Consider the following 139664-nt stretch of genomic DNA (forward strand, 5'->3'; position numbering starts at 1 on the left):
ACCTGTGTTCGTTTACCCAAGCCCGAGTGTTTAACCAATCAGCTCCCTCCAACCCTTTGGGTCTTGTCCAGGTGTATCTTGTTGTCTCGTTAATGTGCTAGTATTTAGTTCCTGGTTTGCTTTCACTTCTTGTCGGTTCGTTGTTCATGTCTGTCGTCAATGCTGCCTGTCAAGTGTTTGTTGTCCCTTCCTCAGTGTGTTTAGTGATGGTCGTAGTTATTTTGCTGAGTTTGTCACTTTTTACATGTTGTTTTGTACTCTATTATTTTAGGTTTTCTCAGTGCCTTGTTTGCCTTTTTGTGTACGTTAAAATACACGTTTGTGTTACTCCTGCCCGGCTTCCCTGAATTTGTTTTTTTTTTTTTTTTGATAATTTTCTCGTTTTTATATATGTTTCACATTTTTGCATAATACGTTTCATGTGTCCTCCCCCAAGTATGGCAATAATACGCATCCGTAATAACGTGAGGGATATGAAAATGAATACATTTTATAAAGTGGGACATTGCTTACAAGCAATAATTTAATGTTAATAAATTGAGAAAAAAATCACCTTTAACAAAATAGTTTTTGAAACCAATTAGTAATTACATTGCCATAACAAATGCCATAACAATTAATTCATTTTTAGATTATTACCGGTGTTGTTGAGTTCTGTGTGTAAAAACCTCGTGACCTGGAAGCTGAAGCAGCCAAATGGAAGCTGGCCATCACTGGCATTATGTTTGTTCAGAAGGGCCTGAAAGCTAACTCTTTACATAACAGTTAGCTGTAACCTTTCTTCGTAGCATTTCTTAGGAAAGAAGATAAAAACATTGCTGCTGTGAACAAGATATTTTTATTGATTCTCAGGCAGAAACATACATAATAATAATAATTATAATAATAATAATCCTTTATTGCTCATGACTGTCTATGCCGCCTCAGTGGGTTGTTCTCATATACAACAATAAATCAAACTTCATTCAAACACTGCTATCTTAATTACCATGTGGTCACGTCAGTGTGTGGATGTCATGTTTATCCACAAATTAAGACGAGAAACAAGGACAGAATTGTCGTATACTTTCAAATACTGACGTCAAAAGTCATTCACTATTCTCTCCCTGTTATATAACAGTACTTACTGCACTACAATTGGCGGTTTTATGGCTGAAAGCTCGTCTGTTGTCGGAATCACTATACAGTCATTTTCTAACGACAAAAGAATCCCCTGCAAACCTGTCAATGAAATGTCCTAAATGCTTTATTTTCTATTGGTAATATTAGTCACGGTTACATTGACGTGAGGGAAAAACAAACTCAGGAGTTATTGCCTTAATATTTTTTGCATAACGAAGAAGAGGATAAAAAGGGGAGTGGCTTTTACATAGTCACACACTTGTCAAGACAAATGGCATGCGAGACACACTGAAACATTTCCTACACGACACAAAGGTGAGCACACTTTGACGTCCAACAGAGACAACACTTCACGGAGAATGTGGAACACTGTGCAAAACGGCTTGACATAAACTCGACACAAACACATACGGTAGCTTTAAGATTTTTAAATATCCTTTTTTTTTTTTTTTTTTTTTTAAATATGGCTTATCAAGTCATCACATTTTCTAGTTGAGACAGACATAGTATAATAAATGGATATATTTGATTGTTTGGCCTGGCATGAGGCTTGTTGGATAGATTGGTTATGTACAATTAAAGTGAACAGCGAGGTGAAGGAGAACACCGTGTGGTTGCTTCAAGCTCTTCGATGGTGTTTAAAAGTAGTCGGAGGAAACTGAAAGACTTTTTCAAATTGTGCCCCTTTGCTAGATGTTAGCTTGAAGCTAACATACACCTGGCCAGTCAGTGGCACCGTCTAGCTTAGCATGACAGCTTCAATTCACTTTTCAAATCTTTAAATAGTCGCCACATCGCTTTGAATAAACCAAATTTGAATCATTTACAATGTCAATCTGAGCGTAAGTTTTGGGATTGAAGCCAACCTGGCAACGACTTCAGCTAGCGCTAGCACTGGCTAGCTGCTAGTCTTACTTCTTTAACATATCCTGCAGTGGGCCCGGCAGGTATTTCATCACTGTGTCCATGATGCTTTCCTCCTCTTCTTCATCCCCGCAGCCGGTGGGCACTGCTTTCTTTGGTCGGGTCAAGCTGCCCGCCGCAGGCTCCTCCGCTGCGGCTGCCGCCTCAGCCTCGGCCTCCTCGCGCTTTTTCAAGCCGTACTGGTGGATAAAAACATGAGAAATGCGAGTATTGATTAGAGGTCGGATGGCAATGAAATCCTGTTTTTTGTGAGGGAACGCTTCCAGAGACACAAATAGTAAGTGAAAATCTCATGTTCGTGCGTGGCTTTAAGAGGCGGGGCATACCACCATGTCAGCAAGTCTGCTTGTGAGTCTCTGGGGCAAGGTTATTGACGAAAACTAAAGAAATAACTAAAATAACAATAAAGAAGTATTTCCGTTAATGGAAGAAAATAAAAATGAGAATTCCTTTGAAGAGAAAATTCATGTCAAACATTTTCGTTACATCTTTTCAAAAAACAAAAACACTGATTGCGAAATGTTTATTTTAAAGTACAATTATCATTTACTTGCGTACGTACGTATTGCTCTGAATGTAGATACTGTCGTTGATCACATAATCAGTCCCTGCGTGTGCAGCCAGCAAATAAATCATATTTATTGATTTGATTACGAAAAATGATTACTCAAAATAATAAATATTGTATGGCTAAAATTCAACTTATGTCAAGTGAAATATTATTATTAAAATTAGTATATCCATTTACTGGAATTTTTTTTTTTTACAAAAGTTCAAATGTGAAACTTTCCCAGTTATTTTATTATAATTTAATTCGTGTTACATGTTTTACGTAGAAGACTTGATTGTTATTCCGCAAATGCAAATTAGTAAAATGAATAAAAATCACACATTAAATTATACAAACATACTCTTACGTCCCTAAAACAGAAAATAAATAAACATTCTTAATTAACTGCGACCGAGCGAACACTTAAAAATTGACCAACTAATGCAGATATTCAGACTCTGTACGCAAAATTCTATTTCATGTGCAATAATTATCCCGTTCATTTTGTTAATTGACGACTTTTATCCCTTTATTTCTGCTCAGCTATTAGCTGTTTTTCTTTTCATACTCCACACCAAAGCAAACAAAGCAATTAAAAATAGATCTTCAATCGTCTGCTTCCATGGCAGGGTCTGCTGAAAAAATACTGCCCCCCCCAAAAAAAAAAAAAAGCTGGCAGGTGACACATGGAGCCTTTAGAAGCTCACATTAAGAGTGAGTACACGATCCAAAATCATGAAAACATTTAAATGAGGATAAATGGCATTTTATGCTTGGAGTGACGAGCACTCTTACTCGTGCACCAATTCTCCATTATGAGCTGACTTGGGTGAAGCTGATCGTAAATAAATGACAAGACGGCACATGAATTGCCACGCTTACCTTATCCCTGATGCCTTGTCTCATCTGTTCTCTCTCGGCCTCCATCTTGGCATATTTGGCCTTCCTCTCCTCCTCCTGCTGCCTCAGCGCCTCCTGCCTTTCCTCCTCTTTCTTTGCTGCATCCGGGTCCTCCTCCTTCTCCTCCCCGCCCAGCATCTTGCCCACATCAGGAGGACCTCCTAGTGGAGAGAAACGCCTCAAATTGAGAGCAGTCGGAGGACACGTAATACTCTCACATGTCAAAGTGGGGGATTAGCGTGTGCGGTTGGGAAAAGACAAGGTCGGGTGAAAAGATTCCATGTAGAAAAGGACAATGGAATTTTTGGGGTGTGTTCAAGTGCTACGGAATCAGCTTTCCATTTAGAGCAATTTGTATTTGTTCTAATATTTTCTCCACATTTCAGTTGTTTTAAACTGGACATATTTTGGAAAATGTTGAATTTCTTTTATGCAAAAAGTTGGGTCAATGGAAGGGCTTCCCACCAGTCTTGTGTGGGGATTAAATAACCAAGCCCATTTTTATGATCCATGTAAATATCATTTACAGAAAAAAAAAGCCAAGCTGGAATTTCATCATGAATTGCACATAAACGCTGAGAGATGCTGCGGCAGTACAAACTGACAAAAAAAAAAGTCACTAAAACGGAAGGTTTCTATAAATTGACGTGTGGCTTGCTTGGCAGTAATTAATTTGTTTAGCCCGGAGAAATGTACAAGATATATTTCATTTTTATGCCAACATTTTTAACACGTTTTACAGTTACTCACGCTATGCAGGTGTCTTTAAAAACAAACGCTGTGCCGAGTATTTTTAAAGAGTAGAAAGTGGGAGATGTGTATCGGTGTTGTGGGCGTTACGCCCTTAATGCGAATGGAGTCCGTGCTCGTAAATTAAAGGGGAAGTCAACTCCCCAAAAATCTATGCAATAAAATGTTCTATTTGCCTTTACTATTTTAAACATGACATTTTGATTAGTATTGCGTGTATGTTTGTGGAATATGAGCAAAAGGAAGCCATCTCAGGGTGAGGCCATTTTGTCACCTCTGGCGACTGAAAATGACATCACAGTTGTACACAATATACACATTTTTATTCATTCATTTATTATTATTTTTAAATCTATGCATTTCCTTTGTTGCTGCACAAAAGGTTGGATATTTCGCAACCTGTAAATAAGAAAAAAAAAAAATCTCTCCCGACTGAGTTAAAAATTGTGTTAAAAACTTTCACTTTTTTCTGGATAGATACTCCTCACTACGTTATCTCTTCACAAACATTTGATTTCAACACTCCAAATTTGCATGGCAAATCATAGGTATGATATCCTGAAAAAAATGGTTCTTAGTTATTATAAGTGGGCTTTTGAGAGCGAACATAACGGTGGTCCATGATGAAAATAAGTTTGGCGCTCTTGGTTTAGGAGAAAACTGGACTTGATGGAAAAAAAAAAAAAATTGGTGGGGGTGGATGGTGCTAGAAAAAGAGGTCAATAAAGATAGTCTGTATATTTAGCGGTAAAAGGAAATCATAATGAGGAGGAGGGAATGTGTCAGAAACATTTTCCGAGCTGTTCCCGTTAGTGAGATTATCCTGCAGGTTGCAGTTTCCCCACAAAAAAAAAAACGAGAGCGTGACTAGAGGGAAGTGACAAATGAAAGACGATAGAGAATAAACTGAAGGAAATGAGGATGAGGAAAGAGGGCAACGGAGCGCAGGAAAGAGGCGAGTGGGCCGTCGGGGGCTTTATGGCGGGAAGTCTTGCGGGGCCGATGGGGGCAACTGAGGAGAGGACGAAAGCAAGCAAGCGAAAAAAGAAAGGCAGAGTAATCCTTGAGACGAGTGCTGCCGCTGGTATTGTTGGTATTTTCACTCATCAGCATAATGAAAAGCAAGTGCGGCACATTGCAGAGATGGAAGACAAAAGACAAGATGAGGTGGAAGGGAGCGGAGAGACATGAGAAGGAAATGGAAATGGGCGTTTTTTTTTTTGTTGTTATTTTTTTTTCATTTAAATGTGAAAGGTTGTTTACCGGATGCGATATGTTTACATGGGCCTTCAGTCTTCGCGGGATTTTCGTTACGTGATCAGTATGCAGAATCACAGACAAGACAGTGAACCGCTGCAAAGTCATGGTTTGGGTATTAGTGTATTTAAATATTCACCGTTGTTATTTTTGCTGAAAATCGTGGCCATTTGATGTTTTTTTTCCTCCGGCCAAAGCAATAAAAGTAGCACTTTGGCGCCATCTGATGGAATCTCTCTGTTATTGATAGATGTGACGCATTGCTATTTTATTTTCATCGGCTTTGAGTTGTTCTTTTTTGGCTTGTTGTTGTGGTTCAATTCTGTTAAAAAAAAAAAGCTTTCGTGCATGCCGACAGGCGAACGACACACGTTTCATAATTCATATTTCAATTTCAATTTCATTAGCTCTCTAATCGGAATTTCCAGAAAACACGTGCATGATTAATGGCCACAATAGGTAAATTTAGCCATAAAAACAGATTTGTGCATACATTAGCCACCTCAGACGAATTGCAGCGGGTCTCCATGTTATTAAATGGGGTATTCTCTCTTTTACAAACACCGCTTTTTACCCCCCAAACAAACAAAGCATACCGAAACCTTTCTCTGACTCTTGTTCTCACACGAGGAAAATGGGGTCGCACAGACGGCTGTATTTATTGCACTTCATCCCTTTACTGAAATAACGCAACTTAAGATGCTTATCTTTCCTCTCAATTGCTTCTTCACACAGTCGCGTCGATCACTTACGTGTTTTTGAACTCCTGCTTGCATTCTCTAGTAAGACTCGGGTGCATTTCTGTTTTACTACAAACAATGTTATTAGACTTTATACTGTAGCAATTAAGACAGTGAGGATAAAGGGAGGTGAAGGTAGGCCTATGACATGCCGTTTTGGTATTAATTTTATTGCATTGCTTTTTTTTTCCGTCTTATTATGAAAAGTGGTGAACTTGTTTTTGCACATTTTTTTGTTACTTTAATGACTACCTTTTTGGTAAATAAAGGTTTTTATGATGGTGATAGTTTGATTTTTATTTTTTTATTTATTTATTTTTATTTCCTATGGGTACTTGTAATATACAAGCGCCCGCTGAAATTGCGCGAGTGCACACAGCCCATAAGAGGGCAAATTTGCACATTATCTACAGGACAGCTATTTTGTTTGCTGTATTGATCGGCTTTATTGGTTCAAGTAATTTCTTCGTTGCCATTTCTGCTCAGGAGCTGTTTTTTTTCTCAGCATCTGCTTATAGTTTATAAATATCAGTTATTTTTATATTTGTAACTAGAAAACTAAAGTCATAAGGATTATTTTGCTTCGGAATGTATTCTCTCGGTGGAACAGTGGCATCTTAATTTCAATTTAAGCACCACCATAACATTCCAAATGTCCTTATTAGGGCGACGACATTCTGTGAGCATTGAAATAATTCACCAGCTGTCCAGCTCGTTGAAAATATAAATCCTCCTCATTGCCTTCTTTGATTTTTAATGCAAATCCATTTCCATTCAGCGTCACCATATGGATATAAATAATGACTTTGCTCCATTTTAGGAACGCCTTCATTTGTAATGTGAAGCTGAACAACTTCTTGTCGTGTTTGAATGCACGTGCACGTTACAGAACGTGCGCGTCATCGTGTGAGTACGGATGAACAGTCTGCAATGATTTGCATTAAAGCTCATATTTCCTTCCTGATTGAACGATTTGCGTACGTATACAACTGTCGTGATAACGTGTCCTGCAGCTACATATTCACACTGAATCAACTTGATTGCGCATGCAAACATGATGATTAGAAACTGGAACAAATGAACCTCGATGCACCTTTTTTTTTGAGGATTTAGCCAAATAAGCTTTGATATCACAGCTGTAAATGAAGCGCTGACTCACAGACGGCTTAGCCTCATTGTCAAATGATTCTCTCACGATGACTTCCTCATTTGATCCTGAAAGCTTATTAGCACATTCAAATTGTCATTGCTCGGCTGTGAAAGATAATAAAATAAAAAAAATGGAGGGAGAAGAAGCAGATCCAGGGAGACAAAAGCCGGAGTTATATCGAGCCATGAGCTAAGTAAGCTCTTGTGTGCCATTCGCAAGCGATACGGCAACATCCTGTCAAAGCAGCAGTTCTTTTAAAGCACTCGTGCGTCACACGAGGCTTGCTTAGAGAATTCTTTGATTGAAGCGCTCGCCCATTTAGGAGTTGGCAACAACGTGCAAAATTGATTTAAGGAATGAAGTCATATGACGTTTAAATTGCTCTAATCCCTCCTTCAAAGTTATTTGTAAAATTCAAGGTGACAGGCAGAAAGTCTAACCTTTGCCACAACCCCCCCCAGCCCCGCCTCCGCATGAACTTTGAACAGTGGCAGATTAAAGCAATTCATCCTCTCTCCTTTACCACTTGAGGTTCTCGCGCAAATCTGTCTCCTTAAATCCTCTCCAAGGGTGGAGGGAAAGCCCGAAGAGAAAGTAAAGATCTTAATTTGGATTGAACTCAGCATAGCTCATTATGAAATGAAATACTGTATGTTGGCTACTGGGTTGCATCTGTGCTTCTAATTTAGCATTTCAATTTTACGAAAGTAAGGTGACGGATTGGAGTTGCACAACTGTACAAAAGTCCGGTGGGATTTTGGTCTCGTTCCTAAAGTGCTTGAGGACGGCAACATTCTTGTGATGTCTGCTGTGATTTGCTCTCTTGAGGTCATGCGACTGCTTCTCAATCGGGTTGAGGTCAAGACTTTGAAAAGGTCATTCCAACTCAACCGTTGATTTACTTTGTTGGACGATGGACCGGGTCGCGTCGGGCCGCACGGATGAAAGAAAAAAAAAATTGCAGTACTTCTGGTTCATTTATGATTTGAGGCTAAAAATATGTATGATGGACTTGTGACTCGTGTCGCAACGCATCACCTTTGTCCATATGGATCAAGGACTAGGTTCGGCCTGGCATGTGTGCGTGTGTGTGTGTGTGTGTGTGTGTCCCATCGGTACGATTGTAGGTCAAATCAAGCAATGACAACTTGATTTCCAATCCTATCTGAGTGCCAGCAGATGCACTCTGAGGCGAGAGAAAAACATCTCAAGGTGTGCTCTATTCTCATCTGACCTCCAATGACACTCTTTTGTCTCACTTCAAACAAAACAACCGCGTTATATCTATAAATACGGCTGTTTGAAGTAGGCTTAGGGATTGAGGTATTAATAGCAGTACGTTGGATTTACGCTAAATAACAGCTGCTTTTGACACTCTTTTGAGAACGGTACTGTTCATTATTTTGTTTGTGTGCAATTTATCAGCAAAAAGCAAAACCAACTTTATTTAATTAAGTTGAAAAAGCATTTAAGAACGTCAGTGGGAATTAAATTATATATAAATAAATTATATATATATATATATATATATATATATATATATATATATACATTCTTTTTTCCTTTTTTGGGTTGTAAGAATATTTTTATATGTTATCAATAAAGTGGTTAAACTTTACACTCTCATGAGCATTAAGGATGTTAAAATGTTTTCTATAACGGGTTTTATGTTGGTCGCTGGAACCGATTAATTCCATTTCCATTCTTTCTGAATAGAAATGTTGTTTTGAAATCCATATCAGAGGAAGAATACTGTCCAAGAATGGATTGCAATCTTATTCAGGCGAATTATTCTTGCATTCACAACGACGTATCGATATACTTACTATAAAATAGATAAATAAAAAAATTTAAAAATAGAAAATGAAGAAAATGTAGAATGAGATCATCCATTTTGATGTTCATCTTTTGTGCTGATATAGTTGAGCCTACTTTGTGGACACTCATTCCCTCAAACCAATGTCTGCCTCATTTAACAGCCCCTTAGTCTGTCACACTAACTCAAGATAAATTGGGAAGTGCTGAGTCAGCAGTGAAATACTCGGGACTGACGGAAATTCAAGTGCGGGGATTCAGCTACGGCATACAAGGTGAACCTAATTGCTGTCGATGTCATTTTGATGTACGGTAATACAGAAATTAACTCGAGCACAATTTAATTGTATTCTTTCAACTGTTGAAATATTAATGATGCTGATTGAGCTGCATCGACTGCCTCCTATAGTGGTTCTCAGTAAATGCTATTTTCATTCAGTGAGTGACAATTAATGGCATCAGAGTATGGAGTAGCTTTGTTGCGTCACAGCCTTGGATCACAATTCACGACCAATTAGAAATATTTTGCTTTTCTATCTATGATCATATGATCATGTTAAAAAAAAAGATTGATTTACTCATATTTATATTCCCCTACATTGGAATGGATTTGACTGCATTTTGTGTAGGGGATAAGTGAGGCGGTGCCCCACAATTTCAAATTCTACATTGCAACAAGTCAACCTAAAAGAGGAATTTAAGTACAAAATATGTCTTTACAAGAATGTGTTCTACGCGACCCCACTCGTCTAAAGATGGTATTCTGATTAATGTTATGTTTATGGAATATTAATTAAGCAGCAAAATTCACCCATTTTAATCCATCTCAGGGGGCGGCCATTTTGTCACTCAGAACAAAGGTGATTGGTTGTTGCTGCTCTGTGATGTCATTATCAGTTGAAAGCAAGAGACAAAATGGCCGCCAGCTGAGATGACTAAAAACGGGTGGATTAGAATGCCGTGTTTAGACTAGTGGGGTCGCATAGAATAAATTATTGGATTGTATTGTATTGGTTTTTTTTGTTTTGTTTGTTTTAGTTCACTTCCATTTAAATATGGTAAGGTATAAATAGTGGTTTGTTGTTTTTATGCTACTTTTAGGGAAAACAAAAAATGGCACGTGTGAGGCGCAATCATCCTTTATTATTAAAGTTAAAAATTGTAAAAGTTTTTTTTTATTGTTTAATATTTGCAACATTATGTCAAACAAATTTTACAATGATATTACGGTTGAGAAATGATAAATTGTTTCCTTAAAATTTCCTGTGACAGTTTGAAACTGGAACAGATTGTTTCTATTTCGATGAAATCCTCCGGGACAAATTGTTTGCAAACGTGACCAAACGGGATCAGCATCCCAGTTGGATTGTGTTTGTCTTCATATTGGCCAACTCGTCCTTCGTCGATAAACGCGAGGCTGCTTTGACCTCTAACCCACGCTGATGCCTGAGCATGAAAAACACAATTGATGAAACAATATCTCACGTATTGATTGACAGCTTTTGAGAGTCGGGATGAAGGCTTGGCGGATTGATTTTCTGGTTAATTGTTTTGCCCCAAGCAGCGACCTTTTATGATCAAGTGGACAGTCAGCAAATTCGCAGATGTCGCGTGGAACGTGGTCACTATGTTGTGCTCCAAAATGATTGACTACACTTAGATATGAATTAATACACATTTCCCAATCGGCAGTGTGTCTTATCTTATCTGTGTGGGGCCGCCATGCAAACTCCTCAACAGGCTGCAGGCAGACTGCAGCTCACTACTGAGCAACAGCTGATGCATTGCAGTTGATTTCGGGATTCATATAGCGCAGCTGCTTTATGAAATGCAGCAGGATGAAGCAGCGCCGGCATCCTCGGAATCCCAATGAGCAGCGGGAGCTCTCCTTTCTTATCTCGCCATCCTCGCTGTAACCCAAAGACACCTCTGTAACCTGCACAATAACGGCTCCGCATCGTTCGCGTCTCAACGCTACGTGTGCGGCATCTGAATTACAACGGCCGGTGTCACTTTGCTGCGCTCCTCGAAAAGCTGGAGTAGGGAGGATAAATTACATGACCGGACCGAAGACTAATTAGGGGTGACTTATTAATATATTAAGTGAAGATAATACTTGTACACTATACAGGGAAAAGTGTTTGACACCTGGCCTACAACTAAAGGAATGGAAAAGGGAAGAAATACACTTTCTTTTTTGCGTTGTGTTTTTTGGAACTTTTTCCATTCATTCCAAGCTACATTTGCGAGGTAAGAGGTCAATGCTGTTGGAGATTGCTCACATCTGAGTTCTAGCTTTCCGAAAGACATTTAACTCATTCACTGCCATTGACGACTAAAGACGTCAAATATCCTTTTTTTTTTATTGGCAGGTAGTGAATGAGAAAATGGGTTCGAGGTCAGGCCTATGAAGTTCTTCAACACCAAAGTCGTCCTACCCATGATTTTATAGGTTGTGTTTGACCAAGCCTTTATGGGGAAACTTCGAGGTCTGCCCTCATAAATCTGTTTATACAGTTCCACTTGCATAGAAGATGTAGGGTTTGTGCCACCTCTTTCAGTTATTTATTAATTTTAATGTAGGGTTTTCAATCTCCTTCAAAGGGTCACTATGGTATAACAAACTCATGAGAAACTAGTTTTGAACTCAGAGGCTTGTAAAAAATATTTGATGAAATATTATTGGGTTTATTTTAAAAGGGAGCTTGGTAACAAAAAATGCACACAATATGTTTTTTTTTTCAGTAACAATTTACCATTTTGGTGTTTTAGCAACAAACATGAAGTCGACGCGTTTGCTTTTGCGGGCCACATAAAATGATGTACCGGGTCAAATCTAGCCCCTGGGCCTTGAATTTAACACCCCCCAAAAAATTTCAGTTTGCTAATGCCTCGGCCTGGCTCTTATTTTGTGAATTTTATTTTCTGTACTGCTAGCATGGTACAAGGTCTTTCTTAAAGTTGATTGCATGGAATTTTCCCCAAAAACCTGCAATGAAGAATTAAGATTGATGCCCCACCCCGGATTGACTAACGCGCATGTTCCAAGAACTTTTACAATACACTGTATTTCCGTGTAGGATCAAAACATGGAACACATTAATTCTATAGCTTTGTCTTGAAATTTAACCCTTAATAGTTTTAAACCATCAGTAACATGCAAATGAATTCCAAGAAATGTACATTTTATGACAAAAAATACATATTAAAACTGTGAAACAGTTTTCCGTCCATATTGTAACTGAAAAGCCACTCTGTTTGAATGCAGCATTTGCTCAATACTGTCAGGTGCAGGATAGATGAAAGCACCCCCCCATCCCTATAGAACTGCATGAGCTGGTCCTGTGCGCCTGCTTGTGCTGAACATCCCGTTTACATCCTCGACACTGCAGTGCTGTTAAATCAAGTCGTCGCCTTGCAGCCAACTCACCTCCCAGTGCAGCTTTCATTACAAAATTCATGATGAAGCAGTTCTGCGTTCTCTTCCTTCAGCTGGTCACGTTATCGAGGACGGACGGACCTGCAGCCGGGGGTGGGGGGGGGACAAAACACTTTTAGCTAAGGCTGTTAGGACATTCATTCCGCTGGGTGTCACACACGAGCGTTTGATGGGACAAGGAGGAGGAGGACGATCCATAAACGAGAGGGCGAATGACCTCCAGTTAGGACATTGTGAAAATAAGCAGCAATACTTCTAAAAAAGTGGGTTTTTTTATATTGCAAGAGTTTATGAGTCTTGATAATGTTCATTGTGTTTCATGAGTCACTTTATTAAGGGCACTAAAAGGTTGCATATCAAACTAGAGAAGTCTTGACCCCCCCACTGTACCGTGTTCTATGTCACAGCGTCCTTGTTTTGCAACCACAATCCATTGTGTGTGGATTTATGCTGACACAACTACCTGTGATGTATCTTCATGGGGAGGAAAACACAGGTGGGTAAAACGGTAGGGCTAAAACAAGGTCAAGGTGAACAAGAGAAGCCATATTTTGTGTGAAAAAGACAACCGCTATGATGTCATAATAGCTTTCTATCTCTTAAAAGTGCAAATCAGAACATGCATTTGATAACCTTCCTGCATGCGAATGGTTTAATCAGCTTGTTTTGAAGTTCCGGTGACATTGCAACTCGCAATGGGGTCTAATTTGACATTTTAAATGTTTCACTCGATATTATACTTCGAAAAGGCACTTTGACTGCGTTTTACAGCTTTCCTCGTGCTATGCTGCATTACAAAACTTGCAGCACTCCTCATTATTAAGTGCGGTTGCCTTAATCTGCAGCAGGCTCTTCGAATCATATCCTCCTTTGCCTCCTCCTCAGCATCGTCTGCTGCAGCGTCAATTTCTCCTCACGTGAACCCCTTATTTACTCAGCATTCAGCCGAACGATACATTTCCCGTTTTACAAGTACTAATTCAATTCGTGTTTCAGCGAGCGAAGGAGCGAGCGAGCGGCGTATTTTGGCCAGAGCACCAAAAATGTCCCCATCCTGTCCCGCGCGGTGCACCAACAGTGGTTTCATCCTTTACCTTGATTTGGATCCTCGTCCGAGTCTTTCTCAGCCCAAAATGAGGAAAGGGGGGGGAAAGCACCACCAGTCTTTCTTTCTTCACGAGCGGTCACACAGAATATACAAGTTGTTGCGTCTAAAAAAAAAAAAGGAAAGATAGGTCGAGCCTCTCAGTTTGCAGACATGCCGGTTGTATCGGAGTCGGGCTGCAGCGGAGGAGGAGGGAGGAGGAGGATGAGGAGGAGGAAGAAGCGAGAGGGATCCTGCAGGACCAGATGAGAACATGCAGAGGGAGGGGAGGGGGGAGGACAGGAGGGGAAGGGAGGGGGAGGATGTACAGTTCATGACCGTAATAGCGCCATTTAAAGGGGCCATATCATGCTATATAAGTCAACTTCTTTTTTTTTTTTTTTTAGCTTTTTAGCCATATTAAATCACAAATTCATCACCACGAACTCCCTCAATGTGGTGTTTTCCTCCATTCACCCATCTTGGAGCATTCCTGCTCATTCGGCCAGTCTCAGCATCAGCCCCTCCCAATCCAAGAGGCAGGGTCCTCACTTTTCTACGTCACAAAGTGAGGAACCACCTCCGTGTTGCGAGCACGTAAGGTTTTTGCTGAGCGATGTTATTTTCAAGTGTTTTTGAATGCATCGCAAAACTCACGAGAAGTGGGGAGCAGTTTATAAATCGGCAGATCGGTGAGAGGGAGGGCTGCGCTGTTGTGGGAGTGGTCACAGCTGACTTCTATCGTAATTTATGAAATATGTCTCAGACCAGGTGTCAACCCTTCACTGATGTTAGACATCGTCTGAGCGGGCATAAGGTTTACATAAATTGCCACTAAACACAACTCAGGGCTCTTCCTGTTTATATGAATATCTCCTCCAGAAATTATGCCTCTCATTCTTCCATTGGAGCTACTGGCAAAGTCCAAAAAGAATAAATAAATAAATATTGTCATCAGCAGACTATTTGCACACCCAGCAGACACAGAGCAACATATATTTATTGTGACTGTTTCATTGACCACCCGGAGAGAACCTCTCTCACTCCACTTTTCGTGCTAATTTGGGCTCAGTAACTCCAGAAGTAAATAGTCTCTATCAGTCGTTTTAATTGTCTGAATCTTTGCTGAGCTCACCAAGTTGTCAGCAGACCGGCCAATCAACGCTGTGAACTCCATCACGCTTGAAAAGGTGTCACATATTGTAAACAGGTTTTCACTCAGCGGCAAAACATGTCTCACCTTAAAATTGGGGTTTGTTTTTTTTTTTTATCCTTTTTTCTGACATTGAGTCAGGTTTTTGGAGCAACATTGCCCGATTTGAGAAATAAACAGACTGCCGAGCTGACAGCCATGCACTGAAACAACCTTGGTTTAATTTCTGGCCGATTTAGAGTACATGCAGTATATCCGCAGCGATATGTATACCGTATGTCCAATAATCTTAAATATGCACTGTCATCTTTTTCAATTTGGATGTATGTATGTCATTTGGAAGGTTGAACAGCCTGTAATTTGCCCTCTAATTGTGCCTTCAACTACTTGCATGTCCTTATTGTACAAGAAAATGTGGCAGCAATGGTGAAAATGAATGAAAAACACACAAAAAAAAAAAAATCTAATCTCAACATCTCATAGGCAACATAAAATAAACAGAAAATCCACACCCTTGGACGTTTGGACCTGCTCAAAATCATGTGATTTTCACGGCACCATTTTAGCAAACGCAATCCTCTTCCTACACACGACAGAAGCAGCGCCACCAAACTACATCATTTATAAACATGAAACGCAAATGTTTACCGACTGTTACGCTAACCGCGTTTGCCGTCTGCCGCCTTGAAATCGTCGGCCCTCCCTTGCAAAAAGCTTAAAGCATCCTTGGCTTTCCCCCCTGCGGTTACATTGGCAGACTCAATAGGAATGGACAGAAAGCGAGCACACACAGGACCATGGGGAACTTAAACTGCTGCATCTCACATCAATTAATCAAGACGCAGGAGACTGTGTCCAGTCAACCCACTGTGGCACCAACGCATCCATCACCTTGTTTATAGCCTGGAAACGCTCGGAGACAACTGCAGCAAGCAGTGTGCACGCGCGCACACGCACGCGCGCACACGTCACATGTTCTCAATTTACAAGCTTTCGGTTTGAGGTCAAACATGTAAATCCACGGTAATGTTTTCAGATTGAACGTTAGACTTCTTTTCTATGACAGACCTCGGTGTACCACGCGTTCCCTCTGACAGGCACGTTCATGCACGTCACTTCTCAACAACTCCGGATTAGGCATTTTGTTGTTGTCTTGGGGTTAATGCTTCAGTCATAAATTCAGATATTTTTTTTTTTTTTTGGGAGGGGGGGCTCTCAGCAGAGGTTGAATATATTTCTCAACCTCAAAAATACTCCCATGTGCGAAGCTAGAGAAGTCAAGGTATGAGCTCTTGAAATGCCATTTAAATCTCCCTCAGCCATTTTCGAAGGACCGTATCAAGAGTCGAGTTCCACGGGGACTGCCTGCCATTCAAAAAAGGTCAGAATTAACATAGTGCTGCAGTCTCACAAACAGTGACACACAAAAAGCGGCGCTGATTTGAACACCTCGACAAAAAAAAATAATCGCGACAATGCGCGCAATGTAAAATAAGCGGAAGCAACAATGTATTGTCGTGGAATAAAAATCACACTAATTGCATCCTAGCTGCTGAACTTTTGAGAATGTAATGAAAGGTGAGGAAAGCTAAAAAAAAAAAAAACACCTATTTATAACATTCCACAGGTGAACAGAAGACCGTATTTTCCGGACTATAAGCGTCTACTTTTTTCCTAGATTTTGAACCATGCGGCTGATACAACGGTTGCGGCTTTTCTGTGGATTTTTCTTTCACGCAGAAAAATCGCTCTATAGTTCAGAAAATACGCAAAAATAAATCTTATTTTATTTTTTTCTTGGGTTTGTTCTGTTTTAATTAGCAAAGCATCTCAGAACAAAAAGTATGTTCAACGTATGTACCGCTGCATTTGTAAAACATTCCTGCGGCGAGACAGGACACAAATACGAAGGTTTTCTGTCTATGTGGAAGTAATCGTTTCATGTATCGTATCTGTCATACTGCATCGCAGTACCGTGACAGTGACATTGTGTCCCGGAACTGCAATTTAATTTAGTAATTTAATGCCAGTTCCTCCGGCAAGTTCAAGTAAAAAGGCATCAATTTGTCTTTCTGCATCAGTAGATCCCTCAGAGAAAGCCTTTTGAAATTCCGGCAGCATCCTTTTTTTTCATGCCCATGTACCGGCATACAGGACAAAAATATCCGACCCCAAAAAAATGAAAGGAAACTGCGTGAGGATTATGCATTTCCAAACATGCCTGATCTATTCGTATTGCATTCATAGCTGCTCAGAAACAGAAGCCTGGTCTGTAAGAATTGATTCGGGAGAATCATCAGTTCTGCCGGGTCTTCATATGGACGGACTCTCTGCAGCTGACTGCAACTGGACCCCAAAGTGAAGCGAATTTACACCTGACCTGGAAACCACACTCGAGCTAATACGGTACCTCGGCACCATATCTGAGCGTTGTTCATGGAGAACAGCTTTCATGATGTGTAGAATATGAACAGTCCCTGATTGACATGCCGGATCCACCCCAAGTCTTTTAGATAGTTAGCCAATGTAAACACCAGTGGTGGTCGGTCAAGGCCTTCTCTGCTGGCCTAACATAATAAAAAAAATCACTATATTTTTTATATTGATAATTCTAATTATTATATAATTGAATTTATATATTTGATATTTATATAAGAATTTTTGTCCAATCAGAATTCAGCCATCTTGTGTTGCTAGGCAGATTTCATAATCCAGGCGCACGTTCTTTTTCGCCGAGACTTCATATTCTTAGCTGCAGGCGCCGTGCTGTGTAGGTCAACGGCTCTCACAGTTGATAGACGGTTGCGATAGCCAATCAGATCACCAGTTGGTTACAGTGAGCCTTCTCGCTGGCCTTGCGTTGAAGTTGATGAACGGGACTTGTGATTGGATACTCACTTGTGAGGGGGCAGCGCTATGCGGAATCAACACACCTGAAACTCGTAACTGGCGATCGTTTGAAAATCTCAAATCTATTCTTGCTTTTTTTTTTAAGGAGGGAAATTTGAGGATTTGATTGCATATACTTATCCTTGCAAGGACATTTTCAAGACGGACCTTTCAAGAGAAGCTCAAAGTGGTGCAACACCCAGTAGTGCGTAAGTGTAAATACTTACCTGTGACGTGAAAAAGATTTCGTGTTTATGACATAATATAACAAAGAAGTGAGCTACTTCACGAGAACACAGAGAATCTTTGGTCTGACCGCATAAAAAAAAAAACAAGATTGTAAATTCTTCTGTAAGGTGAAAAAAAACCCCCAAACTGTTGAATTCCTTTTTAAATGAATTTGGACGTGAACATCTTTAAATATGATTTCAGTCTTTCACACATATTACCATATTAATTTAGCACCGTGAACTCTGTGAGGTTGTTTTGTGAAGTCAGAGGGGAGGAGTGATTTTGCTTTTGCATTAGTCCGCTGTCCATCATCCATGCAGCACTCTCAAGTCCCCGGAGAGGGGTGGAGGGAAAGGCAGAGGCAGAGGGGGAGAATAAAGACAGAAGAGGGAGGAGGGGCTGAGGTTTTGAAGGTAATAGTGTGTGTGTGTGTGCGTGTGTGTGCATGCGCGAATGTGTGTGTTGGTGTCCATCAGCCCACGAGGCCCCTCAGAGGTCCCGTGCAGTGAGCAGCGGTGCTGCTGTGCTGCAATGCGTAAAGGCGCCTCTTCATGCGGAGAAAGCCACCGGCGGACTTGCTGGCTGCCTCGAAGATTAACACAATGCAAAGGTGATAAGTATTGTGCTTTTGTCGTCATGTATAGACGCTCAGCATCTCCTGACAGGTGCACGACAAGAGAGTGAGTTCAATTATTGTGGTGGATATATAAGGAAGCGGAGGAAGAGAGCAATGTCTAGCGCCTCAGTGACTTTGATAAGTTGCTTTTGTGGTGATTTCAAATACTGCGTTGCGAAATTTGAAGAACAACTGTGAGTAGCGTTGTTTTTTTTATCTGTATTGAGCCGACTCCAGCAGTTAGAAAAAAAAATGCATTTGTTGAAGCATTTATCCCACGCCAATGGTTGGAGACAGGAGGTTCTCACTGGGGCGTGGCGGCACCGAAGCTAACCAGCTTGTGGTGTCAAGAGATCACTTCCTGCCTGATGACCAACAGCGTGGTGAAGGAGTGGCGAAAGGAAGCGGCTCAGTATGACAACTGGAAACACTCCATTGTGAAGACTTGAAACGTGATGTAACGGCGGGGGGACTGGGATTTTCACTCGCTCGATTGCAGGGGATGAAAAGAAAATATGCAACCACGAGGATATTCGCGAATGTTCATTGTCTCTTCCGACTGCGACCAGATCAGCACTTTTTCAAGTTTTTTTTTTTTTTTCACGACACCCTGAGGGTTATGATGTTCACCTGCTTCCTCCACTTTTGCCCGCAGCAAATCTGCAACACGCCTACGCCCACACCCACCCTACTCCCTACATGCGCACACATGTTGAAATAGGAACGAAACACCGCAGAAGGCAGCCCCCGTCTCACTTGCAGTAGACTAGGAAAACACCCAGCGTGGGGAGCATGGTGCCTCAGAAAGCCTGTGCAGTAGTACTGTCACGGAGCAATGCAGGGGGAAGGAGAGTATGACAGGACGGGGCAGGCGCTCCATTAACACCCACTGCATCGTCATACAGGAGCAGGAGGGAAGTGCTCCGGAGAGCGAGTGCAATGATTTAGGATTCCTATGGCAAGATTTCACACATAGAGGTGAGGTATTGCTCTAAAAACAAAAGAATACATAATCATCACACTAAATACATGGAAGTCAGTCACATGTCTGAAATAACCTGTTCAGGTTCAAAGAATAAATCTGATAACTAGAGCAGTGCTTCTCGATTATTTTCTGTTACACCCCCCTGAGCAAGAAGAAAACCCTTCGCGCCCCCCCCCACCACCACCTCCCATTCCCTGCCACATCTATAAATAATAGCATTTTTGTTGCAAAACAAACGTACCCCGTAGAGTTAATACTCGCTGCGCACAATGGGCAAGGAGAGCGTCACTGCCAACTACTGGAGTGGATGTGCAATTACACTTTATTGTAGTGCGGTGGGAAAAGAAGCATGTTCCCCAGGGTCACACGCGCCATCCACCCCAGGTGGTGCTATTTTTTATTGTTCTATATTTGTTGTACTGTTGAGTAAATATTTAGTTTTTCATATGTATTTCATATGTTAATATAATCTAGAACTAAGCTCCAGTTCCTTAAGTAACCTGAAATTTTAAATCATTAAAAAAAAAAAATGATTGTCAAGATCGGACAATATGAACAAAATAAATGTGATTTTTTTTTTTTTGCCATATCGCCAAGCCCTACCACAGACTCAAAAGATCTACCCAATGAGGTAATAATGTGAAGCGCTTTGAGTACCGTAGGTAGAAAAGCGCCATACAAGTGACAGCCCATAATAGAGTACATTAGAATATAGATGTTACAATAAGACAGAAATTGACTCTGAGTGCAAGCTTTTTTTTTTCTGACAGTGAAAATGAAATAATGTCCCTAGGACTGGAAGATTGCCCCTTCCTGTGCATCAAATCATAACAGCTGATGTTACACATTTCAAAAGGCATCACCGTAAAAGAGCAGTGACTGATTTAAAGCTACAGGACATTACATTACTCGGTGTTAAGAATTCTTCAAGTCGTTTAATGTGTGACGTTAAATCCAAATAACCAGTTTGGAGGTCAAATCCTCAACAGTCAGCCTTTTAAAATACTGATTATACCCCTGAAAACTTATGGTGATGCATCCATGGCAAACAAACAAAACTAAACAAAATAATAACAGCGCCGATGATTGGATCAAGACCAGTACATCGCTTCCCCCTGAAGAGACAGCCTGTGCTGAAGGCAGTTTCCCCACAGAGTGGCACCCGTGACAGACCGCACGTGTCCTAACAGATGCCCCTTTGAGCTACAAAGGATGGGGGTGCCTTTTAGAGTCACATGGACCGCACTGCAACGAGACATTATTTTATTTATTATTTTTCCGTCGTCTAATACTCTCCTCAACACGTTTTATCCAATTCTATCTTTTCTATTGATCTGATCCATCGGAAAGTGTATTCTTGAAATCCTTGTGGGGTTGATCACATCGATAAGATAATGGTCATCAATAGATCAGCGTCATATTTGAGCCCAACACACATGCACGCACACACAACCACTGCTTTTTACGTGTCATGCGGACACATATGCATATGCAGTCCATTCATCCGTATAGTAATAAAGATTGCGCTGACAAGGCTTCTTACACTAACCACCAATGACTCATGTCCATTGAGAGAGAGAGAGAGAGAGAGAGAGAGCGAGAGTGCGATATACTGTAAGCCTGACTCCAGAGAGGAGGGGGAGGGAAAAGTGAAAGAGAAGCATTAGTTTCTCCCTCATATTTGGAAAGCCATATCAAGGCATCTGATGCCAATAAAATACCATGATGACATTGGATCTGCAGTAAACGGCCAGACAAAGATTGCATGCAGCTTACGGAGTTAACAACACTTGAACGACTTGAACTTTACATTTAAAACATGCTACAACAATATGGCCCACAGTGAAAGCTACTTTCTTCTATCTGGAGGATCGTGAATAAGGAGTTATTGATTTTTGTGTATTTCCTGGTCCCGCATGCACCCACCCATACGCGCAAACTGCTGATGGGGAGCTTTCCGATTCAAACGAGATCTGTGAATGCATTACTGCATATGGACACTCAGAGGGCCATGCATATTTGATGACTTTGAAAAGGTAAGGCACTAGGAGAGGTATGAAGGCTCAACTGTTATTGCCGCAAGCAAAACACAAATTCTCAGTTAAAAAAACATTCAGCCAAATGTTACAAGCCAGTTCTGTGCTTTAATTATTCCATCTGATTTTGACATTTGATTGCTACATTTCACACACACTGTAAAGTTAATGAAGATTGTATTATTTGAGCGTATGTCATGAAAACATTGCTCCCCCTCTTAATTGCTTCAGCAGAAAACGCCAACACAGCCTCTCCCTGTTTTTCATTTGACTTTGCAGATATGATGTGTGCCCTTGAGAGAGACCTTGCTTTGCATTGCAGTCATTATGACGGGAACAAGAACAGGACTCTGGCTGCAACACTGCCTCCTTCTGGACAAAACGGGTAACTGCATAAAGCAGTTGAAATGCTGCAGCTCAAACGGGAATGGGAAGCAGCATGATAGCGATAAGGGAATTCCTTCTAAATAAATGAGTCAACAAATATCTTAAGGTCAATTGTTTTACTTTGCTTACCAATAATCCCACAAAATCTGCTCTCTAAAATTTATGGAATGAGAAAGAAATACTAACCACAAATCCATTAAAGTTGCAACACATTACAAAAAAAGAAAGTTTAGCATTGCCACAGTGGCTATAAAAAGTCTACACACCTATATTCAAATACCAGGCTTTTGTAAGAAGAAAATGAGATCAAGATAAACCATTTCATAACTTTTGACACCACATTAATGTGAATCAACCAATGACACGACTCAATTAAAAAAAATAATTAAATATATTTTAAAAGTTGAAATGAAAATACACAGTGGTGGTTGCAGAGGTGTGCTCAACACCAAAATTGGGGATGTGGCTATATTCAAACAACCAGTCACATTCTAAACTCGTGTTCAATGGGAGTCAGCGCACACCTGTTGTTAAGTGCATCTGTACACACCAGTATGGAGTACAAGCATTCTCAATTTTAGCGTCTCGCAAACCGGTACTTTCTTGTGCTTTGTGATAGTGAGGTGTAAAATGATTTTCTTCTGCCTGGGGAGGCATCACAGAACATAATTGAAAGGCACTGACCTCAACTAACGCTACGCTCACACTTCACAACAAACACACACTATTCTTGTGGCGTGACGAGAACACAATACTATTAACATCACAGGAATGAAATCTGCAAGGAGAGAGCCATATAGAAATTTTGTTGTTGTTTTAATTGACGGAATGTTTATACCACCATAAGTATACCCGAACGACAATAATTAATGTTAATTTTTAAATACATTTTAATGATTGTCATTGTAACAACAAATGCAACATCGTAAAAATAAATGAGTAAGCGCTCACTGTTAAAGGGAAATGTGCCACTAGGGGGAGCCAAATCTTTTTCTTTTTAGCTCGCAAATAGTTGACCTCTAGGTGCCTGAAAATCATGCTAAAATACTATTACTATAGCTTAGCCCCAAAATGTCACGCCCACGGGCCTCATTTGTACACTGGGTTAACCTAAATACTTGAAAAACACTGCCATTACGATATAAATGAGTGTAGCTGTTGCTTTGTTGTCAAGATAGTCATTTAGGATTTAGGCAGAACAAGAAATGGACATGTGGTTTATAATGGTGAGAATTCAACTGTGCTACTCAAAGAGTAATCTTTGCATCATGTTGGCCCAACCGTCAACAAAGAACTGAAAGCAAAGTCCATCAGGACAAATTTGCTGCAAAACACAAACCTCTGTCGTTACAATTAACGATGCTGAGCTAATATACTCTGAATAGTCGATGCAAACAGTTAAGTTCGTTCTTTGGGAGTATTTCATTAAGCCACGGTGATCCTAATATAAATCACGCACCCATAAGAGTGATTTCTAAGAAAAATAATTACTGAAGTTGTCAGTAACAGTGGCAACGTAAAATGGCTGCGCTCTGGCTTCAGACGATAGGGGCGCTATTGGTACTCCATTGATGTGTCATTCCGTGCAGTAGGCACGCACCACTGAACCAGAGTGTCCACCTGTGTTCCGTTCATAAAACAAAAATAGCTTTGTGTTCAATGAAACAAGCACATAGTTCACATATATTATCACCGATTCGTTAATATCATTAATTCTCTATTTCGTTTGGCAGTGTGCCAGGAGATGGCTTGGGAGTTTGCGCCTGAAATCAAGAATTACCCACGTTGGTCAGTGCCAGCCTCCACTAACAAGCAGCAAGGTTCTATATTGTGTATTTATAAACAATGACGCGGTATTATCGCGGATGAAGAAAGGTCAGTATTGTGACGATTTGTTTCGATCACTTTTTTGTTGTTGATAACTCATACTTCGACTCATGATGACCCAGTAAGCAAGAGGGGCCATCTTGAAAGTGAGAAATGGGCGGTGTCAGGACGACGAGGCGTTTAGGTTACGTCTGGAAACTCGGAACTTCCCCCTTCCCTACACAATGGGACTGTACGACTATTAACTCTGGTTAGTCTCGCGGCAAAGCGATTCCCGCAAAATACTGAAGAATGAGGTGATTACGCCGGTCCTCAACCAATCCATAGTGAAGTTTTCTCCTCGGATAATTAAAGGTAACGTTAACAATCATTTATTATTTCTCAGTGGCTGTAACTGGTGGGGTGGTGAACTTCAGCTAAGCGCTAGCGTAACTTGAATCAACACAAGTGTGGTGAATCAGATCAGCTAACTACGACAGCCCTGCTCCGTTAGGGAGGATGAACTCGTGGTTAACGACCCACTTAAGTGTGATCCGGTGATACTTCATGTCACATGTTAGCATAAGTCTAGCGTAGTCGCTTCCTCGTCCTGTATATCTGTAGCGCACGCATTCATTGTCTTATCAGCGGCTCAATGCGTTCTGGGGAGACAGCAACGCCTTTTTGGGCGCTGCAGCTGCATACGCAGGATGCGATGAAACGCGAGTACTATATCATAGCGCAGGTATGAAGTAGCATCTTTAACTTTGGCGTTCACGCTTTGCGCCTCTGCTCACCACAAGCTCGGTGGTTAGGCGCAACAACGTATTTCTGACTCGTTGTAATTGCGTTTAGATAGATGTTTGGATTTTTCATTCAATATATCTGTAACAGAATTGTGACCAGTCGAAAGGTGGAGACAGGGGTCCCGAAAAGGGGGGAAATAAGGTGAAGGATTCTAGGGGCCCTGATTGTTGTACCAACTCCATAAAATCACAGAACTCCATCTGTCAAAGTACAGTGTGCACTGCGTACAAATACAAAAGTGCGCAGTCATTCTGCTTTCACACGTCCCACACAGTAATGACCTACTATGCTTGGTATGTGACTTATGATGCAGAGTTTTGTTAACATTCTGAGTTATTTTTAGACTTAATCCGCATCTTTTATGAATGAACAATGCAGTGTTACGAGAAAGTCCCCCAAAAAAGTACTGCCAGACAGAGATGGCGATTTTGAGACTCTTTCACACTGAGTGCCTAGATCTTATTTTTCCTGGCTCCGTGTCCTGTGTAAAAGATGCCTTTTGTAGGATGGTTGGTTGAACTCAACTCTGGACTTTTCTGGCTTCCTACATAGTATCAAAGGCGAAATCCTGCGGCGAAATCCTGCCAGCCACGACCACAGTGTGAAATTTCCCCTGCAAGCCACAGTCCTCTACCCTTTGTGTTAAAAGAAACTTTCCACGCATCTTATGTTACTTGAAGCCCACATCCGAAGTGCGAACAGACTTTTTGCACAGCCAAGTTCACTTTCGGCAAGTCACATCTGAAAGGAGCAGGTGTAGAAATTCTGTCACTACCCTGAAGCTTCTGATTATATATTTTTCAGAAATGCAGTGTGAAAGTGGCTGGTGGTTAGAATATGAAGAAAACACCGGCTTGGCTTTACTGGTGGTCTTCACGTTACTCAGTTAAAGAATATAACTTGGACTTATTATTTATATAGTAAGTTATTCATGAGTTTGAATGGATCTTTGCTTGTGAGGTTCATAAAACAACATTTAGTCATCTACAATTCTAAGTCAGTCACTGATGTATGTTTGCTTGATGCCGTATGGGTTCAGTTCCCACTCAGTGACGGTGCGAATCATTTTCCATCTCTATATGTGCCCTGCGATTGATTGGTGACCAGGGTGGAGTACGCCTATTCCCCCAAGTCAGGTGGGTTAGACTTCAACTCCCTGTGACTGAACTGAACAGATTAAGCAGTAGAGAAAATGGATTAATGGATCAATTCTGTTATGTATTATCCTGTGTGCTTACCAGTCAAGGTTATTTTTATTTATTGAGTTGGTGGGTGTGGGCAGGTCATGGAATCATTCTATTCAGAGTTGACCGTTCTTTTCCTTCCTCTGGCTGCTCCTGCTTCCTCCCACAGGGCGAAAATATGAAGGTGAATCGTTGTCACTATTCTGATTGTAGCCTACCAAGTTATAGAATAAATTATAATGAAAATGAATGTATCAATTCATTTGAAATGTGACAAAAGTGTTTGATTATTATTATTATAGATTAGGTTTGTGACACCGGAGCAGGATCAGAGTGAGGCCGTGTTGTAGCCATAAAATTCAAAGTTTATGATTATTTGCAAAAAACAAAGTTGCAAGTTTATTCATTTAATGTTGATCAATTTGAACGTTGAAAATATTGTCTTTGTAGTGTTGTGTATTCAATTAAATGTCGGTTGAACGGGATTTGCAAATTATTATTATTATTTCATTCTCATCAGGCCTATGATAATAAAAGGCCCCGAGCAACTGATCCATCACGGAAGGACCAGTCACAATTATTATACAAAAATGCTATTTGGCTTTATTGCTTAAAGTCAGTTGTCGATTCATACAACAAACTATTGTGTAATTGCAAAATTGTGTCCTCATGAATGACTACTGTGACGTGGCACTGGTGCTGTTTACATTTCTTATCTTTAGTATTACCTTTTCTTTTAGAGAATAGGATATTGTAGTCTTTCTGTGGTAGCTCCTCTTTCTTCTACCCTCTCAACCAATCACAGACTCCAATTCAAATAAGCCCAACCCACTTCCTCCCCTCCCCGACAACATGCCCATGTCACCCTCCCTCCCTCGATCTCTGCCGCTCTGTTCTCCTCGTCTCCCTGCACGTTTCCACTGACCAATTTTACACGTTTAAATAGCAATAGAAATAGATTGAACGTTGAAATAGGACATAGGAGGTGGCGGGTAGACGATCTGGTTGTGGAGTGATGGAAAAGCATTGTGGTTTTGTGTGCAAAAACCCTCATGTGAGTCATGTGACATTTTTTATGGGCTTTCTCATCCATGTGTTTTTTTTTTGTCCGTCTTTATCCTTCTTGTCATTTCTCTGTATTCAGCATGCTCTTTTTTAATTTCTGCCTGTACATCATCTTTCATGTCCGCTGCTTTGTCGTCCCTGTTTTTAGATTTACATGCGTACCTTATTTCGCGCTGTAGTGACAAGTGCTGGTTGCTGATGCTGTCTTGTGATGCTTGAGAAGAAGTTGCAATTTGATGAATGGGAGACTGGCTCCATCACATGCTTGTTTACATGCCGGGAGTGTTTTTGTTTTTTTTGTATAAAACGTGATCTGTGTGTTGGACACAGGATAAACTATGTGGCAAGTCAGGCATATATTTTCTCTGCTCTGAGGGGTCAAGGATGAGTGCTCAGTTTGGGACCTTCTCTGCCTCTTTTTTGACCTCTTAATAATGCGGCATCCCTTCCTGTAAATGTTCATATTTCCCGTCACAACATAAGTACTATACTCGTGACGCACAACTCTAAATTGGGAATTGCCTGAATACTGTAAACAGATAACAACAGACAAATCATGAAACTATAAAATCTGCAAAATGATATATGATTTAGAGGGGATTCATAGTTGGGTTTGGCAAACAGGTAGAGGGCAAAACTCTCTTCCTATAACCAGTATGTCAGCCCATTCTCTCTCCAGTCAAAATATTTTGTCGAGACGAAGCCGATAATTGCATTTATTTTGGAGTGATTGCCGCGGGTCGGTTGGCTAATCTGTCAGTGGCCATGACATGATAAAAACAAACTTGCTCTGTTGATTCAGACTTCACCAAGGACATTGGCTTGTTTGCTGATGTAAAAGTTCATCTGATTTGAAGGTGGTATCAAATGTACAGAGCTGCTTTTCTGACTGTCAGTGTTCAGTCAAAAGTGATGTATTCACTTGGAATTTACACATTTGTAAAAATATTTTAGTGTAAACTCAAGCTGGATAGCCACGTGCTGGTGTTATCGTATTGCTCCTTAATTTGCATTAAAGGGGAAGTCAACCCAAAATATTTCTTTACATTAGCTCAAATCACCTTTTTAATGGCTTTCAAAGTAACCTAAACATAACTATCAATATCTATATATCTAAATGTATTATTTTTTTTTTGGTCTATCAATGAATGCTATCCGTTGTTCCCTTGAATGCTCCCGTCTAGGCCAGTGGTCTTGCGTTGGATCATCTCAAGCTTTCATTTTTTTTCCCTATGATGTCTTTATCAGCTTTGGTGTATTTAATTACAGTGACTGGTGTAAATCAGAGTGGAGCCACAGGACCGCAGTGGACTTTGTATAATGGCTGGTGGGAAAACAACCATGAAACACACATATATATATATATATATATATATATATATATATATATATATATATATATATATATATATAGTAAGAAACTGAATGCCTCCTGCCATGTGATCTCAAAACATGAATGTCTCCTTTGTGCATTTTAACTTCTAGACTAACTAAAATTCCAGGCCGCCGACACAGCTCTGCACTGTATTTGAAGAAACAGGAAGCGAAGTTGTCCGACTGTTTTTTTGTTGGGTTTTTTTTTGTGAACATGAGACTGATAGGGTAGGCAAACTGGACACACCAAAAAAAAAAAATCAACCGCGATCGACTGTTTGGGCACCCCCTGCTCTAGAGGGTGGATGATGTCCTTACCAGCTATTTCAATTTATTGCTATTGGACTGAAGACAAAAGAACAATGCGTACATCCAGGGACCTCATGATTGAAGCATTTGTTCACGCTGTCATAGAAGTAATCAATTAATTAAGTTGGATTCTCTTTGACCGTCGAGTTTACGATATTGTTTCAACAAAACAATAACATAAATGTTGCTTTTGATAACATACGTAAGCAAACTTGTCATCAGTCTGTCATTGACCTCACAATTGGATATCCTGCTGTGACCAAACACGCATGTTCCACACCTACTAGTGCCTTTGTTTGAGAAGAACTTAAAAGCTCACAGCTGGAAGATGGAAAGTAAACTCAGGCGTTACTGTTTTGTTATGGCCAGTTTTATCAGGTGTCGTAGATCTGGTACAACCTGTTCTATTGTATAGTAGTGGACAAGGTGTGTTCTTGCAGAGTCTCTCACCATCCTGGACCCTGTTTCAGTCTTACGTCAGACTGCATCTATGTGATATGCCGTGGGAGTTTGCATTCATTCACTTTAAGGAATTCGTAGACGAGGCCACCAAGGGAGAAGCCCTTCGGTCTCGTCAGCGAACAAATTATCCACAGTGGAATTCCGACAGCTACACCTTGTAATGTTTATAGGCGACTTTGTCCACAAATGAAATTATGATACGTTAAATTTAATACAACAAAAAGGAAATCCAAAAACTATGGTCAAGTAGAAACGGCAGCGCCTCCGTCTCCTGTGGGATCAGGAAGTCCGGTGATCCTTTAGATCTTAATCAGTCCCAGCCGCTCCTTTCCAAAAAGAGATGCCTATCCTAAAACCTATGTGTCGCAATGTGATCAGATTCATTGTCATCAGTTTTATCGGAACATCTAATGGCTGTGTGTCTATCCGTCTTAATGTGCAGTGGAAGAATAAATTTCCCCATTGTGGGACATCTTTATCTTTATCTTTATATCTATAGGACACAGTATTATGATAATTTTCCACTGCATGATGCCTAATTGCCTTGAAACTGCTTTTTGTTCAATCTTAGGACATTTATAAAATGTGAGTTATAAAAGTTGGGGCGGAGGGATTGTCATTGGAACAGAACATAATTGAGAAGCACTGTCTTAGGGAGACATTATTCAATTTAAATAAAAGAAAAACAATTTAAAACAGTTCTAAGGTGTTACTTGCTACTTAGTTTTTATTAAATAAAACAAATAAAGCACATTTTTCACAATGAAAACTTTTCTAGTGTCACATAAATTAGCCTTGTTTTAAGGGCGTGATCGTTTTTTCCCCCCTCCGTATAGCGATTGCGATTTAATAGGCAATTATTTTTGAAAGTCATCTTCTCATGTATTTTAAATGATAAATAAAAATTATTTTGGGGCAATTTAAATAATTTCTATTATGACCTTTAACCATGCATATTTTGTGTGTGTACTTCTTATTAAAAGAATTAGCCGTCGATCCGCGAGCAATTTTTGCTCGATCAAAGTGCTCGCATATATGTGTGTGAGAGAGTGAAGAGGGAGCAAAGCAGTCGAGAGAAGATGGAGGAAACATAAAAGCAACCAACTTAAAGTTTACAACAACGCTGTAATTGGCGGGGGGGTTGATTTTAATAATGTGAAGCACTTTGAGTTACACTGTCACGTATGGAAAATTATAAAAAAGTTGGATTGATTATTTGACAAACAGTAGGTGTGGGTTGCCTGGTAACACACACAGACTTGCTTTTAGTGCACCATTCTGTTTTCATTCCATAGGATTGGAAAAAATGTTTTTGTATTGTGTGTGAACTTGTGACACCATTACGTTTTTTTTTTTTTTTTCAGGAGATTTACTACAAGAGGATGCAAAGCAGAGAAAAGCTGAAAAGGGAAAAGATGGATGATCTGAATCAGGTGTGACAGATTAAATAAAAATCCTAGCTCCGACTGTGCATAGTGTTCCAAAATGCAAGCATTCCCCCAAACTCAACAGTCTGTCAACTAATACGACGTGTGTGGCTGCCCCCTATTTGCATGGCTGTAGTGTAAGAAGAGGCTGAGGGTGTGCGTGGCGACATGCAACAGGGCTGACTACTCCAAACTGGCCCCAATCATGTTCGGGATCAAATCGCACCCTGATGACTATGACCTGGACGTAGTGGTGCTTGGTTCGCATCTTATTGATGATTATGGGTAAGATACACATGCAACCTACCGTATGCACCTACAATAAAGCTTTGCTCTAATTTCTTAACTATGCAACTGACTGTAAAAGATATTTCACGCTCACAGAACCGCTTAAGAAATACAGTGGAGCCCTTCTCATTTCTGTGAAGAGTTGAACCCTCCTTCCCTAAAAGTGATTAGAAATGCCTGTATTCATACATACCACAAACTATGATTCCAAAACTCTTTGATAGCATCAGCGAGCTTTTCCGGAAAACACAGAGGATAGGTTCCACAATAATCCACTTATCGGTGAATTTGTCAGTGCCAAACCGCAAATATGCAAGAGTTTCGCTGTACAATCGAGTCATTTAAAGATTGTTTTCTGTCTGTGTCATAGGAACACTTTTCGTATGATTGAGCAGGATGACTTTGACATCAGCTCCAAACTGCACACGATTGTAAGAGGGGAGGATGAGGCAGCCATGGTGGAGAGCGTTGGGCTCGCTCTGGTCAAACTTCCAGACGTCCTCCAAAGATTGCACCCGGATATTGTCATTATCCACGGAGATCGTTTTGATGCACTGGCTCTTGCTACTTCTGCTGCACTGATGAATATTCGAATACTTCACCTAGAGGGAGGAGAGGTGAGGAGGCAGTCACTTAATAATTAAGGGAACTTTTGATAAGCCAGTGGTTCTGAAACCTTTTACACCATGTACCACCCCGAAAAAAAAAAATACTTCGCTCTCCAAGTACCACCATCATGACCAACATTGAAATACAGTAGCATTGTAGGTCTAAGTGTTCATTTACATTTTTTTAACAAAATGGGCACGTTATCAATACAATTAATATTATTTACGGAATTTAAAACACTAACATTTTACAGTATTTTCACCCTACAAATAAAAAAATAATAATAATTTAAAAAAAAAAAGGAAAATCTTATTACTTGAATTGAGATTTTTAATGAATTAAAACAAAAATAGGACTGTATTCCTAAATGTTAAATACAAACAGAATCTGCTATTGGAACCGGATGAGGTAGGAAACTATACAATATAATACAATACAACTTTATTCAGAAAGCGCATTTCACAACAGCTAGTGCTGTAACAAAGCGCTTTTCACATCTATCTCTTTTCAAGCTGCGGCAGACAAATGACAATAGAGCCGCTATTGTACGCCATTTTTAGGTGGAAAATTATGTTTCGACTCGCCGTTGCCATTTCTTATCATTTTGATTTTTTTTTTTCTTTAAGTCACCTGCGATCCTAAAGCCTAGTAGGGTGCATTGTGATATTTCCTGTTTGCTGTTGATTGATTGTTGTAATTTCCAGCGGTATCTGCATTTTGGAACTTAGAAAAGTTGTATTGCACTTCATTTTTGGCCAATTTGCGTTACATTCTACATGATGACATCTAATGTGTGGGGAATACTGTACTGTTCATAATACCAGGATTTGTCTTGACTAATTTCCCAGGTGAGCGGCACAATAGATGACTCAATCCGCCACGCCATCAGTAAACTGGCCCATTATCATGCCTGTTGCACACGAAGGGCAGAGCAACACCTCATTTCCATGTGTGAAGACCACTCTCGTATCTTACTGGCTGGCTGTCCCTCCTACGACAAGCTACTTTCACCTCATAACCGTGACGACTATTTGGATATCATCAAGAGCTGGTTGGGTATGTCTGACGCATGTGATGGAACTGTCAAAGTTCCTACACAAGTTTAAAAAAAACAAAAAAAACATGGAATTTGGTTTCTTAAATTCCCAGCATTGTATGGAAAATGAGAATCATTGTATGGAGTTGTATTCCCATTTGTTACAAAAAAGTAGTATTTAAAAAAAAATGCATTGCATTTTAATAAGTGTTACTTATACGCGGATTTTTGCGCTTGCATCAGATTTTATACTGCCTTGTACTACAGCATGAGTGGGCCCAGAAAATATGCATAAAAAATAAACCAATGCAGAACAAACAAAGTTCCTCAATAGTAACATTTTGAGTGAGTTGATCTGCGCAAAATTAGTGAAATGAGAAAATGAGGAAGATGAAATCAACGTGATGAAAATAATATAGACACGTAAACGCTTCTGACGAATATGAACTGAACACTTCGCCACTAATGTTTCTAATGATAAGCCTGAGACAATTTTATGCTGCTGTGCAGTCAACGACTAACAGAGCGTATAGTCTTGCCAACCTGAGAGTTTGCATCAGCCATCCCACATAAATATTCCTAATATATGTGTAATAATTCAAACTGATTTGATCATCATCACTGGAATGACTCCTCAGAGTCAAGCACTCGTGTGTTGCAAGGGAAAATAAATTGTTTTAATAAAGCTTCTATTTTGATGAAAAAACATACAAAATCGTTTCATTCATTATTTTTGGTTGGCAAATGACCGTGTGATAAGCGGGTTAATGAAATTCGAGGTGTACAATTATCAGGGATTAAGGGACTGTGGAGGCAGCAGTTCACTGTTCACACCTTCACGCCACCAATTAATCCTTTACAATTGTACACAATTACTCTGAGACATATAAAGAATCGGAATGATACACATTTACTCAATTGTCACAAATGATGTGCGTATTTTACTGCGAAGTCTGGAAAAAGAATGGCATTTTGAAATCACAAACCCTGAACGGTTGTAAAACAGTAGTAGAAAGTCATGCGCAAAACATGTTAGGTCATTCCTGTGCTTTTTTAAAAAAACATTTTTTAAAATATGTTCTACAGGTGACAATGTGAAGGATCACGACTACATCGTGGCTTTGCAGCACCCAGTAACTACTGATATCCAGCACTCTATTAAGATCTACGGACTCATGTTGGACGCACTTGTCTCCTTTAATAAAAGGACCCTCATCCTCTTTCCCAATATTGATGCTGGTTTGTATGCGTTCTATTTTCTCTCGTCATTTGATTGACCGTTTGATGCCAAATCGCTTCTCAGGTCTAGCCCAATCCGTATCTGATGCATTTGTGATCCATTTCGTGATACTGAAATACTCACCCTGCATACAGGAAGTAAAGAAATGGTGCGTGTCATGAGAAAAAAGGGCATCGAGACACATCCCAACTTTCGGGCAGTGAAGCATATTCCGTTTGAGCAGTTCATTCAATTGGTGTGCCACGCTGGCTGCATGATTGGAAACAGCAGCTGCGGTGTCCGAGAAGCCGGGGCCTTCGGCACACCTGTCGTCAACCTGGGAACAAGACAAACAGGCAGAGAGACAGGTAAGAAGGTTTGATGTGAATTTGGCTCTCTGGCGGCCCCTACTGTGCATGTTTGGCGTTTACAATTTCAATTGGACAATCAAATATTCATAGGCTGTTTGACTTCACTATTCCAATTCACTCTCTGCTAGGTGAAAATGTTCTGCATGTGAGGGATGCTGACTCGCATAGTAAGATCTACCATGCCCTACAGCTGCAGTTTGGAAAGCGATACCCCTGGTAAAATTATTATTTTTTTTTTTTACAACCTGACCTTACAAGCTGACTAGAGTTAGGAATGTGCAGCATAATAGGGCAATGAACCATATTTGGTAAATTAATATTACGGCCTTTTCGGATAACGAAGAACAATGTCCATTTAGCTATGAAGGAATTGGCTCTTCGTTTTACTGGTGATGGAGGTTGCAGTGGTCTGCATTCTCTCAGTTTTCTTCTCAATGTTTCTACATTTTCCAGTTCTAAAATCTATGGCGATGGAAACGCTGTCCCTCGCATTCTCAAGTTCTTACAATCCATTGACCTCAATAAGCCCCTTCAGAAGACTTTCTGCTTCCCCTTGATGAAAGACTCCATTTCCCAAGACATTGATCACATCCTGGAGAAACAAAGTGCTTTGGCCGTGGACCTTGGCGGTACCAACCTCAGAGTAGCCATTGTCTGCTCTCAGGTAAGTTGTGAAATCTCATTTGAATACTTAAAGTATTTATAAAAGATCTTTCTTAGTTCTCAGTGATTCTATTGAAAATAAACAATGAGGTTAAATTTGATTTTGCTTGTTTCCTTACACCAATCAAGGGTATTGTCATGAAGAAATATACTCAACCAAATCCAAAGACATTTGAGCCCAGGATGCAACTCATTTTGAAAATGTGTGAAAATGCCATGCAAGATGCGGTGTCGCTCAACTGTAGGATACTGGGTGTTGGTACGAAACTGTTACACACAGCGCTATTAAAAAAAAAAAAAAAAAAAAAAAAAAGAACAAACAACTTTATCCGATGAGTAAATACAGAGAGGCCCTCATTCTGTCAAACTTTCCATTATAGGAGTTTCCACTGGCGGGCGCGTAAACCCACAAGAGGGTGTGGTACTGGACTCGACGAAGCTAATCCAGGAGTGGACGTCTGTGGATTTGAGAACACCCATCTCAGACGCATTTCACTTGCCTGTCTGGGTGGACAATGACGGAAACTGTGCAGCCCTAGCTGAAAGAAAGTTTGGTCATGGAAAAGGAGTGGAGAGCTTTGTCACGGTCATCACAGGAACAGGTGAGTTGCTTTAGTTTTCACTCATTCATTTGTAGCAATTGAATGACTACAGGTTTTTTTGTTTTTTTTTTGGGAGCGGAGGTGATGAAAATAGAGTTGAGGTGGAATAATCGATGACATCATTAATATTTTTGTCAGAAGTTAACTTGCTGTGTGAGTCTCCAATCACGAGCTTGTTCACTGACTCCCTGACATCCACCATTGCTCGGTCCCGACTTGGGATGTCCTGATTATGCTTTTTTGGCAGCTGAGTCTGAGTCAGAATCTTTGGTTTTAAGTATCAGCCGATCCCGAGTTCCGATCCAATACCTCTGCAATATATTAAGAAAAAAAGTGTGTGCAAATTTTGGTCAAATTAGTATAGAAATATACATACGCCAACGAGTACATGTTAAATGTTGTTATAAACAATTTACAAGTTATATGGACCATTCCACCAAATCTGCGCCAATTGCTTTTTGTAATACTCTCAAAATAAATTCAAAGTTGTATATTTTTAAGCACTAAATTTGATGACACATTGAACGACTCAATGTGTATTGCTTCATCTCAGAACTTGTTTCATCATATCTGTTTTTCGGCACTATTTTTTTAGCATAAAATTGTTAACTTGAAACACAATTCCTAATGTACGCATTTTCTACCCACAAAAAAACGGGGGTACCGACATGACTTGAAATAACTTTTCTTCCTTCGAAGGGCAGTTTTGCTAATCAGTGATTTCATTGGATGCTGAGCTTTCTAATTGTGAGGGTTAAATTGTGTTTGTGCATCGTTGTGTTACTAAATTGTTGAAACTGCATTGATGCATTATGTGTAGTTTAATCCTTCTCATTTGCAACTTTGGACTGTGCAAGGTATTGGAGGAGGGATTATCCAGCACAACGAGCTGATCCATGGCAGCACATTTTGCGGCGCCGAACTGGGTCACATCATGGTGTCGTTAGACGGGCCGGAGTGTTCGTGCGGAAGCCGAGGATGTATCGAGGCTTACGCTTCTGGCCTGGCCCTGCAGAGAGAGGCCAAAAAAATGAATGATGGTGAGTGACAGTTTGATTGGATCTTATTTGCGAGTGTGGTGAGGCTTACTAAGTTTTCAGCATTTGTTAATTAGCAGTATAGCAAGAAAAGTCAAAGAGCAGATCTTTGACAAGACTTGAGTTTTTCATCTTAAGTGAGAGAACAGTTGCAACCGGGGATCGTAATTTGTAAAATAATGGAATTATTATTATTTATTTTTTTTTAATTTTATTTTGTTTTTGCTCCAAACTAACAAAATGTAATAACATCGACATAAACACAACTGTCGAATAAAAACTTGACAAGAGTTTGGCAGAGATGTACAGATTAAGTAAAATTTCTCATGTTGAATTTTATTTGCTTCCAATGCGGGTCGCATGGGTTAAATTTGAATGAAAAGAATTAATTCAACAAGATAAAAGTCTGTGAAATACTGTTGTGTTTTTCCAGATGAACTGCTGAAAGGCGACGGCTTGGCTATGAAGCTCTCCGAGCCCATCACTGCTGCTCACCTCATCAGTGCAGCAAGACAGGGGAACGCCAAAGCTGAAGCTATTCTCAACAAGGGTCAGAACCGAAACCAGCACCCCTACACCTAAGACACATTCAAACAAAAACATACCAAAAAAAAAAACTGTTTTGTAAAATTACATCACATTCTAGCCATCAGTTGCTTTTGTCTCCCGTGGGAAGGGAGTGTGTGTTGTCTGGAAAATATTGACCATAATATACATTACTAAATGTCTGTTGTTGTTTTTTTTTCTGTTTCTCTTTGTAGCCTCCACAGCACTCGGCGTGGGCATTATCAACATTCTTCACACACTCAACCCCTCACTTGTCATCCTATCGGGTGTCCTCGCCTCAATCTACGAAGAGCCGGTGAAGCGCCTCATTGCAAGTAGAGCCCTCTTACCGGCTCAGAGCACCAAGGTGGTCACATCAGACTTGGAAGAACCCGCTTTACTCGGCGCTGCCAGCATGGTGTTAGACTATGCTACGAGAAGGACTTATTGAAGGATACACAGTCCTTGTCTCTTGATTCATTAAAGACTTTTGCCAACAAGAAGACATTGGCTTCAAGTTGTTCCCAGGATATGACAACATTTCCACCTTTAGTTTATTAAATTGAAAAAGGCCTTTTCTTGTTTCTTTCTATGTTGTTTATCAAAATGGAACGCCATTCTTGGAAAATTGATCCATTGTGCATTCTTCGATGAGAGCTAATCTTATTAGATTATTCTGGTTAAAAAAAAAAGCAGTTAGTTCAATTTTTTAAATTTGCTATTTTTTTAATAAATATAACAACATACACCAGACATGAATTTTCTTACATATGTAATATAATTAGTCAGTTATTTTTGCTAGAAATTGTTTCTCTGTTGCTTTTTGTTTCATCTTTCGACAAATGTTTATTTCCTACTGAGATGATTACTATATAATGTTATAGTTCCATTACATGTCTTATTGTCAATCATTATTTAAAGACTTGGAGAGGGGGAAATAATTGTATCCTCGTTGGTGGTCTTAAAGGCTTTCGTGATCATTAACCTGAAATTTAAATAATTTAGTTATTAAATTATAGGCTGAACGCTAGTGACTGAAACTTACTATTTTTGCTGCCATGATGAAGGATAGCGGTACACATTGGATGTATTGTTCTTTATAATGTTCTTCCATGGTTGTTGTTTTAGGTTATGATGGTCCATGTGAATCCACATTGAATGATTTACATTTTGAGCGCTTACTTTCTACCTTCGGTGTAGCAATTTAACAATGTTGCTGCGATGGCGCCATTATGAGTGTTATGGTAGTCCAGGTAGCTACTCATGAACCACAAGTTGGGATCCAAGTTTTGCTCAAGGACACTTCAGCGGGACTAAAGCAGAACTGAGCATCGAATTAAAATTTTTGGCCATTGTACTACCTCTATCATGTCCTATTTTACATAATCTCATATATATATACATATATATATATATATATACATACATATATATATATATATATATACATATATATATATATATATATATACATATATAAATATATATATATATATACTTAAATAAAGAGAATATTTGTGAGGTTGTCGTGACTGACTATTGCTCTTTTTCTCTTTGGTAATCTGCCCGGTGAACATCTGATGTCAATTCAACATTAACAAGACATCCATTGAATGATTCGGATGTCATTATATATTGGAAACACATTTTGCAAACCTGCTCATCAGAATTGCAGACGATTTGAAATGGAAACTCGGTACTTGAGTCAGGTGCCTTCCACCTGAACAATACGACACTGTCGGGGTAGGTAAATAATTAACCAGTGTGACGTCATTTCTGGGCTCGATACTAATTCTTGCTACGGCGATTAAATTTGCGTAACAAGAATGAGGTAAATTGCAAGATTTGGATCTGACTGATGTGCCATTCATTCACCCTGCGGGTGGGGACATTTATATGCTATGGGTTTGGATTTCATTAATATAAGATACTAACGCAAGAATGTATAGGGCAGTTTGGTAAAACGGCTAAATACTAGAGAAATGGATGATTATGTAATTTCTGCATTTGACTATAGTGTCGAAGAATGCGGGTTTTTTTCATGGAAGTTGTGACAGGCAGCCCATACGGGTCACGAGCCTTGCATCGGGGTGGGATTTCGTGTTTGATTGGACACTGGCTGAGGCAGGGCTTCTCCGATTGGTCCGTGGTCCGATCAATCAGCTTTCATGGCTTCCTATTTGCTAATCGTCTATTTCCGTTTTCTCTAAGCTTCAATTTTTTTCCCCTTGCGTGTCCTTCCCTTTCAGGCAGCTAATCGCTCTTTGGTCAATATCTACAGTACACCTGCTGAATATTCGTAAATTTCCGACAGATAGAAAGGCAACATGGATGATTTTGACATGCTCAACTCACCGGCTGCTGGAAACGGCGTCGGCTCAGACGAGGATCCCGCTGCGGCGTTTTTGGCCCAACAGGAGAGCGAAATCGCGGGGATTGAAAACGACGAAGGCTTCAGCATCCTGGACAGCGGAGAGGTCCCTTCGTCGCTGGCGGATTCCAACGGTGAGTGACTGCCGCAGTCTGCTGAGGACACTTCGCTCTAACATACCCGATTAAAGTTGATCAAATGTTGTCGTGCAGTCAGACGTTAGCATTAATCCAAACTTCTTTTTCATGTCCGGTTCTGTTCTTCTTGGTCACAGCTAGCTGTGCTAAGCTAATTTGATCCCTGACAACTCATACATGGATAAAAAATACAAACGTCAAACACTGTTTAGAAACATTAAAAATGGCTGACGTTTTAGTTATATTGCGTGAAATGAATGAATGAAACAATGTGACTTTACGGTTTGCCACGCCAGTAACATTCTAGTGGCTGTGAAAAAACTAAAGATAAAACGCAAATAAATATAGCATTGATTTGGTTTTATGAGATGTATTCATTATCCTAAAAAATGCACATAATCTTTAAAGCTGACCTTCGAAGGTTCTTGGGTCCATTTTGACGAATTAGTAGTGCTCTTTTCATTATAAATGTTTAATACTAATGTTCATGATATTGAACATTGAGCCCTGGTGATAGCGAATGAAACCCTTACATTTAATTGCTGTGACCTAAGGTCTTTATTTTTCTTTCCTTCGTTAAACTTTGTACGTAACTGATCATATTTCTGCAGAGGTGATCAAGCTTTTAAAGAGCACGTGCCTGCTTGGTTTCTAACGGACCTTTTTCTGCTGTCTTTATAGATGGTGCTGTCAATGGAGAGTTCCATGGGGTAATTAGTCTCGACATTATTTTCAATGATTGCCTCATCTATAACTTAATTTTTTCTTAATTCGTGTTTCTTAGTCAGACTTTTTTTATTACTCAAATTCATTGTTGAACAGAGTCAAATACCAAAAGTCAATTTCAAAATCTACATGCCAACCAGATAAACCTTTGTTCCTCCTATTCCATTTTTGTTACACAAAGTTCGGAATAGGTGCTAAGCAACAGACTTTTGTTTTTTTCTTTTCTTTTAAAGTGTCTGGCTACTACAACCTTCCCGATTTCCCTTTCCTGTGCTGTCATTGCAACATTGCTGCCTTTTGCAATGTCAGGACTTCCTTTGGCCTCTAAGAGAACAAGAAATTGCATTCATTTTGTTTTTAAGGAGAGTCAACAATACACAGTTTGCAAAGTGCACTGGTGGCCGGAGCAAAAACTGCAAGAATTAATTCTGAGATGGTAGTTGGAGCAATTAGAATTGTAAGAAGTATCGGTTGTCACTACTGTGTCTATCATGTTTCTTAGGAAAGCAATGGCCCATCTGACGCCTACGCAGCAATTTCCAACGCAGACCGCCTGCAGGCAGAACCTGAAAGCCTTCGCAAATGGAGGGAGGAGCAAAAAGAAAGACTGGAGATGCTTGGTAAGCCCAGGAAAAGAAGCTATATCTGCCTTCCCTGCCTCTTTGAGCTCCTTTTTCTGAACCGATTGAGTCACTTTCTTTGCTTAAGAATCTTGTTGAGAAAGACACCCGCAAATCTCTGTCTCGAGAATGGTCAAATGAGATGTTTTCCTCAAACCAATTTCGGGCAAGTTGAATTTCTTCAGCAATGCACTGGTTGCCACTAGAGAAGTGGTCGAGGGTGCTTCTTTTTTTTTTTTTTTTTTAAACATTTTTTTGCATGAAATATGATCGTTCTCTCGTAGTCTGTCGACTATGTCGGTATCCTGTTGCTTTTAATGTTGCTGCGGTTAAGAATTGTTGGTAATAAATATCCTTTGGTAAAGGTTGGTCAGTAGTAACCTATGCTAAAGGTGTCTTCAAGGTTGCAGCCAGGATCCTTTCTTCAGCATTTGTAGACTTTGAACAATCCTATCCTCCAAGTACTTCCGGGTCATCTTGCTTGGATAGGAAAGGAAATTTCATAAGCAAAAACGATAATTCGAAGAGACCCCGGGTCGCCTTCGAAGCAGGCCATATTTCCAGATGCTTCATGAGTTGACAAGCAGCTGTGTACCCTCGGCGTAATGATGATGTTCAGAAGCTTCAAATCTTTGCATCCTACCGTGTAGGGGTATTGCATCTAGAATTCAGATTTACTTTGCACATTTGTCAAGTTTATGGTGAAATCCCCTTATTAAATCTGGTCTCTATGTGCTTCCTCCCTCTGGCTAGATGATAACTCTCGCAAGCAAGAGTCTGAGTGGAAGACCAAGGCCAAGGTGGAACTTGAGGAGTGGCATGCCAGACAAAATGAGCAACTGGAGAAAACCAAAGCCAATAACAGGTACTGACTTCAAAATTTGCTTCCATCTCGAGGAATTTACGGCTAATACTGGTATCGAAAGCTCGTTAGAAATATATCAGGACAAAATAAGGGGAAACAAATGGTCATCTGGTCTTTTACCTGTTAATTTGGGGGGAAATTAAGGGTAATACAGTCTCTTTAGATATATTGACTCACGTGTTTTATAAGATACAATCCATCACCCCAACCACTTGGTTTTTTTTTGTCTGGAGAGCTGAGCAAAATTTGAAAAATGAGTGCGCTTCAGATCGCCACCACTAGAGGGCAGCAGCACACTTCACGATATCCCGCCACCAACCATTCGCTTTGGTTTCCTTGCACTGGAAGGAAGACGTCAGTTGGGGGCAGTAAGATGCTTTGTCAACTGCCATTGACTCTACAAGAAAAAAGGATGGGCGTCTTTTGTGCTCACTACTTTTTACATGCGTGCTGTTTTTTTATGCGGATGGTTGAAGTAAAAAAAAAAAAAACAACAAATTATTAAAATTGTCCCCTCAGTTGGTTTCTCTTGTATTATAGCAAAATACATTATGCCTCAATGACATATCCATTAAGATACCGATGATTAAGACTTTTTACTTTTGTATTGCCGTATATTTTCAAAATATATCCCATTCCCAACTATACCGGCTGGGCTCAATCATGATTGTGATCAGTGGTACTATATATCATCTTTTGTCAAACATTTCCCTACTTTTGCGGTTTTACCCCTTAAAGCAAAAAAAAATTCAAAAGCCCGAGACCACTATGCCTGATTTTGATTGTATTGTACTATAACACTTGTTTCCATCCTCTTCTCCATTTTCCTGCTCTTTTCTCTTCTCTTCTGCCCTCATGCTGCTCTGTCGCGTGGACGGATGTTTGTACAGGGTGCTCGATGAAGACTTCTACAAGCAGCCCTTCTCTGAGCTCATTGGTTATGTGTATGTTGCTCCAACTAACATCCTCTGTTCTCATGTTGTGCTTTTGTTTGTTTTTTTTCCTTTCCATTTTCACTCACGATCCAACCATAGGGTCATGCATCCTACTCATCTCATTAGTTAGGGCATTGTAATTTGCCATCAGACTGTATCGCAGCCATCATAGCTCAGGATCATCGCTCTTATTGTACCTTGTGACTGATTCTATCAGCATGTCACACATGAGAGGAATGCGACTGCATGTCACAGTTCACATTCACACTGCCTGTCGCATCTGTGAAGATATTTATTTCTCTCTCTAATTGTATAATTGTGTGTGCAAATTGTTAGTCATTAAAAATAATGCCCTGGTGGCAATCGTTATTTATTTATTTTTTTTTACTTAGGCATTTGATTGGACTCAAACAAATTGACTCATATGTAGGATGTTTTTTGAAGCAGTTGTGTTAGTACAATCAAAGATGGGGGCAAAGATGTTCCCAATGAGGAATACACAACCGCTTTAAACAGGACATGCCAGCTAGTCAATATTCTGTGTAGCCTTTGCTTTTACTGTCTGATGGCTTCAATGCTCTTTAGCCTGCATTGTGGTGTGCATCATTACTTATAGTATTTAATCAATCCAGCTCTGAGAATGTGCAATTGGCACTGATTTTTTTTTTTTTTCATGTATTGACAATATTTTTTTTCTTAGCACAATATGATTAGTCATTTTTTTGTCTAAACCTTTGACTGGAATTCTTACGCATACCTCAATGCAGTGTACCAGGTAAGTTCACAGAATTTCCTAAAGTAGCAATTTGAGATCAGGCATCCACCTAATTTTTATAAGTGGTGTTAAACGAAACTGTAGATTTTCTCCTTTCTTCCTTTTTAATCCGCTCCCCTTCATCGTGGAAACGACAGTGCTCTTGCGTGTAGCAAACAAATAACAAACTTGAGCTTTCCAGGACGCAAAGTGAAGGCTGCTCACTGATACTGTAAGTTTAGGACGGCTGGCAAAAAGAAATGAATAAAATAACGCTATTTTTGCATGTTGGCTTAAAACATCTGCAGAGCTCATCTTTTGTTTGTCTTTCATTTTGTCCCCCCCCCCCCTTTTTCGCTTCTAAATTCTGACCTGTGAAACTGTTTCTCCCTCCTTTCTTTTCCTATGCACCTTTAAAGCACACACATTAACCATCCTTGCTACCGCCTAGACCAGTTAAGTAACAAAACACCAAAATGTCCATTTTAATACATCTTGCTTTTGTGGTGGGATTTGATGAAGCTTTGTGTATAAACCCCGTTTAGTTGACCAGTTGTCTGTATTGCCTCTTTTGTGATGTGACGGTGAAGTTTGTTTTGCTCCTCATCCCCATTTTTGCTTTGTGTAATTTGTGTTGTAGAGCGTAGTTGACCTGGGTGGGAGGGTTGGTGTAAATGCAGTATTTGTAGGTGGCTCATGGACTGGCTTAAACGCAACAAGGAAAACACCTAGCAGTAGTATTTCGTTTTGTTTTAGTCAAGGGCAGCTTGTTAGTGATGGGAGTGTCAAAAGCAGAACTAGCTCCTGCAATGTGTAAAAATCAGAAGCGTGCAGCCACAGAATAGCTTGAAGCGCAACACACGTACAAGTGCCTCGTCTTCTTTCTGTTGTTCTGAGTTACGAAGATAGGTAACCGCACTGTAATGTTAAGAGAGAATTGGGGTCATTAAAGTTGCTTTCTGTCTTCCCTTTGTATTTTGCTCTGTGGTAGCCTCTGCTGAACCAGTTGACACTTGGTACGTTGACATGATATTAGAGAAACTTTGAATACTGGCTCAGAGTGGAATTGGATTTAAAATGTATGCGGAAAAACTATCAAAGGAAATAAATCATAGCTACGCGTTAAGCAATCACAACAATAAATACTGATATCGAACGATATTTGATTCGGAAGTAAGCTTCAAGAAGTCAGTACACCTAGAAGTGCTTGGAGGTGCTTCAGAAAATAAAAACTCCTTTCATATCTTTTATAATCATGTAATTCACCAAAACTGACGCGTATGCTGTTGTCATAAAGAACCGCATATCGTCGTTTCTGTCATTTCCATTCAAGATGCATGATGTGGTGCGTTCAAAGACGACTTTGGAGCAGCTTTATTTTTTTAAGCAGGGAAATACCTGATAGCAAATAAAGAACAGATGCGCTACACACGCCATTCGCATTCATTCGATAGTATCTCTGTCACATTCCCATTCAGGCTTGGTCTACCTGGTTATCAGCAGAGGAATATCTCAGAGCCGTTGAATATTTTCTTGTTAACTGTGCATCACCTCTTCCAGCTTTGACAAGTTTCTCTTCCCACTCCCCTCCCTGTCGGGCACAGGGCGGCCGAGGAGGCCATGATTTCAGACATGGACGAGAACAACCCCGGCACGGAATGGGAGCGAGTGGCTCGCCTGTGCGACTTCAACCCAAAGTCCAGCAAGCAGGCCAAAGACGTGTCCCGCATGCGTTCGGTCCTCATCTCCCTCAAGCAGTCTCCGCTTGTTCGCTAGGCCGCATTCCATATCTTTCGGTATATCACCATCAATGCAAACGCAACAGCTGATGAACCACATCTGTATTTGAAGAAAGGGGTGGCATATTCCCCTTCTCTCTATACCCGTTTCCCACACACACACGGCTCGATTTCTGTAGTGGAGGAGTATAGCCAAGTGAACCCAAACCACTCAGAGTATTCTTCTCCTGACAGGACAAGCCTTGCAGCATCAAATTACTGTTTTGCCACTGATTTTTTTTTTCTTCAATGATGTGTCCTCCGACCAATCAAAAGCAGGTCCTTGTTTGGATCCACAAAGCCAGCAGATGATCACGGCCACGTCTTACCTTGCTGTAACCACTCAAACTCTTGTAAGATTACTTCTCTTTTTTTTAATATGTCACATCAAAGTGTCATTACCCATACATAACATTTCCTCAGAATTTGTATTTCTGTTTAAGGACCAAATTTAAAAAAAGAAATTCCAGTGTGTTTTGAAGTGTAAGTGTCGTGCCTGCTTGTGGCATATTGTGTTCAATCTATGCATCTCCTTATAAAAAGCGCCTCCTCTGTCGGAAATAGTCCAGTACATTACAATTCAAAAATGTGTGTGTACGTACTCTGTGTTCACCAATGTACATATACAAAAGGCAATATATATACAGAAATATAAAACCTATATGTTATCAAATCTGACAGTTGTGGTTTTAAAGTGAACTAAATATTAGTCAACTGTTGTTTGACCACGCATGTCCATTGCCCACTTGTTTCAATATCAGTAAACAGTCAATCAAAAGTGCTGTCCTGTATTTTACCTCTCCGTTGAGTCCTCCCACTTAGTTAAGAGTGTTAAGTTTGAAGAGTTGTATTCTAGGCAACAACCATAATTGCTGGCTCATCAGGTTATTCTGGTTTCTTCAAGTATTTTTATTTTTTTTTTTTTGCTGTCTCATAAGTGCTGAAGAAACTCTATAGAGCAGTGGCTTGCACATTTGCCTCAGTTTGGTTTTTCTCTGTGGAGTTTGTGTGCGTGCGCGTATGTGTGGCATTTGAAGGACAAACAGTTTAATCCTTGCTAATCGCAGGTGTGTTGGTAAAGTATATTTTACTCGTACACAACCTGATATTTGACGTTTAAATGTTTGAGTAAAATGTATTCATTATTGACCTGGCGGACCAATTGATTAATGATTGATTGACATCTATATTAAAGCGGAAGCCAAAAATGTTCTTAATTGGTATTATGGTCAATGTGGCACTGCAAGTTAAAAAAAAAAAGAGTTCTGATTAATATTGCGTTTGTGGTCGATGAATTAAGCAGCAAAATGCCTAAGTGGGGACCCCGGTTTAAGACCACCCCCAGGCATATGACTGCAGTGTCTTTGAGCAAGTCCCCGAAATTCTAAGAGTAATCCTTATTTTTAAACTTGGAGATATTATTTTATATTAATTATCAACCCATCTCATTATTATGCCAACCTCAATTTTCAGAAATTCTTGACGTACTTTTCACGGCATGCTTCGATTCATTTCTGACCAAATGGACCAGCAGAGGTTCACGGCCAACCTATTAACTGCACCGGATTTACCCTGGTCACAAAATTAAAGCCTTTTGATTTTATTTTATGTTGAGGACACGCCTCACTCACCTAAAATCAACCGGGACAATGTGTCAATCAATAGACAGTGGATAGCACAGCCCTATTTAAATACAGACGAGACAACTGAGATAACCGTTCATTTGCCTTGCCCTTCAGAGGAAAAAAAATATATCAAGATAGGAAGTACAAACTGAGATAATGTAGTTCCTTTTTTTTTTACTTCCCTCTTGAAAAACGTTTCATTCACAATATAGTTGAAAAGATTCCAGGTGACTTTAATGGTGACAAAAAGGTCTTAAATGATCATGGTTTATGCTTTATATAACAAAAGTCTTTCATTTAAACTGCGTATATATTTGTATTTATAAATGCGTTGAGATGAACGAAAATAAATAAATTGGGTGACACGTGTGTTTGACCACAATGGCGGATGTTAAAATGCTAAACGGCATCAACTAGAAAAAGAAAAAACATAATCATCAATTAATTAATGATGAATATTCACGGTCGGTTGAGTCAGGCAGCTTGAACCAACAGAAGTGGCTGAATAAAGGAAAATATTAGACCAAATGTTACAAACTTTTTTCACATTAACGGCTACATTACGCCGCCGTCTCTGCGAGACCTGTCGTCGCCTTTGCAGCGCTGCAAATTTCCCCATTGTGGGACGAATAAAGGCCATCTTTATCTTTCATCTCACCCGTTCCCTTTTGATGCCATTTTGAATCTCTTGAACCTTATCCATTGCGGCCACGAGATGGGCTTTTGAAAATCGACATTTCCGCCTGACTCCAGGGAGCATCTGGCGTGAGCCGTTCGCTGCTTAGCTTCAGCGTCGGCCATGTAAACGGAGCGAATACCTCGGACCGAGTTCACCTAACATTTACTGCTCAAATGAACACTAGAGGTTGTTTAGTGATATTTTTTTCCCCGACCCGTCAAGCACATGAATGAACTTAAAGCCTTTTTACGTTTCCTTGTTCTAAAGGTTGATGCGCATGAAAGTGTTGAAAGGTAGTAGCTTGCTGCGTCACTTTTGTTTGTGGAGAGTAAAGAGACACGACTCATCTTCATCTCCTCTTCTCGTAATTTACCGAATCTCCACAGTATATTGAATAGCGCACTTTCACGGATTATAACTCGATACTTTATCCCCGCACGTTAAACCTTACGGCTTTAAATGTGCATTTTTGGGAGAAAATGTTTTTGTGTGTTGAAAGTAATGAAATGTTTTTGTTTTTTTTTTAATCCATCAGCGTGATCACTCCTTTGCAAATATGTCGTTAAAACGCTGAGGTCCACGGCTAATAAAACAAAGCGTCCAGGATATGTACACGTGTTTTTATGGATAGCTGTTCTATAAAGATAAAGATAAAGATAAAGATGTCCTTTATTAGTCCCACAATGGGGAAATTTGAAAGTGTCCTCAAATTAATTGTTAACCAAGACAGTGGGCATATCCCAAGCAAATATTCACTTACTGAAGATGAAAGAAGAGGTAGCAGGTATCAAGTGAATTTGGTTGAATTGAAAAAACATCCCTGGGGTGGAAATACAATAAATCGCCCGCCATTGCTGGTTTAATTGAAGTCAACTACCCGAAGCGAACAAACGAAAATCAATTTCAATTGGAAAATCAAATTTGATTCATTCAAATCAAATAAATTTGGTACATTTTAAAATGTACCCTCCTAGAATTGTATCGCGCCACATTTACTGGGTTACATATTAAATTGTTTTTGAATGAAAAATGCACACTAGCTATTAATCAATTTGATTGAATTTGTTTGACTTGAATAGTTCTCGGCAATGCCTTTGTTGACCCCTCAAAAAATGCACCCACTATAGCTGATCATATTTGATGTCGGGTAGAACGATTTATTACCGCAGTTGTATCTAAAACTCAATGGTTTAGTTTTTCCCAGCTGGAAATGTCATGTACAACTCATGCAACAAACTTGGTACGTCAGCTGTAGCCAGCCGATGACTGACATCTTAAAAGGCGAGCTACGAGTGAGACACGAACGGGGAAGTTAACACAATTGGTTGGATTTAGTGGCAAAAACACAAGTCATCCGCCATTATTTTGAGGTATTTTTGGATGAAAAAAAAAAAAAGAGAACAAGACTCTGAATTCCAGCGAGGTGTTGTGCTTGTCGTGCTCACTTTGAAAAAATTGTGACAAAGCAAGCTTGTGTGGAGGTGATAATAATAACAGGGTGCCAAATAGAGAGCGAATCTTATATGAAAATGCAAAACAATCAACGTGGTGTCGTGGAAAATAATTAATTAATTAAAATAATAATTTCCCAAGCACTGGCAGAACATTCTTATTGTTTGTTGTGGCCACCTGCATGCTTTGAACAAAGAACTGAGGATTCTCTGTGAAGACAGAACAAGACGACCTTGACTGTTAATGTCTGCTCAACATAGAAGTACCTCTTTGTTTCATTTTTGCACCGTCTACAAAAGAATCTTCTCATGTCTATTTTCCTTTACACTCTCTTACAGACCACATGACTATTGTGTTACACTCAAATATAAAGAAACCCCAAAAGGAAATTTGCTTCCCAGTCTGATTTATGGATTTTGCCTAATTGCTGAAAATTCCACAACAGAGGCAAACCTAAAGTACACATTAAAAAACTGCCAGCGTAGATCAAATGAACTGACTTTTTGATGTATATATCCGTCAATGGGAGTGAATGAGTTAACTGTGAGTCAAAGATGGTGCCGAGATAGTTTTATGACTCGACAAGGTTGAATTTTTCTTTGAGAATATTGCTTGCCTGTTCCTGTCTAAAAGTCCCAAATAACACCTTGGTTTCTAGAACAATGAAAACCAAGAAGTTATTTTTCACCTGACTGGTAAAGGATAATGTTATCATGGCAGTCATGATCTAAACAGAGCAAAGGGTAGAACAAGCTAAAGTTAACTGCAGGATACACATAGCCAATAAAATCATGCCAGGATGCCTTTGTCTTTGTATAATTTACATATTGTATAGTATGAATGACTACTGGGCAACTCGGAAAAGTTCTGGTTAGTTACATTCGCTGGTGGCAAGAGAGGTGTAGAGTTGTATTGAGAGGGACCCGAGACCCAGGTGCCATGTAGAAAAGCTGTGTATTGGGAATAAATCCACTTGTGCGTGAAAATGCCGGCTTCCTGATACCTTTCTATTGCAGAACGAGCGCGCATATTGTTGGATGAGTGAGAGTTGGTTAAGGTCGCAAATTGGAGTCAGATTACTAATTCGAGTTTACATTGGGTTAAAATTCAATTCTAACATTGATATAAAGCTAAATTCCAACACTGGACAAAAGCTGACCATTAACTTAGTCTTGGTTTTGGGAGAGCAGTATCATCAGGAAACAGCTAAAAAAAAAAAAAATAATAATAATAACATGCCTTCAAAGACGGACATATTTTTTATGATTTTTATGCGTCACAATCAGTGGAATGATGGATGGATTCAAAGTTCACATAATTTAGTTGAGTGTTGCATCGTAAATGTTAACGCATCTATTTTTTTCCTTCCCGCACTTGTGGAATAATTGCCATTGTACTAATTAGACTTATTGTGAATGAAAGTGGTATGTAAACTGATCCATTACTTTGGCATAACTAAAGAATGTCTTCAGATTCTGTTGGAGAAGAATGCTTTTATGTTGTCCCATTCTTCCATGTTCAATACGTTGACTGCAGGATTTTTATTAAACTATCATTGCTCATCACGCGACGTAAAAAAGAATGAAAACATTTTTCAAATTACCAACCTATGTCAGGTTTTTTGTTTATTAATATATATATATATATATATATAGTAAGAAAAACGCGTTATTAATATGATTAATCCAACCCCCTTTAACGCCGACAATTTTTTTAATGAGCGATTAAGACTCATCATGGCCTATTAAACCATGTCGTCCTATCACGTCGCGCCGACGCTTGCGAGACCGGAAAAAAAACATCAAGCAGGACACGCCTGCATGAGCTTGCTGTGCGGAGTTTTCGGCGTTTTATAGAACTAAAAACATCATGGCGAGTGGTTAAAAATGAGGCAAATTCAACTCTGAACGACAAGTTTTTATTTTTTATTTTTTAAATTTTTTTTAAAGTTACCTAATGGTGTCATTGTGCATCTAAGGTTCAAACTATCCAACCCCTTCTCCAAACTGAATAATTGAGACAACCAAAATAAAAGATGATGGAGCATTCCCCATCAGGGAACCTTATTTTCAGTAAAATGGAACCTACTGTGCTCGTCAGAAATTACGTTGCCACTATATTTGACTGGTCCAGTCCAGAGTCAGAGACTGAGAACACACAAAGGACAGACTCATGATGTAGAAAATGTAAATGTGTTTGTCAGCCATTTTGCTTATCAACCACAACTTCTCTGCTGGAAGTTAAAAGCCACAGGCCGACCGTTACCGATACCCTCACTTTTTAAGGATTCACGAAAAGACTTCTTCATTTAAATGTTGTATTTGGAATTCATTTGTTCGACTTGGCTCGCAACACCAAAACAGCAGTTAGACATCCTACCTGTCTCTCACCACTCGTTAGCCAAAAGCTAGCTACACCCCTCACCAGTATTCGACTCCCGTGACTCCTTTCAGTACTCGGTGCCGAGCCAGCTCTGGTGAATCCCGCCACGCGCAACTATTTGGACACATCCGCTCGAATTTTGCAAGCTCTCCCAGATGCTTATGCAAATGATGCAGCTTCCCAAACACTCCGACCACCTGGGGCAAGCGAAGCCCCGTCAAACTGGTTTCCCTGTCTCCAGCCAACTCTCCACTCCTCTCCACCACACCTGTTCTGTGGTTTAACGTCGCTGCCGATCTCCTACCTCTTCTTTTGGCTTTCTCACGACCATACCTGACGGTGGAGATGTTATGTCTCCAGACTTTCACAAGGAGCTCTAAATTTCATCTTACATCCCACCACCGCAAGATAATATCCACCGAAGCTCAGGATGGACCATTCAGGACACTGAACACAACATTCGCTCCATATGGGAGAAAAAATATTTAGAGTGGGTATTTTATATATTTAACAGCTGTTCACGTGTAATGACATAATTAATAACAGAGTCACGTCACTGATTAGGCGTCCTCCCCCCCATGACGGTTCCTCTAGAATTCCTTCCTACCCGTCGAGACGTCCTAGCAATGCCCAGTGCGGTTGCAGGTGACACGTAGGGTTATCAATCCTGCCTTAGGTAGGACGTTTAGCGCAGGTCGGATTTGTTCACTAAACAGGTGGAGGAAGCTTGTGAATATTCAGGGTTAGCTAAAAATTAACTTGTAAAATGACAAGTTACCATTGTCTTGCATCTGCGTACTGATCTGTTGCTAAAATTTAACAGATCACGAGAAGAACATTAACTCGATGCTTGGTCCGAAAATAGATCGATTGGTAGAACTTGGGAGCAATGGGGATTCTTGTGTCTCTCGGGGTGCACCGGCTGTGTGTGTGCATACTCCTCCTCAGACAGTTGATAGTTGCGCCCCTGACCTTGACATCCCGTGCCTCACGAAGACGTGGCATCATTACGTGACTTTTCCCACATTGCTGAGATTAAAGTCAGAATTCTCACTTTAAAGTCAGAATTCTGACTTTAATCTCAGAATTCTCACTTTAAAGTCAGAATTCTGAGATTAAAGTCAGAATTCTCACTTTAAAGTCAGAATTCTGACTTTAATCTCAGAATTCTCACTTTAAAGTCAGAATTCTGAGATTAAAGTGAGAATTCTGACTTTAATCTCACTTTAAAGTGAGAATTCTGAGATTAAAGTCAGAATTCTCACTTTAAAGTCAGAATTCTGAGATTAAAGTCAGAATCCTTCCAATCTTTTTTTTTTCTCATTCATGGCCCTAATCCTCTTCCGTAATACACATGACTTTGATTATTGTATTTAATTTTTTTTTTGTGTATTTCCTGTCAACGCCCTTTGTAAACGTGTTTTAATGTAACCTCACCCACCACTGAAAACTTGACCACGCCCACAGTTGGTTTAAATAGTCAATTACAACGCATCTGCGTCCTTCTTTGACACTGGAACCTTCATGACAATTTATTGCCTCCAGCTTATAATTCTACTTTAACTCGTTTGAGCTGTCAGCAAAATGCCTTTAATGTTTGAGCTGTGTCCTGGTAGGATGATTGGAGGGAATCATCCATGTTTTGTTATCGCTGAAATTGGACAAAATCATCAGGGAGACATTGAGATAGCCAAGAAAATGATCAAAATGGCAAAGGTAACAACTGAAAAATGTACTCCTTTATTTTACCATGCACTTCACTATTAGTTGTTACATTGTTATTAATTTTATTACACTAGAAATGTCTGTATATGTATATTTTGTGTATTAATTTATGTAAGTGTGTGCAAATTCCCCCATTGTGGGACTATTAAAGGACATCTTTATCTTTAGTACGTATAATATATTATTGTAAAAATATTGTCGTTATTATAGAGTAGTTGTTACAGATTAACCCTTTCATTCAAATCCATTCCAAGTGTACTTACTTTGACAGGACTGTGGTGCTGACTGTGCCAAGTTCCAGAAAAGTGAGCTGCAGTGCAAGTTTAACAAACGTGCTTTGGAGCGTCCTTATAAGACTAAAAACTCGTGGGGGGAAACCTACGGTGATCACAAACGCCACCTTGAGTTCAGCCACGAGCAGTTCAAAGAGCTGCAGAAGTATGCAAATGAAGTGGGGATCTTCTTCACTGCCTCAGGAATGGACGAGGTACTGTGTGAATGAATCATCGCTCGGTGTATTTGCCGATTGTACGCTTTGAGCAAATATGAAGTTTAACCTTGACTATTGCACTTTTTAGATGGCGGTTGAGTTTCTCCATGAGATTAATGTGCCTTTCTTTAAAGTGGGCTCAGGAGACACCAACAACTTCCCTTATCTGGAAATGGCTGCCAAGAAAGGTGATTGGTTAGTTTTAAAAGCTGTCACAATTTAATTATTTTAATGGACATGGATGATACATAGACACACACACACACACCCATTTTGGTTCTGTTTCTGTAACTGTGACACGATAGTAGTTGTATTAAGAGATGGATTAAGTCTGGTAAGACCCACTGAAGAACCGGATACCAAAAGCACGGCCTAACAATGAAATTACAATTTTGAATGGTCAACTCATGTTGGAAATTGTGTTTCTCTTTTGTGTGTGTGTGTGTTTTTCAGGGCGCCCCATGGTGGTGTCCAGTGGTATGCAGACCATAGAGACAATGCGTCGGGTGTACAAAACAGTGAAGGCGCACAACCCAAATTTTGCCATCCTGCAGTGTACCAGCACCTACCCTCTCGAGCCCAAGGATGTCAACCTCAGAGTGATCGCAGTAAATAAAAACAGAAAATCCCTTCATGAAATGAAATGATGCTGTACAAGCATGTCTCATCTTGACAGATAAGATAAGATAAGATGTCCTTTATCTTTTGTCTTGACAGGAATTTCAGAAGGAATTCCCCGATATTCCAATTGGTTATTCTGGCCATGAGCGCGGAATAATTATTTCAGTGTCGGCTGTTGCTTTGGGGGCAAAGATCATAGAGCGTCACGTCACACTGGACAAGACTTGGAGGGGGAGCGACCATGCTGGTTCTCTGGAGCCTCCCGAATTGGCCGAAATGATTCGTTCCATCCGACTGGTGGAGGTCGCACTGGGAAGTGGTTTCAAGAAGAGGTTGTGTTGCGAGGAGCCATTCCATCGAAAGGTGAGAGATAATGATAGTTTTGCCCAACTTCTCTCAGTACATCATATACTGCCGTGTCATTTCACAACGGAAGCTCTCAAGGCAATTTACATAAACACACACATGCACAGATGTCTTAGCCGGCGCTCCTCAGACCAACTGAACCCCGTATGAGTAGGCAGAGAACGCAAGGTGAGAGGGCGAGAGAAAGATTGCAACGCCTGTTCTATTCGTTGAATTATCTTAAGTAATTGAATTTGATTAGTGAAGAACTTTGCTAAGACCCTTAAATTAATCAAATAAAAAGACAGCGGAAATTAAAACTTATTCACTACCAGCCGAGTAAAAAAAAAAAAAAAGAAAAAAAGATCTTTAACGTCTTTAGCCGTCAATGGTAATAAATGAGTTATTGGTCTGTCTCTACAATCTTTTGCTTGATAATTTCATGGTTGTTATGAGAATAATGTTCTTTTGTCTCCAAAAGTCAACTCTTGTGACCTTGTTCCTTTCCTGCAGCTGGGGAAATCCGTGGTGGCCAAGGTGAAGATCCCCAAAGGAACTGCCCTCAGACTGGACATGCTGGTAGTGAAGGTGGCCGAGCCCATGGGTGTCGCGGCTGAAGACATGTTCCAGCTGGTTGGCAAGACTGTAAATGAGGATGTAGATGAAGATGAGAGCGTCACTCCAGAGGTGGTGGACGGCCTTTAGCCAATTCCCAAAATGTATCTGATTGTTTTTGTCAATCTGGGGGAATTCTCCGAAAGAGTAGCACAAACAGTTATTATTGTATAATCCTGACCCAAAAGTAAACAACAGCAAATCTCACAACTTGTGAATGAAAAGTACACATTTGCTCCCATAAGACTTATTCTACGCAAAGAAATATGTTCATCTTTATGTATTAAATAAAGATTTCAAAGAAAAATGCTTGCCTTTGAATAATTTTCTTAGTAACGGCATTTTACGCCGTTGTGGGCATGAACATCTGAATTCAGGAAATGCCACCTCACAATGGCTGATGGAGGCAATAAAAGACAATGGTTCAGAGGCACTGGTACTGTTATGTAAATTTCTTAAAGGTGGTGTCATGAGGATGGATAGATAAGAAGATAGCGCTTGACATCTGTTCAAATGATGATGTTTAAATAAACAAGCCTTGCTTTTAGAGGTTTGTTTTTCCACAATTTCTTACAATGGCCATAAAGACCTGTTTGACAGGAATAAAGCCTGTATCTCGTATGTTCCTATCTAAACCAACAAGCCTCACACCCTGTTTTACCAGATTGTCTCAGTAATATATCAGGGAGTACATGAGGGAGGATGATTGATATCAGCAGCAGACAGCTTTCCTTTTTGTCATGTGTATTGCACCATCCAAAAACATGCACGTTAATGATAATTGTCCATAGGTGTGAATGTGAAAGAAAATTCTCAGCCCATCAATTGGGATACACACTAGCTCCAGATTACTGTGACCAAAATGACAAAGAAAATTGTACTGTATTATTGCTTACCACAAGGAATATACATCATCACACATGTGATTTTATATTAGCAAATTGCATAATGTGCAAATTGGAAGCTGACCATGTATGTGCTGGAATCCCAACTCCGTTTTTGTATATATGAAAACATTTTCTTCCATATTTAACTGTATGAACCACAAAGCTGTGAAAGCATGATTATTGCAAACGTTCTAATGTTCCGGTAGTTATCTAAAATTATGTTGCCTCTTCTTTTGGCATTGATTTTAATTATTTTTATTCATCTATATTTTTTTAAATAAAGTTAAAAAAAAAATCGCTGTGCGGTGACGTGCCATGGTGCGCATCACTTCTGCGCCCGGGATGATGCATTGAATTACGATAGTAATTAGATTTTTTTAATCAAACAGCAGAAAATATAGAAAACACAACACACTGTATATAATAATAAATATAATACAACAATGGTGATATGTATCTCATGACAGACGTGCTACAAACGCGGAAGTCAAGACACGTCCGGGATTTGCGTCACAGAAACATTTCCGGGTCGGCCTTCCTGAGTTCATTGGACGAGCAACTTATTGCTTCTCTACGAACACTTCCATTCATTCTTACAAATAGTGTTTTTTTTCTATTTTCTGTCGCCAATATGCCTTTGAAATTCGAACTTTGCCCCGGTAGGATGATCGGAGCCAACTATCCGTGCTTCATCATTGCCGAAATTGGGCAAAACCATCAGGGAGACATCGAGCTAGCCAAGAAAATGATCAAAATGGCAAAGGTAAAAGCTGTCACACGGATATGCAACCAAAATTGCTTTTTTTCTTGAACAACAAATGGATTTGTGCCAAAAACAAAATGAACCTCAAGTAAAAAAAAATTCTAAATGGTCTCGTTTCTAGAGCTCTCAGTCTGCTGACAGTTTTTTTTGTGACGTTTTGTTTGTCTTGTATGGTATGTGCAGCTCCTCCCTCTCCTAAGCAGGACATTCTATTTTTATGCGTATTTGTCGATGTTACGCCTTGATTCATTTATTCGTGTAATTGCACGTTGTCATATTTGCTTCACTTTATTACACCTTGACAGGACAGTGGTGCTGATTGTGCCAAGTTCCAGAAGAGTGAGCTGCAGTACACTCCCTCTCCCCTACAAAACATTCTTTTTTTTTCTTTTTTTTTATTAGTATTTGCCTATGCTACGCCTTGATTCATATTATTCGTGTAATTGCACGGTGTCATATTTGTCTCACTTTATTGCACCTTGACAGGACTGTGGTGCTGATTGTGCCAAGTTCCAGAAGAGCGAGCTGCAGTACAAGTTCAACAAACGTGCATTAGATCGTCCATACAAGGCCAAACACTCGTGGGGTGAGACCTATGGTGATCACAAACGCCACCTGGAGTTCAGCCATGAGCAGTACAAGGAGCTTCAGAAGTATGCAGAGGAAGTGGGCATCTTCTTCACTGCCTCGGGCATGGATGAGGTCGGTCACTTGACGTATTTGCAGGCGTTATGCTTTGAACAAGTTTGCAATACATATATTCCACCTAAACTATTTTCACCTTTTAGATGGCGGTAGAATTCCTCCATGAGCTAAATGTGCCTTTCTTTAAAGTGGGCTCAGGAGACACCAACAACTTCCCTTACCTGGAGAAGACTGCCAAGAAAGGTGGGAAAACCCGAATCGAGAATTATTTCAATGATCAGCTCCAAAATACAGCCGTTCCTTAAGTAGGGGCTGTCGGAATATATTTGCTCAGTTGCATAATTTATTCGTACGCATGTTTTGGAATTAGGAACAATACTATGATGAAAAGTGAAACCCTGTACATGGTTATTATTGTTGGGTTTTTTTCTGTTTGAGGAAAGCATTTATTTTTGACTGTTTCCCGATTTCGTGTGAAAACTTTTGATTCGGATTGTACTTCTTATGATATGAAATTGACATGGAAAGGGTGGAGGAAAATGCAGTAATTGAGTTTTTATTGTTGTGGATAAAAAAAATGTACTCACAAAAAGTTTGATCTATGGCTTAACTCATTCACTACCATTGACGGCTAAATACGTCAAAGATCCATTTTTTTTTTTTTACTAGGCTGGTAGAGAATGAGTTAATAAAAGTTGTGCAACACTGATTTTAGTGGATGATGCACCTGCCGTTTCAACGTGGCATAGAAAGACAAACAACCTAAAGTTCAATAACTTTGCTTTCATATGAATTAACATCCTGTTTTTTCCTCTTGTGTCAGGGCGCCCCATGGTGGTGTCCAGTGGGATGCAGTCCATGGAGACGATGCGTCGGGTGTACAAGACCGTGAAGGAGCACAACCCAAATTTTGCCATCCTGCAGTGTACCAGTGCCTACCCCCTAGAAGCTGAGGATGTCAACCTCAGAGTAATCACGGTAAATAAATCAGAAAAGACCAGCATACAATGTCGTGATATGCTGGAATCACACCTCGTCTTAAAAGTGCTCGTCATCAACAGGAATATCAGAAGGAATTCCCCGATATTCCAATTGGGTATTCCGGCCACGAATCTGGAATCAGCATTTCCGTGGCGGCTGTTGCTCTGGGGGCAAAGGTCTTAGAGCGCCACATCACATTGGACAAGACATGGAAGGGAAGTGACCACGCAGCATCCCTGGAGCCCTCTGAGCTGGCCGAGCTGGTTCGTTCCATCCGACTGGTGGAGAGGGCAATGGGAAGTGGTCTCAAGAAGCTGCTTCCTTGTGAGAAGCCATGTCGTGACAAGGTGCTACCTCTTTACTTTGCAAAACGCGGGTGCTTGATGAGATTCAAAGACAAAGTACATTAATTGCAACTACTGGGCCTATATACACACTTGTACATAAGCAAATTATCGCAGCCAATAATTAGGACATATCCCTGTTTAATAAATCTAATAAATTTTGATTGATACTATATTTACATGAATTTGGAAATGTAGGTATGGCACAGGATGTTTTAATACTCAAGTATTATCTTATCTTAGTAAATACTGAATGGGATCTTGCGATGTGGATTATGGATAATACTTGATTTGGTTGGAGAATTCTTTCGATCGCATTGATTGGTTTTTCACGTCTTGAAGCAACTGAGGTAAAATGGAGATGAACTAATCAGTACTTAATTTGTGTAGCACCTCCCATACTTAAAATAACAAAACAAAGTGCTTCATAGACCAAGTTAAAAACCAAAATACCTTGATTCTCATTTTCCCCAGGCATTGTTATTGATCTTAATGGAATGCTGACAGCAAGACATGAGAATTCCGACGGGTATTCTACTTTGCATTTTTTCAGATCAGGAAAATTCAAACAAATACATCTCGCAAATGCAAATCAGTTGCCATATACCGGGGCTGTGCACAAACCAGCGGCGTCTCGAATACAGAAGCGAATGCGGAAAACCCCCAATCAGAATTTCTAATTCGAGAACAGGCCGTAGCATGCTTTGTCACAGAAGAAAGTGACTCACGTCTCAGAATGTGTGAACTATTGTTGCGTTGCTGAATGAATCATGGCAAACGAACTCTTTAGGAAGAACAAAAAGTTTTGACTGTTGACTGAAACCACACCAAAACCACTCCTACGTTCTTAATAAAAGAAAAATCGCCTAATGGGTGAATTTGCAGTTGCTGAACTGCAGATGTACGGCCGTCTGGATATTTTCTTAATAGTTAAAGCAGTACGACCACATTTTTCAAGCAAAGCTACATTCGTTGTCACTTTGCGGTTAGCCTAACTTTTTGCATTTGTGTCAACATTGTCAAAAGAAAGAATTTTAAAAAAATGAAAATAATTCGTAAAACTACTACAGATGTTTGCATCTAAGTGAAGATTGCATTTGTAAAATGGATAATCATGACATTCCTTTTCTGCAGCTGGGGAAGTCAGTTGTGGCCAAGGTGAAGATCACGAAAGGGACCGTCCTCAGTCTGGACATGTTGACCGTGAAGGTGGCCGACCCCATGGGCGTAGCGGCTGAGGACATCTTCCAGCTGGTCGGCAAGGCAGTCACCGCTGATGTAAGCGAAGACGAGAGCGTCTCACCAGAGGTGGTGGACAGCTATGGAAAGAAGGCCAAGTGCTGTTGATGGAGGACAGATTTGAGATTTGAGTTGAGGAAAGAAGCACTTAAATGGTGAGGACCCGAATCACGGTGGCATGAATGGGGGGTGATTTGCTTTCAGATAGTTTTTGTAATCAAGAAGAAGAGGAGGTAATTATCTTCTGAGGCGGCACAAACCCGTGTTGGGTCCTTCCCTTGAGACAGTTAGACTGAAGAAACCAAAACGAATCAACAACTGTGATTAGAAGTCGCAACATGTGGAGAATGTTGCTCGATATTCTCAGCAAGATGCACTTAAGATTGCCTTCTTGTATAACGCAATGTTTTTTTTGTGCCTAATAAAGAGGAAAATATCCACATGGAAGAAGTCATTTTTTTAATTTTAGCTGCCAAGATCAATCATAGTCCAAAAAAAATAAATAATCAGTGTATGTGCTGGTGGGTTGACTGGATGCTTGTGTTTTCTGATGGTTTCCAGATTTATCTTTTTTTTTTTTTTAATTGAAAGTAGACATTTTAAAGGTAACCCCCACCACCTGTAGTTCTTTCCAAACAGGCGAAGAAAAAATTAAAAATCTTGTGTGCTACAAAAGCACACAAGGTCAAGAGTGCTTTTTCTTGCATGGCAAGAGTCTTATTTTAACTTCAGGTCATGCAGGCGATTTACTGTACCCCAGGCGACCTTGAAGGAACGCTACCTTCGTTATATAACAAGTTTAGCCCTGACACGACATTGCACACATCTTAATTTAGCAACTACTGTCTTCAAGCGGCATAAATCAATCAAAAAGTCGCATCAGGCTGTGACAACATATTGCCGAAACACGAGAATGCATGGTGAGGACTCGCCCACTTCCTGTAAATGTCTTCCCAGATGGTAGAGGATTTTGGCCAGGGTCTTGGCAGGCTCAGGATGGAGCCAATCTTTGTCTTCTAAACCCTCGACTGCATCACCTGCTGGTGAGTGAAAGTGAGAGGGCCACTCCATTAAGTATGCTCCTTTTTAATTGGATAGTCACTGTAGGAGATGAGAAACAAAAGGCCAGATTATTTTAATCCAACAGGTTTGGGGGGAAAATAGCGTGCATGGATCATTTTCAAAACAATTAATGGCGGTGCTTTAATATATATATATTTTTTTTCATTCTGTATGCATTCTTTGTCATCTATCATGCACAAGAACTATTTTTAGATATTTTTCATTTCTCTCACCCCTGCAATGTTGTTGTTAAGTCAGAGTACAGTGCTCGGGATAGTTTTCCTGGGCTTTCTTCACAGGCCAGTGACCTGATGGCACGATAGGCCGCAGGTTTATCGCGCCGTAAGCTGGTTGAGGCTGACAACACCCATCGACTTGGGTGTGAGGATGAAGAGAGGGGATGGTGTGAAGTGGTGGCGGGAGGAGACGCAGGACCAACGTTGGACTTGGTCTTGAAAGTAGAACGCAAGTGGGAGGAACGGGGAGATGCAGAAGGAGGGAGGCAGCGTCTCAAGGGGGGAGGAATAGAGAGAGAGAGAGAGAGAGCGAGGGAGGCGCACTTGGCGTTCGCCATTTGGCTTGTTCGCTTTGGAACTTCTTTTCAAGGACGAAGATCGTTCCGAGAATTTTGTGTTTGCCACTTGAAACTGAACATCCAATTGGAATTTTCTGACTTTGGGACTGATTGGAATATTATTCCATCTTCAGACCGGCTGGCAGAGCAACCTCCAATTAAGGTAATGTGCTGATTTATTTATTTATTTATTTTATGTTTGCATACAATACCAGTATGCTGTTGCTTTGATGTGCTTTTGTGGTTCTCAGACAAGAATTTCCCCCAAAAAATAAAAAACATTTCTTAAGGTGAAGCCTGAATTTGTGAAATATGAAAGTTATATATCCTGCTGCCCCAATATGTTATTTTTACCCTTCGACCTTTCCCACCCTAAAATTGCCATTTGATTGATGGCAATGTCTACTTTTTGACTCGGTGCAGCAGCAGTGTGCTGGCTCTGTGGCTTATCTAAGTATATCTTATCAGGGATTAGAGAGCTTCCTAATAAGCTTTCACTAATGTCAGAAGATGCTCACAGGTTCTCGTCACAATGTTAAGAAGGCTGCAGCAGCCGCAGAATCTTGCCAGTATAACTCCCCCTAGACTAAAATAAACACTCAATGCCTAAAACCGGCGTTGATAATGCACTGTCAACTTCCTTCAATGTTGTCAGCCATGAGAGAATAAACTTTTTACCTGCACCTTTGTTATTTTTTTTTATGCTCTGTCAATGACAAACTTTTCGTTGAATTCACAAATGACTGTATGATATAATAAAACTTCGACGGCACCTTAAAATAACCCATGCTAATGTGGTTAGCACAGTTAGCGCTGTTCTGTTTACCACCTTAGTGAATTAAATGAATCTAATAGAACTGTAATAATATTACACTGTCAAAGAGATATTACCGTAATGAGATATTTTTTATTTATTATTAAATTATGATGGCCGACAACTTTGTTTTAAACGGAAAAGTCGCTATTATTTGGATTATCTCACTTAGCTCCGAGTTAGTCTAAATATTAGCCAGCGCGCTCATTATGAGGCCATGCACACGTTAATAAACATGTCATTAGATTAATTATAACGTAATGCACAAGGTAGCATTATTTGGAATCTTTGAGTTGTGTTACATCTCATGTATTGGATCTCATTGGATTGTGATGCTCGTTTTTTAAAAAAATTTTTTTGTGTAGATGCATTTAATATCAGCATTATAGTTCTTCTGAACTTAATTTTGTTTATTTGTGTGTGCGTCCAGGGAGTAATATGAGGAAACCTTTAAATGGGCTAGACCCCGGAATCCGACTGAATGGCCGCCATTGGGTTTAAAAAGAGAAGCAACATGCAAACCAATCGGTGAACCGGTGCGGCCTGTCAGATCCCCGCCGTCATAGCCAACAGCGCTGCCGACCCATCATTGGGTTTGGTGAAAGAAGATACTTCCAGTCTGCCGGAGAGCCAAAGACGATGAAGTCCTTCCTGCCAAGAAGGAGTCAAGACACGATGGATTCGTCCAGCTTTGTTCCCCTTCTCGGACCTCCTCGCAGCTGCATGAGGCATCACTACCAGGGCGTGAAGAGAAAACTGCGGCCAGGGCGAATTCTCGGCTTCATCGTCAGCCTGGCGGTGGTGTGCGTCGTGTGTTCATGGAGTGCCTTGTCTCTCGTCACCGCGGGGGTGCCCGGTGATCCTGAATCCGAGGGTTCGGGAGATGCAGAGGTGCCCCAAAGAACTCTCTTGGAGCACCAGAATGTATCGGACGGCGGGGCCCAGCAAACATCAGAAATCGAGATGAATCACGGGGACTACCCAACAGACTACTTTAGCGTGGAGGAGAGACGCCAAGGCTTTGTGGCGTTTCATATGTTTGGGATGTTGTACATGTTTATAGCCTTAGCCATCGTGTGCGATGAATTCTTCGTCCCGGCGCTGACCGTCATTACCGAAAAGCTGGAGATCTCTGATGATGTCGCGGGCGCCACCTTCATGGCGGCAGGCGGCTCGGCTCCGGAGTTGTTCACCTCCGTCATCGGAGTCTTCGTCTCCCACAGTAACGTGGGCATCGGCACCATCGTTGGCTCCGCCGTCTTTAACATCTTGTTTGTCATCGGCATGTGCGCCATCTTCTCCAAAGAGGTGCTGAACCTCACCTGGTGGCCTCTGTTCAGAGACGTCTCCTTCTACATTATCGGCTTGCTCATGCTCATCTATTTCTTTCTGGATAATCAAATCACACTGACGGAAAGTATCAGTCTGCTCATGTGCTACGGCACCTACGTGACATTCATGAAGTTCAACGCCAAAATAGAACTGCTCATCAAAAGACAACTGGGCAGCAACCAGGTGGACATAATGGAGTCTGCACCTAAGGTATGTCCAGTCCTTCACGCAATCAGCCATTCATTCGTTCACTCGGGCCAATCGGCAAGCTCCCCATCGGTTCCTCAATCTCACTGAGAATTCATTCAACCATTCACCCATTCATCCAACCGCCCATCTGTTAAGTCGTTCATTTTTCTCTTTGTTCATCCAACTGCCATTCCGTTCCATAGCTCGTCCTTCCAACCCTATTGAACCTTTGTTTCATCTGTTTCTCAATCCATCAGACACTCCCGCTCAACATTCCATCCTTTAACCCAACCCCTTAGTGATGGGTAAATGAAGCTTCAAATCTGCTTCATGAAGCAGTTGTAGTACTTTTGGACTCCTGTAGATGGCACTCTGTGTTCAACATTGGGCTGACTTGTAATTTTTCAAACCCTTCATTTAAACCAACAGTGCCATCTAGAGAACTGAAAAATACGATAGCTGATTCATGAGGCAAATTTGAAGCTTCATTTTCCCATCACTGCAACCACCTTTGAAATTGGTTGTCATTAATCAATTCACTAATCCATCAGCCACCAAGCCATCCATCTATGCATCTATCCAACGATCCATTCCATTGCTCGTCCATCCATCCTTCCATCCATTCAACCCTTGTCCAATCAATCTGTCACTCCCTTCACCCATCCATCATTTCTCGATCCATCTATGATCCCTTCATTTATCAAACCATCTATCTCTTTATCATGCCAGCTACCTGCCTTTCACTTCATCCATTCATCAATCCTGTTCCTAAATCTATCAGTCCATCTCTGCACCTCTGCGTCCATTCAATTTTCTAGAAGTCCAATCAACCATCCAGAGGTTTGTTTCTGGATCCTTCGTTATATTTATAAAACCAGCCGTACAAGAATCCATCTCTCATCATCCATCCATTCAGTCATCCAAATTCATCCCTGCATTTATTTCTATCCATAAATTTATCATCCCTCCATCCATCCTTACATTTAATGCTCTTCATCCTTTCATTCCGTCCATCAAGAACCCAAGTTTTCTCTGCTCATCCATCCACACACATTCCAAAGCCATCATAGTCAAGTATTAAATGGACTTAAAAAAAAAACTACAATTTTTTAAAACGGTGATCAGATACTGCTAAAAGTGTTGAACAGCTATTTTGCAAAGGTCGTTTTTTGTCAGGCGCGCCTGCGAGAATGCGTTTCACGCAGAGAGCTGTCGATGCCAATTTTGAAGCCAGACAGGCTGATGCGCCAGGAGCACAAAAGGTGTTGATACACCACTTAGTACTTAACAGAAGGTCAAAGTCATGTGAATTCCTCTGTGCAGGGATATAAACGTATGCCTTGTCCTTCCACCAGTGTCAGTCAGAAGAGAGTTCCAGACACCAAGAAAGGCCACGGCCTCTTCGTGCTGACTTAAAGAACAGGCTTCATCTTTAGTTTCTACTTTTAGAAACCGGGTTCAGTCGCGAAACCATTCAGCTCTTGGAATGGTTGATGATGTAACGGCAAGGTGAACACACTTTGGTTCAATTAATCAGCAGGCATTGGGTTCAAAGTGTTCTAAAAGTTGTTCCATTTCTTCAATGTTCAACCTAAATTGGCTTTTCATTTTCAAGTGGAAGAAAATGTCCGAAAAGAGCATTTGAAGTCTCTCTCTTTCTCATCATCACTTGCTCCTTCAACACATCTTGTCCTCTGTATGACATCATGAAGATGCCTCTTGACTCTCGTTCATCTGTGAGGATAGAAACCGGGGTCTGTTCTTCATGTGGCTGATGCCGTCTGCACTCAGATGCAATCACTTGACTTCCACTTTTCCAATCACGTCACGTGGCAAATCCAAATTATGTAGTGTGTTTGCGCTGCGTGGCGTGGTAACAAGGTCAAACCGAGACTGACACAAAACCAAAATGATAAACGCATCATCGTGGTGGGAGTTGATGCTAATTGATGCTTTGAGCTGATGATCTGCTACATCACCCTGCAAGCCCCTCCCTCCGCTGTGGTGATCATCGAACAGTTGCCAATAACAAACTGCTTCTCAAGAAGCATGACTTGGCTTTTTGGGGGGGGTTGATTACGCTACACATAATGATAATGATTGTCGTGTGTTTTAATGCTGATATAATATAATATATATAATGTATATATATATATATAATACATAAATAAATATATAAATATATAAATAAATATATAAATAAATTAATTAATTTATATATATATATATATATATATATATATATATATAATATATGAGATAAATATATAAATAAATTAATTAATTTAAAAAAAAATATATATATAATATATAAAATAAATAAATATATTAATTAATTAATTAAAACAAAACAAACAAACAAAAAACATTATATATATATATATATATATATATATATATATGTATGTGTGTGTGTGTGTCTCCATGCTTTTAAGAATCTGTTCCACATTTAACGTCAAATGTCAGAAATTCTATTACCTTGTATATATTAAAGAGCACATTGGGCCGATCAAACGCTCTGTGGCTGTTGCTGCCTTCTGGGAATCAGCTGTATCTTTGGCTACATAACATCACCCCCGAGAAGAGCTTTTCCATTTTTGTTGCAAGGCACTTGATGTCCACCTGCCCTCATGTAATGGTTGCCGCTAAATAATCCCAAAGGTTAATGCTCTTCAATCTCATTATAGCCGCTAATAATAGTCAGGTGCTCTCTGGTGGTTGAGGGAATCGCAGCAGAACACTGACGGGTGGAGAAAAAAAAAAATTCAATCAATTCGATCTGACAACATTCTGAAGTTTTAACCGTTGGGGACATTGTAAGGAGACTGAAGCGAATATTTGCTTCTGTTTCTGTTTTGAAAAGAAAGTGAGAAGCTGCCGGTTTGTTTGATGATAGCACGAAAGACACCAATCCTCTCTGATCCCCTTAACATCTTCTTACCTGCAGTGACGACAGCAAACACACATCCCAACGCTCGCTCAATCGGAGCAACACAGGCATTATCTACATAAATTATTGCCATCAGTGTCTCCATTTTCGAGGACAGCGCACGTGCACTCGTCGTAAGAGCTGCGCCGTCTTTATTTCTTCTTTGAACGCTCTGGTCAAAGTCAAAGGTTGTGTGCCAACAAAGGCATATTTGTAAATGACACATACAAATTTTCCGACTCCTCTTTGGAGTTTGCGTGTTCTCCCGGTGCCTGCGTGGGTTTTCTCCGGGTACTCTGGTTTCCTCCTTCATTCCAAAAACATGCATGAAGCTATTTGAACGCTTCAAAATTGTCCCTCGGTGTGAGCGTGAGCGCAGATGGTTGTTCGTTTTTTTGTGCGCCCTGCGATTGGCTGGCAACCAGTTCAGGTTGTCCTCCGCCTACTGCCCGAAGACAGCTGGAATAGGCTCCAGCACGTCCGCAACACTCGTGAGGAGAAGCGGCTTGAATAAAGGATGGATCGATGGATAAATGAAAGACTTTACAAACAATAACAATTTCTTACTCAAACTTCTATAGATCGGGACCATGATAAACCGAGCATCCCTATGAAATAAAACTAAAATAAAGTAAAACTACTCACCTTTTGACATTTCCTGACCAAAGGACTGGGAATAGAACGGTATTTGCAGAGAAAGAAAATATCCTAATTTTATCCATATTGCTGAAATTAATTGGCTTGTCGTATATAATAAGAACATTTAATGTACATTAGCATCTGCTTGGTAAAAATGTATTTACAAGTATTGCTCGTACTGTACAGAGATGACAGATCATCTCCAATGTTATGTTATCGATTAGGATTATAGACAATGTTGTGTGTTATTTGTTGCGATAGTCTTGATAGAAATAAGAATAACAACAATAAAAAAATTTAAATAATAACAATAATCAATGTAAAATATTCGGGAAGAAAACCCTGCACCCAAATTGCAAGGCATTCTGTTATGGGCTTCCATTTGTGTCAAAAAGATGTCGTCACACCGACTGTCTCTGTATTTGTGCATGTGACATGCATAATTTCACAACGTCGTCGCTACTTGTCATTTGACAATGCCATTGTTAGACGTCGATGATAAGTGTCGTTGTTAGATGTCGATTTAAGTTTCCAGGCTTCCAGCCATAAGTGACATCGTGCGTGCCTAAATCACAATTCACACATTATGTAATATAAAATATGCAAATGAGGAACTGTAGCAAAGGTTAACATACCAACACTTTGTCGTATTTTCTACAATGATAAAATTAAATTAGAAATATAATAATTTGAATAAAATATTGTTTTCTGAGACTCAAGTCTCAAGTTGGGGGACCAGACAACACGCCAGTCACGTTGAAGCCAGAGGGCAGCCATCTTTTTGCCCCCCAGTGATCTAGGGAAGGTAAATAACCGGTACGTTCATTTTAAAAATTGTACTTATTAAATATGCATTCAATTCAGTAGGTAGCGAGCTTTTGTTATATTCAAATGTGTATTTTACAGGTGATTTTATCATGCCTTTCTACATTTTATTTCCATATGTAGGCTTACATCTAAAACACTGCTAATCGTCATCACGTCATTATTTTCATTTTCTCCAATTCTGTCAAATAATCCCTGATCATTATTAATATAAGATATTTTACCCGGACATGGTATGCAGATTTCTTAAACAATTGTACACACAATTGCAGTCAGACCCAAACCTCTGAATCCAAATGCATCAATATAGTGCATGCTGGATGTTTTTTTTTTTTTTTTAATTTATTTTTCAGCCCTTTTCACCTGTACCTTTTGTGTCTAAATACCTCCATTTAGAAATTTTGCAATACATTACTTGGAATGCATGCACTTACTTATGAATATACCACATTACTTTTTATTTGAATGTTCGTTCTTCTAAATGGTGTCAAAAGGAACATTGTGTTTCTCAAACAGGTCACCCCTCCAGCTGCAGATGATGAGAACAAACTGATGGTGAGTCGACTTCGATGTGTGCAATTTGAAATGTATTTTTCAAAAGAATATTATGACTGGTGATTGGTGACGTTTGCATTTTCACAGGCCAAACCGAGGTTACAGAGGGAAGGCAGCTGTGCTTCGCTGCACAACTCATTGATGAGAAACAGCATTTTCCAGCTCATGATACACACATTGGACCCGTTGAGTAATGAAGGTGTGTTTAGGCAAAAATACACTCTGGATAGAAAACACCAACAAGAATAGGCGCACGCCACACAAGATCAAATTGGAAAAAAAAAAATGCCTTTACAAGATACTCTTGCTTTTCAGAAGAATTATGATGACTCTAATAATTGTAGCAAATAGTACCTGTTTTATGACTTCAAACAAAAGGAAAAGGAAACTAACTAAAATACTGTACCACGGCTTTTAACTCATTTATTCCCAGCCGTTTTCACGAGAGGAAACACCTAAATCACAGCGTTTTTTGAAGGCCTGCAGAATATTGTGTTCTCAAGATAAAAACATGGAGCTATGACGCCAAAAAAAAAAAAGGCTATGACGTATAAATACGTCTTTGGGAGGCAGGGACGACAATTTTGAAAATGTAAATATACGTCTAATGGATTGAATGAGTTAATAGCTTCGTTGACATAACGCTGTATATGAGTCATTGATAAAGATGTAGACGTATAAAGAAGTGGTTGAGCCGGTTCTTTAACTCATTCACTGCCATTGACGGGTATAGAAGCCAAAAAGTACATTCAGAGATACATACATACAATGAATGAGTGAAAAGTGTTTTTTTTTTTTTTTTTGTTTGTTTTTTATCATTATACACGAATGCTATTCACACCAATGCTCCTGGACTGTTATTGCATTGTTTCCTTACTCACACTTCACAAAAAAAAAAAATATTTCCCTTTAAGCACAAATTGAATCGTAATCACTGGCTGCCAGGATGGCCGAGTGGTCTAAGGCGCCGCGTTCAGGACCCAGTCTCCCCAGGAGGCCTGGGTTCGAATCTCGAATTTCCCCATTGTGGGACTAATAAAGGGAATATTATTATTATTATTATTATTATTAAAACAGAACTTTCTTGTACCGGTTTCAGACCGATTCAAAGAGAAGGCATCGATCCTCCACAAAATGGCAAAACAGAAGTGTAAGGAAGATCAGGCCATTAGTGCCAATGGTGTTGGTGAGTTACAATTACAATCCATCCAGCTTCTGTCCTACTTATCCTCACGAGGGTTGTGACTCGCAAGTGAGCTGGAGAATTTCTTTGTTTAATTATTGGATATTTTTTTGTCAATATGACACCCCTCCCAGAATTAAGATGCAAGAAATACAAATGCAATGCCAAGCCGCAGTTCTTCTTCTTGTGTTTTATTCCCAAATATCTGTGTGTGTGTGTGTGTGTGTGTGTGTGTGTGTTCTTTCCACAAGCAATTAAAACCATTCCCACCAGTACCAAGGTCGCCGTGGAAGTCACGCCTCCCATGAATGGTGTCGTAGGAGATGAGGTATGGCATTTGCTTCTTGCTGTCGTTTGGATTTCAACAAATAAATGTGGTGGGAGAAAATGCAGCATCGTAAATGGGCTCTTCTTCAGGGTGGCGAGGAGGAGGAAGATGAAGATCAACCTCTGAGCTTGGCCTGGCCTGACACTACCAGGAAACGGCTCACCTACCTCATCATCCTCCCGATTGTCTTTCCTCTCTGGCTCACGCTGCCTGATGTTAGGAGAGAGGTGACGATGCACACACACACACACACCCCCCCACACACACACGCACACCTGGTGAATGGAGGTAGTCTATTCTTTCATTTGGTAGTTTGTTGGAATAACGGAAATAATGAGTTTGTATAATAATTGCATTTTATATTGAAAATTGAGAGGAATGAAAGAAAATGTAAATGCGTTCTGTCACATTTGAACAATGGCTTGAAATTGAGAGGAAGCGGATACAATGTGCCCGTGATTCTTAAAGTGCGGTGCGAGTACCACGAGTGATGTGCGAGCTAAGGAGTCACTGAATTAAAAATTCAAATTACGTTTACAACTTCTAAAACACGCAATACAATCAAAAATATTACAATGCAACTTATGGCTATGCATACAGAGTTCGAGTTTAACTTTTTAGGATTCCATTTTTATGTAAAATTCAGTTGAATATAACTTTGATATTGATGCAATATGCTACTTTTTGCATTTGATATTTATAAACAGTTTTTTTTTTAAGATTTATTGAAGTCATTATTTTATTTAATTAAATACATTTTAGTTGAATTAAGTATTTTTTTTAATCTTTTCCAATATTTCTTTAGCTTGAGTATTTAAACTGAGCAGAATTTTATGATATTTTTCATTTCAAAATTATATACTATAATATGCCATTAAAAATTATAAATATGTCATTGTAGTTGGTCATTATAGTGGTACTTGGAGAGTGAAATTTTTTTTTAGGTGGTGCAAAAGGGTTGCAAACCACTGCAAAATTATATTCTCTCATTACAGCATATGTCAATTTGAGGGGAAGAAAATATGTCCTTAAATGCACATTTAAATGAAACTTTATTACTGTATATATAAGACATGAGCTCAAGATGGACATTGAATAATATCCTCTGTGGTTGTTTCAGTCCTCAGAAAGGTTCTTTCCCATCACCTTCCTTGGCTCCATCACTTGGATTGCTTTCTTCTCCTATCTGATGGTGTGGTGGGCGCATCAGGTAACTGACACACACACGCTCCACGTTTTTTTTTCCTATACTCTCCTGTCTATTTTAGAGCTGCACACAGAACGCAGCAGTCAGGGCGTTAAATATATGACCTCTGCTGCTAATCCCTGGCTAATCTCCCTTGAGCCACCGCCAGATAAACCTGCAACGCTCTCTTTTAATGGCGCAACTGCAAAAGACAGACATGAAGCAAGAGATCATGCGTGCAAGGTCTATACCACTGATCCTCATTAGGGTCGCGGGTGAGCTGGAGCATATCCCACTTGACTTTGGACGAGGGCAGGGTACACCCCTCGACTGGCCGGCAGACAATCACGGTGCATGAAGCTATTTGTATTAATAAGTAAATAAAGTTGAATCCGAGCATCACGACACGACAGCCTTATAAAAGTGTAATGTCAGTTTATCCCATTTGTGAAATACTAATTGTCATTTGTCATTGTTGTCAGCTAAGCCACTGTGACCACCAATGATGAAAAATACTTGACTCCCAGAGAAATGTGTTCATGCAAAGCGAGGGAAAGTCAGTCCAGAGGGCAGAACGGGTTACTCAGCACAGAGAAGAGTGCTGTTAACAAGCCTGTCAAATGTGAATGACAAAAAAAAAATGTCAAGTATGTAATGAAAAGGAGGCTTCAGAATTGTGAGAAATTGTAAATTCACTCAGCTCTTGGGTGCTGTGGGCGCGTCCAATATGTGCGCTGAAATCATGCCTCACGCCACTGTCAACTGTCAATCAAAAATGTTTTACTTTATTCATATGCCTGCTCATTTCTATACGTTTGAGCCGTGGAAATACTGTGTGTCTTCTTAAAGCTGCCGGTAGTTGGTTTAATTTATATTCTAAAGAATTATTGCAAGATTTCTATGCCACAATGAAAGATGCTAGCTTGCGGGCTAACAGGCCTCTTGACAACGCAAACAGGCAATGTTGTCGTACAATACGTCATTGCCTCCTTGAGAGTCGTGTTAGCGTGTAGATCCACATAAAAGAGACACTCATTTGAAAGTTAACCATTTATTAAACAAGGCAACAGACGTTATTCAATCTGTGGGCCATAAAACATGACGGACATTTGAGCCCAGGCGTCCTGCTAGTTACACACAACATCAACATATTATGCTAGCCGGAATAACACAAAATATGTGAAACACTGATCTTTCAATTTTGGCATCCAAGGATTATGTTTGTTTGTTTGTTTGTTTTTTGTTGTTGTTTTTTTTTTTGTTAAGATAACTGCATCCTTTAGTGGTAGAAATATCCTTACATCTGTTCAAATGATATTCGAAACAAACAAAAAAAAAAGGAGATGTGTCATAATTTTTGGGACACAGTTTATTAAGACTGATAATAAATAAATACATCTTGATTTGGTCATAAGTATGTCAAAAAGTGAATGTGTTGCTTTGTTAAATTTTACATTCACAGGCAGCCATTTTATCCATCATACCTTTGTCATTTTCTGGAAAATAAATGGAAGATGAAATATTTTTAGCATGTGTTTTTATTTTTAACTCTTTGTTTATAAAAAAAAAAATTGTATTTCTAATAATTAATTATTAATGTGTTAGTTGTTGTTTCTCAAAAGACCATTTCCAAAATGATATTAAGACATGTCTGCATGATTCTGGCTGCCGTGATATAATGAATGAATAAATGTAGTATTAATCAAACGTTTGTTTGCCCCGTAGGTTGGGGAGACATTCTGGATCACCGAGGAGATCATGGGTCTGACTATTCTCGCAGCGGGCACTTCCATCCCCGACCTCATCACCAGTGTGATTGTGGCACGAAAAGGCCTCGGTGACATGGCTGTGTCCAGCTCAGTGGGCTCTAACATCTTTGACATCACTGTGGGGTAAGTTGAAGGTTTACATGAGATAAAAATGCGACCACCCTCCAGCTCATTATTTATTAACTTCCCCGCTAGTCTGCCTTTCCCGTGGCTCATCTACAACATCATCAACGACTTCAAGCCGGTGGAGGTGAGCAGCAACGGCCTTTTCTGCGCCATCGTCCTCCTCTTCCTCATGCTCCTCTTCGTCATCATCTCCATCGCAGCCTGTAAGTGGAGAATGAGCAAGCTGCTGGGCTCCCTCATGTTCCTGCTCTACTTTGTTTTCCTCATCATCAGCGTCATGCTGGAGGACAAAATTATCATTTGCCCCGTGACCATTTGAGAGCGGAGCCACTTGATAACTTGATTTCTGACGTGAGACTCCATTTTGTGGGTTGATACGTATACTTGAAGAGACGGATGGACCGGTGACATGAACACTGACTGACATGGACCAGCCAAGCAAGGTCAAAGGTGATGATGTGTACGAAAGACTCCACTACTACCCATGGAAACGGTGAAGTTTAAAAAGAGAGACTTCAAATGTGTGGGAGCTCGATGTTTAGATTTCAAATGTTTTATTTCACGCGCTGCATCACTTGTACATTGTCATTCAATTTGGTTAATCCGAATCATTTGCACAGTTACTGTTCATTCATTTCATGAATAACAAAGATAAGCTATTAAAAATTCTCAGCACAGTGTTCCAAATTTGAACTGACTGAGGTATGAAATATCTGTGTCAATATATGTGATGGGAACAGTGTTTGTTTGTTTTTCATCCTGTACGATTGTGAACACACCGTGTTTGTGTTTGCTATGCCTTTAAACGCGTCACGTCCTGACTGTCATCCTCGGTGGCTGCTGACCCTCTAAATTTGATGTTCACATGCCGGTTGGAGAAAAAAAACCATTGCTGATCTTGAACTTCTCGATCGGTAAGCGATACAGACAAAAGTAATGGGACATCTTTACACTTACAGCGAGTGAAAACGGAAGAAAAACATATTGCTAGTTATACACGTGGCCAAAATTGTGAATGAAAGAAAACCCCACAATGGTCACAGAAATAACTTGAATCTGGCAAAAGTAAAAGTATATTCGCACATTTTCTTAAATTAACCAATGGACATGAGTCATAGGAAAGTTTTGAAAATAGTTTGACTGCAAGGAAGTTCAACTAAGGTGTGCCCTCTAATTATCATCACAAGTGTCTTCAAAATTGTAATCAGTGAGTCGGTCTATTGAAACTACCAGCCGAGTAAAAAAAAATAAATAAATTGTCTCAGGAGATCATAATTAAAAAAACAATGTCTGATTTTCATCGGTAAAATTTAAAACTGTTCATGTTATTTCTGTGACCGATCAGTTTTTTTTTCCTTTTCTGGTACCAATTTCTTCAAACAAATCACTTCCTTGATTTACTTGAATTGACTGAACATATGTTTTAAATGGAGTATAGATATGGTGACATTCAAGTGTCTGGATGGTGACCATCCACTGCGTTTTTCTCTTGTCATCCGAACTGGTTTGTGCTCACAAAAATGACAACTTTTTCCGTGCAATTTTAACGGCACATAATACATGTACTGTAAAGTCAGAGTGTAAGGTGGTAAGGTGCTGGAATCAGTTTTTTCTCGATATACATTTTTAAAGCTCCAAAACATTTATTTCATATTCATCTAACTGGTATAGAGGTATATGCTTGTGTGTTTCACTAATCTCTCTGGTTATCAATAGAGAAGTGTTTCTGATTTCGACGGACATCTGGCTATACGGGTGGGGAAAAAAACACCACAGAAATACACTTGATCTATATTTTTCCCCACTCCCTAAGTATATAAATTGAACTCAATTGAGATTATTGTCAGATTGTTTTATTTTGCATTTATGTGTAATTGAATAAAAAAATTATAAATAAATAAATATATATAAATATATTATATATATATAAATATATTTTATATATATATATATATATATATATATAAAACATATATATATATATATATATATATATATATATATATATATATATATATATATATATATATATATATATATATATAAAACATGGCTGTACTGTATATAAAAACATGACTGTACTGTATATAAACTCCTGTATGTAATCATAGTCAATTCAACGTCTATTCTCAGAATACAGCTTTAGGGCGTTCATGCAGTGTCATTTGAAATTGTTGCTTTGATGATTATCTGTGCGATGCACATGGGCATGTGTCCATTGCAAAAACGTCTACAACAGTCCATCATTGGATATTATGACCTTTTTTTAATTTTCATTTTATTGTTATGGAAACATGGATCGGTTCTCATTTGTTACTGGAATCATGTATAACAATGTAAAAAAAAATATATACTATATTCCTCAACTCACTGTATAAAACGTTATTATTAAATAAATTAATAACCTCTCAACTTGTACTAATGCTATAATATTTAGGCATTCTAGTGTCCAAATTCATTCATTGATCTATTGAAATTGATATTGATTGGTCTGTTTAACATTGAATAAAATCATAATTAATGTAGGAACATCAGTGCCATAGGTGGCTATGACTATGCAACAGGAATTGAATGGACACCGAGGACAATATATGCACAGGCAGACTCACCTCAGGTTTGTTCTATCAAAAAAAAACATGTTTCCATTGATTGAAAAAAATCTATAGGAAAGTATTTTTTTTTCCAGAAAAGATGGAGATTTTTTTTTTAATGCCAGCACCAAAACGTGCAAAACGCGCGCACACAGGCGGACACACACACGCACGACTCGTACAAACTTGAACATGTATTTAAAACGACACGGTACTGTACATGTCCATATACAGTATGGATACAAACCACGAGATGGCGGTAGTGACTACAGCTCAAACGCCAAATTGACAAGAAGAAGACGCTGATACGTTTGCATTACCCATAGATAAGACAAGATTATTTTGCGATGAGTGCATACGACAACGTTAATAAGCTAGTAGAGGCAAAGGCCTCGGCGCAATGTTAGTATATGGACATAAACAAACTTGAAATAACAAGGATGACTACACTTCGTTCTTCATTCGGCTATGCACAACGCCCTACAATCACAACACAGAAACGGGCGAGTTTGTAGCGGTACAAATTTATTCTGCCTCTTTTTTTTCCAGATGATTTCTTTCAATTGCACACACATTGATATTGACAGCAAATAACCATGAAAATCATTTTTTAAATTAGCAGGTTACACTTGATTTTAGTGTCCGCGCGTTGCCTTTGAAGTGGAAACTTGCCCTTGCCAATATGGCCGACACCTAAGCACGTTGTTAAGCTTTTTTTCTACAGAATGGGTGCGTATCTGTGTTTTTGCGTAACTAGTGGACTCATTAGGTAGCGAATATTCTGTGTAGGTTTGTCTACGCTTACTGTCCTAGTATATGTCCTGTCAAGCCATTTTGTTTCCAACGAGCGATTATGAACCCCTCCGCGTCACCCCGGGTACTTGTTAACGCTGGTCCCGACCTTGAACAATGTCCCAGACCCGAACTTTCAGCTGCGATGCGTGCAAAAATCGAGAGGAATCGACAGCGGGCGCTGATGCTCCGTCAAGCCCGGATAGCGAGCCGCCCTTTTGCCGCCGAGCAGAGCGCGACTTCGGCCAAAGTATGTAAAACCATCGACTCTGGTGCGGGCTTTTTCATCGAGGAAGACGACGGCTTGGAGGACAAGCAGAAGGCCACCAAGGTGGTGCACCAACCAGGTAGGCGGGCGAGGCGCTTTTGTGTGTTTGTGGGATTGTTCGTTCATAATGTCCTGTATTTATTCGCAGCTCCGGTCATTGAGCCAGACTACCTGTTTTGCGATGACTGCCAAAAGCCCTTTATGGATTCCTACCTCAGCAACAGTTTTGACCTGTCTGTGTGTGACAAATGCAGGTACATGTGTACACATATCACCTTTGGGCTGTAAAATACTTTACCCCGGTATTTTCCAACCTTTGTTGAACCAAGACAAATACACTAGTGTACAGTAAAAAAATGTAGCAAAAGGATAATTGTCTGTTGGTCAAAATTTCACGATGAACCTAAAATGCTAGAAATTAAGAAAATTAAAAAATCACATCAAAACTATTTTGAGGACCGCGTGCGTCGTGTGCTGCGTGACAGTTGTTGCGTTTAGCCACAATATGTGGTGGCCTAAAGGGATTTGAGGTTGCTTTTGCCCTGTCGGAAATCTGTGTCGGAATCACTTACCATTTCTTCTTTCGTTATCCAAATAAGTTGACGGTATTTCTCCTTCAGAGACAACGACGAGAAACACAAGTTGATCTCCAGAACTGAGGCCAAGCAGAACTACCTACTGAAGGACTGCGATCTGGACAAGCGAGAGCCCCCGCTCAAGTTCATATTGAGGAAAAACCCTCACAACCCACACTGGGGGGACATGAAGCTCTACCTGAAAGTGCACGTTGAGAAGCGATGTATGGAAGTGTGGGGCTCGGAGTCGGCGCTGGAGGAAGCTAAGGAGACGAGGGAAGAAAACAGAGAAGTGCAGAAACAAAAACGCTTCAACAAGAAAGTTAAAGGTGAGTTAAACGCTTGAATACAGAGCACTTTCGCGTGGAGGCTTAAGAGATTCTTGCCAATGCGTGTTGTGTTTGTCAGAGCTGCGTCGGGCGGTGAGGAGCAGCATGTGGACCAAAGACACCAGCGCTCACCAACACGAATATGGACCAGAGGTGGTGGTTGATCTAGAAGAGGATCTCTACAAGAAAACCTGCAGCACCTGCGGGCATGAACTCACCTACGAAAAGATGTAAACGGACACTAATGTGTACTTCATTTTCACATTCTCCTTAATCGCTTTTGCTTTAATATTTTCTAATAAATCACGTCACTAAATCCGTGCAAACAAATTGGTTCATCTTGGATGGCGAGGGAATTCATGTGATCATGATTGCGCAACACCACTTCTGATGCAGTGAATCCCCGCAAATTTGCAGTTGAGCATTTGCAGATTTATTTTTAACCCAGTAATTATTTGCTAAAAACACTCCGATTCATCTTTTTGGTGCTCTGACCAAAATAAAAATATTCCTTTGGTACCACCTTGTCCAAAATTCTTTAAGACAAAATGGTGCTTTGCTGCCATCTTGTGGCATGTACAGGAAATGAAGCATGAAAATGTTTGAGATTCAATCTCAACATGAAAGTAGCAACAGTTCAAACCATATTCATCACTACGGCACTCAAGCAAGCGTAAAGGCGGATTTGTCACAGCGCACACGCTTGCCGTCTTTTTATTTCGGCTTGGAAATATCACACCATGTTGGGCAAAGCCTGACTCCTCTTTCTTGGGGGATGGTGAAGATTGACAATTTAAAACTCTTGCCAGTTGTCTTGACGTGGAATGAGTCAGTCAAAATACCTCAAGTATCAAAACTAGAATCTGCAGGGATGAAGTGCAAAACGGCTTGCTCGCCCTGAAATATTTCCTTGGTTACATTTCCACAATGCAGATCATTTCCAATATATTCCTTTTTAAAATATTTAGAAATTTATCAGGTGACATGCAAGCCAGTTTGGTATGAAAATATTTATTTCACTTGCATAGTAGAACAATAGTCTAAAATTCAAATCTTTTGACAGCGTCAGGGGTCTTGAATACAAAAGAGTCTTCCGTGCTTGCGGGATCAACCTTCAGCGCCTCCATCTCACCCTGTTAAAAGAGGGGGAAAAAATTATCAAATGAGTCAAGATATCGATTGTTTGACTGAAGCTAAGGCCGTCTATTCTTTCCAACCATCACAAAGGACCAACCTCTCAACCGGTCCTTTAAACAGTTTACACAACCCATGTAGAGTTAAAAGCAACGAAATACAGCAACTGCCGCTCAGAGATTCATGCCCATTTCAAACCAAAAATGCTCCAATTAAAGTTTCAAGTTCAGACAATACAATAGACACCGCACAGTACGTCGACTTACATCAACAAAGTACTTCTCAATGATGTTGTGAGCAGCCTGGTACACCTTCTCATTTTCATGGTTCTGGAGACTTTCAATGCGATCCAGTCCTCCCAGCTCTTCAACCAGCAGGCAGAGTTTCTCCGTCTCGCTGATCTTCTCTGCTGCCTGAACAGTAAATTAACAGTGCAAGTCAGACTCCAACTGATCATATCACGTAGTTATGCTTCAGATCACTCACCATAAAAATGTTGTTGATGGCATCTAATATGACCAGGAGAATTTTGGCATCTTTTACTTTCAGAAGGTTCATTATTGCCTCAAGTGCCCCACTGTGCACCAACTGGACCACCTGCTCAACAGTGCCCCCACTGGTGAAGTTCGTCACTGCCCACACGGCCTCCCTTTGAGTCTTGAAATCTCCCTTTCGGAAACAAAATATGAATAATCAGCCAATTGTTTGATATGATTCTCAGACGTTTTACCACTTACATTTCGAAGTAGTTCCACCAAAGGAGGGAGTAGGCCACAAGCGAGGAGCTGTTGGATTTGTGCGCAAGGCCCAGCTGCAATGTTTGACAAAGCCCATGTCGCTTCCTTCTGCACGTTGGCCTTTGGGTGGCTCATGAGGCGAGGAAGTACGCCAAGAACGCCAGCATCAATCGCCGCCTGCGTCTGCAGATCTGAGCCACTCACGATGTTCCCGATGGCACGAAGGGCAGGGGTCTCGAGTACACGGGTCCGAAATGACAAACTTAGCCAATAATTCGATGAACAAAGCATACTTGCCTGGCAAGAATTTGGTTACCATGACGCTGAGCTCCTTGTGGCTCATGAGTTGCACCAGCCGATGGACAACACCTGTTCTGACCACGATAGCAATACGATCATTGTTACCGTCTGTCAGGTAGGAGATTGCCCAGCATGCATCTGACAAAATATCCTTGTCCCCAAGATGGAGAAACTGGATCAATGTAGGAAGCACCTGCAGGAGTTTAACGGTTTAATCCTCACAAATGCTGCAACTTTTTAAGTCAGTCAATCCTTAACTGTAACTGATGTTTAATATTTTATTAGTTTAATTGCTGAGCTTTGTTTTACATATGCAGGTCATTGTTCATGAAGGTAAATTGAAATTGAAAAAAAAAAAAAAATTCCAAAAGCTGGGCCGTATTCAATGCTGTGAAATCAACAATGGGACTGAATTTCCTAGTACACTTCAAAAAAAGTACACTTGCCTGTTGGACCGCAGACAAAGGTGGAAATGGGTTTTTATTTCTGCACAAATTTGACAATGTCCATGTAAGGTTGCGTAGATAGCCAACCTGAAAGGATTAAGAATTTTTAAATTCTTAGTTGCATAAATTAGACCGTGATAATGTAAAGAACTATGCACAAAAACCTACTGGAGTTTCCGGGGAGACCCGTGCCAGTAAGGCGGGGATCACGTTACAGTCAATGAGAAAATCTCTATAATTGGGACCATCACCTGCAAGTAACGATTAGAAAGGAAAAACAGCACTGAAAATTCATCTCGTTGAGAAAGCACAAGAAAATTGTCATTTGAACTTGTAAAATGATACAAAGTAAATCAAGCGCATCACCTGCAATATTCCCAAGGGCCCATACTGCTTGTTCACTGATGTGCAAATGAGGAGATGCCAGCAGAGAAATAAAGCACGGTACAGCGTCATGCTCTACCACCTGAGGACAGAAATTGAACTGACCCATTCCAAATCTTTCAAATTCTTTTTTATTACCCCCAGAAGAATGACTGTATATCAAGTGCAATGTTACATTTGTACCAATAGTCTTCCTGCAGTGCTCTCACCTGCTTTGTATGCCAAGATGTTCCAGAGGCAATGTTGGTCAGCGCCCAAGCGGCTTCAAACTGCAGATTGGGCTCATCCTCCATACCCAAGAAGAGCACAAAGCGGGTCAGGAAACCAGCGTCGATTATCTCTTTCAGAGGAGGGTTGCACTCTTGTGAAAGAAGTTTTCTGATGAGGGTACCAAAAGTTAATCATTTAAAAAAAACAAAAAACTGAACACCTAAAATTACTTAATGTTGAGTTATTCGCAACCACTGTGCAGTGGGAAAAGTGTGATGCAGAAAATTATTCCCATTTCACTTCAATGGTACTAAAATTGCCCAGAAATGCATCATCTACAACAGGGGTCTTCAACCCTATTCCCAGAGGTCCGCTGTCCTGTCCGTTTTCATCTCTCCCTGCTACAACACATCCGATTCAAATGATCCGATAATCGACAAGGTCTGCACAAACTAGATAACGTCCTCATCATTGGAATGAGGTGCGTTGCAGCAGGGAAAGAGGCGAACATTTGGGCCTCACAGAACAGGATTGAAGACGCCCGAGTATGACAGTTAAAGGCAGAAAAGTTACAGTAAAGAAGCACAATTAAAATCAGTGTATCCACAAATATTTCTTAAATCAATATCCTGTCCCTTTAAAAAAAGGCAAAATTCACAACAAGCGTTTGATCCTTGAATCAGCAATTGAATTTCAGTTGTAATTTTTCTTTAATTCCAGCTACTTGTTAGCGAGCCGAGTTGTGCATAAAATATTTTAATTAAATTCTCCATTTTTTTTTTTTTTATTGGAACAAAATTTTCTTACTTTGGACAGTTTGGTTTGAATATCCCGTTCAAGTGAATTTTAGTCCACCCAAAAATTTCACCCAACACCATTTACCCTGAGAAAGTGTTACTCGCCTGGCAGCTTGGCATCCACGAGTTTGCGCGATCTTACAGTCAGAATAAATGTCTTTGAGAATTTCTCCAACGGTTAAAGTGCGAACCTACAAGACAGCCGCGTTAAAAAGAAGCGCAAGTAAGCCCAACGAAAGCCTTCCAACACGTCAGGCGTGCTCGAGCTGACCTTGTCGTCGGAAATGCACGTAGGAGTAAGCGCATCATCGTCGGGGAAAGACGACAGCGATATGTGTCTTCTCTTCATAACGCTCTCATTCTTTTGAGCTTTGCGCAACTCCACGCACTCCAAAATCCTCTTTTCTCGAAGTTTCTGGACACAAACACAACAAAAGAGCCTCGTTCTTGTGACCGTGGTACTCGCTCACACATTAACTCAAACTTACGGCCAGATCTTTCCCCTTATTCTTATATCTACTGATGCGCGTCTCGGGGTTATTCTTGGTGGGCATGGTGGGCTACGATGACGCGGGGTGGGCCGGAGGATGTCGTCCAAAGTCTCAACAAGCGACGATGAGGCGCTCGACTGCACTGGGCACATTTTAAAGTGAGACAGCAGCAGCTGGTGTACACAATCACACTAATTAACGTGGTGACCGATTGGTCGCGTGAAGTGTAGTGTAATGGTTTGCTGGTATGCTTTTATTTTGAAGGCCGGAAATAGAAGTGGGGGTAACGCAAATTCTGGAACGGGTGTGACTTCTTCCCCTCTGTTGGACCCACGTAATAGTACGATGCGACATGCAGTAAGTAGCCAATCAAATGCACTGAAAGATCTTGTTAGTTACATACATGTGATTCTGACATATCGGACTTAATTTGCTAATTTACAGAACTATTATTACTGTTGCGAGCCGCAATACCCCTTCTGGACAATAGATGGCCGCACAACAACGTAGATCAGGAGGGACAACCTGATTTTGATTTTCATTTGATTTTAAATGAAAATGGACCAGTTCGATTTGTGTTAGATGATGACTTAAAAAATTAAATTAGAATGAATTTAAGGCTGGACCGTGAAATAGTGGTTAGTGGTTAAAGGGACACGTGATCCAGTTGTCATTTACATAATAGGTATAAATGTAAAAATATTTTATATTATATTTTAAATTACATAAATACTAAAATGCTATCCCCTTTTTAAATCAGATGATTATGAAAGTTGACTCTTTTCCTAAAAGTTCTATTTGCATATAAAAACAAAGACTCAAGTATTTGAAGAAATTGGAACGTTTATGGAAATAAAGTGGAAAAGGACTGCGATTAAAAATATTAATCTTGAGTTCACTATGAGTGAATTATGATTTTTGACCTGTTTATTTCAATATTTTGTTCATGTTGTTTGTGATTTAATTTAAAACATTTATAATCTAGCAAAACTCTTTTTTGTTTGTGTTTCTAATTTCCTTTCTCAATTTCGCATTTGTTTGTTTGTCTGAGTTGTGCTGTACAGAAAGAGTATGTTTTCTGTAAAAGTTTCAATATTTTCACTCTTCTTGTTTTCGTCCCCCATACATTCAATACGCTATTAATATTTCATGCTGCCTCGTCAATAATTGCCGGTCAATAATGGGAATAGCACACAATACAGGGCCAATCCATCAAAATCACTAGTGTGTGTGTGTGTGTGTGCGTGTGTATGATAAAGAGATTATTTGTTCATTTGTTTCTGATGGCAAAGCTACTGTGTTGTACAAACAACTGTGCTTTCCAAGTTAAGTAATTTCTTAATTCTCACTGAGTAACAGTCATAATAACACACATTTGAAAATTTCAAATCAAGAACATAGATTTCCACTGACAAGTATTAACAACATTTGATGGTTTTACTGCCGGTAACCTGCTGTCAATGCTGGTCTCTTTGGATCAACATATTTGAAATGTTGCCTCTTATTATGATGACTTTCCATCTTTAAAAAAAATCAGCATATGGCTGCTTTTCTGTTTTTGTCTATGGAAATGAAAAGAAAAAAAAATCCATTGAGATCTGAATCAACTGACGAAGAAAAAAAAAGACTTCTTATGTGACATGTTGAAAATTTCTTGAGTAAAATTTTGAATGTAAATTTTGGTCAGTTGCAGAGTGTTCTGATTTTCAAGTACCACTATGTTCTCAAGAAAGTCACTGAAAACTAAAGAGGAAGGAGAATGACATTATATTGCCATTTTAACGCCCTGCAGATGTGTAGTGCAGAGGCGTTACACTTACTGCTGTTTGTGAATGTAGTAAAAAACCACAAACTGGTTTTCCCTTCATTGTCCCTTAAACTGCCAAGTCAAACTATCATCAGCATGCAAGTAGAAGGCCTGTTATTCTGCACGTGGCCTTTCAAAGCAACTTGGCTATTTCGGCACATTGGTGATGTGCAGTAAAAAGTGAGAGGCAACAGGATAGCAGGCTTTAGTTCTGGTGTTTATTTTTTTGCAAACAAGAAGGTGGCTGTATTTGACACTCTTTACGGATGCTGCGGAGTGAACTTGGTGAAAAGGACATGTGCCGTTTGGAGAAAAGATTGATTGCTCAATTTTCCTGCCCAGCTCAAGTCTGGCGCAAACTGCAGTCTAACTGTGTGTATGGGAAGAATTTACTTTGTTTTTTTGTTTTTGTTTTTTTGTAGATGGAAGCAGTACGAGCGGGACATTTGCGCCGTTGTGGGTGTGAACACACTTGACTTACTTACAATGGAAGCGGCTCCACTCAGGAGCGGTGCACACACGGCCTTTGACATTACAGACACAGAAATAGACTCGCTAGAGTCCACGCAGAAGATAAAGTGGACAAAGTACGTTTATAGGGGACTGCAAACAGACCTCCACTTTTAGACGATGTAACGTTGACCAGGGCGATCACAGATCATCACTGTGAAGTGGACACTCGGAAACCGACCTCCACTCTTATCGTTCGTGGAAAAAATCTGCCTGCGCTTCAATCAAAATCTACCAAATTCTCATTGCACCACCTGTGCTACAACTTAGACCTGCTTTTAGCTGGTCTAAGGTCTAGCCTACTTTCTGTCACCAAGGGGGTGTCGCTGATGACAACAATAACATCCTTCATTCCTGTTGCGAGTCCATGAGTGAGGCAAGCAGATGGCTTCCAGGCAAGAGGAGGACTCAGGGGCTGCCAGGATGGCCGAGTGGTCTAAGGCGCCGCGTTCAAGACCCAGTCTCCCCAGGAGGCCTGGGTTCGAATCTCGAATTTCCCCATTGTGGGACTAATAAAGGGCAAATTATTATTATTATTATTATTATTATTATTATTATTTAAGGGTGGAATGATTGTTGTCGGCGTGCTAGCATGTATCAGGTGTATCTGTTCTGAGTGAACCCTCCCCCCCCCACCCACATGGGCATCCAGTTTTTGCGGAGGCTTCATATATTTTAAATAAAGTTGATTTGAGTTTCTTTCGGCCTCTGTTACCACATTGACTGGTGCAAGGAGTGCGTGCGTGTGTGCGCGTGTACGCGCGTGTGTGTGTTAAGTGCAAGAAAGATAGAGGAAGAGATTGCAAGTGCTGAGGATAGAATGGCAAATTATAGACATCAAAGAGTAGTGGAAGAGAGAAACAGCTGGTCAGTGTGCGAGCATGCGTGTGTGTGCGCGTGTGTGTGTTATGCATAAACATACCTTCAAAGACGTTCCTAATGTGTCAGCCCACCTGACTTCAAGCATCAGTATGGGAACACTGTTACGCAGCGCATCGAGCAACTGATCTTGTCTCTGTGCTTCCAAGCCGTATGCAAAACACACCTGTCACTGTGTCTTTGCGGTTTGTGTGCGCGCGCGCGTGTGCGAGAATCTGTACACTCGGTGATAAATCACAGGTTGTGCGGATGTTCCTGTCCTAACGTGTAGGCTCCGTGCTCCACAGCTGGGCAGCTTCAGCCTGGATTCAACCTCGAAGACAGAGGATCAAAATAAGTGTAAAAAAAAAAAATAACAGGTGGATTTGTCACAAATATGTAAATGCTTGGTGATCATTTTGTGCTTGGAATTTGCGATCAATAGTTCAAAAATGGTTTTGGTTTTCTTCTAGAATATTATTGTGGATGATCTGAAATGCTAGGTGCCAGACATGCATCTGATTTCCCGTCCCCTCATCACATTCTCCTATATTTTGGACAATATGAGGACCCCAGTGCCTGTTCTGTAGTTTTATGTAAAATGATACGTTATATTTTCAATACAGTGTATAAGACAAAAAATAAATAAATAAAATGCACAAATCTGCAGAAAAATAGAGGACTATTTTAATAGATTTGTTTTTTAAAAGTTTCCCAAATGGACATTTTCGGGAAATTAGAAAAAAAAAAAAAAAAAAAATTCCAGGTGCATACATGCCCCACCATTGATGAATATTTCTGGGCTGAATTTATTTATTTTTTGTCCCAGTACGTTCCTGCTTAGGCCCCCAAATTTGAAAGAAAAACAATCCTATCTAAACATGAAACCTGTACTTGATGAACGACACGTCAAGATTGATTTAATTTGGTGACCGTGTTCTCAAGACACTGTACTCATTTGTCGACGATTGTAAAGAAAGAAGAAAAGCAATAACCATTTTCTTTTTAGGGTTGCCCTAAGAATGCCATGTGCCGTCTGAATTAACATAACATTCAGTAGAAAAGGATCCAAAGCATCTCGTTCAAATCACAGCGGAGGACCTGAGTCAGCAAACTCAGTTTGTATTGATCCAAAAATAGACATAATCAATTCGACTCCAATTGAATTTGCATCAAGTCAAGAAAATGGCATTTCAACAACAGCAGAAGCGTTCTTCTCTTTTGCCATTGATGCTGTGTATCGGAGACACATTTGTCATGTCAAGACCTTCTGGGGAATTCCTGATGAATATTCAATAAGAATCTATTCGTTCTTTTTTTAATTCCTCCGCACCGCGGCTCTCATGTGTGTTCTTGTTGCACGTCACTAAATGGTTGACGCAGTGCAGGGTCACTTGAGGTGTCACCGGATGTTTATGATGACTGCTCGATGGGATCCGTTCATCACGTGGTGTGTGGAGGTGGAAAGCTCATGACGTACGTGAGATAAAGACGTTTAAAGAAGAGAACATAGAAATCCTGCCATTGGATCGACTTCATTTGAACATGTGCATCGGTTGCGCATGATTACAATGTGCCAAATTATCACCGATCATTTGAATAATTTTCAGCACAAAGGGAAGAAAACGATCTCAGTTGACCACATTTTAATCGCGTGCGACTGAAAGTTAAGTCGCCTGCTATTTTATTTTTTTTTTCAGTGTATGCTGACCGAAAGAAATAAGGCGGAGTAATTGTAGTAAAATGTCTTGCACAAATCTTTACCTCTTGTTCTCTTCTCAAACCACACACACTGCAGAGGAGTGTTTTGTGGTCTCTGCTGGGATCGATATAGCTTGGCGAGTGATCTATTGACAGAGTGGGAGCGTGTGAGAGAGGAGTTCAATACACTTCAATTTAGCTTCACTTGCTTTAATTACTTCCATCCAGTTTGAGAGGCCGAAAGAGAGGTGTGTGTTTGTGTGTGTGGGGGTGCGTGTGTGTGTGTGTGTGTGCGTTCGTGCGGGTATATGCTATAATCATGTTAGACGAGTGAATGTGGACAATAAAAATTGTGCCAGTAATGAATTCAGCGTCTCTTGAGTATTTAGGAGCATTGAAGAGACTTAATGACCTCGCTTGAACTTTTTCAATAATAATTGAACATGTATAGTTACAATCAACAATATTGATTCCCACCACCACTCCCTAATAATGTATATTACATTTCGATATAAAATGTGAAAACATTGAAATGCTGACCACTTGATGAAGACTTTCTCCATACATCATAAACATTGATGGATGCTTTTTTTCCCCCCAAACCACGGCGAACACAACTACACAGCGAACCATGACCTTTCTCAGACTCTCGTTGTCACACAAGGCAAATTCACAGATGAGCTCGGGCGGGTGTCACACTATAGAAATTGCTGTATTTATTGTTCTTCATCCCTTTGCTAAAATTAACACAACTTAAGATGCTTATTTTGGCTCTCAATTGCTTCTTCACACAGCGACAAGTATTGTTTCTGTGTTTTTGTCGCTCACTCACTTACTCTCAGTTGAACTCTGAGGTAAAGGGCATGCAACTGCATTACAAGATTTATTTCTACTCCAATTGAAAATATTTATATATTATAATATTATACATATGACATTCTATAAATGTGGCACTTGACCCGATTATTGACAGTTAAAGGGACGGACGAAAACCTGCTTCCGTCATTGCTTAGAACATCCTATTTAAAAAAACTTCTCATCCTTCATCCACCGTCCCCAAAATGGGCGTCCGTCAGACCGTTTTGTCCCTGGGACAAAATGCCCATCTGTGGATTTTGGGATACTCGGTGGCAGGTGAACTTGGCAAAAATGTGTATGGTAAGTCAAGCTAACACGTAGATTGAAATCTAATAGTTAATTAACCTGTGAAAAATCCACCTTAACAAAAGCCTCTCAGAACGTTCGCATGCTGTTTGCGTTTCTTGGTGACTTATCAACGAAAACAGATCCTGCATGACAGAAACTTGTGCTCATTTCCTCATTCTCTCTCAAGTGAGAGATCGAGAGGATAATCATTGCGATATATTCAGAGGTTGAAGTGGGCATAAGTAGCGATGTCTACATTACATTTTGGGACCAATTCTCCTCTGTTGTTTGACATTAGTAGTGATGAATTTTCCACTAACTGCTAATGGAAATTGGAATTTTCCTTTTGCTGATGCTTGTCGAAAGTTGTCGACTTCATGTATAGTAGTAACGTACATAGCTGAAGTTAAGCGCGCTTGCATTTTGAATTATTGATGTTGGCATGCTATATTTCATTGAGCACCATTTTGTCGCTAACTTTCATTTATGGTTCCAAAAAAAAAAACACACAGAGGGCAAGCTGAGTTAAATATCATTCAAATGTATATGGCGTGTGTTTAAAGGGGTGGATAGTAGTCACTGATGGGTCGCTCAGGTGTCATGAGAGGTCAAATCATTTGCTAGTCAAAAGCTGGATATCTGTTGTGAGCATTGGGAAAGAGGTTTGTTTTGTCTGAATTCACCACAGCTGAGTCACTCGCACCATTAATCTCACGCACAGAGAGGCGATGAATGACAGCGCGCGTGTGATGTTCCATGTGTGCGCACGTGTGTTGTCGACCGCAGGAAGATGTCCTGTGTGGGTGCTGCCTTTTGGAGATAGGTACCAGCAGGTATCACCTCCACACCTGCCTGCCTTTTAACAAAAACAAAACCCCTCACCCATCTCACGCACACAAGCATATGCTCTTTCATACACACATGTTGTCATTGATGAGACAGTGACGGAAATGTGTTGAAAGCTCTGAGGAATTACAAACTATGGTCTTACCTCGTATTGTGGCCTGGTGGGAGGATTATTTACTCAACTACAGAAGGGCCTGGGATCAAATGTTTTCTATACTACTACTACTACTTCTACTAAGAATAATAACAATAGTATCCACAAGAGGTGCCAGGATTTTTTTCCCTTCCGGGACCAAGGGAGGGCTTGACAGATCGGTGGTGGGGGGCTGAGAAAAAAAACTACATGAGAGGTTCTCTCTTCTTCCATAAAGTATAATGACAAGGGATGTTCATTTCACTGACAAACTCACTCGAATGTGTTTGCAAAGTACATTGAATGTAATGGAAAACGTAGGCTGAGTGCAAAAATATTGCATTTTTTAATGTATTCACTACCGACGATCGATGGCGGATTGGTGTGTCAAAGCCTTAACACGCAAGTACAGCAACTGAAAGACTTACCCAGCAGCTCCCTGCCTTCATCAATACATACGCGGTGCAGCTGCAGCACAAACATAGGAACGGGAATTGTATTTGAACAGAAAGTTTTGAAGAGCGGGTGTTGGACAGATTATAGCACCCCCTAGCTCCAGTGTAGTGCAGTGCATGGGAGACTGTTGTTTGTGAAGAGGGCACTTATTTGTCTCAAAGTGGATGTCCCCTTGAACAATTACATTTTGATTGCTTGAATTAAATAAATGGGTCTGTGAGGTGCCTGCTTACTCATCAATGTCTAATTACACAGGCAATTAAATCTTTTGTGAGAGAGCTATTTTGAAAAATGTGTCTGTGCGTAAACAGTTTGGAATTTTGCAGGAGGTGTTTGTTCAACAAAGTTGCTATGACAAAATACAACACAAATTTAATATATCTTCATGCTCTTAAAAAAATGTTTCCTGTGGAAAAAAATAGGTTTGTGTACTTTTGAGATCAGTGCTGTTGTGACAACTCCGGTGACAATGTTTCATTCTCTCAGCAAACTTGGCAGACAGGTTTGTGTTAAAATTCAGTGAACATATAAGACACCATTGTCTTGACCAAATTTGGCCCTGGCTTCTGTCCAGGACCCACTGTCTTCTTCTCTGATGCTTACCTGCAGTCTTGAGGTTGGATGTGCTCTTGAGTGACGTCTGCCATCTAATGGTGAACACTCTTATTACAACGTTCAGCATTTAATTTTCAAAAAATGATCCAAAGGCCAGTCCGAATGCGGGTACAGGCTGCCAGTTGCCCATTCTTGATCTAGGGACTGGATGATGTGATGTGCCGGTATGCAGTGATCCTACAAGACGATGACATCAGTCGGGTAACGTCAAGGAATAATGGAAATTGGACTACAGTCCACCAATGTGTATCTGCAATAGGTGAAATCTGCAAAAGAGAACACATATAGACACATTTTTTTTTTTTGTTTGTTTTACCCTTCCCTTCTCCAATTGCACTCTACATAAGCCACAAGACGAGATCTTGAAATCTTGCTGTTTATCTATATATACACACTTTACGGGTGCCAATAACCACCCTGACTTTAAAGTGAATAACGGCAGCTGCTTTGATTGGCCAGAAGTTAGCTATGTTCCCTCCCACAACGGCGCAAGCGTCCTCTTCCAACTGTGTGAGTCTAGGAAAATATCAAAAGAAAGAATAGTGCCTCCTCTTGCACAGTTCGACTGTGCTTTGTGCTAGTCTTGCGCTCAGCACCAAAAATAGTGTTAGATATGTGCGTTTTAGAGGCGAGGTCTAGTGGGGTGGCGTGCGACGTTCAAGCTGGAGAGAGGTTGGCCCGTTGCAGAAAGGTGGGCCTGTTGGCTCAAGCTATGACAAGTCACCGTGTTTGTTTGATTTACTGATCTCCCGGCATTTGATAAATATTTGAAAAGTGCATTGGTGCCTGTGGCTTTGGTCCGTTTACACAAGGGCATTCCAGACAGTAACTATAATGTAAAAAAAAAAAAAAGAGCATAAAACAAAACGGTAGCGCCACAAAATTATAGTATATTAGTTTGAAGGTAAAAAAATTAATTGAACAGAAATTTCATAAATAATTCCCATGCTCAGAATGGAGAAGGGAGCGAGAACCAAAAATAAACTTGTTTAATCCTCCTCAATATTTTAGAAAAAAATGACCCTGCCTCCCAAAAACTTGCTGTTTAATCCCAATTTTATATTTTTAAAACGCTTCGTGGCTGCTTGCGTGCCAAATCCAGAATAGGCGAGCTAACAATTTGATGGAAAACCCCACAGAGGACTGTGCCACAAAAAAAAAAATCAGGGATAAGAGGCGGGGCACTACACGCTCACACACATGCATGCACGCACACAAGCCCTCACACATCAGTCAGACATGCCTCTGGTCAGGAGAACCCCTGGCTCACCTTCACACAGATTCATAGATCACACACACTCTGGCGCTCACACACACACACACACACACACGCACACCCGCACGCTTTTTTTGCTCTTACACACAGACACACACACGTACACAAAAGTTGTGCTGACATGAATCTATGCAGTCATTTTGACTCATATAAACATGCCTCCCCCTTTCCCAGTGCGCACGCGCACACACACACACGCGCACGCACACACGCGCACACTTCAAAGGAAGATTGCAGCATGACAGGCTGCAACACTTCGAACCCACATGCAGCGTTACTGTTAGTAATTCCTCCTCTCACAAAGGCACCTGTTTCTTCGGAACCTTCAAGCCATTCCTTCCTCACTCTGTCCTGGTTTGAACAGTGGCACACACGCAAACGCGCGCGTGCTGGTACTCAGCCATCTTTCTGACTCGGAGGTCTTGCTCTCACCACACACTGCGGACCCCTATCTGGGGATTACATCCAATCTGATTCTTTTCCTAACTAGACACAATGTTCTCCCTGCTTCTAAAGGTTGGTTTTACATCAAAGGAGGTCCTTCATTCCTCTGATTCAAAAGGCCTAGTTGTGGTTACAGATGAAATTAGAGCATGCCTTGTCAAGGCTTCCATCTTTTTTTTTGTTTTACAATTTTTACAGTTACTAAAAAAACAAGTTACTAATTTCCTTTGAAATTCTCAGTGACCTCAACTCATTTTTCAAATCAAACCCTCTTTTTTGCCAAACGTTTGACATCGCTGGCATACTTAGACTCCAAATTCACAAATCATCAGCCTTTTGGCAAAAACTTAAAAACATTCTAAACACATAACGTTCTACATTACGCTACAAAATTATGAGCTATAAAGGAGAGAGAAGCTGAGAACATTCATCGCTGATGAAATTCAGGCAACTATTGGACGCAGTGTCCTTAGACAGGTAGCTGAGGTCAAAGGTGAGATCAGTCAGTCAGTAAATATTTTTGTCTGCCTCTTCATTAACCCTTAGGAGATTACGATTCTCAATCAAAGCACATTAAGCAGTATCACATGGTTCACTAAAAAGGCAAAGGCCAAAATTCAAAGTGATGGATATTTACTCTTGATGCATTTCACCAGAATCATTAAATCAAGTGCGGAAAGTATCGTGCTTTGTGGTTACATGTCTGCCTCATAGTTCAGAGATTTGCCGTTCAAATCACTGCTCGGGCCTTCCTGTGTGGTGTTTGCAAGTTCTCACTTGCGTGGGTTTTTTTCTGCATGGGTAGTTTCCGTCCACATTCCAAAAACATGCAATGATTGGATGTGAGCGGAAACGAGTCTTGGTCGATAGGCGACTCGCAATCCAGGTTGTACCTTGCTTCTCAGCTCGAGCTCGGAGGACGAGCGGCATAGAAAATGGATTGATGGATGGATCTTGGTTGATGATTCAAACCATGATCGTCCTGACTTATGAATGAGGCATCAGCAAATCTTTTTAAACATTTTGTTAGGTCAGCTAAATAGTAGTCAAAAATTATTTAGAAAAAAAAATGTCACAAAAAGAAAAGAAACAAGTTAAGGGATCTTTGCCAAGTGAACTCTGACAAGAACATAATCACCCTGCAAAAGATTCCACACATGTTCAAGCACAAACATTTGATTGACTTTGGGACATCATTACTGACACAATCACTCTTACGCGTGTCTGTGCTCACTGTGCGAGAGTGGTGTATTCATTCTGGGTTGTTCCAAGAAAAAGGGCATGACTCACCTGTAGGTAGGCAGGTGAAGAGAGAAATAAAAGAATGATGAAGGAGAGGATGAAAGACTGCTGCATAGCATCCGGCCTACCACTCATTTGTTAATTGCGGTGAATGTCAGTGGAAGTGCAAACCGTCGCTTCACACTGATGACTTCATGTTATGTGGTTAATGACTTCATTTTATCTCCTTATATATTTAATAATTTACTCTTTTTTTTTCCAAGATGAGTTTTTTTATTTACTTGTGAGTGAGGTCATTAAAAGAATGCCTCATCTTAATTTGTATTTTTTTTAAATGAGTTGACTTCAACGAACCATATCGCTTAACACCCGGCACCTTTCTTTTTTTTTCATTTATTGTTGCTCCTCTAATCCATGTGACTTTTTATTTAAGTAGGAATTTTACTGTCAATTAAATAAGAATCCATTATAAAACGGGAGTGCAATTGAAATCTGTGTGTGTGTGAATCTTTTTTTGTTTTCACATAGCATCCAATTGTGTAAATTGTTGCAACCAAATATTACAAAAAAGAAAAGCACAACAAGGCACCAATTATTTTACCAAACCTCCTTTTTCTCGTGGCAACCATAGTGTTGCGCCTCTGCCCTCGTGAATGTCGAAAGACTGACGCTGACAACATGTAGGGGAACATAGACTATCAAGAGCCCCATTCTATTTGATTTGATCCACATCTTTCAAAATGTCTTCATGTTTCTGTGGATTAAATTACAACTTTAACTGTGTTGTTTCGTGTCTGCCAGTGGAATTGCCATGCCTTTTTGGCGTCTATATCCGCCAATGGCAGTGAATGAGTTCATAAAAAAAAACATGTTTCTCTGCTATATTTTATTTTAATTCTAAGAAGAAAATTGTCAAATTTGTTCTTTTGTGGATGAAAATAATCTACTAAATTTGAAGATCTCGATTTGCAGACAATACAAAAATTCTTTTTACTCTACTTGGAGATACATGCATTTCTTGTAGGACTATATGAATAGGCAGAAATAACACACAAAGCAAAACATCAGAAAAAGTTGCTCTATTTTATTTTGTCATACCTGTAAAAATATATTCTTAAAATAAATAAATATAGGAAATAAATATACTGTTTGTCCCAGGATTTAGAGCCTCATAAATAAGAATACAATCTGTCAACAGGTCTGTAAATTCCTTATGTCCACTCTGTGCTCGTCGTTTGACTGCAATCAGCGAGGAGAACAGTACAATTCCTTCACTGGGTCGTAGAGTATAAGAGTTTGGAGCAGACACAGCCACCGCAAGAAAGGAAGTCCATACAAATTAGCTCTTCTTCGCTGTCTTATTCCTCATTCTTATTTTCAGTGCATCAGCAATGCAGGACCTTTCAGATGGCTTCGGCTCCCTTCTACAGCACAAACACGGCTGCTTTCCAGTGCATAAAACTACCCTTTGCTGTAAACCAGCCATACTGTATAGTGGGCTATACATTATTAGAAGTGGTTTACTTAGCAGCCTCGGTAATGTGTAGCATGAAAGAAAAGGATCCTGCAATGAAAAAGAAAAGCAGCAGGGAAAAAAAAACACTTATCTGCTTGTTTAATCTCAACTCGCCTTTGTTCACTTAAAGGGGAAGTCAACCAGCAATATTTTCATAAAAACGTTCTATGTGTCTTCTCTAGTCTAAACATGGCATTCTGGTTAAAATTTTGTTATTGGAATATGAGTTTAGCAGGTTTTAGTCATCTCATAGGGCGGCCATTTTGTTACTTCTGTTGACTGAAAATGACAAAATGGCCGCCCTATGAGATGGCAAATAAATGAGTGGACTTTGCTGCTTAATTCATTTTCCACGAATGCAATATTAATCAAAATGCCATTTTCAGACCAGTGTGTCTGCCTAAAACATATTCTTGGAAATACATTTTTTGGGGGGTTGACTTCCCCTTTAAACATGCAGATTTGGACAAGCAGGCAGCATGGAGACTTTCTCCATCTTTGACTGCAGATATCATTGCATATGCCGATAACAAGATAATATATGGGGGTTCTCTTTTGTTTGCATTATCCCAGATGTTCCCCGGTGCTACTCTGTCAAACTCCGTTGCAAAGTGGTTCAGAGAGAGTCGCTTCTACCATACTAGCAATCGGGAATCTGGATCTGGTGCATTTCTTTCGACTTTTCAGTTCACTTTCTGGTCCACGTTGGCCTCAGCTCTGTCCAAGTATATCCCTGTAGAGTTCTGGTACTCTGTCTGGATCCACAGGCCTCGGAAGGAAGTGCGTGAACCTCTGATGTCTCCTTGATCTTGTTCCATCCCGCGGTGTACCGTCTTTGTTCAAAGCAACAAAATAAAAGGCTCCTTTTTCTCCATGTCTGTAGATGTTGGATGAGTAGGTGTTGTACCAGTTCTCTTCAAATTGCTCCCGAAAAACACTTTCAGCTGATAGCTTCTGCTGCAAAAAAAAATCAAAGAAAATGAAGATTAACAGTCTAGAATTTCACTGCCCAGGTGAGTCACATTGAAAGGTCCAAAATAAAATATTGAAAAATTAAAGATTACAATAAAAATACTTCGAAACATTTGTTTTTAGATGAACAGGATAAATAGCATATAATCCTTGATGAGCAAAATTTATTATTTATATTTTATTATTAACGTGTAATCCATTCTTGTGCACTGCACACATTTTGTGCACCGTTGGACGCTGAATTCCAGCGCCCACAGACAATGATTAAAACGGAGATCCAATATGGTCGCCATCTAGAATGGTTCTCAGCCAAGTTACTACAGCAAATCTACTTTTGTCGTTATATTCAACTCAGTGAAAGCACTTTAACATATTTCCCGAGGAGAACGTAGCGCCTGGACCTCATGGATAAGAACAGGTATGGTGGATTTATGGACTTAATCATGGGTGCCTCCACAAAATTATAGGCAGGCTTAAGTGAAGACTACACTTGTCGCTCTTGTCAGCGGCATTGTGAACCGCGATTATGTGACTCGTTTCTATTTGTTATCATTGAAAGGTGATGATTTTTATGGTAAAATATACTCACCGATCCATACAGTTCTCCTTTGCTGTTCATGGAGAGGTAAAGGCCGCTGTCCACACCTCGAATGCTCACCAGCCCCACGGCTAGACTGATAAACTCCAAAATACCTGTGCACACGTTACAACACATTAAAACACAAAACCCTTCAACAGGAACCATCAAAACAGCATCTTATGTTTCGGTTCGTATTGCCAACCTACTCAAATGTTTTCCTCCTAAATTGTTTGCTAAACCAAAGGAGTGAAACTCCACAAGCCAAGTTACAGTAACTTGAATATAGCTGTAAGAAGTGAGGTTAGATGTCTGGAATGGCCTCTGGCACAAAGTCACATTTGGATCTCGGGGGAAATGAACCAAGTGCCAGAAGAGTTACTACCTCAGAGCTGCAAAATAAATCTTTAAGCGGCCTACTTTGATGTTTATGATAAAGCGTTGGATCATCTTTATAACCCAGGATATAATGAAAAGCTTTCACTCTATGTGCAAACAAAACACCCCGTGTACATTCTCAGCATATAAAGCACATTTTGTACCGTTGACACTTGGCTTTTTGCAGCTTGGAAACATACTTGTCTTTTGCCTTAGTCAAACGGTTCGTGGAGCCTATTAGTCAGCCTTATGTGCTACAAATGGACTCTTATGGAACCCCATTACTGACTGTGTAGCTCAATATATTGCAGCAGCAGTTGCCACGGGGGCAAAACATATTGCAAGTACTTCAATATGCAAGGGGTGCTGCTACAACATTACGGACACTTTGATAAACTGTAAGAACCGTATCACAATTCTGCCTTTACAATGATAACAATGCTGTTTTTGAGTGATACGGCCCCTGAGAGAGAGCTGTTAAGTGAACAATATGGTGATTGACGGGCAGCAAGGTGGGCGAGTGGTTAGTGTGGCGTTTGTATGTTCTCTTCATGCTTGTGTGGAGAGTATAAATTGTCCTTATGTGCGAATGGAAATGGTTCATGATATGTGCCCTCCAACTGGCTTATGACCAGTCCAAGCTGTGACCACCTTTTGGCTCTGGATCACTCGCAACCGGAATGCATTCACTACCAGTCGAGTAAAAAAAATTTTTTCCTTTGACGTCTTTTTCCGTCAATGGCAGTAAATGACTTAATGGGATAAGCGGGATTAAAAAAATGGATGGATGAAAAGCTGAATTTGTATACAACTGCACTGCATCCTACATTAACTGTTTATAAAATGTGTTTTGGTTAACCAATCAAATTGTGTTATATTGCTCAATATCAATAGACTGGACAAGTGATAATGTACGATATGTGTGGTTATCTAAAGTTGGCGGTAAATCAATTACATTAATAGTGATGGTTAGCATGTGATCTATACTTGAGCCAAAGTAATTGTGATACTCGTGAGGTAGAGCAGTTTGCTGGAGGGACAGAATCCGAGAGTGAAGGTTCAAGTCTCTCATGCGGACAAAATAGAAAAATGGCAACTAAATTTTTGGAAAGATGCTAATCTGCTTTCTGGCTGTTGTCAAGCAATACAGCACCCTTTCACTCTCTCATCTCTCTGCATGCGAGTGATTTTTTTCGATGTGTGTGGTGTGCGACACAATACAACAGAATGAAAGTTAAATTTCCCCTCTAGATATTAAAAGCAGGATAATCAATAATAGTAAGGACAGTAAAGCATTTCTTACCGAATCTGCTGTGGTCCTCTCTGGTGCCGCGCACGGTACCATCGGGATGGATCTCCAAGTGGAAACCGGTCCTGCAGTACAGCTGTCGCCGCCTCAGAATCCCCTTCAGGTGGCTGAGGTCCGCTAAGCTCCGGGAAAGGCGTTCCGACGACATCAGGTGTTCCTGCTGTTCTTGCTGCATGAGTCCGCTCACCGCGTTGTATTCCTCCGCGCCCGCCGGGGTGAGAAGGAAATGAGCGCCACCCGCGGAGCCAAAGCTGTCCAGAAATCCGTTGAAGATCCCAACGTCAGCTGCTGCCCCCATCACAGTGAGAACGAACCGATTCGGTTTACAAAACCCGAAGTGGAGAGCCGTTGAGCTTCTTGGAGCAAAAAAGTAAAAGTTGCAGCGCAGTTAATCAGCACCTTGTGGAGCGGATGTATGCAGACATCCTACTTAGCAAAAAACGCGTCCCGTCTCCTCCTCTGCGTTGCAGTTTATCAGCGCATCATCGTCGTCATCATCATCATCTCACCAGTGCGGCTCTTCTCCTCGGGATACTCCTCTTTGGAGTATGTGCACGATGCACGTTGGAGGGTTTCCTCTCTCTCTCTCTCTCTCTCCCTCCCTCTCTGTCTTTCTCTCCCTCCTCCTCAATTCACTTCTTACGTTTTATTCATGCACAATCTCCTGCTCTATCCAGCGATAGAATAAAAATGAAAGAGGCGGCAGCAGCTTGCGTCTATATAATGCACTCAGGGTAGACACTCGCCCCGAGTGATCTTTTATGCAAATGAGCCGTGATCTCCTCCTTTATGGCGCATTTCAGCGCTGCCCCTCAAAGACAGCCCATTCAGACCGCGCACTCCCCGGACTAAAGCAGCGCACGTTCTCGGCCTTATCATATTACTGGACTTGGACTTTATAGAATCACGACTGCTTTTTGAAAAACACTTTTGTGTGTGCGTGTGTGTGTGTGTGTTGGGGGGGGGACGGGGGTGAGTCGTTATCGAGGGCCTGTAAGGAGATCCCTACCAATCAAGCGTTTGTGCACTTACACGAGTGCAGCGACTTTGGTGTGAAGAATAAATATAGCGAGAAAGTGCGTGTGTGTGTGTCAAACCGCATGAAAGTGATTTTAGGATTTCCCTAAACGCTTTACAACCCCACATTGGCCCCCATATCAAAATGGCTCAGGTGCAGCGACAAGGAGAAGGAAAGCCCCTGTTTGCGTAATCTTCGCAGACGGCTGTTGATTTATTGCCCCCGCGTTTTTATGTAAGCCAGCAGTACATTTACAAGGAGCGTACAGGCGCAAACTCACACAGGGCGGCCCGTACACACCTGTGCAAACGACATCACTTGACTGTCAATCCCTTCATTGATCTTGCCAGGGATCTTTGAACCGCACAGGAGCTCATACGTCCTTAATTGTGGCCTTAAAGGGTGAATCAAAGACGCACAAGCTTCAAAGTGGAGAAGATCTTGTAAGAGGATCAGGTGAAAACAAGCAGGAGTGGGGAAATACCTGTTTGAACTGCAGGCCTCCAAAATACCCTAACACGTGACACTTGGATTTGTATTGCATGACTTCTTTTTTTATTTAGCCTACTGTGCTGTCAGTATAGAGTGACCGAAACGGGTGACTATTGCACTCACGGTAACTGTTTGCAGTCAAATTACATGTAGACAAATGATAAGTGTTACATAATTGTACTGTATAGCACTCAAATGTTCCTCTGCAACATTCATACCACTGGACATTGGCCAATATAAATTTGTTTAAGAGTAAAGGAATAAACTAATTAGACCATTCTAAAACAATGGGAACAGCAATAAAGCAGTGAAAAATTTAACGCCATTTTGCATAAATTGAATTTGAAAATTAAATTTACTCAGTTTTAGTTTGTCAAGTGATTGCACTCAACAGAAAAGTCTGGAATAATATACACTTTTAAGTACCTAGATGTACAGTCTGCTTAAAAATGTATCTGCATGGATCCAGATGATTTTATTTCCTGCACCCACTTGTCGAAATAAAACTGACTAAATTCAACAAAAAAAATCAGTGTATGATAGTAATCGTCTGTATTTCTCATAGTTGTGTAATAATAATAATAATAATAATAATAATAATAATAATAATAATAATTGTCCTTTGCGCACCCACCTGACCAAATAAAGTTGATTAAATTGATTAAATTAAATAGGCCTAGTTTCACAGTATCAGAATTATTTTATAGACAAATACTGTACACATAATATGGAAGTGTTTATGCAAATTAAGAGTTGTCAGTATTTGAGAGGAGCTTGGTTCGCATCCTCAGTAGATGCTGGTTACACCACCTTCAAACTTGGTCAACCTATTGCAATGTAGACACCTGAGAATTGCAAGTTTTCTTAAAGCTTCCTGAGCTCAGAGAAATGTAGGACACTGGCTTGTGAGAAATATAAACTAGCTATGGAGATATGATGTGTGGGTAACTTATTCAACACCGATTTGTATCTTTACTTCCTACACACTTCACACTCCTTCTGTGTTTGTTAGAAATAGTTGTGTTTCAAACAAGAGCGATTTTGGTATCCATACACACACATGCACCCACAGCTGCCCCCCTCCCTGGGGAGTTTCATTGATAAATGACTTGAAGGTGAGGTAGCGCATGCTTTGTGTTTGGGTGGGAGTGTGGGTGTGTGTCCATATGCATGTGCACAGTGATCACTAAACTGATCATTTTGTACTCATGTCTATTTCTGCAAGAAAAAAAAAAGATCAAAAGATTTGTGGGGCAACGTTATTTCGTTTAGGCATTTGGGGGGGTGTAAATTTTAAACACCAGCCACAGTGTATGGTGTGCACTTGCTTTCCCCCGATTCATTAGTATTTATGGCCAGAAAATAACTTTGCCCCCAAAGGATCGATCAGCGTCGCCCCTAGGCTGATCAGATCCTGATATATTAGATATTGATCTCTTCACAATGCAGACGTCAACTCCAGTGGCACATTTCCACAGGAGGTGCAAAGTGAAGCGTTCCCATGGCCACGTGACTCCATCCTAGTTTTTTTTTTTTTGGATTACTGCTTCCTTAATGGCATGGGCCAGTGTGAAGCCAACCATGTAAGAACTATTTTTGTATGGAGGCCCCCAGGGCAGCAGCACCCCCTCATTCCAACCTGCACCCTCCTACACAATGAAATTACTGATCGAATGGCTGGACAAGGTAATAACTAAATAGCCGAAAGGTTAATGTACATTGTTGTCAGATTGGTATGGTTGAACCGAATGGAATAGTAAGTCGCAATATCTGCAATATAAAGTCAGTTTTATTTTTTTTAATGCACAAGATGTGATTTTATCAAATTTTTTTTTATCACATTTACCCCCACTCTGCTCCTACTTGAGTTACATAATCAGTGTTACAAGCGCAAAAGAGAATTAACATTGTAATTAATCACATTAAAATATGAAATTTGCATAAAAGACTGTTTGATGGTAAAGCGTTTGATCCAATGTGGACTTTGGGTTAAGTGGAGTAATGGTTCACAGGGTGAAACTTGTTCCATGTGTGAACAAAAAACAGGTTATTCTCTGAAACTTCTCCTTTTTCATTGATCTTCAAAGTGATGAGAAAGGCCTCATCAGGCACTGACTTTAAATGACAATTGATATTTGATATCTGTTTGATTGAGCCCAATGAAAGTCATTTTATTCCCAAATAAGATTAAAACCTATTCACCACCTTGATTATTTTTCTCACATTTTGACATAAAGTTTCCAAAGCATCCAAATTATTCATACATTGTCTCAATAGATGAATAAACAATGTTCTAAATTTCGGACGATTAGAGTCATCTAAATTTGGCTAGATGTTACCAAAACCCGATAAAGTGGTGTGATCAGTACAAAATAACGTCTTACGGTTTTTTGCCAGTTTCGCTGAGTCTGCATACAGAATTTAGTTTCAATAAACCACGCTAAACGTGCAATTTCTTGGAGTAACCATTGTTAAGGGTTAATTTAACAGAACCTTTTTGATCACCGATGTACCTTAAATACACAAGTGCAATGCAATTACAACCGTTGATATTGATTGAGTACATAGAAAAAATCTGATCATTAACGGTATAAACTCGTATTTTTTATTTAAATAAGGAAAAAAACACGTTTCTGGATCGGTCTCAAGCAGCAATTTTCTAAATGGACGTTAATGTAACTGCAAACCAATTGTGTTTTGCGCTGTACACAGCACTTCTCGCGATAGAGTCCAAGTCACGCGATATTTCCAAGCTGTCCGCAAAGTTCTGACCACATCATCTTAACGGCATCACTAACAGCAACAATGGCTGCCTTCCGCAGAGTGGCTTCGCTGGCCGTTAAGCTTAGCCTGCGCCCGGTGTTGAAAAACGAGCTGACCGGGCGTCAGACCGCCTCAAGAGCGCGGAAGTGTCTCACTTTGGGCCTTTGTCTGGCGACGGGAGGTGCCGTGGCACTTTACTTCTACGAGGACATGAATAAGCGCCGAGGCTGGAGCAGGACGATGGGGACTCGCAGCATCCACGGTTTGCTGCCATCCATCCCAGCCGTTGAAGCTAAAGAGAAGGTGGGTGACTTGTACCCGTAAGGTGGTACCACATACGGCTTCGCCACACATGAAATATGTTTTTTATTGACGCTCACTGGCCTTGTGTGCGTGTGTGTTTTCATCCTACGTGAAAGAAAACCACGACTACTTTTGCATCGCTTTTCACAAATGTAGGAATGCGCACATAGTGAAGTCGGTATTTTATCACGTCGGCCGTATAAAATGTCTGTATATTCTGAATAAATATCCATAGTTTGTTCCGAAAACGCTTTGCTCACTATTTGGCAGCTGAGCGACGTGTACGCGCACATGCAGCGGAGGCGCTCTCCGATCCAGCTGGTGCTGAAATGTCAACAGGACTCACGGCAATACAGCTTTGAATTGAAATTTGAGAAGCAACCGAACCGCAATAGCAGGGTGGTTGAGTGGTTAGGATGTCCGCCTCACAGTTCTGACTTCCGGGGTTTTGAGTCTTGGCTACCAGCCTCCTGGAGTTTTTTGTCCCATGCTTTTCCTCTGCTTGCATGGGTGTTGTCTTGGTACTCCTTCCATGCACATTCCAAAAACATGCGTGGTAGGTTCATTAAACACTTGAAATCATTGTTTCCCGACCTTTATCCAATACTTATCCAATATTTATTCCAATCTTATGGAACGCCACCAAATAAAAACGTTACAAAAATTGGACTCCGGTTACCGGGCGGAATGGTGGATGACTAGTTCACACATCTGCCTCACAGATCAGAGGTCCAGGGTTCGATTCCGGCTCTGGCCTTCCTGTGTGGGGATAGAGCATATAATTGTTCCACCTGTCACTATATGTCGTTTGTATAGATAGATGAAAGATATTTTATTGGCATTAACTTATCACCGATGTGTTCTCTTCATCTTAAAAGTCACATTTGTTTATGCAATCGGAACGAGTCCATAAAAATATCGGCTCTGGCAAAAACTGTTTTGACGCTTTGCTTTTCTGTTAATGTATTCTCCTATATCCAAATGATCAAACTGCATATTAACCGAGTTTACATGCAGACTTTTTTTTTGTCATCATGATTCAAATCTTTCAAATTGAAAGTCTCTGGTCAACTGTGTACATTTGACGTGATGTATTGCAAGCTGCCTTTTTATGTGCCACTACATTAATCAGAACTGCCATTTTATAAGCAAGTGACATGCGCAGATCGATGTAAAAATAGTTTGGTTTCACTGTTAATACAAAGCTCCATGTAACTAACAAAAATACATTTTACATAGTTATTAATTCGTTCTAGCATGGCACTGGAAGCAAACTGCCTCTCTAATACTTTTTAAACTTTATTCCTTCGTGAGAGTCAAAGCCACAGCCTTCTCACGCTTCTCTGTAAGTCAGCAGAAGACTCATCTCATATTTATGCTTCCTCCATGAAGGCAGCATCAAAGCTTTATGAATGGATCGGTTTTCTCATTAGCATGTTAGCTGAGCTGTGCAGAAACCTCGCTGCAATGAGCCCTGTGGCCAAGCAGGTTTAAATTTGGAAAGCTGTCTTGGAATTACAAAGCTTCATGCAGCACAAACTGGTATTGTAGCACTGCAGCTAATCAAGTTGATGGGCTGGCTGATTTGAGATTCCAATCATGTTGAAAGTATACAGAAAAGAAATGTACTGAAGCTTGTTACATTGCCACAAAGGCTTGTGCTCTATTTATAATATAAAGAAGCTTTGTGCAAAAAAAAAAAAAAAGAAAAAGATACAGCAAAAAGGAGACTTTTTCAATAGACTTTCTTTGTGTATGTGGGGCTGAGTTGTTGAGAGCAAATATAGCATGTAGAGCAGTTTCGTCAAGGTGCAATAATAGCAAAATGGCACTATGATAATAATCATACTGTCCATCTGTATGCAGTTATTGTAACTAACTTTAGTGTACCCTTCTTTTTTTTTTTTTTGTTCTACAGGCACAACCGATGGACTTTGAGGAGGGAGATGTGCACATGTCGTCCCATGAGCATCGTTTCCGTATGTTTAGCTCTGTGGAGTATGACGGCCAGCTTTACATGACTCCTCAGAATTTTATTGAGTCAGTCACCATGAGTGAACCAAGGAGTATGTATTGCATTCTTTTCTCCACCTTCAATCGTTTGTCTACCTTTTAAAATTCATTTCATGTGTTTTACCTCAATTGTTTTGCTGTCAGGCTTCAATGTTTCTGTAGCAGCGCTCACATCTCAACGTTTGACCCGGTCTTTGCTATCTATGTAGACGTGCTGCCATTAGAAACAAATTTTTCAGCGCAACCTCAAAGCGAATGGCCTTACAGCTTTTGTTTAGTCTAAGATTAATGTTAGTCAGACACATTGACACAGACACACAGAGCTCTCCCTTCATTCGACATTCCATTTGCTCCCATTTGCACTTTCTGATAACTGATTAACTGCCAAGCTGCTATTTACTCCGCTGTTTTGTGCCAGTTATCCCCACCAAACACATTTTTTTTATATTGTTCAAAAGTGGACATTTGTTGCGTGCAAACTATGCACCTGTATGAGTGTTTACGTCTGCATTGCTCCTGACATATGAGACAGCCACACATACCCACTCAGCAGCCGACATCCTCTAATGCTCCCCTTTGAAGTTGAATTAAGATGAACTTTGTTGTATAAAACAGAACAAAAGTAGTAGGTGCTTTTACTGGGACATTCCACCCACTACAAAGACCAGTACAGGGCACTTTAGATGGGCCTGTGATGATCACGCTTGTATATACAGAGAATGTGTGTGTGTTGTGACTGAGGCGCGCACATTAAGACCCATTTCTAGATAATACAGATGCTATCTGACAGAGCCCACCCAAACCCTCTTCTCCTCTTCCCCTTCTTTTTCTCTCTTTTTTTTGTCTGGCAGACAAGAGGCCCTGGAGGTCCCTGACCAAACAGGTGGGAGACACACTCTAAAAGCTCCTTTCTTCTTTCCTCCACGTTGTCAGCATCTGTTGTATTTTACATGTGGTTGTCTGTTTCAATCTCAAATGTGACTTTCCTTATTAACTTCCTTAAAAAGTGATGTTTATGATATGGTTCATATTAGATTGATGGTCAGATATGGAGTAGTGCTTGTTTGTTCGATTAAACTGGTCAACACATTTTTACTATGTTTTTTTATCAGCGATGCAAGCAAACATTTCAAGATGATTCTTTGGGGCGTTGATTCCAAATCTGCCCTTTTAATAATATACACAATATTTTATGTAATATTTAGTAATATTTATGTTCATGGTTAGGGTCAGCAACAGGTGGAATTTTTTTCTGAAATGTCAGAAATTACAATGCATAGTAAAATCAGTATTGCGCAAGCTTTTATCGGCCAAAAAATGAAAATATCTCAAAAAACTGATGTGCTAGGAAAAAGCAAAGACATTTCTTTTTAGATGAGAATCAAAAATATTTTAAGGGGCCCATCTTAGATTACAATGTGCTGTTCACTAGTGTTATGACGAAAATTAACAATGAATGTATTCACTTATTCTTTCTTCAAAATATTGATTTTCATGACTGCTAACAATAAATCTAGATAGTTCTGAACTATTCCTGCATTGTGTTGATTATTGCAGCCTGGAGTGGTTTAGCTATTGCGGAGACCTGCATGGATATTGCCCAACTTCCAACAGTTGAGGTTATGGTGTTCTATTTTTAGAAAGTACTTGAGAATGACTCAACAGTGCCTCTGCTGGTTGCATCCAAAACATGCACTTAGTGTGATCTCAAAACACAATCCATTTGGAATCTGCCCACTCAAGGTGTGTTCAAAAGCATTCTCAATTGTACACTTGTAGTTTGTTATGTTTTCGAGTCGCTCAACTGTTCCATGTCCCGCAAACGTTATGTCAGCATTCCAACAACATGCTTGTGTTTTTCTTCAAAGGTATGTGTCATGTTTCAAGCTAAACTTGCTCACAGTAAATAATTTTGAATGATTTCCATGAGAATGTTCACAAGTGACCGTTATTTCATGCATTTTATTTTTTCAGGAGCTGGAGAAAATCCTCTCAGATACTCCTCCTGTATGGAGAGGATCGTCCAAACTATTCCGTAACCTGAGAGAACGAGGTGCAGTATGCACTCAAATATACACACACACACATACATGTATAGAGAATAGGTTCGCACACACCCCTCTCCACACACAAATTCTATAATCAGAAAAGGCATTTTGTATGTCTACCATTATTTGTTACTGCATCAAGAAGTAAGTCAAATGGTTTAAATGGTCTCACATCACTACGGATCATGAATTGTTGGATTGGTGTCAGGGTTTTATTTACCGCATTGGATTTACTTCACTTGATAAAGATGATAGTTATGAATCTCTGAGGCTCACATCTCAAATAGCATATTTTACTCCGTTCCAGGGCTTTACCTGCCAATGTGTGTGTTCGAGTTGAGTCACAGTAGGTGTCTCTAATCCAAGGTTGGAGGCCTGCTGTCTCTCCCGACAGCCAACCAACCTGCTGGCCAAACTAAAAATAAACCGCATCTCCTGTCCTCTCTCCACTCCTCGCTAGTCTTCGTATAGATATACAGTACCAATGAGATAGGATATTATTGCAACACCCCCTCTCAAAAACAAGTTACACACCTGTGGACTTTCCCCATTTAATTTTGACGATTTGTCAGTTAATGTGCTGATATTTATGTACGGTAATACAAACTGTGTTTGTCGGGACACGTATTCCCGTACTGAGCAGAGCAGCTAAATTCCTTGGAATGGCGACAGGTTTCCGAGAATGACAAAATAAAATGGAATGCTGTGTGTGTGTGTTTGATGTTCTCTCTGTTTTTTAATATTCGTTTCCTTTGTAGTTTTAATATAGTCGTAATTATAAAAATGGGGTTTGATGTTATCTAGGAAAATGTATTGCAGAAAGGCTCTAAATATGCACGATTTTAAAATCACGATTTGTATTTGACGAATGTTAATGAAAACTATACTGTGTGAAAACCTATGTAACTCATAATACAACAACAACTTCTGTCTCCACGAGAGCCCTCAGTCGCTTGAGTACGACATGATCATTGTGTTGTTCAAACTATATGGGAAGTTGTTGGGGGTGGGGGGGAGCTTCAGATCCAAATCAGCTTCTTTACACAAAGTAGTTGCGCTGTTGGAAACACAAGCCTGTCACTGGCTCTACCTGGTGTCATGTTCACCAACACACATACACACACACACACGCACACAAACACACCGCATACATGTCCACATCCACAAGAAAGCAGTGTCCCGTAACACTCAAGCGAGTCAACCTGAACTATCTGGACAATCAGACAGAAAAGCGAAAAAGAGTGTTAATGGGCCCGAAGCAAGAAAGGATCACGTCCTGAAACATTTTTCGCCTGCCTATACATACACACACACACCTGCACGCACGCAGTTTGGATCAAAGGGAAATAGTAGCAATGTCAAAATGCAAATTCTGATTGGAAAGGCCACTTTATACTGAATACGACAATAACAGCAAGAATTTAGAAAATCAGATGAAGGGTTCTGAAGAAATAAAGCCTTTTGTGTGAGAAAAAGAGCCTTTTGGGGAACCCTTTTGTGTTATTTTGCCTCTTGATCTGGTCAGAAAAGCACCTTCCAATTCGAGTAAAACTTTATAACGTCATTATTTCGTAACATATGTCTAAAGAAAAATCATATTAATGTACTTGGCAATGCCAAAAATTTCCTAGGAACAGGCTCATTTAGAAGCCCTAATTAGCATAAATTGAATAAAAAGTTTTTTTTTTTTTTTTTGCCATACTTCTACTAACTCACTCATGGTCTTCTTGCTGCCAGGTGTCATCTCATACACAGAGTACCTGTTCCTGCTCTGCATCCTGACAAGTGAGTTACTCCATATCTTTCTGTCTCTGCACTACATATTTGGCAGCCCAAAGTTAGCGAAAGTAGATTTCAACCTTTGCGATAAAACATTATTCCATACATTTTATCGTTTGCAGTGTCTGTCAAGCAGGTTTTGTTCAATAGGCTAGTCCTATTATGTAATCTGAAGAATTGGACAATCAGATAATACAAGTACTGTAAATTACACTACAATTAAAATAGTTCATTAATTAGATGAAATGGTGAGCCCAGGGGAGCTTCTGAGGTCCCAAAGCAATCCATTCTGGAAAACAGCTCACCTCTAACTATAGGTACATTTTAAATTCAAGTTGAAGGAATTAATTAAATTGAAGCTCATGCTAATTTCTACTGTAACCGACCATTACCCACTTATGACTGTATGCTATTTGGGTATTTACAATTACCTTTAACAGATTCTGTTGATAACTCTCACCATGTGTGTTCTCCTCTACTGCAGAGCCCCATGCTGGTTTTAAGATTGCTTTCAATATGTTTGATGCAGACGGCAACCAGATGGTGGACAAGAGGGAGTTCTTGGTGGTAAGTCGCTAATAGGAAGGGGAAACCAATCATCCGTGACTTTGTTTTTATTCTATTGTGAGTTTAATTTCTTATATTAGTGATGATAGTTCGTGTGTATTTAGTCGGTTTTGTCTTAATGTACGGTGATATGCAGAAAATAAATGTGTTTCACGTTAAAACTCTTGGAATTACATAATCAAGTGAATGAGTGTCAGTAAGGTGTGGTTTATATTTGATTACAGTGTATTAAAAAAAAAAAAAAACTTTACTGAAATAATCTCATGAAGCTCATAATTCTTGGCCTCTTTGTAGCTTCAGGAGATCTTCCGGAAGAAAAATGAGAAGAAGGGGAGGAAAGGAGATGCTGAGAAGTCAGCACAGTTGGTAAGTGAGTTGGTCATCAACGATGTGGGGTCAAGGATCCATACAGTAAAATATTAAAACAACACGTTTTTCCAATTGCCCTGAATATAACCAATAGTATGTCGATTATGGATTGTCCATGTAGACTTAAAACTGATACACTACAATCCATTATCTTATTGAAACTAATAATAACATTATTAATCATCCAAACAGTAAACATTGTTGGCTCTGATCATTTTAAATCATTCACAACGGTTTTCGTGCTACAACAGTTGCTGCGGTGTCGTGCGTTTGAGCTTACTGAACTGCTGTGCCAAACTGTACATGTGGATGCATTTAAAATGATGAAAAGCGTTCAGTAACAGTTTACTGTCATCTTTGGAGGTATTGGAATAATAAGACGTCATTTAACCATGACTGAGTGCATGCTGCCTTACAAGATTTTTGTTCTCTGTTGTACCATGACGATGACATCCCAACTGTGTACTGGATCAAATGGATATACTCTCGTATAATTTGTCTTATTCAATGCTTCTGTGTTTACGGCTGAAGAGCAACATTTTCTTGTATTCTTTTGTGTGCCCTGTGATTGGCTGGCAACCAGTCCAGGTTCTACCCCACCTACTGCCCAAAGAAGAAAATAAATGAGTAACATATTGAAAATAATTAGATATTCAAATAATCACAATATTAAAAACAATACATAAAAATAAAAAAAATAAAAATGTTCCTTCTGTGCACGCAATGAACTCTGGGGGGCAGTGTGGTGCATGCAGTACACATATCTTACATTAAGAGAGTAGAAGAAGAAAGTTACGGGTTGAATTTCACTAATATTTTTTTTTCTCACAAATTAGCAAGAATATATGCCACTGAGTTTTATTGTTATTTGTCTGTATTGGTTACGACAGCATTTGACTGAATATTTTATTATGTATATTATCATTGACTGATTGCAGTAGCACTGACAATGTTTCTAAAACAAAGTACAGCTTATTCATAGATTGCTGGTGGCACTCCTGAAATCAAATGAAGCCATTTGTCAATCAGGCCGCTCTTCCTTGCACCGATTGGTTTGTTGAGTGTTTGGTGGAGATGTCCAGCACACAAATACACTCAGATTAACCCCCCACAACACAGAAACACATTAACGGCCATGAAATATTGTGGTCCGTAACAACCGAAAACAGACAGCAGTAACTTCAGCCACAGGCGATCTTTGTAGTTATTTGCAAAACAAAGCTTCAAAAACAAGCAATACTACAATTTTGATTGTTGACGTAATTGTGACTCGTTGGCTAATCTCATCATGTAATTCAATTCAAAATACTGCTACCCACCACAGCTGAAATTCACCCGCACATACTATATATTATGCATTTAAAATACAGAAAGATCATCTTCGGATGCACATTTTAAGCGGTGATCTGTGAAATATGTGTTGCTCTAAGCAATAATAAGAGATGCATTGGAAACGACATGTCCCTCCCTATGCAGAGTGTATCCACAACCTCTCTCCTTGCATGTACTAACATGTCTTTTATCTTCTCTCCTCCTTCCTCTCTGAATGCATGCTCTGCCGTCCTCTCTCTCTCTCTCTCTCTCTCTCTCTCTCTCTCTCTCTCTCTCTCTCTCTCCCCCTCATGCCTCTTCTCTGTGTGGTAGAGTATGCAGCTGTATGGATATCAGGTTGCCCCCATGAACAGCGTATGTATCTAAAAACATACCCCCGTAGTGTTTTTTTTCTCACCTTAGACGGTTTGAAGAATGTGATCAAAGGGTGAAATTTCCCGTTTAAAAATCAGTAACTAATCAGTCCAAAATTTTACTTGTTAGTGTCCTCACATTAAAGTGTGCGGTCATGTTAAAAAGCCTTCAGTAATGTTCGCCGTGAAGAAAATGAGAGGTAGGGGCCGAGCACACTTCTGTACAACCCGCTCTTTATCAGGGTCAAGGACAGAAGCCAGGCTTTCAGTCAGAACATTTCTCATTTTTATTCGCACGTACTGCTTGTGCATATGTTAGCCCAAACACAAACGTTTGGTGAATGCGCGATGCCCCGCAAATGCCACATAATCATTTTTCTTAGACACATTGTGTTGATATTACGATCTGACATCACCTAGTATGCGCTGCGCTCGACACGAATGCATTTAATATCTGTGTTCTTTTAATGTGAGAATTTATATTCTTTCAAATTAACGTTTATAAGCAGGTTGTTATGTAAACGGATTCCAGTTAGCGTAAGCCGACATCTGTTGGGGATTTTGTTATGGGCCAGGCGGACCCATGGCACCTCATTACTTGATTTTATTATATATTCAAAAAATTGGCTGCTTCCAGAAGTGGTGGTGTTGGAAGTGAACTGACCCTGGCCCCCCTTGACCACCCCTACAGGTGCTAAAAAAAGACAGTCAAGAGTTTGTGGCACGGAGTTACTGGGACGTTCTAAGGCGAGGCGCCAGCCAAATCCTCTTTTCTGACCTGGCGGAGGTACACAGACCCAACTGTCCTCTATCATGTCGTTCCTCCAGTGTTATTTTATTTTTATTTTATTTTATTTTTTTTATTCTGTAATCATCCTTATGTGTTTGGCTGTTCCGATCACACATATCAGATTTAGACCTAAAATGCATGAAGACAATGAGGTTATCCCCAATATGAGTTCCCTGAAAACCAAAAAGCATAAAAATTAATAATTTGTCAGGCTGCAAGTCATTTCACGTGGACATGAGTCAAGACAGATGTGTCTCAAACGTCTTTATTCATTTCTTTTATTTCATATCTTTTCCTGGCTCCCCTGTTTGTTTTTTCCCCTCTTACCACATTCATTTCCTTCGCCTTCATACTTTTTCTTTGAAGTTTATACACTCATAAGAGTATATACATCTCTACTTGTATTCCCTTCTAATCACCTAAATTAATATCTTTATTTTTGATCAATCACTTTAAACGGTTCTCATGGCTATAGCACATTTATTCTCGATGTGTCTGTTGGTGCCGATTTCTAAATCTGACCTGAGCTGTTGTGACGTGATTGTCCAAATATTAGATAATTTTCATTAGTTCAATGCAGTGTTTGTCTAATAACCAATCTCTTGTCTTTTTTTTTTAACATCTTGTCTATAATATGTTTGAATCTGTGTTGTTTTTGTCGCCAATGTTTGTGTCAAACAACTCATCATTTCCAGCACTTTTAACGCTATAAACTATACAGTATTTAGACCACTCAAGGAAATAGTTTGGAATTCAAAATGCTAACCTCAGAAATGTTTGCCCATTAAAATACCTTGATTTCAAAAATTGTTAAATATTGTCATAGTTACAAAGTGATATTCTCAACTTTTGTTATATTTAATTAGAATGCACTGTAGCTTCCATAATTATTATAACTGAAATCGCGTGGCATTCATTTTGACTTAAATATAAGTGAGCAATTTTTTTATTTCCCTGTGAAGGCCTTTAGACATCGATGACGCTGAACATTTGTCCATATGGAAATTCACTGAGCACGCAGGCACACAATTTTCGGTTGTAAAACTAGGTGAAATGTTTGTCAGTCCAAAATGTGCACCTGAAAAAACACTTTGGAGGTGTTGCCAATGATTAGTAACACCTTAAAACATAGCACGCTGGCTCGCTGACTAATGACAGGCTTTGTGATGCGGCACTGCCGTGGCAGCGGAAGCTGAAGTGAAGGTAATGACAGTGAAGCGGATTGGGTCTGACCTTGTATTTACTCTCAGGAGCCTTTCATCTTCCGGGATGTCAGATGGACAGAGCGCGCACAGCATCAAGCAAAGTGAGAAGAAAAAAAAAAAAAAATGAATAAACTCTATGGAAAACATCTCCTAAATTCAAATGGTCTGCAAGACGATCATGAATAAATTATGCAAACATACGCAAAAGGTAAACTCGATTGTGGAAACAGGAATACACTGAAGTGATAGAATACACTCGAGATAAGAAGTAGTAGATCAGATAAATAGAGTAAAAGAGGAAGAGATAAAAATCACCAAAAAGGTGAGGCGAGGCTCGATTGGCGGCCAGAGGTCAGCGGACAACAAATGTTGAGGTACAAAGTGGGTGGGTAGAAAAAAAAAAAGCCTCGGGAAGCACTTTGAGGGCAAAAGAAAGAAGCGGGTTGTATTTAAAGAAGGATGTGTTTACTCAACAGATTAGTCAAGCTCTTTGCTTTTGTGTGGCAAAAGAGGCTCTTACTGACAGCTAGAGGACGAGCCACTGACAGTTACGAGGAGGAGAAAGGAAATAAGGGTAAACTGAGAACATGCATGTATGAGAGGGAAATAAATGACCGGGGAAGGTAAAAAAGGAAAGACAGGAGGTGGAAGACAAGGGAGAGAAGAGCAGGTCATGGGAATGAAAATGCGGAGTAGCCTGCGTCTACGTTTGCGGGAGGTGTCTAAGGACTGATGATGTGAGGGTGTTCAAATTTAGGGCCTGAGAAAAAAAGTCTGACTGTGACAATACATGTCAACTGGGAGGGCTGGCAGTAAAGGGGTTAATTAACTATTTTTAAAAAAAAAATTGATAGTCCAGACTGTAAAGGGAATCGCAAGAAGAAACTGATGGGGTGGTTTAAAAAAAGAAAAAAAAAGTTTCATTTCCTGCCTTTCCATTTTGAGTTGACACGTTGGAAACTACATTTCATGCGCAAATGTTTTGGGATGCTCTGCCAATACAATAAGGGAATAATGAAGTAAATATGGAGTAGGTCACATACAGGCTTGCACTATTCTGGGAAAACTTTCGGCAAAATGATGGAGTGGGTCTGAGATGTTTTGTCCGTTCGTTGAAATCAACATCTGTGAGGTCAGAGGTCAATTTGGATCTAATAGAGGTGCTGGTTTACAATCTTTGCTCCAGTTTTCCAGTACCATCCACCTTGCTTTTCTGCTATGCAAACACATTTGGAAGCATAGAATCGTGCACACATTCTCAGCTCATGGTCCAAATAGATAAAAAAATAAATATATATATTGGCATGATTATTTATTGCAACATTATTGTATTTTAAATATTCATCCTGTTCAAACAGTCTAAATCATGCAACGTGTAATTTTAACAGTTTTTTTTTAAACGTAATTAATGTGTCCTTGTATGGCTGCTCGATTATGAAAAAATATGAATCAAGATTATTTTAGTAATAAATTAAATCACAATATGTTTTTTTACGATTAGGCCAATTTTGTAGTTGTTGAGTGTACAATGACATAAAAAGGCATTCAGATTCTGATTCTGTAATAATCGTAATCATAATTGAATTTTGATTAATTGCACAGTAATAGGCAACAATATTGGCCCTTTTTGACTTGTCTTTTTCCTGCTTTGGGTTTTAGGATTTTAATCTCGAGGTAGACGCCCCATTCAACATTTTGGTGCAAATGATTATGATAATGGCATAAATGCTCCTCCATCTTTGGCAAACACGAGATTTGACCCAGCGTCATCTCTGCTTACAGTAGCATGGCCATCAACAACAACATTTGGCAGTGATGGGCATGGCTGTGACTGAGAATTGTTATTTACTTCCCATTTTATTTCTCTTTCCTGTAGAGCTTTTATGAGGGTTAAAAAGCATGATAAGAGATTACATGATGGGCAAAAAAAAACAAATCGAACAAAGTCTATTAATTGGCTCTAATCACAAGAACTGAATGTAGACCAACTTGCCCAACTGGACTGAAGCGAATATTAGAGGGTGAAATGAAAGAAAGAAAAAAAAAAGGTGGAATCATAGCACATGCTCTGCATGTGTGCTGTTAATGGTGTGACCGTGTTTGTTTGGCATTTGCATCGAAATGCATGCGATGTGTTCGCTTGATTGCATCGTTTCGTCGGCCACTTTATGCATCTCAAGCTCAGTCTCTCGTCTGTCCCTCCAACTTTTACATCTTCTTCCTTTCTATATTCTGATTCTACCTCGAGCATGTTTGGTGACAGTAAGCATGAGTGTGTCTGTTATGTGCGTCGATGTAAGCTCTATTTAAAAAGTCTGTTTTCTGCTGTCGTAAAAAAAAAAAAGTCACCAGTCTAGCAGCTCTAATGTAAAGAAATAGAAGTTTGAAGACGTAGACTCGTAGAGGATGTCTTCAAGTGTGCATCCTCTGATCATCACTTGGTCCTCAAAGTTTGCCAAGACTGCTGTCAGATTTTTGAAATCTGACTTCAAGGATGGATTGCAGAACTCGATTTACGAGTTCCTTATAGAAAATCGGCAACAACCAATTCGATGCGGGCTGTTACGATGGTGTCATGGTGACTGCTGACTATTTTTGTTTATGCTGATCGGTTGATATGATTTGTGTTCAGCAACTAGCTTGACACTCGGCTTGCACTGTTGGATTCATGATTGTCTCGTCCTCTTCGTTCAGTTTCTCAATATACATTGTTGTGTTTTAGTGAGTTTTTTTTTTTTTTTAAACTGTCAAGATTATGAAACCAAGTTCAGATTCTATATTTTGACAAGATATCCCTGCCAGTTTGTTAGCTATTTTAAGGTGCACTGACCACCACGATAGATTTAGTTTTGTATAGATTTGAGTGACTCCCTTCTTTGGTATTGAGAAACTAAAGCAAAAGTATGAGTTTTGTTAGTCTCTCTCAGATATCGCCTCTTTCTCTTTTTGTCTCCTTTAGCGTGCAGATGAGAGTCTAACTATTGACACGACCCTGCTGGTCCATTTCTTCGGGAAGAAAGGGAAGGCTGAGCTCACTTTTGATGACTTTTATAGGTATTATTCTGTAGTTTGCACAAAAAGCCCATTTTATTATTACAGTATTTTATTTATGTTTGTAGCAAATTTCAAATGAAATCCATGTGATGCTTAATTTTATATTTTCAGGTTCATGGACAACCTCCAGACTGAGGTGCTGGAGATTGAATTTCTGACCTACTCTAAAGGAATGGCCACCATCAGTGAGGAGGACTTTGCCAAGATCCTCTTACGCTTCACCAATGTGGAGAATATTGGTGCTTACCTGGAAAATGTCCGACACAGCATACCTGATGAAAAGGTATTTTGCATACTTTCTTGGCACTCTGTCAATTTAAGCAAAAAATTTCTGTGCCTGCAATAAATACGTCCTGTTGATACAATTTGACATGTCAGCCATATTTGCCAAGACGCCTTATTTTCCAACAGTACACAGGTGGCATCTGTAAAGCTGACGTTGCCGATGCTGTTTGAAACTAAATTGCTTATAAAGCTATGAAAAATGTCATCCTTTGCAAGTTACTGTAAAAAAAAAAAAGATAAGAATTAGATCAACTGACTAGTAACTGCACATTTTTACTATACCAACTTCAAGTGATGTTTTGGGTTGACCTTTTATCTTTAGCGAGCAGCGTCACTTCTTCAATTCCCTCACACATCTGTTTGCGTTATTCTTTCTCTGTGAGTGCTTCTGCCTCCCAGCCATGAATAGCACCTGAAATTTCCCACCGCCATTTCTGCCTGCGGCTGTTGTCGTGCTACACACTTCAACGCTCCGCTGCCTTGCTTGACCACACACACACGCACACCCACGCACACACGCACACGCACGTGCATGCACACTCGCTGTCAAGTCTTTTCTCCCTCGATCAACTGTATTCATCTATTAGTCTACCTAGATATGTCTCTTTTTGTCACTGATTGATGATTGATTGATATTTAATAGAGCAGGATTTGACTCAAACGCTATCAATTTGTTCATCCGATCATTCATTTCCCATTAAACTTCCCATTTACAATGTGAAAGCATTAAACAGCCAATCACATGGCAGTTAGCTTTTTACATTATTGCCATGAGCATCTACTTTTGCTCATCGTTTTGTTTTGTTGTGTTTTTTGTACATATGTCATTGAGCTGATGTGCCTCAAAGAGGGTTAATATGTCCTTTTTTTTTTTTTGCCATTTAAGGGAATCACCTTTGATGAGTTCCGCTGCTTCTTCCAATTCCTCAACAACCTAGAGGACTTTGCCATTGCCATGCAGATGTACAATTTCGCTTCTCGCTCCATCGGACAAGGTTAGGACAGCGCTGTTACAGGCACGCGTTCCCATTTTTCTGTGTGCAGTGAAACATCATATATTTGTCTTTGTCAAACCTGCCAGATGAGTTTGCGAGGGCAGTTTATGTGGCCACGGGTCTGAAGCTGACTCGTCACTTGGTCAACACCATCTTCAAGATCTTTGACGTGGATCACGATGACCAGCTTTCTTACAAGGAGTTCATTGGCATCATGAAGGATAGGCTGCACCGAGGAGCCAGGGTGAGGAAGTATTTTTTCTATCAACTAACGGAAAGATGTCATTGATAGTGGACACATGCTCCAATGTATTCAGTCCATTTTTTTTTTTGTGAGTATAAATTTGACTTGCGTGCGGTGTCTTTTCCTCACCCATGATGTCCATTTTGCCCTTCCTGAGCGAGCTCTAAATGGTTTGGATAGCAAACCGTTATTTATTTATTTTTTTCCAAAAAAGTGGGCAAGTGCCACCAAGTGAATGTGTTACAGGATGAATGTGAACCTCAAGGTTGAATCATGAACGGAATGACAAAGCACGGAATGATTCAGTCAACAAATCTTTTGAATGAAACTTTTTAATGAACTGATTCTTGTGATTCAGCACAATCAAATGAACCGCTGTTCCTATCAGCAGTACATAGTGAAAGCTGTGGGGATTTTTCAGAATGTTTGATCTTTACCATCCGTGACAGCTTGAAGAAAAAAGGCTGTTATCAACTCCACCTAATTATTTGAAGTGGTGAAAAACTCCGAGAGAAATGGAAACCACCTCATGTCACCGCACTAAGCGGCTTCGAGAAAAAAAAAACACTGCTCTCTAGTGGTGTTGTCTGATATGACAACACAGTCGAGTGTCAACATTATTCAACACAATGAAACAAACTTAGTTCCGTTTTTTTTGTGTCACATTATTGTTTGACGTCCTCTTCTTTGATAACTAAACTTTTCTTCAATGTCTTTCTCTCCTCTCACATTCTTGCTTCCTCTGTTGTCCTTCCAAAATGCCACGCTTTAACCTTGTTACAATGGTAACAAACGTCTGATTTATTCCCCACTTGCCTTCCTCTCTTGTATACTGCTTCAAACATATTTCCCTGCTCATTCTTCTCTTTCTATATCCACTTTTTTCCCTGTCACAACATGACATCATTTGCAGGGATATAAAGCAATGGAGCGAGCCATCTCCTTTCGATCCTGTTTGAAAAGAGAGCTGGCAAGCAGATAAGTATGCCCAACAACGGCACTTAGTCCATGTTAGTGTTATACACCTAACTAGTCTCTGTTAGACATTTTTCTAGTTGCGTTTCGGATGTGATTGTGACACTTGGGATGAAATATGCTGTAATATACTGTACAAGTATCCATAACTGTTGCGTTGTATAACAAACATGCCTCTCTTTGCTGTATGTTTACTAGGTGAAGGCCACATGTTACAGCTCATGTCCACCTTGTGTTGTCTCTGGAGGCCAAGAAACAAATAGACTGGTCCTGGATGGGAGACACAGACATAGATTTGCTGAGTGTAGTAGGAGCAAATGTGGAGAACAGGTCACAAGCACACCATTTTTTGTTTCAAGTCAAAGGATGAATTATGCTGAAAGGTTTTACAAATTAATTTCAAAACATGAAAATAGTTGACCTGCCGTACCACTTATACAAACTGAAATAACACAGTGGCCATATAGTCTCTTGATATTTCAGTTGTTACACATGTACTTGGGCTTAAAATATATTTGCATGGTGGTTGTGCTGTCCTGACGTGGTTGAGCATAGTCCAAGCTTTTAATTGGAAACCTTGACACCGTTGACAGAGTGAAACTAAAAATAAATACAAAATGAACGACTTTTATTTGAGAACAATATACAAGAACATCTTGAGCACGAGGACCATCCCTGGCTGCCTGAGCTCACTTTTTGCTAGCAAGCGCCCACGCTGGATTTCTTGGTGCCTCGTACTTTCTTCATTCTGTTCTTGCGTTCCTTGCTCTTGGGTGTGGCACCTCACTCTGTAACGCTAGGGCACCAAGCTTAGCTTAACTTAATTTAACTTAAGATTCAAACAAACAACAATATGGCATGTTACATACCAGCGTTGCCTCTGTTGGAATAAATAGACTCTGCTGGATCGCAGTTGGATTCAATGCGATCTCTCTTATTTCCTCTTTCAACTACGCCACTATATATTCCCCTCCCACACGTAGTTGAGCCATAAACACTTCCTGCTTTACGGTACTTCCGCCAACATAAAAGCATACCTTTCAAAATAAAAGTCGTCATAAACAAATTAGATAAACCTTGCCTGAAAGGCAGAACAGTGGTCATGCACTCATATTTTTTTTTTTTCATTTTAGTCCTCGCAACTCATTTTATTACTGATTGTTGTTTGCTTTGAGTCTTTATGTTCACCCAATGTTTAGGGATTGCGTAAAATATCGGTTGTTAATGATATGCTTGTTGTACCTGTTTAATTGAAATATTAAACATAAATGTACCTCTTTAAGTGAACTTTTTTTTTATCTCGGGTAAATGAATAAATTGAATCATGTTTTTGGTGAGCATTTTTGTGACAATTAAGTGGCATCAGATTGCTTTGCGCGTGCACAATGAACCTCGTCACGTAACTGCTTTTAACTCGAGGATGATGCGCCTTACGAAGAGTACCTGAACATAATCACTTTTTTTTTTATTTTGCATTTATAAGGAGTGAAAATGTTCCATTCTCCTGTGTACAGCATACTGGTAGGTTAACGTTTGTCGAACAACCAGCGTAACCGAAAGAAGAGTTTAAACCCTAAGCTAACGTTTTATGGTTATGTTGTGCTTTCTTGTTCAGTTGTTAATGTAATTGTGTACAATGTGGCGCAGGAAAACATTGCGGTATTATTTTTTTAATCTATGAGCTATATAAAATCAGCACATATTAAAGCAGTTGGACTACAAATTTTGAGTAAAGGTTAATACTTAATAAAAATTAAGGTTAATACAACTCGTTGCCAAAATGCTGCCCTCAAGTGTAATAGAAGTTGACTGCAAGCCAAATTCAAAGCCCGACCTGCCGTAAATAAAGTTACTGTTCAAGATTTGACATGATTTGTGTTACTTATTCGCATGAATCCGTTGGAGAAGTAAACATTTTATCTTGATTAACGTTTGTAAATACAGTGCAGTTTACGACGTTGCGGAACAATTCTTCATTATTAGTTTACCATCGGAACATTTTAATCGACGCACAGTGCATTTGAATTTTTCCCTTACAAACACTAAATTAAACCACCCGTGTCCCCAGGTCCATGCTAAGACTTTTATGTAAGTACGTATTGTAATGTATGCCAAAACTCCGGGTTACCGTTATGCTAAAAAACACGTGATTTCGATTAGAAAAACCCAATAACATCAAAAGCAGAGCGCGCAAAGCATTCTGGGTTTGTGCTCTACGATGTACCTACTGAATTCTGTTTTGAGGCATCCAAAAATATTTATATTGACCTTTCCCTCTTAGCATCTTTGTCAGACGTCATATGAGGTTTGACAAAGGTGATTACAGTACATGCACGCCCTTGGCCTTGAGGTGAAAATAGTACTGTCGCGAATGGCATCGCGTCGTCGCGCTTGTTGAAATTAAGACTATACTTTCAGGGATCATTTCTATAGTTTTTGACTTGTGAAATGTGTTTCTAAAGTGTACGGTCTCGTGGATCACGATGACGAGAGAAAGTATTTCCTCCTGAGCGTGAAGCTGGTCTCGAAAAATGACAATGTCATACTTTCTTGACCTTTGATGAACGTTCAATGCTCCTCTTCGGAGCACGGAGGGAGGGAATATGTTCAGAGTGATCTCCGGATAAATTGTCAAATCAATAATCTAGATTCGATACGACCTTGGTGAGGACGCCCATTACTATCACGATAATTGTGGTAAATTTGCATGCACACATCTTTCTGCCGCGAAGACTGACTTGCTCACTTCGATATTGATTGGACTAGTGTCAGCATCTACTACAATAAGTTAATCATTGACAGGTTGTAAGTTATCTGTCGCATATATAAATATCTGGCATGATAATTATTCACAATTGAAATGATGAATCGTGAGAATCGTTCCATGGCGGCACAATGAGGAACTGGTTATAGAACGTCTTCCCCACAGTTCAGCGGTATCGGGATCGATCCCAGGCTGCGCCCTTCACGTGTGGAGTTTGCAAGCCTATACCTAATTTGAAACGTTATTTTTAAACCCTAGCCTAAATTGGGAGTCCTACTTTGAAAAACTAACCCTAATTTATAACCCCGCGATGTAACCTTAATCCTAATTTGAAACACCACCATATAAAATTAATAAATTAACAATAGTACGGGGATATAACATTGTGTCCACGTCGCACAGGATTTATACTAACTGCACTTTGTTAGGGAAAACGTCTCTGCTCCAAAAGAAATAAACTTGCTCTGTGATGTATGTATATGTGCTGTGCAGGTGTACGTGATAGTGAAAACCCAAAGCACATCAAATATTCCTTCAAAAATTAAAATACTCATGACCAGTGAATTCAATGATCTTCTTAATTTAAGTTGTATTTTGAAAGGACAAACAGGAAGTTACATCCCACCTGCTCTGCTCTGACCAACTACGTAAAGAAGTTGCTTCAGCGTCAATGTTGTTTTCCTTTAGCCCGAATTAGCTCACGTACCGGCGACATTAATCTCACTGTTAAACGGGGAAATTTTGATTACAGGAGAAAACTCCACCGAATACATTTAATCTGACACAAAACATTTAATTCTGTAACGTAGCTACAAACGCGTGTACGGACCAAAAAAAAAAAACGAGTTAATTTTCTTCACTAGCTAATGGGGTTAGCTCCACAAAGCTCCACTTAGCGCTCGCTGTTCCGCTGTTTCACTTGAGTTGACATCAGACGTTTGTATTGTATTGCCAAGTTAAGTCTTATTCAGTTTAGAGAGGATGAACTGGCTTTTCCCCATCTCAAAGGGTTCTGGACCTCACACGCCACTCAACAGTCTGCAACAACAAAGACAACGACAGATTGAGTCCCTGAAAGCTGCTCATCCCAGGTAACGTCAACCGAAACGCAATCACGTTGGGGGCTGTCAGGGTTCATCGTTTAATTATAGCAGCGGTTTGTGTTGAGTTATTTTAATCACAATGGCGTGCTAACTTTGTAGCTTCGCGGAGCATACGCAACTAAACTGCGCTCCTAACCTGTTTCGCATTTATAGGAGGAACAAGCTGTGTGTGTTTTTTTTCCTCTGTGATTCAAGATTCGCCCGAAGTGGCAGGTGTAAATCATCTGTTGTTACACAAGCGTTTGACAGTGTGCCTTGGTGCTAATACTTCCTCGTAGCCCAGCGTGTTTGCTAATCTAGTTGTCAACGGTGGTGACTATGGCCAATTGGCCATGGCTATCTTTAGATTTGACAACACGAGTTGTCATGTCTTGTGATAAAACTGCATGTCACGCGTGTTTTATAACAGTGCATTTATGAGTGTTATTTTTGTCACTTCTTTAAAAAAATTCTACCATTGTTTACTCAATACTCATGATCAAATTTCTTTTCTGGTCAGCATGGGGGTGCTGAATCCTATCCCAGTTGTCTTTTGGGCAGTAGGCGGAGTACACCCCAAACTTGTTGTCAGCTAAATCGCAGGCCACACAAAGACAAACAATGTGGGAGGGAACTGCAGTACCTGGAGAAATCCCACACAGGCACGTGGAGAACATGCAAACTCCGCCGGAACTGGGATCGAACTATGCACCTCTGAACTATGAGGCCATCATAATTTTTGTGCGTTTGTGTCTCATCACTTTTGTGTTCCGTTTACATTGGAAGTTGCATTTGGTTTTGCAACGTTAATGAGCACATAAAATACCAGATTTAACATCTTGGTGCACTGTATCAGGTCGAAATGGTCATTCCAACTGGACTCCCCCTTCACGCTTTAATTTTTGGGAAAACCCGCCAACATTACTACTACACAATCATGTCGACAGCTCTCGACTTGACTGGATTTTTTTTATATCCCAACAGCATTGCAGAAATCCAGAAAGATGTCGAATACCGGATTCCGTTTACAGTCAACAACTCTACCGTCACTGTTAACATGTGAGTTCATATTCACAGACACGGTTAACTTGTTTGAGTATCACTTGCAGACTTTGGAATGGTTTTACAGTCCAAAAAACTCAACTACCCCTCGGCCACACTGATCAGAAAAGGGAATTTTTAAATATAATATTGGCCTATGCTGAGCCCAAGAGGGGTCAATTAATTGCTCATCATATTCAAGCAGTTTGGAAACTCTTTTGCTATATATATTTTTTTAATATATTTATTTTTACATGAATGAGTCTGTGAACAAATGGAACAACTTAGCAACAAATCTCTTGTTGTTTCACAGAGTAATTGTTTGGTGAGGCCTCATTAGCGTCAGTCACTAATGCAGTCATGCTAGAATACTTGTGAGAGATGTTATCTCAAAAACTTGTTGGGTATAAACTATTGTTATATCTTATCATAATATTGATAGAGAGGTCTATAAAGTTTAATCAACGTCCAAGCTAACGTTGTCGACCTCTACGCTTTCAGTCTTCTGCCTCCCCAGTTCCCCCAGGAGAAGCCAGTGGTTAGCATCTACCCTCCTGTTGGTCACCACCTTGTCGATAGCAATAACGGCTCTTTAATCACGAGCCCCCTCATCACTAATGTAAGTATGGCTCCCAGTTGGGACATTTGCAAATGGTGAAAACAATTGTTAAAGGATGAGGCTCTGAATTTGAATCGGATAAGAACTTTCTGGAATTCTTTCCCGTCCTGCTCGATGTACAGCTTCATCTGTAGAACAGTCCGGGGTCTCCGTTGTGGAATTTTACGCTTCATAATACTGCACAGATTTTCAACAGGGGGCGGGGGCAATTTATTTTCTTGCTGTCTGTGCAACCCAGCGTCATTTCTGAAGAGCACGGGCCAGCCCGGCTTTTGTTCATATATGAACTACAAAAGGGGGCCACATGCCCGTTCACTTGCATTACGGGATGAGTTGACAAAGGAAAAGCGGAGCCAAATAGTCACTGCCAATTCAAATTGCTTCTACGCGGCACACAGCGATAGAACTATTATTACCCAAATGATCGTTGCTGCAACAGTTGGCCTGCTCTTACAAATGAATAGCCGAAACATGAAGCTGATGTCTCAGAACAGAGACAATTGATAACATTACTTCATCATGCAATTCGTCCATTCCTTTTTGTTGTAGTTTGGGATGCATTCAGACCTCGGTAAGATCATTCAAAGTCTGCTGGATGAGTTCTGGAAGAGTCCTCCTGCCCTGATGTCTACTGGCCTGTCTGGCTTTCCATAGTGAGTCTGCTCTATTTCTATGCACTTTCTATGCACTACTTAATTAAAAAAAATGCTACAGCTTTTATACAGAGTGGTTAGCAATATGCACATGACATGAAGGTGTTGTTCATGTTTTGGTCATTGTGCTTTAGTTTTGACTCAGTGCCTGAATTAGCACATTAGGGTGACACGATTTGTTTTGGGTTGTCCTCCATCCGTCCGCCTCCATGTCATGCACTCTCATCAAAATTCTCCTCAAGCATTAACTCTAACTAATAAAGCATGATAAGTGACTAAGTTAGCATCATGCCTTGACAAATAAATTCCAAATGGTGAAGTGATTGGCTTCATCATGATCTAGTAAAAATAAATTTCACAGAATCACAGTTGACCTACTGATTCCAAAAGTCACACACATTGTTTCAGATCAGGCTTGAGTATATACAGTATACATAAAGCATGTTTAAAAATAAAGGGTTACAAAGATTAAGATACAAATGAAGATAATATTTTTTATAAACAAAACCAGTTTTTTAAGATGAATATAATGTAACATAAAGGTATTTGACCTAAACCAACAGCGGTATGTACAAGCCATCGAGCATCCCTCCTTACCCGACTCCGGGTTACCACTATGGTCCTCGACATGTTGGGCAAAGTCAGACGCCGCCTCTCGCACCGGCTTCCTCTGGAGTAGGAGTAGTGCTCCACCAAGCAGTTGATGCTGTCCATGGGTCCCCTCGAGGTCCAACACCTTATGGTCTCATCACCGACCTGCCTTTGTCTGTACCCGTTGGAGACTTACAGGTACATTGATGAAACACACCTCAGGGTTTTAACTAAGATTTTCAAAATTCTGGTTGGGATTAAGCATAATTTGCTTCAGTTTCACAAGGAAAAGATTGTAAATAATTTTTTTATTTAGTTCCAGTGTTTCAACTTGCAATATTGATAATTGATATTTAGCATAGTTTGGTTCAGTTCAGTCATAGATGTTGAAAAAAATAAAACTATGGTAATTTATAGACTATTCAGAGCACATAAATGTAAGTAACACCTTTCAATATTTAAAAGAAATATATATCTGGATATAAATACATGTATTGACCACACTTGAATTTAAGATGCATTTTTGCAGAGACAGATGTTCATTTTTTTTACTTTTGATTAACATGCTCCATGCATACAGCATTACCCCCACTAAACTAACGCTTCAAAAGCATTATTTTTCTCTGTACAGAAGTAGTTTATGTTGGTGTCAAAATATTGTCTGCTTGAAGCTCGTTAGCCTGTAAAAAATCCATAAATTAGCCACATAATCGTCTACGTTACGGGGTTCAAAAGCTGGTGAAAAACGAAGCGTCTTAAAGTCTGGATTTTAAAGTATACAATCTCGCAATAGAGGTGGATTATTGATCATCGCGTTGTCTTTGAATGACTTTTTAGTGACTGCCTTTCACCTAACTATTTGCATTAATTGTCTTTTCAGGCTGGCCTGAATGGACACATGTATAAGATGCCTGAGATTCCCGAGTCCTTTCCTGAACTCTCTGACTTGAAGTAATTTATTCTCGAGTATTTGGACATTATTCAAGCATGCTTGTTTGAGCGTAATTGAAGAAAAAAAATATTTCTTCTTCTTTTTTTTCATACATACTCAACTGTGTACCCACGTTTTGCTGCACCTTGCCCCAGTCTGACTCAACTGTCCGACATGTCAGAAAATGAGGATGTTTTACTGAGATTCTTCACGATGCTGCCACAGCTCCAACAAGTCACAAGTGATAAAGAAGAACTGGTCGCGAACATTATGGATATGGCAAGTATGTTGCTCTCCCAACCCCGGACTTTATTTCCTCTGCCAGTCTGGAAAGGAGAAGCTTAACTCAGCTGAGAAAAACCTGTGTTCTGTTTTTTCCAGAGAGAAACCTTCAGATGGAGCCGCAACTGGAAGGCAAAAGACAAGAAATTATCTACAAGGTTTGATATTATTATTCCAAATCTTTTCAGTCAAAATACACCAGTTGCTCCTGTTTTCCCGCTGCTCACATTCCTTCTGTGTATTCAGTTTGAACAGTTGACTCAACTGAAGTTTGCCTTTGAGACAAAGATGCAGAGACAACATGATCTGAGTGAGGTAAAGGCTCATTGCGACATAATGAATTTCCCGACATGGAAACATCCAACGAGTGGTTTAGTTTGAATTGGGCACAACCAGTTTGATGTTCAAGGAATGAACTGCAATCCAGAGTTCGTCAGGTTACTGTACTCTCATCAAAAACACACTTATTTATTTAAACTAAGCGGCCAATGTTTAAACATCACTGTTTTTTTTTTTTAATCAATCGGTTTAGAAATAAATCCGGTGTGCCTAAGCAGTCAATTGTGGTCGACTGGTTGACCACAGTCTGGAAATAGGCCGCTTGCGTGTGTGCTAGGTCAGGAGAATTAATAATAATTGAATTGTGATTTTAATATTGAATTGTGATTTTAATACTGGCTTCTGTCTATCTTTGAAACACAAAAATTATGAATTTACAGAATGGTGTGCTGTGTTTGCAAGTGTTGACATGAAAGTCATATGTAGATCTACGCCTCTAAAGCCAATATTAGCACTGTAGAGTTTTAAAGGTGCAAATTGTTTAGTAAATAGTTACACATTCTCTTGTTGAAATTCTTTGTGTACTCTGCATTTGTACAAAAGGAAGGAAACTAATTACATTTCTTTCCTTCACTAGAGCTGTAGTCTGAGTACTCTTCAAGCTCGGTTAAAGGTTGCAGCACATCAAGCCGAGGAGGACTCTGAAGCGACTGCTGAAACCTTTTTAGAGGGACGCACTGACATAGATGAATTCCTGACCAGCTTCATGGAAATGAGAACGGTGAGCTAGTGACTCGTAATAAAATTCACTGTGGCTGCACGGATTCTCACATCCAGTTAAGTCTGTCAATAAAAAGCCATTCTCCATGATTTACAGCCAGCCTCAAAATTTAAAAGAATGGCGCCTCCTCTGTTTTTGACCATATTGGTTAAGCACGGTGGTTGTTTTCAGAAGTCTGGTCAGGAGAATGCATGCAGATGCAAAGTGTGTGAAGCCCAGGACTTTTGGGTGAATGGGAGAATATAAGAAGTAAATGGATTGCCTTTTTGTTACTGCACAGCTTTGCCACAGCAGAAGGGCCAAAGAAGAGAAGTTGCAACAGTCCATCCAGACACATGAACAGTTTCCGACCACCCACTAAAACACAAGGTATGCCAAGTGGCCTCATTATAATAGAATGAAAGCCAATAAAAAGGCTTGCTTTTTTTGTTTAGATTCACTGTCTTCAACCGACTTTTTATGGTGGACCAATACTTTTCAATGTATCTCTTTGGTAATCTCCTTTCACATCACTGAAGTTAAATATTTTTATATCAGTTATGTCAAGTGGAGCCAGGCCAGTCTGTTGGTAATTGTATTGCATTTTATAATCAGGTTGCAAATCTCCTAAAAAAAAAAATTAAAACATACTGCATCGCGTGGAAAGCAAAATTCTTACCTACCGTAATTCCTCAAGAATAACACATTTTTTGTTGCGAATACATGTATGTGCTCGTAATGTCATTTCACTCATTAACAGTTGACATGTTTCTTCTTTTTACTCAATGACTTCTTCTCAGGTTTAGCATTTTATCTGTCACCTGCTGCCAACCAAAACGGTGAAGACATTAGATGAGCACGCTGGGTCAACATTGGGCACTTTGGAGAACAAAATCCAGCTCGCCCAGAAGCCCTTTTTCTGACATCTAAGCTCCAATACTAAAGTCTGGCAACATGAAAGAAGGATTACGAGCATGAGGGTCATCAGACAAATTACCGAAGTTTAATCATGTTTTGAAGTCTAATTATTGTTTTGATTCTTCGGAAAACGTGATTGTCACAATGAGGGTTCTTGACCAGTGGTGAGTGGGTGAACACTGTTGGCGAAAAATGCATTTGGCAGTATTACCACTAGGTTCCCTTATACTTGCTTTCAATGAAGTAAGAAATGCCACGATCATTGTTAAAAATACGCCGAAGCTCAATGTCCACTTCTTTTAATCTTTTCTTTTCTGACAAAAAAAGCTCCATCTATATTGACAAAATGATTGTGACCAATGTAAACTCCTGTTTACTTGCATTGAATTGAATTGACTAAATTAGAGACTTAACGGGCAAAAAAGATGAAGAGCACGTAGTCATAGTTTCAAGAATTGGAATTGTGTCTGCAGAAAGACTAACCGATTGGCTTGCAACCAGCGCAGCTTGTGCCACGCCGCTCACTCATTCGCCGAGACGGGCTCCATCTCAACCTCCAACACAACTGAAGATGAGCATTTTTCAAATTGGATGGCAAAGCAAACAAATTAAGTTTTGACTTAAATAATGTGTTAAAACACTAAGGCAGTGCCCTGATTACACTAACGATTTCTTTACTGTATGTGGCTAATTTATTTCTTCTAGTTAATGCAAGCAACCTTTGAGCAGGTGTTGCTTTAGTTAATGCTGCTGAATGCTGTTGGTAAAGGGCTGTATTCATTGATGCCGAGAATTGTATTTTCTAATGTCCCCTCATAACCCAAATGCATATTGGGTTTATTGGTGACTCTAAAGTGCCCCGGAGATCTGTGTGTGTCGTGTTGAGGTGAAATATGTGTGATTCACTGGTGTCAGTACGAGAATCATATCATTCAGCGATTTTGTTTTCTCCTCATTTTGTGTCATTGTTAGTTGTGCACATTATTCAGCCATTTAGACATTTTGTTTACTCTGATTTGTCTGACATCAGAGTACTGTAAACCCTTTGAGCGGGTTAATCAGAATTCTGCCTTTAGGTTTTTGCAATTTGGTGAATGGACATCACTGACTTTTAACTTCTCAATGTTGGCCAGAATTCACCCCTGCACAGTTGGATGAAACTGAGCTGTGTATATGTGGCATAATGTTAAGGATGATTTGTTTAAATGCTGCAGTAAAAGTCAATGACATTGAAAACTGTATTTAAATAATGTTTATAATAGACTATATTGCAATCAAAAACTTGGACTCCTTGTATTATATGTTCTTATTTAATTTCTTAGGCTATTAAAGCATTTTCAATTGCCATCATTTTTTATTTAATTACAATAATACAATTTATTCCTTTGGTGCAATACACTCACTGAACGTGTCAACATATTTGGCAAGATGACTGTTGATCAGACAGGGAAATTAACATGTTACAGAGTTAAATTATGGCACGATTCAAAAGAAGTTGGGGCATTGTATAAAATATGAATGATGGAATACAATCATTTGCAAGGCCTTTTCAACCTTTAATTGAATACACTAAAGACTGGATATTTAATGTTCAAACCGTTAGTTTATGTATGGCAGCATATTTCTCGCAATACCTCTGTACTTTTCAGCATTAATGGTTGACACTAGGTAAAGGAAAAAAATAAGTACAATTAAAAAAAAGTTCCAAATGTTACATTTTGTTTTGTACATACAAATTTTATTTCACCCATGCACTGATAAAAAGTCAAGTCCTTATTAAAAAAATGGGAAAGAAAGTGCTCTGTGAGTCCCCAAATTAATTTTATGAATGCAAAACGGGGAAATTACATGACGTGCCTTTTCAACGTAATATTGTATCACTTTCGTAGTATTAGAATAGATCTTGTGAAATGTACAGTGAAATTCCACGAGCACTGTGCCCCTTGGTCGAATTTGCACAATTCTACTCCGGAACAGCAGGTGGCGCCATTCATCGATCTGTAGCTGCAGCAATCTTGGCGGAAAAGACGAAGGCGAAAGAGCGCGGAAGTCGAGGAGCTCACTTGCGACTGGTAATGTTTTTCTTCTTCAAATGTTCCGATAGTTTATCTTGAGAACGACTTCATTAGCAACGCCATTGAATTGTAATATAAGATCTCGATTAGTCCCATGAATAGCAATGCCTAATGATGTTGGTGTTAACACCTGAAGAAGCTACAAATTGGCATTTTTGTCAGTATGTTTATGTTGCACAATTGACACGTTTAATGCCTTTTTAGATATTAGGAAAAAAAACATAACAGTATTTTCCCTCGCATTTAAAGAGCCGCGCCACGAGATGGACGACGGCCACAGAAGATTTTTGCAGGCGCTGATGCGCTGTGGAATTGTTGATGAAGCAAGAGCGAAGGAACTCCATGGTCATTGTTGCGCTATACAGAAAAGTGAGTCACTGCACGATTGCTTACACATGGTGGCACTGGTGGCCTTTCCATACGTACTCTTTGAGTTTTACTTCTCCACTGGACGAAATCATATTTTTTGGAGAGGCTTGTCCGTTCCAGCTATATCGGTGTAACCCCCTGAAAAATCAACCATAGGAATGTATCTTAATTTTGAAAGTTGGATTGCATTCAATATAATGTGGAGATTTATTTTGTTTTGTTTTATTTCCAGACGTTTATGCCCCAGACCAACTTGATGACTATATTGATACTATCAACGCTAATCTGGAGCCCATGTTCATGCAAATTAGAAAAGGAATGTGCGAAAATAGCGGTGTGCAGCATTATGCTTTGGTAAGTGATGTTTAAGAGTTTAATAAAACCTTTCAGACCACCGAGAGCAGTAGAGGTTGAGCAGAGTCTTTTATGGGCCACTGGTCAATCTCTACTTTGTTTGGAATTTGAAACTGACTTTATCCATATAAAATACTATTGATCAGTTCCAGACTCGAGATGGGGTTATAATACGGTTCCCTTTTACAATATTAGTAATATGGGCTGTCCGTACACCCGTAAGAAGTCATGATTTTGTTTAGAGAACTAGAGATACAGAAAGCTGTGGTTATACTTGAGTCATTCAAAGGTGCAAAAATGCCTCAGACACATTCAACAATTTAACATGTCCTGTGTAACAAATGTGACTATCTTGTGTTAAAGTTTTAGCATGGACATACAGTCAGGGAAGGCCTTTCTTTTCTTTTTTTTTTCTTTATCTTTATCTAGACGTATTTGTTTTCAAATGCTAACAAATTCTGCAGGGACCTCCCAGGCTCAATACTTTAACGTTTTAAACAAAAGGTAAACAGTTCCCAATTCATCTGTTATTCATGTATGTTTGAGTGAAAATGTTGTTACCGTGTATAAAATAATCTTGCAGGATTGTTGATAATCATTTTGATGTAACTGTTGTCCAGGTTAACATGATTGAAACGGATGTCACCAGAATGACGTCTGACTACGCCGATCATGAACTGGAGATTTTCCGGAAAATAGTGGGTTCATTCATGTACATTAACATCGTTGGACACTTTTCCTACAATGTGTTTTGCACAGTCTCACTAAAGCAACATAAAGATTAACAAACCCACTGTTGACAAGTGTGCACTATTCATATTAAGATGGACCTGATCGTCGACTCGGACACTGGCAGGGCCTACTCCACTGAAATTCTCAATTGCGCCATCACGCTGACCAAAAAAACAAAGAAGAGAGACACGGAACAGCTGCTCAATCGACTTGTGCGAGATAATTGGCTCGTTGAGGTACGAGAAACACAAATTAAACCTGAGCTATTGCTCTTCGTTGGGTCTTTTTTTTTATTGAGATAATACGATATTGTATTAGCAGTTTCATTTCTGGCTACATTCTACACATTTTACGAAATCATGACTTGGGAGATGTCAGCTCCCGTGCATTTCACACCTAGGCCTTCTGTGAAGTCGTACTTAGTTTGACTTGAATAAATCCCCCTCATAAAGCAAGCCACATCGCAGTTATAAGTTGTTGTTTTTTTCCAGTCACGGCTGACTTCATATTATGTCACAGAATGCCGGAATAAACAGCTGTAGGCTATTCTATTGGTCAATTAACAGGCACATTTCTTCGCTAAAGGCTTTTTGATTCACCTTTGTATGAATTTGTTTGTCATGTACATCATGTCAAATAAAATAGAAATACACTATTTTGAGGAGAATTGCTTATTTTTTGCAGAAAGAGGGAGAATACTGCTTATCCACCAGATGCATCATCGAGATGGAGCAATACATTCGGACTATGTATCAGGACCAAGTCAAAGTGTGCCGCATCTGTCACAACATTGCCTTCCAGGTCCACTCCTCCTTAATAACATCACTCTGTTAAAGTCTTTCAAAATTATCTTGATATTTTTGTGTCAAGCCAACAAGTAAACAAATGCTTTTGTTTAATTTTTCAGAGCCAAACCTGTGAGAATCCAACGTGTGGCATAAAAATACACAACCCGTGCACAGCGAAATTCTTCCGGGAAGCGACTGAACCTCGGTGCCCTGCTTGTAATGACTTTTGGCATCATGAGACCCCTGGTGTGTGTCCCGTTTCTTTTGCACACAGACTACACACAAAATGCAACTGAACGCTGTGCTGTAGGGCGCCCTCTATTGACGACCCCCCCCCCCCAGTTGCATTGATTAAAAACGTGAAATTAGCTTTGTTTCATGTTTGCACTTAAACTAGGGATGACAAACAGCTTAAAGCAAGCAATTGTCGTTTTTTGGGGAACATTATAAACTTATTTTAATTTTCTACTGCTTGTCATTGCATTTTTACCACCAATTAGTACTTGCGTAACTTAAATATTTACTGGTAGCTCAAGACAAAAAACAAAATCAGCAGAGTGAGGGCTTTTGTCTCAAAAAGCTGTCAGTCTGTTCAGTCACAAGTCGAGCTAACCACTGTGTTTCATTCATTTTTCAATCACAATGTTCTGTCAATTCTAGAAATCGGGGAACATCCGCCTGACTCCAGCAAATGAAGACCTCAGGATCCTGTTTGTTGAAAATAAGTTGTATATTTGTAAATATCTATTATATTTGCTATGACATTGCAACCAATAGAATCTAGTTGATTTTAATAGAATCTTCAAAAGTTAATTGTAAATATCAAACTAGCCTTTCCTTTTTGTTTTAAAATTGTTAAGCAAATAAAGGTTTTTTTTTTTTTTAACTTGCTTGCCTCTGACATAAGCCTGAAAATGTTCCTGATGTAACTAAAATGTTACAAAATATTGTTTGTGATCACACCAACTTGTATAAATGTATCCTGTTTTGTAACACAGCCACTGGAAGTGCAGCTCTCCAAGTATTGCGTTTTTGAGTGTCTTAAGGCTGCTGATTTAATAGCAAATACGTACTCCACTAGAATAAAAAACAAGGTGTATTATTCAGTTATTTTAATCTAAATTGCTGTTTGTTTTCAAAACTCGGTTTACAACATAAGCTAAGCTATGTGAACACGTTTTGATAAAGCAGAAAGGTTGACGCTCAACTCTTAAACAGCAAACAGGTAGTAGTACTGTGTTGTACAGTCACGTGCCTTTTAAAAAAAAAAAAAACTTGGTGAATTTCAGTCTGTAGTCCTAATGGTCCCGACTATTCCCTCCTTTTGCCACCGCTGCAAAATTAGCTTTTACTGTGATTATTTGTGATTTAGGTGAACGGATCTTGGTCGCAACCTTCGTCTATTAAATTAGCCTCATGTCAATAAATTCTGTAGTTTGGTCCTTCATCCGCGTGGTGTCGCTCTTGGTAATTCAGTGGACATTGAAACACGTGCGAGTTGAAAGCACCATGCTGTGCAACTCGGTGTTGAAACAGGTGAGTTCTTACTCAAAACAAACGTGGGGGGATCGTTATTCCTTCTTTGAAGCAATTGTATTTGAAAGCTCCGCAGAAACTCAAGCAAGTCTTAAACATTTTCATAGCTTTGGGTTATGACATTGAATCTAAACACATTTTTGAGAATATAATTAATGTTAAGTTCTATTACAGTTATTTGAATGCGGCAAATTAGACCTAAAATAAAACATGTGAACTAATTGTTAATTTATCAATACATAACGCCTTTGATATTGCTGTCGGTTTACATAAAATCTGAAAAGAAACCTGTATGAACGTTTCAATGTAGCACCCCCTCGGTACTGTCGGTGTCTTACATTGTGACAATGACACCTAAGGCAACAAATCGGCGATCCACTTTGATGTCACACCCCTGCCAAGAAGAGGTCAAAATAATAAATGTAGCTTCATTTTGGAATCGGGGGGAGGGGCTTAAGATTTTTGGACGAGTGCTTTCCTAAAGACCGAATTAATTCCCTACGGCCAACTAGGGAAACAGCACGGGCCCATTGTCCCCATGAAAATGTTGAGCTTAATCAAGCCCGAGCTGAGCTTTTTCTGTCTGTCCACTCCTCTCTCTTGAACTTGCATCACACGTACTTAAATCTCTTTTCTCTCTTCTGTAGACGTACATCTTCATATGCTTCAGCACTCCCTTGCAGTCTTCCAATGAGCTGATCCAGAACACCATGCTTCCAAAAAAAAAAAAAAAAACTGTCTCTCTAGGTATGTCACTGATGTAAAAAATGTTTGAAGTTTTCCACAGGTTACAGAGGTCACATGATATCTATTCCTCGGTCCAAGGCATGTATGATGGGTGCTCCCGGCTTACTAGCCTTTGACCCTCTGTCCAACTTTAAAGGAGTTTTCTTTTTAATTACCACCACTAACATAACATTACATATGATTCCCAGAACCTCAGTGGAGAAGATCAAAGACTGCTTTGTCCAAATTAAGAAAAAGGGACAATGCTCAGGCATTTATGCAGTCCAGGTTCCACAAACAAAAATGTGAAGGCTCATGGTACACAATGATAAGTTCAGACTTGACTCAAAGAAATGTGGAACAACATTTTCTAACTTGTTGAAACAGAACTGTTCAACTATCTTTCTCATAGAACTCTGTGTTAAATATGATTACTTGTGTTCCGATGTATTAACAGTTACTAATGGCGTGCCACAAGGGTCTATTTTTGGCCCACTTCTTTTTACAATATACATAAATGATGTGGGAAAGAGTATAAAAAAACCAAATAATTGTTATTGACTTCCAAACATGGGCCTGTTTACTCTGCTATTGTCACCAAATCGGAAGGCTGTTCAAACCAAATCTTTGAATGCTGCTGATATTTTTATTAAAACTCTGTTTACTATCAATCCGTCTCTTACTTCCCATTAGATGATTCTCAAGGCTGAGTTCATGTTCAACTTCCGGAAGCTGCCGCAGGCTGGGTGACATGCGCAGTGCGGTCACAACACATCACCACGGCAACCATCTTTCACAGCCAAGTCCCCGGCAGCATCAGTAACGTGCAATCTCCTCCGCTTGGCCACAGAGCAGAGACATCCGCAGTAAGTTAATTCTCTCTTTTCTGTGTTGCCAGGCTGAAAATGAGATGCTGAGAAATTACAGCTCTGTTGCTACAATGTCGTCGTAAATATTTTTTCTGATCGTCATTGATTCGTGCAGGTTAGACATAATCGTATACCTTGTCGGTGACACACTGGACCTTTATTGGTAGGGACTGTCCTTTTTTTTTTTTTTTTCCTTCTCAATGTTGGCTTTATTAGATAGTGATCCCACCACATCCGTTAGTGGAGCTGCATTGTCACATCATAGAGAAGGAAAAGAAAACAAATACATCTAGAGGTTATATTTTATATATTTATTTCTTTGTCAGTTCTACATGTCCGGTGGATTTTCTGTTGTATTGATGCTCTTTTGTCTGACTGCATTTCCTTTGTTTCATTTGGTAGCTTCAATGCAGCAAGTTCACGTTTGCGTGTGCAGTCAACCTAAACTTGAAGCATCCAAAACATTATTCACATATGGGATGGGCTTTTGACAGCATTTACTTGAACCAATATGGGGGGAAAACTATCGCTCAATTAATCGCTTAATTGTTTTTCTGCCAGTGATATATTGAGCTCAATAATGATATCCGAAGGAATTCATCCATAAAATGGATATTGGCCTTCAGTGTTTCCCTGCTGTCTTGCGGTTCATTGTTCATGGCACTACTTTTTGGTAAAATAGTTGTTGCTGTTGCAGAAATGTGCAGCTTAAAGTGATTTTTTTTCAAATGTTTTTTTTTTTTTTTTACACGATACTGTACTCACGTGCCGTAAAAGAGAGCCACAGTAGCAGATGCACTTTTCAGCAATTTATTGAACGTTGACAGAAGAACAAAACACAAGGGTAATATGTGCAGCTCACGTCCAAACGCTCCAAACACTTTAGCAGAAATATGGCGGCGAGACATGTAGCGTGTACGCTTGTAATATAATCAATGTTTACTAGACATACGGTTGTATTAAAAAAAATGAAAATTTAGAAAATGAATGAATTTCTACACACTGTCCCTTTTAAGATATGATTAATCAATACAACGCTTACTAAATTAATTGATGTGTTGATTCTAACATTGTCATGTAAATGCACAAATATGCAGTAAGTTTCATATCAATATATCGTGCATATTCTTAAAATGGAACTTGATATTAGTTGCGGCGCTTTGGCTCATAAATTGAATGTGGTGTGTTTTTCTGAGGCGCCCATCTTATTTGGTAATCACAGATGCTAATCACGATGATTCATCGCTCTCACACTTTCCTCTTACGCCCACCCGCCCGCGCAATGTGAACATTGAGTAACGTTCTCGCTTGGTGAGCTGCTGCATACTGCGTGTGATATGATTCTGTGTCCGAAGACGGATTTGACTGACAAACATATTGAGACACAAGCCACATATTTATTTGACAGCCCCTTTCAGACCAAAGTCGGCAAAGCGGAGCATTTATGTGTCCAAAGTGCACATTCACTCGGCCATTACGGCTCGGATTATGTACATCCGTCGTATTGCGCGTCATTACTGAGTCAGCGCAGCAGTGGGCCAGTGGGCTCGAGATCATTACACTGCGCCAAAGACCGAGGAATGACTCATTATTCCTTCCTGTCACATTTGGATGATCACTTGTTTAAAGTGAGAGAAAAGGAGATGGTATCAGGGAAAATCAGTGACGACAGAATTTCCATTTTGCAGGGATGTGATTGAGTTTGTCTAGATGAGGACCTTTCATGTTAACGGATACACTTTCTTTGGTCATTAAGAGTACAAAAACACGTAATTACGTATGACGGGTTATTGGGCGAGCAAGATCATTTTGCTTGATGTAGTCTCAATTCAACTGAGCTTTTTATCTAGGTGTGAGGAAAAAATGTGGTGCGAGGCCATTTTTGGCCCATTCAATTCCTTAATTAAGCCCAGTGAATAATTCCATGATTAAGATTTCTATGGGTTACACAAATCCTGACTTTTTTTTCCTGAAAACTAGTTAAAATGCTCGTTTTTTTGTTGTTTTTTTTTAATTGACTTAAACAATTTTGGTCATTTTTTTATTACAAACAATACGATTTAAAAATGTGAATTATATACATTTTTAAAAATCGTGTATTTTATTACTTTTGTACTTTACGTTTGACGTAGCACTAAAAGTATGTTGCTCGTTATGACGTCCATTAGCCAAAAGTTGAGCTTCACTGTATTTGTTTGTTACTCAATACGGTATGTTTGTGGGAACTTGGTACACCTCAGTATTGTTCTGAAAAAAATTGGAATACAAATGTAAAAAATTCTTTATATTTTACTAGCTGTCCACAATCCACCAAAACTGATGTTGAGGATCACTGCTAAATGATAGTAAAAATTCTATAAGCTCATTTTTTTTATTTTTTTTAAGTGTCACCACAAAATGACATAGCTGTCCATTTCAAAAATCTAAAGTAGCATTTGAGCACAAAAGGTTTGCCCCCCCACTGGTTTATGATTTTTCACCATTACAATGGTGGCAGCAGATAAAAACGAACCTAACTTTGCTCTCTTCAAGCTGATATTGTCTCTAGCATCTATATGATGTTTCTCAATCTCGTCCAGGACATCTTGGCTAACTCTTGCTAATTCTGACTTGCCTGTCCCGCCCGCCCGCAGCAGTGCAGTCATGGTGAAGCTGGGCACCAATCTGGCTGATAAAATGGAGAAGCAGCCGTCTGCAGATGATGGCTTTGATAACATCCCCCTCATCACACCCCTCGAGGTCAGCCAGCTCCAGCAGTCTTTTGCGGACAAGGTAAGTCCGACCTTGCTTTTCTTTGCCGATAACGGTGCACAATGATCAAAATATTGCTGCCCATCGCAACATTGCAGATGGAGTGAGCCGATTGCATCTTGCTGCAACCTTCCCACTAATCTGTTACATCACATTTAACTCTTCCATTACACGTAGTCTACTTATTTTAATTGCATGAGGGTTTTTTTTTTCCCGCCGCAGGTTATTGTGAAGACGACAACTCATTACCAACTGCAGCAGAAGAAAAAGAGGTTGTTCATGCCCAACATTGAGAAGCTAAACATCAACTTCTACAAAGATGTCTCAGACAGAGCCAAGGTATAATGACACTGAAAAATGGGAAAAGACTCTGAATACATTATTTTAAGACACGAGACTGTTGTTGTTCTGCTGGTATCTATTATGTGTTCATGTGTTTTAGTTTGTGTTTCCTGCTCATTTATATTACAAGCGCTTTGTTACAGCTATTGTGAAATGCGCTATATCAATAAAGTTGTATTGTATTCCCATTTTCCAAATAAAAATGCACTAAACCTTGACCAAATAATGAATAATTCTGGCATTTTTCTAGCAATAACTCCATACAAGTGTTCATTAGCGTGTGTGTGTGTGTGTTCTTTAGATCACAGGCCTGACCCTCATCATGTTGGCCTTCCTAACCAGCCTCCTCCTCCTGCTCATGTATAAAGCCATGTGGTACGACCGTCTTACCTGCCCACGGGGTTTCATCCTTCAGGTACGGAACCCGAACACCCGGGAAGGGCTTATTAAGCCA

The 139664-nt window shown here is 39.9% G+C and overlaps 13 protein-coding genes, 1 long non-coding RNA gene and 1 other non-coding gene across 27 annotated transcripts in view; 11 read left to right on the forward strand and 4 right to left on the reverse strand.

The window, feature by feature from the left end:
* Window positions 1-819: 819 nt before the first annotated feature.
* On the reverse strand, window positions 820-14003 carry cplx2a (complexin 2a). Its single transcript, XM_088302160.1, has 4 exons — window positions 13742-14003; window positions 12639-12728; window positions 3479-3657; window positions 820-2225 (listed from the first exon to the last, which is right to left on the reverse strand). The coding sequence occupies exons 2-4, from the start codon at window positions 12667-12669 to the stop codon at window positions 2034-2036; spliced, it is 402 nt and encodes a 133-aa protein (XP_088158286.1). The 5' UTR covers window positions 12670-12728; window positions 13742-14003; the 3' UTR covers window positions 820-2033.
* A 10039-nt stretch (window positions 14004-24042) lies between these two features.
* gne (glucosamine (UDP-N-acetyl)-2-epimerase/N-acetylmannosamine kinase) lies at window positions 24043-38358 on the forward strand. Of its 3 annotated transcripts, none has more exons than XM_088303207.1 (14): window positions 24043-24209; window positions 30400-30468; window positions 30599-30747; window positions 31121-31367; window positions 32208-32415; window positions 33482-33634; window positions 33770-33982; window positions 34114-34201; window positions 34439-34649; window positions 34778-34907; window positions 35029-35250; window positions 36108-36290; window positions 36721-36837; window positions 37049-38358. In XM_088303207.1, the coding sequence occupies exons 2-14, from the start codon at window positions 30418-30420 to the stop codon at window positions 37282-37284; spliced, it is 2208 nt and encodes a 735-aa protein (XP_088159333.1). In that variant the 5' UTR covers window positions 24043-24209; window positions 30400-30417; the 3' UTR covers window positions 37285-38358. The 3 variants fall into 3 exon arrangements, with proteins under 3 accessions (XP_088159333.1, XP_088159331.1, XP_088159332.1); XM_088303205.1 differs by lacking the exon at window positions 24043-24209 and adding an exon at window positions 24382-24579; XM_088303206.1 differs by lacking the exon at window positions 24043-24209 and adding an exon at window positions 26715-26879.
* A 669-nt stretch (window positions 38359-39027) lies between these two features.
* Window positions 39028-45801, forward strand: clta (clathrin, light chain A). 2 transcript variants are annotated; one of them, XM_088302753.1, is made up of 7 exons: window positions 39028-39338; window positions 40023-40051; window positions 40570-40687; window positions 41441-41552; window positions 42443-42496; window positions 43661-43696; window positions 44846-45801. In XM_088302753.1, exons 1-7 carry the CDS (start codon window positions 39161-39163, stop codon window positions 45015-45017), a joined length of 699 nt encoding a protein of 232 aa, XP_088158879.1. In that variant the 5' UTR covers window positions 39028-39160; the 3' UTR covers window positions 45018-45801. The 2 variants fall into 2 exon arrangements, with proteins under 2 accessions (XP_088158879.1, XP_088158880.1); XM_088302754.1 differs by lacking the exons at window positions 42443-42496; window positions 43661-43696 and having other exon boundaries at window positions 39029-39338.
* Window positions 45802-52676: 6875 nt separating this feature from the next.
* On the forward strand, window positions 52677-55203 carry LOC148332466 (N-acetylneuraminate-9-phosphate synthase-like). The gene is made up of 6 exons (XM_088302930.1): window positions 52677-52873; window positions 53154-53369; window positions 53461-53560; window positions 53826-53980; window positions 54090-54356; window positions 54852-55203. Exons 1-6 carry the CDS (start codon window positions 52742-52744, stop codon window positions 55041-55043), a joined length of 1062 nt encoding a protein of 353 aa, XP_088159056.1. The 5' UTR covers window positions 52677-52741; the 3' UTR covers window positions 55044-55203.
* A 1125-nt stretch (window positions 55204-56328) lies between these two features.
* Window positions 56329-60254, forward strand: LOC148332467 (N-acetylneuraminate-9-phosphate synthase-like). Its single transcript, XM_088303835.1, has 6 exons — window positions 56329-56603; window positions 57090-57305; window positions 57392-57491; window positions 58072-58226; window positions 58310-58576; window positions 59708-60254. Exons 1-6 carry the CDS (start codon window positions 56472-56474, stop codon window positions 59918-59920), a joined length of 1083 nt encoding a protein of 360 aa, XP_088159961.1. The 5' UTR covers window positions 56329-56471; the 3' UTR covers window positions 59921-60254.
* Window positions 60255-61207: 953 nt separating this feature from the next.
* Window positions 61208-75272, forward strand: slc24a2b (solute carrier family 24 member 2b). Of its 2 annotated transcripts, XM_088302718.1 has the most exons (10): window positions 61209-61611; window positions 62693-63804; window positions 68693-68731; window positions 68819-68930; window positions 69831-69917; window positions 70166-70242; window positions 70332-70469; window positions 71363-71452; window positions 73154-73320; window positions 73393-75272. In XM_088302718.1, exons 2-10 carry the CDS (start codon window positions 62902-62904, stop codon window positions 73640-73642), a joined length of 1863 nt encoding a protein of 620 aa, XP_088158844.1. In that variant the 5' UTR covers window positions 61209-61611; window positions 62693-62901; the 3' UTR covers window positions 73643-75272. The 2 variants fall into 2 exon arrangements, with proteins under 2 accessions (XP_088158845.1, XP_088158844.1); XM_088302719.1 differs by lacking the exon at window positions 69831-69917 and having other exon boundaries at window positions 61208-61611.
* Window positions 75273-76255: 983 nt separating this feature from the next.
* xpa (xeroderma pigmentosum, complementation group A) lies at window positions 76256-78397 on the forward strand. Its single transcript, XM_088303084.1, has 4 exons — window positions 76256-77053; window positions 77123-77228; window positions 77595-77878; window positions 77958-78397. Exons 1-4 carry the CDS (start codon window positions 76768-76770, stop codon window positions 78110-78112), a joined length of 831 nt encoding a protein of 276 aa, XP_088159210.1. The 5' UTR covers window positions 76256-76767; the 3' UTR covers window positions 78113-78397.
* A 476-nt stretch (window positions 78398-78873) lies between these two features.
* Window positions 78874-82543, reverse strand: kpna7 (karyopherin alpha 7 (importin alpha 8)). Its single transcript, XM_088303500.1, has 12 exons — window positions 82375-82543; window positions 82158-82301; window positions 81992-82077; window positions 81089-81257; window positions 80862-80961; window positions 80664-80746; window positions 80496-80582; window positions 80066-80242; window positions 79750-79983; window positions 79499-79681; window positions 79279-79425; window positions 78874-79011 (listed from the first exon to the last, which is right to left on the reverse strand). Exons 1-12 carry the CDS (start codon window positions 82438-82440, stop codon window positions 78919-78921), a joined length of 1569 nt encoding a protein of 522 aa, XP_088159626.1. The 5' UTR covers window positions 82441-82543; the 3' UTR covers window positions 78874-78918.
* A 12713-nt stretch (window positions 82544-95256) lies between these two features.
* LOC148332471 (fibroblast growth factor 20-like) lies at window positions 95257-98683 on the reverse strand. Of its 2 annotated transcripts, none has more exons than XM_088302877.1 (3): window positions 98158-98683; window positions 96489-96592; window positions 95257-95881 (listed from the first exon to the last, which is right to left on the reverse strand). In XM_088302877.1, the coding sequence occupies exons 1-3, from the start codon at window positions 98459-98461 to the stop codon at window positions 95639-95641; spliced, it is 651 nt and encodes a 216-aa protein (XP_088159003.1). In that variant the 5' UTR covers window positions 98462-98683; the 3' UTR covers window positions 95257-95638. The 2 variants fall into 2 exon arrangements, with proteins under 2 accessions (XP_088159003.1, XP_088159002.1); XM_088302876.1 differs by having other exon boundaries at window positions 95257-95884.
* A 3734-nt stretch (window positions 98684-102417) lies between these two features.
* micu3a (mitochondrial calcium uptake 3a) lies at window positions 102418-120030 on the forward strand. Of its 6 annotated transcripts, none has more exons than XM_088302655.1 (15): window positions 102418-102739; window positions 104658-104805; window positions 105604-105635; window positions 106727-106805; window positions 108538-108585; window positions 109064-109146; window positions 109441-109512; window positions 111160-111201; window positions 111892-111987; window positions 116155-116249; window positions 116361-116532; window positions 117421-117529; window positions 117616-117773; window positions 118687-118755; window positions 118947-120030. In XM_088302655.1, the coding sequence occupies exons 1-14, from the start codon at window positions 102479-102481 to the stop codon at window positions 118753-118755; spliced, it is 1464 nt and encodes a 487-aa protein (XP_088158781.1). In that variant the 5' UTR covers window positions 102418-102478; the 3' UTR covers window positions 118947-120030. The 6 variants fall into 6 exon arrangements, with proteins under 6 accessions (XP_088158781.1, XP_088158780.1, XP_088158784.1 ...); XM_088302654.1 differs by having other exon boundaries at window positions 118687-118751; window positions 118944-120030; XM_088302658.1 differs by lacking the exon at window positions 111892-111987 and having other exon boundaries at window positions 118687-118751; window positions 118944-120030.
* Window positions 118090-119741, reverse strand: LOC148332473 (uncharacterized). The gene is made up of 2 exons (XR_015844645.1): window positions 119618-119741; window positions 118090-119544 (listed from the first exon to the last, which is right to left on the reverse strand). It is a non-coding gene; the product is annotated as an uncharacterized LOC148332473 (long non-coding RNA).
* Window positions 120031-121150: 1120 nt separating the features above from the next.
* LOC148332474 (small nucleolar RNA U3) lies at window positions 121151-121365 on the forward strand. The gene has a single exon (XR_015844955.1). It is a non-coding gene; the product is annotated as a small nucleolar RNA U3 (small nucleolar RNA).
* Window positions 121366-122139: 774 nt separating this feature from the next.
* On the forward strand, window positions 122140-130015 carry vps37a (VPS37A subunit of ESCRT-I). Its single transcript, XM_088303796.1, has 12 exons — window positions 122140-122603; window positions 123579-123653; window positions 124137-124254; window positions 124804-124907; window positions 125471-125696; window positions 126379-126449; window positions 126585-126712; window positions 126811-126869; window positions 126958-127026; window positions 127628-127771; window positions 128052-128140; window positions 128551-130015. Exons 1-11 carry the CDS (start codon window positions 122494-122496, stop codon window positions 128130-128132), a joined length of 1185 nt encoding a protein of 394 aa, XP_088159922.1. The 5' UTR covers window positions 122140-122493; the 3' UTR covers window positions 128133-128140; window positions 128551-130015.
* A 587-nt stretch (window positions 130016-130602) lies between these two features.
* nsmce1 (NSE1 component of SMC5/6 complex) lies at window positions 130603-133872 on the forward strand. 3 transcript variants are annotated; one of them, XM_088303692.1, is made up of 8 exons: window positions 130603-130740; window positions 130993-131112; window positions 131345-131466; window positions 132087-132164; window positions 132291-132434; window positions 132883-132999; window positions 133106-133232; window positions 133647-133872. In XM_088303692.1, the coding sequence occupies exons 2-8, from the start codon at window positions 131007-131009 to the stop codon at window positions 133679-133681; spliced, it is 729 nt and encodes a 242-aa protein (XP_088159818.1). In that variant the 5' UTR covers window positions 130603-130740; window positions 130993-131006; the 3' UTR covers window positions 133682-133872. The 3 variants fall into 3 exon arrangements, with proteins under 3 accessions (XP_088159818.1, XP_088159820.1, XP_088159819.1); XM_088303694.1 differs by lacking the exon at window positions 130603-130740 and adding an exon at window positions 130752-130904; XM_088303693.1 differs by lacking the exon at window positions 130603-130740 and adding an exon at window positions 130752-130900.
* A 376-nt stretch (window positions 133873-134248) lies between these two features.
* caly (calcyon neuron-specific vesicular protein) overlaps window positions 134249-139664 on the forward strand; it is an 8028-nt gene continuing 2612 nt past the window's right edge. Inside the window, exons 1-6 of the mRNA XM_088303695.1 lie at window positions 134249-134522; window positions 135170-135269; window positions 135942-136114; window positions 138751-138889; window positions 139091-139207; window positions 139512-139625. Coding sequence (XP_088159821.1) covers window positions 138761-138889; window positions 139091-139207; window positions 139512-139625 — 360 coding nt within the window. The 5' untranslated portion in view covers window positions 134249-134522; window positions 135170-135269; window positions 135942-136114; window positions 138751-138760. The remainder of the gene's footprint in view (window positions 134523-135169; window positions 135270-135941; window positions 136115-138750; window positions 138890-139090; window positions 139208-139511; window positions 139626-139664) is intronic.

Source organism: Idiotropiscis lumnitzeri, chromosome 8 (assembly GCF_059441095.1).
Source record: "Idiotropiscis lumnitzeri isolate Australia: NSW breed Sydney's pygmy pipehorse chromosome 8, RoL_Ilum_1.0, whole genome shotgun sequence".
NCBI classification, from domain to species: domain Eukaryota; kingdom Metazoa; phylum Chordata; class Actinopteri; order Syngnathiformes; family Syngnathidae; genus Idiotropiscis; species Idiotropiscis lumnitzeri.

Excerpts from the sequence above, each read along its gene's own strand:
- cplx2a (XM_088302160.1), bottom strand. The coding sequence starts at position 12,669 with ATGAATTTTGTAATGAAAGCTGCACTGGGAG. Across the intron at positions 3,658-12,638 it reads AATGAAAGCTGCACTGGGAG|GAGGTCCTCCTGATGTGGGC; the intron begins GTGAGTTGGCTG and ends TCTCTCCACTAG. Across the intron at positions 2,226-3,478 it reads GACAAGGCATCAGGGATAAG|TACGGCTTGAAAAAGCGCGA; the intron begins GTAAGCGTGGCA and ends TTTATCCACCAG.
- gne (XM_088303205.1), top strand. The coding sequence starts at position 24,490 with ATGCGTTCTGGGGAGACAGCAACGCCTTTTTGGGCGCTGCAGCTGCAT. Across the intron at positions 33,983-34,113 it reads ACAAACAGGCAGAGAGACAG|GTGAAAATGTTCTGCATGTG; the intron begins GTAAGAAGGTTT and ends ACTCTCTGCTAG. Across the intron at positions 34,908-35,028 it reads CTGTAGGATACTGGGTGTTG|GAGTTTCCACTGGCGGGCGC; the intron begins GTACGAAACTGT and ends TTTCCATTATAG.
- clta (XM_088302753.1), top strand. The coding sequence starts at position 39,161 with ATGGATGATTTTGACATGCTCAACTCACCGGCTGCTGGAAACGGCGTC. Across the intron at positions 39,339-40,022 it reads GTCGCTGGCGGATTCCAACG|ATGGTGCTGTCAATGGAGAG; the intron begins GTGAGTGACTGC and ends CTGTCTTTATAG. Across the intron at positions 41,553-42,442 it reads AAAACCAAAGCCAATAACAG|GGTGCTCGATGAAGACTTCT; the intron begins GTACTGACTTCA and ends ATGTTTGTACAG.
- LOC148332466 (XM_088302930.1), top strand. The coding sequence starts at position 52,742 with ATGCCTTTAATGTTTGAGCTGTGTCCTGGTAGGATGATTGGAGGGAAT. Across the intron at positions 53,561-53,825 it reads GGAAATGGCTGCCAAGAAAG|GGCGCCCCATGGTGGTGTCC; the intron begins GTGATTGGTTAG and ends TGTGTTTTTCAG. Across the intron at positions 54,357-54,851 it reads AGGAGCCATTCCATCGAAAG|CTGGGGAAATCCGTGGTGGC; the intron begins GTGAGAGATAAT and ends CCTTTCCTGCAG.
- LOC148332467 (XM_088303835.1), top strand. The coding sequence starts at position 56,472 with ATGCCTTTGAAATTCGAACTTTGCCCCGGTAGGATGATCGGAGCCAAC. Across the intron at positions 57,306-57,391 it reads CTGCCTCGGGCATGGATGAG|ATGGCGGTAGAATTCCTCCA; the intron begins GTCGGTCACTTG and ends TTCACCTTTTAG. Across the intron at positions 58,227-58,309 it reads TCAACCTCAGAGTAATCACG|GAATATCAGAAGGAATTCCC; the intron begins GTAAATAAATCA and ends CGTCATCAACAG.
- slc24a2b (XM_088302718.1), top strand. The coding sequence starts at position 62,902 with ATGAAGTCCTTCCTGCCAAGAAGGAGTCAAGACACGATGGATTCGTCC. Across the intron at positions 69,918-70,165 it reads CATTAGTGCCAATGGTGTTG|CAATTAAAACCATTCCCACC; the intron begins GTGAGTTACAAT and ends TCTTTCCACAAG. Across the intron at positions 73,321-73,392 it reads ATCTTTGACATCACTGTGGG|TCTGCCTTTCCCGTGGCTCA; the intron begins GTAAGTTGAAGG and ends CTTCCCCGCTAG.
- xpa (XM_088303084.1), top strand. The coding sequence starts at position 76,768 with ATGAACCCCTCCGCGTCACCCCGGGTACTTGTTAACGCTGGTCCCGAC. Across the intron at positions 77,054-77,122 it reads CAAGGTGGTGCACCAACCAG|CTCCGGTCATTGAGCCAGAC; the intron begins GTAGGCGGGCGA and ends ATTTATTCGCAG. Across the intron at positions 77,229-77,594 it reads TCTGTGTGTGACAAATGCAG|AGACAACGACGAGAAACACA; the intron begins GTACATGTGTAC and ends TTTCTCCTTCAG.
- kpna7 (XM_088303500.1), bottom strand. The coding sequence starts at position 82,440 with ATGCCCACCAAGAATAACCCCGAGACGCGCATCAGTAGATATAAGAAT. Across the intron at positions 80,243-80,495 it reads CTTTGTCTGCGGTCCAACAG|GTGCTTCCTACATTGATCCA; the intron begins GCAAGTGTACTT and ends AAACTCCTGCAG. Across the intron at positions 79,984-80,065 it reads ACAAGGAGCTCAGCGTCATG|ACCCCTGCCCTTCGTGCCAT; the intron begins GTAACCAAATTC and ends CGTGTACTCGAG.
- LOC148332471 (XM_088302876.1), bottom strand. The coding sequence starts at position 98,461 with ATGGGGGCAGCAGCTGACGTTGGGATCTTCAACGGATTTCTGGACAGC. Across the intron at positions 96,593-98,157 it reads AGAGGACCACAGCAGATTCG|GTATTTTGGAGTTTATCAGT; the intron begins GTAAGAAATGCT and ends ACGTGTGCACAG. Across the intron at positions 95,885-96,488 it reads AAGGAGAACTGTATGGATCG|CAGAAGCTATCAGCTGAAAG; the intron begins GTGAGTATATTT and ends TTTTTTTTGCAG.
- micu3a (XM_088302654.1), top strand. The coding sequence starts at position 102,479 with ATGGCTGCCTTCCGCAGAGTGGCTTCGCTGGCCGTTAAGCTTAGCCTG. Across the intron at positions 111,202-111,891 it reads AGGTTGCCCCCATGAACAGC|GTGCTAAAAAAAGACAGTCA; the intron begins GTATGTATCTAA and ends CCACCCCTACAG. Across the intron at positions 116,533-117,420 it reads ACAGCATACCTGATGAAAAG|GGAATCACCTTTGATGAGTT; the intron begins GTATTTTGCATA and ends TTGCCATTTAAG.
- vps37a (XM_088303796.1), top strand. The coding sequence starts at position 122,494 with ATGAACTGGCTTTTCCCCATCTCAAAGGGTTCTGGACCTCACACGCCA. Across the intron at positions 124,255-124,803 it reads CGAGCCCCCTCATCACTAAT|TTTGGGATGCATTCAGACCT; the intron begins GTAAGTATGGCT and ends TTTTTGTTGTAG. Across the intron at positions 125,697-126,378 it reads TACCCGTTGGAGACTTACAG|GCTGGCCTGAATGGACACAT; the intron begins GTACATTGATGA and ends TTGTCTTTTCAG.
- nsmce1 (XM_088303692.1), top strand. The coding sequence starts at position 131,007 with ATGGACGACGGCCACAGAAGATTTTTGCAGGCGCTGATGCGCTGTGGA. Across the intron at positions 131,467-132,086 it reads GTGTGCAGCATTATGCTTTG|GTTAACATGATTGAAACGGA; the intron begins GTAAGTGATGTT and ends ACTGTTGTCCAG. Across the intron at positions 133,233-133,646 it reads TTGGCATCATGAGACCCCTG|AAATCGGGGAACATCCGCCT; the intron begins GTGTGTGTCCCG and ends TGTCAATTCTAG.